Source organism: Cottoperca gobio, chromosome 18, assembly GCF_900634415.1.
Source record: "Cottoperca gobio chromosome 18, fCotGob3.1, whole genome shotgun sequence".
NCBI classification, from domain to species: Eukaryota; Metazoa; Chordata; class Actinopteri; order Perciformes; family Bovichtidae; genus Cottoperca; species Cottoperca gobio.
The window spans coordinates 9486603-9606919 of record NC_041372.1 but is presented as its reverse complement, the minus strand read 5'-3'; the positions used below and the strand labels follow the sequence as shown (position 1 = coordinate 9606919).

At 41.4% G+C, this 120317-nt stretch overlaps 12 protein-coding genes, 1 long non-coding RNA gene and 1 other non-coding gene across 25 annotated transcripts; 7 read left to right on the top strand and 7 right to left on the bottom strand.

Annotated features, from left to right (window-relative positions):
* Nucleotides 1–787: 787 nt before the first annotated feature.
* Nucleotides 788–5567, bottom strand: LOC115023592 (Y-box-binding protein 2-A-like). Of its 2 annotated transcripts, none has more exons than XM_029454684.1 (10): nt 5412–5567; nt 4304–4367; nt 4153–4186; nt 3982–4071; nt 3636–3878; nt 3319–3407; nt 2994–3195; nt 2425–2556; nt 2145–2316; nt 788–1422 (listed from the first exon to the last, which is right to left on the bottom strand). In XM_029454684.1, the coding sequence occupies exons 1-9, from the start codon at nt 5488–5490 to the stop codon at nt 2152–2154; spliced, it is 1098 nt and encodes a 365-aa protein (XP_029310544.1). In that variant the 5' UTR covers nt 5491–5567; the 3' UTR covers nt 788–1422; nt 2145–2151. The 2 variants fall into 2 exon arrangements, with proteins under 2 accessions (XP_029310544.1, XP_029310543.1); XM_029454683.1 differs by having other exon boundaries at nt 2145–2319; nt 5412–5566.
* Nucleotides 5568–6928: 1361 nt separating this feature from the next.
* On the top strand, nt 6929–9819 carry LOC115023700 (eukaryotic translation initiation factor 5A-1). Its single transcript, XM_029454906.1, has 5 exons — nt 6929–7267; nt 7843–8015; nt 8201–8305; nt 8925–9056; nt 9137–9819. The coding sequence occupies exons 2-5, from the start codon at nt 7848–7850 to the stop codon at nt 9197–9199; spliced, it is 468 nt and encodes a 155-aa protein (XP_029310766.1). The 5' UTR covers nt 6929–7267; nt 7843–7847; the 3' UTR covers nt 9200–9819.
* A 979-nt stretch (nt 9820–10798) lies between these two features.
* On the bottom strand, nt 10799–14520 carry gps2 (G protein pathway suppressor 2). Of its 6 annotated transcripts, none has more exons than XM_029455433.1 (11): nt 14414–14520; nt 13819–13936; nt 13540–13649; nt 13284–13399; nt 13083–13162; nt 12906–12985; nt 12528–12699; nt 12271–12354; nt 12042–12118; nt 11730–11837; nt 10799–11614 (listed from the first exon to the last, which is right to left on the bottom strand). In XM_029455433.1, exons 1-11 carry the CDS (start codon nt 14510–14512, stop codon nt 11522–11524), a joined length of 1137 nt encoding a protein of 378 aa, XP_029311293.1. In that variant the 5' UTR covers nt 14513–14520; the 3' UTR covers nt 10799–11521. The 6 variants fall into 6 exon arrangements, with proteins under 6 accessions (XP_029311293.1, XP_029311294.1, XP_029311296.1 ...); XM_029455434.1 differs by having other exon boundaries at nt 13287–13399; XM_029455436.1 differs by having other exon boundaries at nt 11730–11825; nt 13287–13399.
* A 324-nt stretch (nt 14521–14844) lies between these two features.
* Nucleotides 14845–14918, bottom strand: trnan-guu (transfer RNA asparagine (anticodon GUU)). Its single transcript has one exon. It is a non-coding gene; the product is annotated as a tRNA-Asn (tRNA).
* Nucleotides 14919–15732: 814 nt separating this feature from the next.
* gabarapb (GABA(A) receptor-associated protein b) lies at nt 15733–18529 on the bottom strand. Its single transcript, XM_029455149.1, has 4 exons — nt 18283–18529; nt 16991–17069; nt 16775–16893; nt 15733–16686 (listed from the first exon to the last, which is right to left on the bottom strand). Exons 1-4 carry the CDS (start codon nt 18370–18372, stop codon nt 16606–16608), a joined length of 369 nt encoding a protein of 122 aa, XP_029311009.1. The 5' UTR covers nt 18373–18529; the 3' UTR covers nt 15733–16605.
* Nucleotides 18530–20294: 1765 nt separating this feature from the next.
* Nucleotides 20295–29170, bottom strand: LOC115023917 (CTD nuclear envelope phosphatase 1A). The gene is made up of 8 exons (XM_029455279.1): nt 28365–29170; nt 25374–25440; nt 23988–24106; nt 23833–23904; nt 23448–23564; nt 23205–23316; nt 22201–22285; nt 20295–21605 (listed from the first exon to the last, which is right to left on the bottom strand). The coding sequence occupies exons 1-8, from the start codon at nt 28467–28469 to the stop codon at nt 21545–21547; spliced, it is 738 nt and encodes a 245-aa protein (XP_029311139.1). The 5' UTR covers nt 28470–29170; the 3' UTR covers nt 20295–21544.
* A 967-nt stretch (nt 29171–30137) lies between these two features.
* On the bottom strand, nt 30138–32596 carry elp5 (elongator acetyltransferase complex subunit 5). The gene is given in 8 exon segments (XM_029454940.1): nt 30138–30504; nt 30604–30704; nt 30794–30889; nt 30963–31138; nt 31390–31602; nt 31859–31953; nt 32078–32138; nt 32245–32596. Coding segments are annotated over 8 exon segments (906 nt in total). The 5' UTR covers nt 32300–32596; the 3' UTR covers nt 30138–30395.
* A 90-nt stretch (nt 32597–32686) lies between these two features.
* Nucleotides 32687–37444, top strand: phf23b (PHD finger protein 23b). 2 transcript variants are annotated; one of them, XM_029454939.1, is made up of 5 exons: nt 32687–33306; nt 34544–34575; nt 34676–34768; nt 34874–35489; nt 35639–37444. In XM_029454939.1, exons 1-5 carry the CDS (start codon nt 33279–33281, stop codon nt 35830–35832), a joined length of 963 nt encoding a protein of 320 aa, XP_029310799.1. In that variant the 5' UTR covers nt 32687–33278; the 3' UTR covers nt 35833–37444. The 2 variants fall into 2 exon arrangements, with proteins under 2 accessions (XP_029310799.1, XP_029310798.1); XM_029454938.1 differs by lacking the exon at nt 32687–33306 and adding an exon at nt 34214–34450.
* A 6043-nt stretch (nt 37445–43487) lies between these two features.
* Nucleotides 43488–50139, top strand: LOC115023707 (phospholipid scramblase 1-like). Of its 4 annotated transcripts, none has more exons than XM_029454917.1 (8): nt 43488–43645; nt 44219–44309; nt 45991–46283; nt 46599–46641; nt 46843–47063; nt 47943–48104; nt 48370–48531; nt 48645–50139. In XM_029454917.1, exons 2-8 carry the CDS (start codon nt 44294–44296, stop codon nt 48702–48704), a joined length of 957 nt encoding a protein of 318 aa, XP_029310777.1. In that variant the 5' UTR covers nt 43488–43645; nt 44219–44293; the 3' UTR covers nt 48705–50139. The 4 variants fall into 4 exon arrangements, with proteins under 4 accessions (XP_029310777.1, XP_029310778.1, XP_029310780.1 ...); XM_029454918.1 differs by lacking the exon at nt 43488–43645 and adding an exon at nt 44066–44105; XM_029454920.1 differs by lacking the exons at nt 43488–43645; nt 44219–44309 and adding an exon at nt 44354–44725.
* A 474-nt stretch (nt 50140–50613) lies between these two features.
* On the bottom strand, nt 50614–59788 carry tnk1 (tyrosine kinase, non-receptor, 1). Its single transcript, XM_029454916.1, has 14 exons — nt 59430–59788; nt 56971–57149; nt 56709–56785; nt 56431–56607; nt 55808–55960; nt 55443–55720; nt 55222–55348; nt 54894–55040; nt 54653–54747; nt 53415–53648; nt 53117–53181; nt 52180–52616; nt 51999–52094; nt 50614–51092 (listed from the first exon to the last, which is right to left on the bottom strand). The coding sequence occupies exons 2-14, from the start codon at nt 57131–57133 to the stop codon at nt 50922–50924; spliced, it is 2220 nt and encodes a 739-aa protein (XP_029310776.1). The 5' UTR covers nt 57134–57149; nt 59430–59788; the 3' UTR covers nt 50614–50921.
* A 3165-nt stretch (nt 59789–62953) lies between these two features.
* On the top strand, nt 62954–73781 carry trmt44 (tRNA methyltransferase 44 homolog). The gene is given in 12 exon segments (XM_029455373.1): nt 62954–63503; nt 63587–63704; nt 63982–64072; nt 64074–64208; nt 64288–64356; nt 64766–64873; nt 65498–65569; nt 66491–66597; nt 66891–67074; nt 68741–69089; nt 72513–72629; nt 73163–73781. Coding segments are annotated over 12 exon segments (1932 nt in total). The 5' UTR covers nt 62954–63163; the 3' UTR covers nt 73405–73781.
* Nucleotides 73782–89546: 15765 nt separating this feature from the next.
* LOC115023405 (G-protein coupled receptor 26-like) lies at nt 89547–94647 on the top strand. Of its 2 annotated transcripts, XM_029454360.1 has the most exons (4): nt 89547–89740; nt 89843–90848; nt 90945–91058; nt 92375–94647. In XM_029454360.1, the coding sequence occupies exons 2-4, from the start codon at nt 90178–90180 to the stop codon at nt 92610–92612; spliced, it is 1023 nt and encodes a 340-aa protein (XP_029310220.1). In that variant the 5' UTR covers nt 89547–89740; nt 89843–90177; the 3' UTR covers nt 92613–94647. The 2 variants fall into 2 exon arrangements, with proteins under 2 accessions (XP_029310220.1, XP_029310219.1); XM_029454359.1 differs by having other exon boundaries at nt 89547–90848.
* A 1945-nt stretch (nt 94648–96592) lies between these two features.
* On the top strand, nt 96593–102986 carry LOC115023671 (carboxypeptidase Z-like). Its single transcript, XM_029454854.1, is given in 12 exon segments — nt 96593–97034; nt 97490–97519; nt 98065–98439; nt 99737–99964; nt 100043–100275; nt 100390–100452; nt 100454–100552; nt 100670–100828; nt 101016–101151; nt 101409–101548; nt 101826–101925; nt 102257–102986. Coding segments are annotated over 12 exon segments (2004 nt in total). The 5' UTR covers nt 96593–96952; the 3' UTR covers nt 102616–102986.
* A 5503-nt stretch (nt 102987–108489) lies between these two features.
* Nucleotides 108490–116524, top strand: LOC115023724 (uncharacterized). The gene is made up of 3 exons (XR_003834036.1): nt 108490–108611; nt 112790–112951; nt 114501–116524. It is a non-coding gene; the product is annotated as an uncharacterized LOC115023724 (long non-coding RNA).
* Nucleotides 116525–120317: the final 3793 nt, after the last annotated feature.

Here is a 120317-nt window from a genome sequence, read left to right as displayed (position 1 = left end):
TCTTCCTACGTCACATGTAGGCTCATTAGAATATACCACCCCCCCATCTGAGTATCTCCACCAACGCAACAGCCGCTAAAGTGGAGCATTTCAGACAGAGGGTGAATACAGGTATATTCAGAAAGACTGTACGAGGAAAAAATTTGTTTTTGAACATTAAAGCAAGTAAACATGTTCTAGTAGAAACTCAAAACGGGTATGAACCGGTAAATGAGCATATATGTCCTTTAAAGTTACAATCTCAATCTGTTATTGTTCCCTTTGGTGGCACCCATGTCGATAAGAGGTAACTGCAGGCGTGGTTTTGTCCCACTACTTTACCCACTCTTCAATCTTTCAGAGGAGCGCCTGAACGTCACAAGGTATATTTCTGATCTTGAGAAACTCATTGCACAACCTGCAGAAATGCTACTTTAAAGAAACTATCTATGTGTACATATAGTGTGTCATTTGGTTGATGATATTAAGGTTCTAAAGGTTTCAAATTCTTTATGCACTCCAGTAGGTGTTTGGTTTAGTAAACAGAAGCCTGATAAACTAGAGCAACATGTGCAATCAAAAGGGCTGCCTGTAAAGTGTAGATCTTCTTGTAGATGATCATTATTATTTAAAAATTGGTGTGTATCACTACCTTCTGAAGATTTGTATTGAGGTTGTTCAGAGAGGACCTGTAATTTGTATGAATTATGATTGTTGTCTAAAGGATGCAACTACTGTAAATAATGTTACTGAAAACACCTGTGAAGTAATGTTGTGTTTAAGTCATGAAGAAATGCACCGCATCCTGAGATTTGCAAACATGATTTATTAAGAGATTTAACTATCGACATTGCACATAATCCCCTCCAAAGAAAAGCACACATAAATAGTAAAACAAAAAAGTTTATTTTCATCAATCCATCCTCACCTGAGGAGATGACGGGAGTAGTACGTTTTAAGAATCGCTTGAGGTGGTAATCTGAGAAGAGAACTAAACTGCCTCCCATAATGCACCACCAACCTCACACGTGCTTGGTTTTTCCCCTCTTCAACCAAATTTAATAAGAAAAGTTAAATAAAAATCAAGGCTGGTTCCTGTATAAATTACATGACGCGTCCCATCTAGGCAATTAAAGAAAAGTTTTTTTAAAGGGGGGTTGGAATAACTGGGCCACCAAGCAGGTCGTCTATTATTTCCAATTTGTCTTTTAAAGATGTACTTTCAATGTCTAAATATGCACCCACCACCCACTTGTATCCTTTATTTCCCTACCTCATCCCTGTTCAAATGTCAGTGTAGACAGGCCAACACAAGACTACATGAAAGGGGTGGGGGTCTGAGGGATGACAGCGAAACTGAGTGGGTTGGAGGTTAGGGAGAGTGCAGGGAGGGGCGAGCAGCGCATGCGTTCTGAAATAGGTTCAGTCCTCCAACCCTAGGACCTACAGAAACAAAAGACAAAAACAAACGAGAATAAAAACCCAGAGGGACAAAAACATGACTTGTCTAGGACATAAAACACAAAACCTGAACTCCAGAGTTCAAGCTCTCACTAAACTAGAGTCTCAGTCCAAACATAACATAAGCAGCCTATTGAGGGATAGTTTGGATGTTTTGAAATGGGGTTGCATGAGGTGCATTACCTGCAGTAGATGGTGGTTGGCAGCCCCTAGTTTGGAGAAACAGTCAGGTATACTGGCACGTGAGCAAAACAATGTACTGCTGTGTGCGTTTGTTCATAAAAAAAAAACACAACACAAACAAACTAACCGATCAAAGCAGTGGTAGCTCAGCAACTCCTGTGTTCTGCGAGGTAAAATGACCGTTTTTGTCAATGGAGTCTAGTGGCTTTGAAGAGAGTATAGAGAATCGCTTCAGATCCTCGTCTGAAAAGGTAAAGCGCTGAAAATATTCTAAATATAGCATTCACTTACTGATGTTTTGGTGGCTAAAATGTGTTTTGCAGCTGGTCCCTGTCCCCAGCAGTACATTGCTTTACTCCTGTGCCGTTATTCTCGTCCGTTTCTCCAAACTGGGGGCGTACCGATTGCCATCTACTGTAGGTAAAAACACTGACTGTGCATAAGTACCTCGCACCACCTGTAGCACAATAAGTGCAATCCTGCACCCTCATGTCTCCCACCCTGCCTGACCCACCTCTTACCAAGGGGTCATAAGACTGTCCTCTCACTAGCATCATTCTGTTGGTGCCGGGACTGTTGGTGCTGGTGCCGGGACTGTTGGTGCTGGTGCCGGGACTGTTGGTGCTGGTGCCGGGACTGTTGGTGCTGGTGCCGGGACTGTGGTGCTGGTGCCGGGACTGTTGCGGCAGCTGCCTGCTGTGGGGGAAGGAGAAAGTTTAGATATGTGTTGACACAATAAACACTGGTGATCACACAGATAAGGGAATGAGTTCAAATAAAAAGGCAGTTCAAGCACCTTACCTCAGATGATTTTGGCATTTTAGGAGAGGTTTTGGGGGAGGACTTTGATGATTTTGATGTGGCTTTAAGGTCAGCTGGTTTAGAGGTCTGAGGGGGGGTACCTGGCTCTGATGCAGACTTCTCTGTATCATTCTGCAATGTGTGAAAGTAAAAAAAGTGTTAATTAAGCACACACACACACACTGTCAGGAAAATGATGATCTAAAATAGAATTGAACCAGTGACGCTGAAGATCATGGTATGCATCTTAGACCACATGCACACCATCGAAGCTTCACGTATAAAAACAAGTGTATCATTGATTTTCGTGGTGCCCTATGAGCCCAATTTGTAAAACGAGAGTCAGCTACTCTGCTCTTGCAGATGACATCACATCTGGTTTCAGGGCAGCTTTGTTTGACTTGAGTTGGAGAACACACTTTTATGTAATCTCCAAAGAAATATCAAAAGCAAATTGTCATTAGTTCCATATCGAGACGCTGCACGAGGAGTCTTCAGCTGTATTTGTGAAATGGCCCCAGAAGCTCATCTGATGCAGTTTACCGACCATAAACAATTTTGACACTCACTTTTGATGTAGAGGACTCAGAGTTCCTTTGCCTGCGGCGTCTCGTCTGGCGCCGTTGTTTCGGGTCCTCGGCTGCTTCTCCGTTGGTCTGGGGGCCCTCAGAGGCCTCCGTCTGCTTCACTTCTCCTTGCTCCTGGCTCTCTTCTGGAGCAGCCTGCTGGCCGTCTGGAGCCTGATCAGCAGGTGGGCGAGGACGGAACGGTCTGTGAAAGAGCACACAAAATAAATAAAAATCAATCAGCTTTGCAGATCTGGAGTTCAGAAGCGCACACACACACACACACACACACACACACACACACACACACACACACGTGTCAGGTCACCTGCGGTATGGGCGCCAGAATCTGCGCTGTGGTGGTCGCTGTGTTTCGTCTCCCTCTGCCACGCCGTTCTTTTGCTCTCCGGTCTCACCCTGACAGATCAAGAAGCCAAAACATCAGACTAGCCTGACGCAGAAAAGTTCCAAACCAATTTAAACTTCATCCTATTACTTTCAAGAGCGTCTTACATTATTTAAAAAAGCTTTTCCAAGCTTCTAATTCATAAAGGTTCCCCCCCAATATTAAAAATGTCAATTACCATGTCAGAGTTACATTCTTTAATACAAAGGCTGCTTGACCCCCATTTAACTTCTGCTTACATCTTGTGCCTCCTGCCGTGGTCTGCGGGGCCTCCGCCGGCGCTGCTGAGGTCTCCCTCCATCATTCTCTCCTGATCCCTCGCCCTCAACAGCAGAGGATTGGCCATCAACTGGTTTGCTCTCGTCTTCAGGGTTTGGGCTGCGGGGGAAGAACCGTCGACGGAAGCGCCGTTTGTTGGGTGCATAGCGGCTACCTCTGACTGGAAGTCCACCTGGACCGGTTACATTGGCTGCTTCTGAGCCCTGCGGGACACCAAAAACGGGCAGGAATGGGAAATATTAACTCAGCAGACAGTAAAACTATTATGATAATGCCATACTGCCAAATGAATTCCCAGATGATCACCTTAGTGGCTTCAATCACGTCAAACTCTACTATCTCCCCGTCTCCAACACTGCGGAGGAATTTCTTAGGATTGTTCTTCTTGATCGCGGTCTGAGGAGACAAATTTAACATCAAAGTTCCACATCGACCCATAAAATAAACATTAAGTCAAGAAAATGCCCATTTCCTTACCTGATGAACGAACACATCTTCTTTGGTATCATTCCTGAAAAATAGATCCTGATTAGCGAACATGGCTTGAAAGATGCACTAAAATTCCATTTATGCAGGTAATGCATAAATAAAAGTTATGTTGAGAATGTATGTAGAGGAAACACAGTACCTGTTTATGAAGCCATATCCATTACGCACATTGAACCACTTCACTGTGCCTTGGACCAAGGTGGCTATAAAACAAGTTGCACATGTTTAAAAGTGTATTGCATTGACATTTCACATTAAATACATAGTTATACAACCATTCCAAACGCATATTATAGGCCTGCTGTTATCTTGCAGCAATGGCTGCCTTGCTTACAACAAGAAAAAAAGGGAGCTATGAGTGTCAATCATTAACAGTAAGACTTTGAAACCAGGTCTGCACTAGGTCACGCGGTGGCCTGCTAAACAAGGCAACGCGTTTCTCTTCCAAGTCATTAAAGTCTAAGGCAATCAACGTCACCAGAACTGATGGTGAGATGTTCCACTTGAAAAATCACATTAAAAACGCATTTAATTAGGACGTTAGCTTCTTAGCTAAATGATTGCACCTGTGAGCGGGCGCGCGCGCATGTCCGGGTCGTTGCGCGCGACAGCTGATAGAGGAAATTTAGGTCATGTATTCACTGTTAAGTCACTTCAAACACAAATAATACGGCTTCATTTCGTTTTCCTTCCTAGTGCAGAAAACAAAACGGAAGCCGCTTAAATAATAAATGTGCAGAAATGTTCTAGTGACCTATTTTTGGGTTAACTATGAATGAACTTATACAAATAGTCTTCCAGTAAAAGCGCTTGAATTAAACTGAACTTTAGTTCGCAGGTGAGGGCCGATTTCATTGCTATAAATAATTACTTCCCACAAAACATGTATAAAACTCAAGGACACGTGTTGCTCCAAAAAAACGCAACTCAAAATGATTGGCCGTTATTTAACTAATTTAGCTCAAGTCGTACCTTGATATAGTTGCCAGAGAACATTATAAAGAAATGTAAAATAAATTTTAAAAAGTTCACACACGAAAAGGTTTATTTCTAAATTAGTGGGACAACAAAGCAAAATATGCTGCAACAAGAAATCTGTTTATTTCACTCCATATCTATAAAACACACATGACTTCAAACTAAAGTTGGTAGTTTTAAAGATGCCTGAACAACGTAACACACACACACACACACACACACACACACACACAGGAATATAGTCTGCCATAACGATTCACGACACCCACCTATGACTTTCCTCTCAGGCTGTGGCTGCTCTTCCACAGGTGCCGACGTTGGAGCGCTCTGCGGCTCGGTGTCGATCATGCTCGCTGTCGGATTACTTTACTATCACTCCGGAATCCCCTCCCTCCGCCTCTTCCCGAAACTTTTCTTCTTCTTCTTCTTCTTCTTCTTGGAAGTTTCCCGACAGTTGGCATCCCTGACGTTGCATTACTGCCTCCTTCTGGATGTAGTCTTCCTCAAAGTCGTGTAATTATTCCAAATTGCTATTATTATACAGTAGCCTATATGATGGGCTGACCTATTATTAGTGAGAAGAACAAAAACGTACCTGTTAATTACAAAATAATCTGTTTATTGTAACACTACTATGATACATTGCTGAGTAATTAGAGACCTGATTCCCTTGTCGCAGTCCAGTTATGGGTCTCTGCTGTTCTGCACTGAAGGAATAGTTCATCCTAAACATCCATGTTGGATAGGTCTCACCTAAATAACGTTTGAGGGCCGTTCTGGGTGTGGTTCTCCTATATGAACTGTTTAATAATCTTTTGTGTAGTGAAAGGAAAGCCCTATATACATATATATGTCTTGTGCGTGCAGTACACTGCATCTGGATGAGAAATATTTACTTTAATATTCAAGTAAAGGCACTAAAGTCTCAGACATATGGCAACGATAATCAGCTTGTCACTTTTATTTATTTATTTATTTTGGGGGGGGGGGGGGGGGGGGGACTAATATAAAATATGCTCCATGTGAGGGAAATAAGACTAGACTAAAAAGCTACGCATGCAAATGACCGAGGTTTGTATTTTGGGCATTTGGATGAGAGCAGCATCAAGCTAGCCAAGAGAAGACCGGAACATTTTCATCTGCACCTTCAATGTAAGAGTGTGTAATTATGTCACTTTGTTATGGCAATATTTTTCACATTTAGGTTATTGGCATGATTATAAATTAAATAAATAATTTAAAAGATATTTAAAATCCTGATTTTATCCATCAGTTCTCTCACGTTTTCCAATCCACCTCTTCTTTTGAACACAAATGCCAAACCCAAATTAAAATGGCATTAGCTCCTGAACTACTGACTAAATTCACAAACATAATTCTTGCATACATATACATAAACAGCTCTTAATGTTTCTTGTAAAAGGATTAGATGCCTAAAGCAGAAGTGCACAAGCACTGCATGTACTTACTGTAAAGCAGTACATTTAAAGCATTCTCAAGGCAGTTTTCTAGTTCCCTGTTTGAGTTCAACTAAACACATCTATTAGGTTGAAGAACACATTAATATATAGCATGTATACAACACAAACCAAATACAATATAAGCATATCAAAGCGTATGAGAAGTAGGAACAATCAAAGACTTTCTGGCAATAATACAAATTTGGGATTGCTATTATGACTCTACAATAACATTGTGACAACGTATTTCACTAATGAGGGGATTTTATTCTGACAGTTGCAACGGGAAGTCGTGTGTTTGGATTATTTTGATGTTCTGACACAGTGGTGAGCTGCTGGATGAGGGAGCGACAGAGAAGGTGGAGAGCAGTCTCCAGACGGTACAGACATAGCGGGCTCCAGGGCTGCGCGTCTTCTCGACCCGTCGTGTACCTCTTCATGAGGTTCACTGCACGCTGGATTTCAAAGCAGGGAGAGAAGAGATGAGAGAGGGAACGACAGGGATGAAAGAGGAATAAAGTAGGTAGCTAAAGAAAAAGGGAGCGACATCGCAAACGAGCCACCGAGGAGGAGACAGACGAGGAAGCAAAGAGGAGGAGGAGGAGGAATTAAAGGGGAGAAAGGCTGATTAATAACACAAGAGAGGAGAGATATAATCACTACGGGTAAGTTCCACATCAAAACATCCAATAGACTGTGCGTGTTTGCGCCTGAGCAGACGAGATATCCTATTCACATGTCTGTCTGAAGCTGACATATTCCCTTTGAAATATCCACAGTCGTTAATAGGGAGGTCTACAATAATAGCGCGACAGACTGACGTGCCTCAAGTTGTCCTTTTGCGTGGAGAAGTCGCAGGTCTTCATCCGAAGGGCCTCGGCCTGAGTGCAGTCAGTGCGCATTGATGTGGGGACACTCACTGTTACAACGTTACCGACGGCGGGCCGTGGCACGCTCTGTACGCGCGAGGCCACAGTCAGCCTCTTCTTTTCTTTTCAGCACTGCCGACACACACACACACACACACACACACACTGCCCAGATAAGTGACTTACAGCTACATTTCGCTCTAGTTTAAAGCACTTTTTAAAGCAATTGCATCACTGAATTGTCTTCCCTGTCAACATCTCATGTCACAATATGAAATCACTACATCTTCTATATCTAATGGTAAGTTTACCTGCTGTCATCAGTCATGAAGGTATATTAACATCTGCTTCCTGTGTGTTGGCCTCCACAGCAGGCATGGCAGATGCGGAGCTGGACTTCCAGACAGGTGATGCCGGAGCATCCGCCACCTACCCCATGCAGTGCTCTGCCCTGCGTAAAAATGGCTTTGTTGTGCTGAAAGGCCGACCCTGCAAGATCGTCGAGATGTCCACCTCCAAGACGGGCAAGCACGGCCACGCTAAGGTCAGCAGGGCTTTATTGCATGACTCACATAAAATTACTTATTTACCCTTTTATTAAGCACAGGAGGTCACTGAAGAACTCTCTCTACACATACTGATTGATCAAATATAGCTTATGTTTTTCGGGTTACACTTCATTTATAAGCCGATTGTTGATCCTTTCCCGTGTGTTTTGTGCTCGAGCAGGTCCACCTGGTTGGTATCGACATCTTCTCTGGTAAGAAGTATGAAGATATCTGTCCCTCCACCCACAACATGGACGTCCCCAACATCAAGAGAATGGATTACCAGGTGAGACAGCTGGAGGAATGAAGACACAGTCGCTTCTTATCTAGTATATTGTTTAAAAAAAAGTCTGTTGAGTGATTTTTGTAATGTCACGTCTCAGATATCAGAGCAATACTCACAAATATGCTTTGGTATTTAATAAGCAAAAGCTTTTCAGAGATAATTCTGCATGGCTTCTGCAGGACAATTAACAGTAGGAGGATGATTTGGAAAAAAGCCCCATGATTATTAGTCAACTGCGAATGTCTCGCTCGTTGTGACAAACCCACGGAGAACTATCAGCCAACACTTCTCCTCATTACTGTGGAGCTTCTTTGTGTCTTTCAGATCCTTGTGCTGCTACTTTCAGCATAAAAAGCTCTGATAAATGCACTGTGTGCTACCTGCCCAGCACCGAGGCCGACAAGGTCAGGGACTAGTTAGCAGTTGGAACAGTGGAAGCGGTTCTTAATGACACTGATGACCGTTAAACTGATAGTGACACATGCATACTTAGACGCGGGAAAGTTAGTTCAGTGGTTAGTTTAGCAACAGAATGAGGAAAAAGATAACGCCTGCATGTAATCACAACGCTGTGTCCGCTTACTCTTTTCTGTTGTTTCCTACTTGTCCCCTCTCCCAGCTTATTGGGATCCAAGAGGGCTACCTGTCCCTGCTCCAGGACAGCGGGGAGGTGAGAGAGGACCTGAGGATTCCAGAGGGAGACCTGGGCAAAGAGATAGAGAGCAAGCACGAAGCCGGAGAGGAGATCCTGGTCAGTGCTGTCACTTAAAAAACAAACAAAGTGTATATACTCAACAAAATAGACATTCCTAAACTGTGTTGCTCTTTCAGATCACTGTTCTAAATGCAATGAATGAAGAAACTGCAATTGGTATCAAAGCCTTGGGTAAATAAGCTACTGCAGGTAAATACAGAGCTAACAGCTGTATCGACATGCAGCTGCCCTCTCACCCCCTCAACTACCGCCTGACCCAGCCTGCCTGAAGAGGAGTGTGTGTGTGTGTGTGTGTGTGTGTGTGTGGGTGTTACACCACAAGCCACCAGCATGTGCCATGCCGGTGCAAGTGTGTGTGTGTGATGTCATACATGTACAGTTTGTTCTTCATCATCATCATCATCATCATCGGAGGGGAAGGCAACTCCAGTCAACAAGTCTGAGGTTTGAAAGGTAAAAAAGACGTCACTTTAAAATGTTATTTACAATTATGCATATCCACCATACTGGAAATATCCATGTTATTTGTAGAATTACTTTCCCTGTGTATATATTTGTTTAAACCGGACCTATTAGTCGTCAGCTGAAGTGTAAAGATTTATAACTGACGAAAGGTAGCTCATTTGATGATTCAAAATGTGAAGCCTGTGTGAAGTGATGGTTACTGAACAGTGTGCCACCGTGGCCTTGCCTCCCCCTTAATGTATTGTTTGTCTCATGTGAACACCATTACGAGCATGTGTATCATTTCCATCCAATATAAATGAAAGGTGAACGGTGGTTCATATTTAATTTTCGAGCAACGTTGTCTTTCTTTCTGTGGGTTGTACAGCTCGTAGCTTTGTCGTACTTGTTGGGTCGAACTGTTCTTATGCACTTCTCACTTGCAAACTGTGGGCTGTAGAATAAAGTGTCCACAAAACATGTTTAAAACTGTTGGTTGCGCAATGTTTCCTCCGCAGAGGCTCGTTAAAACACTGTGCTTCTTTCTTCTTAAACCCTTTCCTTCTCTGACTTTTCTTTCTTCTCATTCCTCCCCTATTGTAATTCTGCTTCAGGGGCTAACGAGATGCACTGCATTACTAAAAGACTTAAATAACTGGAAATGTCTAACAGTAAATTCTCTATGTACATGACCACACCCGAGTCTGGATTAAAAAGGTCAGAGGTGTAGAGGAAGGTCTCTCGCTCATGATTGAGTAGGTGTATAAATATATATAAATATATATAAATATATATATATATATATATATATATATATATATATATATATATATATATATATATATAGACAAAGGGAAAAGAAAGGTGGTGATGGAGTCACAACTGTTGTTTTTATACGTTTCCGTTTTAAGGGCTTCCACTCTGGGTCTGCATTGTTCTGTTGAGGCTTATTCAGTGTGTGTGTGTGTGTGTGTGTGCCATCTTTTTTGTATGGCACTTTTCTTTTGGAGATCTGAACAAGCCCCTCCTGCTGTTTATTTCATCACTTCAAACTTGTATATTGAACAACACGGCACACCGAGGTTAAGCTTCTTGTCTCAAGGATTTGAAGAGTCAAAAGGAAACAGAACCCGGCATCAAGAACAAATTGTCCTCCGTTAAAAAGGCCCTCCACACCGAGCCATTTGGAGAAATCGACCGCTATAATTTGAATACTGCAGAACCCTGAGCGATGATTCAGAAGGCAATTTAGTATCAAGCATCGAGTATAGAGCAAAGCCAAACTGGGCAGAATGTCTCCATTGCCAAAAAAAAGAAAGACGATGAAACTGTTGGACGTTGCGTTTGCTTATCGTTTTTATTAGGCAACATAAAAGCGTTAAAACAGCAGGAGACTCGGACCTCATATATTCTGTCGAAGAGGACAACGCAGAACACTGGAAAACCTTTGTGGTAACCAACCCCAAGTGGTCTAATGTGATCAACCAGGAGTCAGCAACACAGTGAAACAGTCTGTCAGTTTGGTCGATGTGTTTCAGTCACAGTCGTGCTCATCAGCGTGACTTTAGTGGGAACATGTTGATTTAATCCACATGATCTAAATTACTGAACATTTCCCCTAATCAAAGGCAAAGTCACTGAGTGTTGTAATCATGAACATTAGTATACAAAGAATAAGCTCTGGTTCAGTCTTTTTTTTTTACAAGATATTAACATTTTAATGCGTATAAGCACCTCCAGAATAACTTTACAGTGTCGGTAAAATAATAATCAATTTTACAAATTAATATAATTTGAAGTTATAATTATGCAAGAAATAAAATAAAAATCAATGTTGGATGTTTACAGAAGCACATACGCACGAGGACTGCTGATCACGCGTTCACAAATAAAATAAAAAGACACTGTACAGGAAATAAAAACACAAGTCACATGGCACGATCCAGCCAAATGACTGTCTTTGAGGAAGGCGATCAATTACTCGTCCAAAAGGTTCTCCAGAGTCTCGAGCGAAGCTGTGAAGTCTCAGTGACGATGAAGGTGAAGGTGGCTTTGAGCTACTTCCCATGGTGGTAGAACCTCTGCCCGCTCTGGCTGTGGGGGAGGAAGCCGTGACGAGGAGCACTCTGGGGAGAGGTCTGGAACGTGGCCTGGTAGTTAAAATATGGAACAACATAATAAACCGGTTTGCATTTGACACAGTGACTCATGCAGTAAGAAGTCAACCTAAAAGTGTGTGTGTGTGTGTGTGTTTTAAGGGTTCACCTTTGCAGTGGGAATCTGGACCGCCATCGATGGTGTGGGCAGCAGTCCTGGAGCAGAAGGATGCATGGCTGGTGGATGCATAGGCCTCAAAGCACCCTGTGAGAACATCAACGAGACGGAACAAAAAGAAGAAGTGTGATCAGATGAGGAAGTGACGACATGAAGTACAGAGTAGGTAAATACTGAAGCCTATGCTAGCTGCTTCCACCGGGTTTGGGCCAAAGCTTTTATTATTTTCATCTTATACCCGATACTTACAAATAGACATAATATTATCATATGGATGACTCAATTTGATATGTCATTTCTTACTGCATCAGTAAAGCCGGACTGTTGGTTGGCATGTTCCAGCTGCTTCTGGAGAGGTATTCCTGCACCAGGAATGTATCCTGCATGAGATACAGATTTAGCTATTTATTTTAGATCAAATACAGAGCCCACATTCAGGTTATTTTAAAATACTGTTATTAATGGCCATAAGTAGTCTCTCGCTATGAAACAGCAGCGGGAACACACGGACGAAGGCGACGGAGGAACTGACCAGGCTGGGAGGTGAAGTGGCTGTGGACGGGGTAGCCAGTCTGCTGGTGGGGGAGGTACTGCATGGCTTGAAACGCAGACGCACCTGCGGGAGAACAAAAGCAACTTTGTCTCATAACAATCACTACAGCTCACTGTCCCCACATCAAGCACGAAGGACGATGTAAGCCTGAATAAAAGACTAGACACCTTGGTTTCCCCCCCCAGACTGTATGTACTATACTACAGAAATTAAATCAATGTACACATTTCCTTTACCTCTGATCTGAGAGCTGCTCGCGAAGCTGACAGGTACGGATGGTCCAGGAGCGTAGGTGGAGGGATGCTGGGCCTGAGCCACCCCATAGGTCTCATGGACCCCTTGGCCCCCGCTGAACTGTCCGTGCTCGGCTGAGCCCGAGCTGAATCCAGGCGTCTGATAGTGACGAGCCTAAAAGAGGAGGAAGAGGGGTGTTAAACTGTGTAACTGGTGTTTAAATGTGCATCTCCTTAAATCACACGGAATAAAAAAAGGTGTAAGACTAGAATCGTAAGAGGAAATGCTAAACACAATTACATCCATAATCAAACTTATGCAGAAGTATCTGTGGCGATATATTTTTGGATACAATGAAAAGATGTCAGTTCTTTACTCACTGGAATCACAGCAGCTGGGAAGAGTTGTTTACTACGTTCTCCAAGAAGTGCACCAGGTCGACTGTGGCTGACTGGACTGCCTGAGAGAGGCAAAGAGAAGGACAGTTTTACTTATGTGAAAAAAGACCTTACCTTTCCCAGGTAAGGTCAGGCATGTAAATACTTAAACGGCCTTACCTTGAATGCTGAGAAGGTGCTGCCCTGCGTGCATTGGCAGGCTGGGTTGGTAGCTGGCTGACGTCAATGTTGTGATATCACTAGAAATGACAAAAATGCAAATGAATACCAAACATACTTCAGCAAAATACTTGGTTAAATATCAAAATTCTGTCATACCGTTATGTACTGAAAGTACTGAAAAAGCTGCGTCATCCTTACTACCTCTGCTCCTTTCTGCGCCTCTTTTCCTCTTCATGAAGTACTTTCTTAAGCTGTAAAAAGAGCTGGTGTTTCTCTTCTTGGAGTCCCTGAAGTTTTTCCCCCATCTTCATTACCTGAGGTTTAGTTTGGGGTTGGGTATAAGAAAACAAATTGCCATGTTGAATATTATTGTCCCAACTCGAGGTAAGACGGCAAAGCCATATGGAGTTGGAAGCACAAATTGCAGTTGAAAATGTTTTTTTATTATTCCAACCTGTTCTTTGGTTTCCTCCAAAGACATCCTCTCCTCTATTTCTTTTGTCCTCTTCCTCTCTTCCTCCTCTTTCATCTTCTGCTCCATCATTTTGTCCACCTCTTCCTCCTCTGAAAGATCATACATGTTGTTCAGTGTTCAATAAAACTTATCACACAGTCTAGAACAATCATAGTATTTCATAGTAAAACGCTTGTGCACTTCTATATCTTCAGTTGTGACAGTTCTCGCTCGGCTAGGCTAGTTTTACAACACACACACACACACACACACACATACCTTGTCTCTTGCGCTCCCTCTCCCTCATGATGTGTTTGTGGAGGGCTCTGGCCATTGCGTTGGACAACTTGGGTCTCTCCAGCAGTGCAGGCATAGTGACAGACAGTGGAGGGGCCAGCTAATGTAGATACAATGATCAGTTAAATATAACAAGAAATACCCGGGGTGCATGCAAATGTGTCTACGGGCTGTGCTACATCTCAAGTGAAGTGCAACCAGTAGAAATATCACAGGTTAAAGGCCTAGCTGCTATTCGGCTAACAGCTAAATTAGCAGCGTTAGCTTTGGCTGCTAACCGACAGCATATTTAATTAAAATGCATCCACGGGAGTGGTATAGATTAAGTCGAAGATGTGTGGAGCATCTTCCCCCCCACTAAGCGGCATGTTGTTTTATTTTTCAACATGCCCGAGAGCAAACGTTAACTGAAGTTAGCTAGCTGCAAAGCACTAGTGGCTCAATGGTGGCGGATTGATAAAGTACAAAAACTCTTACTTTTGTTACGTTGAGGGTCGTTTAGTAATAACCAAACCGTCTTGTCGTAAAATGTAGACGAGTTAACTGTGTCTGAAGCAGTTGAACAAGACAAATTTACCAAAATATAAACAGACGGAGAGGTTTTCAGCCTGGGTGATAATGTTGCGCTTCCGGTGCCAAGCACGACCTCCGATTTCTTTAACCCACCGAAATGCATTTTGGGAATAGTAGTTTCCCCAGTATTTCTTCAGAGCGTCAATAAGTCAAGTCAATAAATGGGTGAATTTCATATTCACATATGCACGTGGTCACCTCCATAATGTTTTTTTTCAAAGTCTAAACAATGAATACTTATAATGCATAACTAAATATAACTCAGGACAACAGACACAAAGGCATTATGTTAAATATAATATATATTTCAGTGTTAGATTATGATTTAGATTTTACTTGTGTGACTTTCCTACATTCAACATATTCAACGAGCATTGTTGGAGAGAGTCTTTGATCCAAACAACTGGTTTTCTCAGGTGATCAATAAAGAATGTCCGTCCCTGGGTGGGCTTGAACCACCAACCTTTCGGTTAACAGCCGAACGCGCTAACCAATTGCGCCACAGAGACGATCTGCGAGGTGGAGGGGCGTGGTCTCAATTTAAAAAAACGCTTTAGAAAGTTGTACCTATAAAGCATCTTTTAACGTCTTTATAATTTACCATTGACTTCTGGAAGTCTGGCTGAATAATATGGCAAAAACTTTAATCATTGCATATTATATTAAATGCTCTTATGCAGTGAAAAAGTACTATATACAAAGGTACAGTTTGTTACATAATACAATTATAAAATAAACATTAAGAAAATAACTTTTTGTTCTTTGCTCAAACTGTCACTACATCCTGACAGTAGTTACTTATACTACTGTTACTCTATTTTATTCTATTTAATTATTGTATACTCCCCACCTTAGCTGTTACAACGTAAATTTCCTCGTTGTGGGACTAATAAAGGATTTCTGATAAAACTGATAATCGAAAAGAAATCATATTCCCCAAACAAATAGATTAATCGGGATTTACGAGAAGTAATTGACACGTTAGAATTCATCGTGTCAGATTGGTTGTAACCCTTCTGATGAGCACTGAGGGGAGACATCAGATTATCTGTCTCAAGCTACTAGTCGGGATATAGTTATAGACAAATATAGATGACTGACTGACAATATAACACAGCCATTTTAACAGGATGTTTCGTTAAATTAATTGTAGTGACTTAGGAAACATGTTGTGTTGTTCTTATTACCTTTTTCTGTTTATTGTGCTGTTGTAACTTTAACAGCAAGAAATACTTATGACAATGTGAAACACCTTTGCACCAAAGCTCTCCCATGGGACTTAGATACGTGACAAGTATCTTCAATGAAGACAAAAAACACAGATAGCTTTTAATCACATTTTATCATGTATGGTCATGAGTGGAGAGAAAGAGCCAGTAATGCAGCTGTATACAGAGTTCAAATCTTTTTTTCTTCTTAAAAAAAAAGGAGACAAACTTAAAAAAGAAAATTGCACTCAGCTTTACAATACCTTTTAGAAATCAAGCCATCTAAATTAACAATAATAACAACAATAATCATAGTAGCAGTCAACATAATAGTCTTACCACTGAAAGCAGAGGATGATTGTTTAGTCTGAATTCTATTATGCTCCTTGCTAAGGTCAGAAGCGGGGCAGCCCACTACATTCTCAATCACAGACTCAATCAAAGAACTGCTGCAAAACAGTTATCCTTTACTTTGCCCGAGACAAAATGACCTGCCTTCAACTGGTAGATGCTATTCATTGCCTAACCTCAACTCAAAACACACGTTATACTCCTGCAAGCCAGCAGAGTGGACAAAAAATTATCTATCGCCATTGCCAATAAGAGGTGATTTGAACTCACATACGATGTCTTTCTTCCCTTAACCCTGGGGTAACTATATTTATGGGCTACTTCTAACATTATTTCGTCATTCCTGCTCTCAGCAAAGCATGATCAATTACGACACTGGAAAAACAACTGGCCACGAGACCACTTAACTCAAGTTGCTAGTGAAAAGAAAAGTGGGAGGCAAATACAATTCAGACTGCAGAATAATATAAGACATGAATGGATGGGAGCGGGGTATCGTATGGGTGGCGAAAGTGCATTCGACATATTTACTCTGGGAACACTAAGCTGCGGAGCTGGATTTAATATTTAAATGAATGCATGGTGGAGGTCTCAGAAAGGGGGGGGGGGAGTGGTTGGAGGGGGGGTGGTGGTGGGATCAGATTTCCCTTTGGCTGCTCCCGTACACACTCTCATCACTGTAGGCAATGTAGAGGAAAAAGTCCTCTTCATGATGCTCCTGAGAAAGACAAATAGATGTTAGTATCACATGACAACACATCGATAGAGACATGCGAGCGGGTTAGCGAGGTAGGAATGACTCTTGCCTGGTACAACAGTCCCATGGTAGCTGAGGTGGGTGGAATGACGTTGTTTACAAAGAAGAAGAGCGCATCCTCAGCTCGCAAGTGGATTCTTTTCCGGATGAGGAAGTAAAACTGTCCCACTGTTAAAAGAGCGTAAACAAGATTTGTTTAGATACAACTGTACTGGAGCATTTGAAATGTTTTGTCCAGGTAATTGGCACATAATAAAATATTTACCTGTCAGGTCGGAGGGGACAAGATATTTCTTCTTGTCCAGATCTCCTATTCTGGCTTTGGGGGCTTTCTCCACAATTACCTGAAAACAGAAAAAAAAAACAAGAAGTTATGTACGTGGTTCTGAACAATGACGATGTGTGTAGAGCGAGACGTACTTCCACCTTTCTAAGAAAAAGGATCTGAGAATAAACTAAATCGTCAGTCAAGCGAGGACTGAAATATCTTTAAATTGTGTATTTTGTAATTGGTCAGTTAGCAAGACATCTGTATATTTAAATGTGTGTAACGCAGATCTGGGATTTAATACAGAGGACTGGCAGGAGCAGAACAATGAAACTACTTTTAAGGTTATTCTCTTAAGTCTAAAAATAGGACTTCTACCTGAATACTATCCACCAGGCACGTCATTGTAGAGCTTAAGTGATTATAATCGATGTACAGAACATTTACCAGCATCTTTTTTTGTTTATTTTGTGGTTCCAGTGTCTAAAAATGTTTGTTTGTCTTCTGTGACAGTTAAAATAAATGTAAAAAAATGAAAACAAGACAAAAAAATGTTATTGTGTGTTCTGGGCTGTTTTTAAAAATTCCCTAACATCAAATTAGTGTTCAATTAATTGAAAAGATTATTGTAAAATGACTCTATAATGAGAATAAATAAGTTGCAATACATTAGGTTGCTGTAAAATTAAAAGGCATTGTTCTTGTAAAGAGAAGTAAAGCTCGTCATACATTACTGAAACCCCAGATCACATTACTTTCCTGCCATTCTTGCTAGTTTAAGAGGCTAAATACGAATGGCTGTGGTGGATATACAATGTATATTCACGGTCCAGGGCGGTAAACAAGTGTCCTGTGTGTTGACGCATACTATTTTAAGGTGCACTGATGTTTCACCACCCAGCTCCCCGTTCACACCATAATGGGCCTGTACGCCTTTCTCTGTAAAAACCACCACGATGGTTATAATAAGTATGGCGTTGTATTACCTTATATTATTTATAATTTAGTAATATTATCTTGAAATACATACATACACGGAAGGATTACACGAAGCTATCACTAGCTGGCCTACTAAAGGGCCGAAATGATTTCTGGTTAACCTCTAGCCTCGTTACTAACGTGGCAGTCAACTATGGAGAAAGATAATGATAATTAGGTGTGGCTACAACTGAACCACATGATTATATGTAGGTTATATATGCGTTAACTAAATGTCTTTAAGAATTAGCTTGAATTAGCACTAGCATTGCAACATATAACGCGCTACCAAGCTAACGCTCGCTACTTACAGGTACCCTGTCCGGATACTTCTTCCTTATTTTCTCGCCTTCGGACCGTCTTTTCTCAAAAGGATGCTCTTCTTTGTACTGGAACTTCATCGTTAAAAGAGATGACAGACAACAAGTCGGTCACTCCTAAATGTAATGATAACGGTCTGCTCAAGGAACTGCTCAAATCGCTGACACACACGACAAAAACAAACGTTGCTAACTAGCTTTTAGCTCTTCACAGCTGTTTTCCTAGTGCGATTGCAGCGGAGGGATACAATAACAACATGACGTTGCAGAGGGTCTAGTTTGGGGTAGACTTCAAGCGATCCCAAACCACGTTAACGTTAACATCCGATAATTGGTGTATATTCAAATGAAATGTTTTCCTTAGAAATCAAGATCTTTTTTGAAGCTGTTTAAATGATATCATGCCATTTTCTGTGGAACTATTTAATTTTGATCAACCGCTGCGGGTAAAGACATAGGGCAGGGCAGTGAAGAGGCAGCTGTCCTTGTCATATGACCGAGGCCCAGCAGCGCGAGGACAGAAACTAAATAAACATACAATAATAAACCATCATATTGGCTGTATAGGTTAACGATGCTGTAAGTCTGGGCCAACAGACAATCAGCAGCTTCCCAGGAAAATGAGGAACATTGTAAAATTAATGTGTTTTCACTTATTGTCCGAGCTTAGTGTTAAACACTAAATTGGTTTGAAGTTTCGCAATTTCCGCTGTTGCCACAACATCATACAAATAATAACAAGTGTTCAGTGAGATTTGACCACTTAAAGAACTTGTCTATTCAAATATTAGAGCTGAAAAGCTGAAAATAAAATGAAGAACATTTTATTTGTTTGCCTTATGTCCATGTCCTCAAACACACAATGGAAAAGTTGCTAACCTGAATATAGTGCAAGTGACTGATTTATTCCCTCATGTGTTAGACTTCTTTAAAAAAAAGTTAATAACTGATCATTTTTAGGTGACCACAGTAGCGTTATCTGCTCTAGCACATGATGTAATGTGCTGAGTCACCTGTGGACCGGATATTTTTCCCAGTTGGGTTAAAAAGGCAGATTCAGGTTAACGCAGGCTGTACAGTGAATATCAAGTCTTACTAATCGGCTTGTTATTGTGGGACTTCAGGTATGAAAGATCTACATCATAAAGGTCAGAAGTCAATTCTTAAAATAACAGATTTTTTTTTTCTCAAATGTATATGTCTCCCTCCTCTCCTCCTTAAGCCGCCTGAGTTTAAGCCATGCTTGCTCCCTGCATACACTTGGCCCACCATAGTACCGCTTACCCCTGCACTAGAATGACTAAAATTAAATCTAATATTTAAATGAAGAAAACTAAACTGCTTCTATCATGTGCACTCAGCACTGACTGATCAGTTGATGTGCAATCACCAATATCTAAGTTTAGGAACTTACCTGACAGAGGAATAAAAATCAATCTGTTGTGGTGCGCCTACAAACAAATTCAGTTAAACAGCTGTCAGTATAATGCAATACAACTCCATCATGATGAAGATACAGGCGAATCAACCCCTCTCTCACACTATAAACTGAAACCTGTTGAATTAGACTGCACTCTTTTTTTAGCCAGCTGTATCTAATAACTTGGCAGCCAAGTGTAAATCAACATACCCACGCACATTACAAGCAATTAAGTGCCATATATGACACAACACAGCTCTTAAACAGACGCAAAGGTTGCCAGTTGCCTTTATTTGAAGGCTAAAAGGGCGTCCATGTTGATACCTTCAAGAAAAAGGCAACAAATCTTTCATATCTGACTGATGCCAAAGAGCTTGAATTAGCATGGGGTGGATTACTGTTTCCTGTTACACCACATGATGGCAGCAGATGATCAGCAGAAAATAAACTACATTGTGGATCCATTTGAGCTCTCACCCCAACAAAAAGGTATTCAGTTGACAAGCTGCAAAGTGTTATTCCATAAGTGTGACACACTGCAGGATTAATGGTGTTAAAAGAAAACAAGCTGGATAATAACGGATCGATACTGACAAGTGTTTTATTAGTAACACAGACCTGGAGACAGAGCCAATAAGAAGCCAGTGTGCGCCTTGACAAGACTGACATTGTTCAGAAGGCATTTAAAGACGGAGGGTCAAGTAGTTGAACCCATACAGTAAGCGGAGCGGGTAAAAACTGAAAGAGGAAGGCTGCAAATTTGAATCAAATACAAAACCAACTGCAACAAAAACAGAAAGGAGGAAAAAAAAAATAATGAAGTGCAATTCCTATTAGATGAAATCCGGATGGCATCAGATGGCAAAGGGGGAGAGCAAAATGTCATGGTATGCAGAAGTCATATTATCACATATTATAATAGAGAAACAATCAGTTATGGAAAGGCGGCACGGCAGTCCACGTATCGTGACAAGCCATTCTTTTTTCCTCACAACTTTTCAGTCAAGTCTTTATCACCGAGTCCCGTGAGGAGCTTTGGGGAAAGAGTGATGTTTATGGCTGGGGGGGGGGGGAAAAAGAAAACAAAAAATCTCAGGCTGCTTGGCTATTTGTCCAGAAAAATGCCTGTGGATGGTATGTTGCAAGCAGAAGTCCATCGATTACACCCTTTCAGTTGATCCATTCTTGTTCAGGGAAAATAAACGTACCTCAGGAATCAATGAATTACCGTCGAGAGTATGAGGTTGATCTAAAAAGGGGCGGTTTTCTATTTCCCCCGCTCCGTCGCGCTGAGAGGTTAAGACAGTAGAATGATAAATTGTCTGCTTAAGTGCAATGTCTGAGGATAATGGAGAAGAAGAAATAATAATGTAGAATTGTCTTTGCTGATCCTCCTCCTCCCCCCCCCCCCCCTCCCAATTGTCAATAGAGTTTAAAAAGGACTAACGAACTCGGCACGCATACTCCGACTCACGTACACAAGCTCACCTCCATACGCACACAGTCAGTATCAGGAGCAATAAGGCAGAGAGGCTCCGTTTTGTTTTGAAAAAAAAAAAATACAAATAAAGAATCAAGAATCAAGAAAAAAAAAAAAACAAGCTGGCCCCCCCCCCCACCCTCCTCAGTAGTTTCTGGGCTCTGGTGATCCCGTACTGTTCATCCCGCGTTAGGCGGTCACCCCAACCCTCATCTCCTCAGGACACGTCTGAGAGGCTCAGCGAGGCTCAGAGAGGGCTGGTGGGTCGTCTGTGTGGGAACAGGAGGGCAGGATGGAAGCCGGCAGAGAGGAAGAGGCTGGTCAACAAGCCCCACCCCTCTTGATTCAGCCAATCACCAGAGTCGGTGCTGGTGGAGGTTTCGACTAAGGACGGAGCGGACATCAGCAGTGAACCTAGGAGAAAGAGACCGGCATTTCAAATACTGCTTTCACCATCTTAGCCATGAAGGCGTCCCTCAACATTGAATGCTAATTTGCATAGTCTACACATGAAAAGAATCTAAATCAAAGTAAACTGATTTTCAGGTGGGTTAAACCTATAACTTACAAAACAAACAGTTAACCAACCCGTCCAGCTGCACAGAAGTTGCACCCGTCTCAGACTATAGTGCAGGTTGCCAGATGCCAAATATTTCCCCGAGACAGCCTTTAAAGTACGCTGTTGTTGCAACGTGACAGACAGGTAAGGTTTACGGCTATATGCTGGGGGGGAAACTGACATTGTAGGGTCGTGTAGGTGGAGCATCTTTAGTCATTAATCAGTCTGTGCACCTCAGCATTTAAATGGGAATATGAATGGAATATTATACAAGCATTTGCTTTATTGAAATACTATCTCACTCAGAATAATGTCAACAAGATGTTACCTGCACTCAATGTTACCACATTAGAATGACAGGTTGCAGCCATTACCTTGCACCTCTTGAATGACCACAGACCACTTGAATACAGACAGTATACACAAGAGTTACTTTATTATGCCTTTTACCTTAGTGCATCCAGCATAGGCAGCAAGTTAAGAAGTGCTGTGTCACTAGGGTCGCTGAACCAGGACTTGATGGGTATTGCATTGTCTGGAGGGCAGAAAAGAAAAAGGTCAGTCGCGTCAGTGAAATGGACAAGGGTTGTGATTTTATGCCGCTTTGTTAAAAGAGGCCACGGCGTGTTAGAGCAGCTCCAGATTTAATGTACTGTTACAGTATTTACAATACAAGCCTTGTACCGAGAACAAACTGCTCAGTTGTTTTCCCTCTTCCTGCGTCATCACAAGGTTGATGTGTATAGGATGTTTCCACTTTAACTTTGTATGTTAAAAGAGAAAATCCGTCACCTTTAATGTGGATGTCCAATCGGTGTTGATGGTAATTGTAGTCAATTGAAGCAATACATTCCTCAGTGCGTGTTATATTGACAGAGAAAGCTGAGTTTGCAGCTGCAAACTGTTGTTTTTCCTGCTTCCAGCTCGGTCATTTAAAGTGACAGTAACAAAGTTAGCTGCAAAATAAACTACCACAGGCTATTTCAGCTTGGATTTTTTTAGTCTCCACCTCTAGCGAGCCAGGGGGAGTGGGTGCTCAGGACGCCGCTCAAGAACAAAACATCCTTGTTCTCTTCGCTTGCATTGCAAACTAGCTATGCTTCCAACAGCGAAACTGGCATCCAAAAATATGAGTGCGGAGGAAGTTATGGACGAGGATACATTGTACAGTGTTTTGGCTGCCTCCGACATTCAGCCGCATCTATTCGGCCAACGACGTGCAGCAGAGAGCGGCTGCAGCGGCATTAGCTGTGCAAGAGCCGGCGGAAGCCTGAGCGCCAATGCATAACGGGCCCTGACTCTCCGCGAGCAGGAGAACTCAGCTTTCTGTCCGTACAGAACGCACTGAGGAATTCATTGCTTTAATCAACACTGAGTGGACATCAACATTAAACTGTGGTGAAATGTCCCTTTAAAAAGACTAATGTACACAGAATAGAAACTTTAAGTCTTACCTGGATGGCTACGATAAGCACCAGGCGAGTTGTCCAGGATGACAATACTGGACAGGTCATCGTGTACTACAGACAGGTCTTTAATATAACTACCTAGATCCAATGTACAATGCTGGCAAAACAAACACAAAAACACAAACGTCACAATCAAAAGAAAATATTTCATACCGCTAATGGAACCAAAGATCTTCAGCAGTGTCAGCTTGGATACATGCCGTTTAAATACAGTAGAGAGAGCCGTACCTGTCTGTAGTATCTGCGTTTCAAGATGTTCCTGTTGTTGTCCAGCTTGTCTGCCACTGCTGAGCCATATATCTCCATACTAGCTGTGAAAACCACCAGCTCATACCACTGGCTCACCTGTGTACACACATAGGGCACACAACAGAATAAGTATACAAGTAACAGTGAGTGCTTTATAAATCACGAGGGATCGCCGCACAAAACAAACATCAGGTAGTGCGAGTGCGGTACAATGGAGAGTGATGGCAGAGATGACAGACAGGACAAAAGGTGAGGACATGAGAGAGACCTGGGAAATGATGTTTCAAGTTCACAGTGTGCGTGTACTGTTCCAATGCATGTGAATCTAGAATTCAAGTGACACTGATCACAGAGTGACACTCACCACTTCTAAAAAGAAGTCAACATGTGGCCTTTTATGTACAAAGAATCTGACTGGGTGCTTGTCAATGACGACCTGCATAGAAACAGAAAGATAGACAATGTTTAGGCTCGACTGCAGGTGTTCCAACGTGTACACGTGTGGCTGAATGCTCATACTTTGAGGATGAAGTCTGGCGGCGTGCCAGGTCTAACTGTAGGTCTGAGGACCCCGTCGTGGTGAGAGTGGATCAGCGTCTCGTCCAGGTCCAGAACCAGAATCTTCCTCTTTACAGCATCTGGAGTTCATCACACAATATCGACACTTGAGCCATTTTATCCAACACAGCGTGTTTACCTGCACTGTAATAACTTATATTATATGAATATATTATATTGTAATTCATTCCCATGCATGCTGCTTAGAGTAATCGCAGTGCCAACAGCGCAGAGTCTCTCTCTCCTCTTGCTTTTTCTGCTGACTACATTCTGCTATGAGGTGTGAGAGAGCAATGTGACACACAGATTTGAAGACCACTGTCGATACAGCTACTTTAATTCTGCCCACGCAACTGACAATAGCAGAAGAAATACCAGCGAGGAAAGTAAAACTGAAATGCAACCCTTGCCCCAAGACAAGAGTGTGCGTCACAGTTCACACACACACACACCAGTCCACGACGGTGTAAGTGCTGCCTTTAACGTTTGCATTTCCTCTCCATGGTCACACCACAAACACATCTTGTCACCGTTAACAGTCACACCATGCCATCATGTTGGGCGGATCCGGATATTAAACTGCCAACATAATTTGTGGGTTTTACTTAATTGTTTGTTTTTTTGGGACAATGGTTTGCAGAGCATTTATTACATTTTTCGCATTCTGCTCCAGGTCTTCAAAAACACTCCAGTCCGTCTGCGGCCTCTTCATTAGTAAATGTTTGCTGTGACGTGTAATATATGTCAAACATCATTTAGATTAAGCAGTATTGGTACTACATCTTCGTATTTTACACGAGAGATTCCATATCAAGCATGAATGTTGTTGATGAGCTGTGGTTTTGGAAGTTCCTGCCTTTTCTTTATTTCCAGGTATTATTCTCATCTCACATTGACAGCTGTTCAACGGACTGACATTTCCTTTGAAGTGCTGATGCTGGGAAATTCAGGTATGCCGTCAGCAAAATCACGTGTCATTTTCCCAGCTTGTTTTGAACTGTAATGATGTATAAATGTCAGCTCACTGAACTTCAGGCAAATGAGCCAGTCATGACACACGAATGACAGCAGACGTGCCTCATATTAGAGCAGTCCTGTCAAATGTGTCTGTCCAGAAATACTGATGTTCACTCTGAGGTGTGTTATTATGTTGATAACCTTTTTTAATTGTTGCGCAATAACTAGTTTAACTTGTAAGGATACTTCCACATTGCAAATATGTTGAGAGAGTCCCTCTCCCTCATCTTAAAGCAGTGTTTGCGATACCTTTCCAACTGCGTTTACAAGTCTTGACAGTCTTATACACTAGCCGTGCAGCCATATCATGACATCATATCATGTACTCACTGAGTCTGTTTCTGGAGATAGGTGACAGAGGCAAAGTGTCGTATCGCACCGTCTGATACTGGATTATCTGCAAAGAAACAAGGCAAATGAAACCGTGAACAAGTGAACCTGTGAAAAAACAACCACAACAGAACATATACAACATACTGAGCCATGATGAGTTTAATGCATTATGTATAGATTTCAAATGTGTGTGCGCACTCTCTTTTTATCTTGATTATAGATGAAAAAAGGGGAAATACATGTTTGATACCAAGTACACTGAAGGCTCCAATCTTTTCGTTTCCTACTGTAGTGCTAACGTATCTGTGTACGCAGGAGAGCAGAGGATTAGCTTTGGAAAGACACTATGCCTAAGTCTTGAACAGGCTCAATTTGCTCTGAACTTTGTCTCGACTGCGTTTGGATTAGTCTTGAATTTGACTCGATTTAGTTGGACTTGACTTCAGCCCTGCTGAGAATATTTTTGGGACATAAAATAACAGATTTTACGTCATCTTAATTGCTGCAATCCATAATCCAATGTAAAGAAAGCATCACAATTGAACCTTACGTGAGCTATGAATGAGTTCGACCAGAACTCTTTTAAGTCTTGGAAATACCAAAACTTGTATTTGAGCCCTCAGATAATACATTCTTGGTAAAGCAGCTCTCTTTATTAGCTGTACATCAGAGATTAAGCAAGAGGAAACAGAGGAGAGCGCCATACTGAAATTAACTCAGTTGTGTCCACCCCATGACTCCTCCTCTCTAACTTGACAACAGAGAGGAACCTTTCCAGTGCCGCTCTTGCCCAGGGGCTCTGAACTTTTCGTCACAGGGCTATTTTTATCCCCCCAGCTGTCGGTGGGTGTCAGTGGAGCATGGGGCGCACATAGAAAAGGAGACTTGCAGGGTGACTTTGACTGAGCCTTGGTACCTAAGCCTTGGACAGGGCCTCCCTCTGTGTCCCCTCCCAGTGCTGGCTGGCAGAGTAAGCGCGGGGGAAGCCTATTGGTGCCAGCAGCTGCTGAACACCATGGGGGGACCTCACCCTCGACTCAGCTCTCTGCACCTCCAATAGCGTCCATCTGGACCCCAGGCCTGCAAACTCACACTAAATCCTATGCCTCCACACTAGGACTGCCTACAACTAACATTTCAAACAATCCTGCTCTCTTAACCTGAACAACATCCACTAAACAGACTCAACTCTCACTCAATTGTCACATACGAGATGTAAGGTAGAAAAGCAGCTAGCCCTTGAATTTGTGTGACTGTAACCTACGCAACTATACAGTACATCAGTTAGATCTAATGTTTTCATTATTATATACTTTCTCGATTAAGGATTTGGTTCCAGAGTCCAAGTTGATGAATTCAAACTACTTGTTTTGTCCTAGTATTAAGTTCACCTTAATAGAAGACTCAGTTGAGAAGCTGAAACCAGAAACGTTGGTGCATTTTTGTTTAAACTATAAACATACAGGATTAATTGATATCTGAATTGTTGCAGTTACATTTACTGATCAACTAAATCATTTGAGTTCTACTATAACCTTTTACACAGTTACCGTCTCATGCGGGACATAATAAACAGAACCATTACGCAATCTTAATAAGCAACCATTTCGTCATCTGTTGACACAGAACAAGCAAGGGATTATCACCTGGACCTAATATTCATAATCCAATAGATCTTTTATCTAACCAAATGTTTGAATCAGGTCAATTTATGGATGGTGGTCTCATCAATCCCTTGTTTTCATTGTATTAGGCAAATCTTTTTCATCAAATCACCTACTAACTATACATTGCTTGCTACATTAGCGGATGCTAGATCACGACATTGTTCCAGTGCATCACATATTGTAAACAACAGCGCTAAACTGTGACTGAGAACGAGAGAAACAGAGGGAGGGAGGGAGAACAGTACGCTCTCTGTGCTGACATAATCCCTCTCACTTCATCCATAACATGGACTGGACAACTCACTCTCATGGCCGGTTGACAACCCCGCAAGTGTTACTGCCACACAATAAACTGCAGACAAACCTCGAACCGCAAGATGATTACAACACACAGGGAACTCCTCCACGCTTTGTTGGCTTGATATGGAGCTAAAGTCGAAGTCCGCTCATATTACACCACATATGCATGTCTATTAGCGACTCAACAACACCTGTGTGTGTGTCTAAGTTACAGGCAGGCAGCTTCTGTCACCTTAAATGCCATGTTTATTGTAAAGGCATGTGTGAGCCATTGAAGGTGACCTGCAGGCCACCTGCTCCTCAAATGTATGTTTGGGAGGTTTCCACTTTGTACTGTAGTTGAATGAGCCATTCATTCACAACATCCCATTACACAAGAACAGACACCTAGATCAATTGGTCACCTAACTGATTAATAGACTAACTGTTAGTCATTTATCAAGATTGTATGGTCTTAGTTTCACAAATGGACTTTCTGGTTTTGTGTTAATTGAATATCTTTTTGAATATTTGGTTATGTCCGGTCTGCGACAGCCAATTTGCTGACATGTCCTAAATGGTTAATCAGCTAATTGAAAATAATCTATAGACTTGAAAGGATAGTGAAAGTTCAGGATGGTTGGAGTGCACTTTAATATCATGTGTGGCACTTTATGTACTTCCTTTGTTGCAAATGAAATGTGTTTAGACTATTCAATATCCTCTTTTGAATTAAGTTTTACATAGTCCTAACAATCTTTATGTTGAATGATACAGCAATACGTTTGACACTGGTGTTATTGAGTGGGAGGTTGATCTGACTATATATATTGGGCAAAATCCCGATGGATGCACAAAATTACAGCACAGGTGAGACATACAGGTCGTCTAGCTCTCAGAGAGCCAGCTCAGCATCCCTAAAGGTGGGTGTGATCTTAAAAATATAGTTGAAGCACATGGGAACCATGGCAACGTGGCAAGACTTTGCTCACTTGTCATAGATACACAACAGAATCAACAATATCTTTCAACCCCTTCTCACCGTTCGTAGGTGCTTCCTGAGGATGTACATGATGAAGCCCCATATTCTCGACGTTACGCCGAGAAAAGTGCGGATGCCAAGTAAACACTGCCGGGTCTTCAGCATGTTGACGAGCACGCAAAGACCCCCACAGTAACTTTAATTCTCAGTTGATAGCACGCTGTTGTCCGAAGTTGTCGGGATAATTACTGAGGTAAATTGCTTGCTAGTGATAGTCAAAATCCGTCTTTAGCCACAGCCGCCAAACTAGCCAATTCAAATTAACATGAGGCCAAGCAAACGTGTGAGTACCTCGCTCTGCACACTTGTGGCACAATTAGCATTAATTACAGTGCATTCGCATCGTTACTTTGAAATACAAACGTGGACGTGGTCAATAGAAGAGGTGCTGCACGACGACTGCTGCTGTATGGACCTTAGCACGCAGCTCGTTGGCAAGCTAGCTCCGGAGCTAGCTGTGTACCAACTATGGTTAGCTAGTAGCCACCAAGCTACCGCTAGCTCGACAGGGTGACCACCTTGAACCTTGGACAAAAATACCCCAAAAAAGCTGTGGGGTCGCTCGTTGTCAGGCACCAGGTTCAACGCGACTTCACTCTGTGCGGCGTCCGAAAAGAGACGGCTTTACAAAAGTTCCACAAAGTCAAACCGGTCCGGTTAAAATCGGTTTGTAGTCCAGTGGAAATCCGGAATGAAACTGCGAGCCGCCATCGCCGCCTTGCCGTCACTTCCGCGAGGAATCCTGTGGTTGCGCGCAGCACGTCCACGTGGAAGGAAAATAAACAGACGTGGACGAGCGAGAGTGTGAGCCGGTAAACGTCAGTTTTAGTCTGTTCTGGCATTTGTCAGAAGCTATTTAAGTGATTTTGGTGTAGTTTAACATGAACATGATTTCTGGTAAGACATTTGTGTGTATGCATAAAGTTTTGCTTTTATCTTGACAGTGGCTTGATTGGTTTTAATAAACCTCCCTATGCCACTGTGATTCAAAGTTGTAAAACAATATAACATGAAAATGTTCACCAGGCGTGGGTTAATATTTGTTATAGGCACAGTATGTCATATGTGGCAGGAGCAGCTTTTACAGCTGTCACTAAACACGTGGGCTTGTTAATGCAAAAGGTTCACTTTACACTGTGAATTACTTCAAACTATTAGGAAACTAGTAAACAATCCCTTCGGACACTACCATGCAAATGTTATTTCAAATGGGAAATGGTTTCACGGTAAACTAATTATCAGTTGGTGCAAAGACCAGGAGCAATATATTGAGATTTGTTGAAGTCACCCATTAGGGAATCCACATTTTTCAACAAAATGTACAATAAAATGACAGATTACACTGTAATCATATAAATTGATCTTCTGAATATTACTTCCAGTCATCGTATGGAGCGGTCTAAATTTTATCGCCATGTTTTGGACAGTTGTGAAGCATTTTTCCCTCTCAGATTGTTTCATTGTTAATATGGGATTTAAAGAGGCTCTTGAAAAGAAAAGGAAATCTAGTATTTTACAAGAAAAAAGCAAAACTTAGATAAGAAGAATCCCCCAAATATTTTGTCTAACAGAATGTATGTTTCTCTTTCTTATCTCTTAAATAATCTTCTGACCTTGCTTATATTTATTTTGTCCTGACCCCACAAGTCGGGAACCACTGCAGAGAAATCATTGTGTAAAGAGACACTTGGGATGATGCAATAGCGTTGACATGAGATTGTACATTACATGCACAACCTTCCATTTTATGAAAAAGCAAAGTGTGGTATTGAATATGTGATAAGAGCAGTTTAATTCAACAAGAAAACATATTTTGAAAAAAATCAACGTGATCAATACTATTAGAAAACACTCTTGGATAAAAACCATTTTATAAACATGATACAGATTGCTTACAGAAATATTATACATCATTTTATATCTTTAACTCCATGAGGTGGCGGTAAGTCTTTGAATCTTTACTACTGTAAATGACTCAGTGTCTTGAATAGCAAGGAGGACAAGGAGTGCCTCCAGTGGGTTTTGTGATCCCTACACATCAAGATCATCATCAGGGTCCTCCTGGTCATAGTCATCGTTGGCATCAGGCTCATATAGAATTCGTCCTGAACCTGGGCCTGAGTGGAGCAGAGCTGTTTTCCTATTAGAGCAAAAGGGGGACAATGTTTAAGTTGTTTGTAAATATGAACACAACATATGTAATGTAATCACTGAAATAAAAAGTGGAAAGGTTTCTCACTTTGCTTTGCTAAAGACAAAGGGAAGTGCAAGTTTCTCTTTGGCCTCACGCTCTGCACCAGACAATCGAAGGTTGAAGGTCAAGTTGGCTGTTGGGTCAGTCTATACATAAACAGAAAGGACACTTTTAATTCCTGCTATATTTGAGCCTTATCTTTATTATAAGGGATTAAGCATGTTTTATATTGCACCTCCTGTTCCTCAGAGTCAGCCTGTTTGGCTCCAGGTTGGCTGGACTTGCTCTGTACTACAACTGTAAGATCATCTTTGATGCTGAAAATCTCCTCCTGAGGGCAAAAAAACAATTGTTCAAAAAGTGAAGAAACACAAAATAATAGTTCCAAATGAAACACGGCTTACATCTTGCATAACTTTCCCCGATTTGGAGCGCTTTGTTATCTTTGCTACAGCTTCGTCTCCCTTCATTCCAGGGGCTACAGTGATGACTGAAGTTCCCAAGTGGCAAACACTTCCCACAGTACCCCTCTGATGCATATCTGCATGGAGCAGACAGATAATAGCCCTCACGGTTCCCCCTGATGAAAACACAGAAAAAGACCCTTAGTGGAAAAACTGCTATTCTAATACAAGTCAACCAAGTTTATTTCACAACAGGATGGAGCACTTCCTTTGACACATATGTTATCGCCCTCGCTCTTATAAGATAATTCAAGTTAAAAGCTATGCAATGATTTCAACAGCCTGGATGTCAAACCTTCAGTCATTTAATACTACTTATAAAAACAACTTGTCATCATGCTGACACACACATTAAGATGATTTAGACCTTTTCGAAGTTGCTGAAGAGTCCTGCAGACAGCAGGAGGGCTGACATGTCTCAAGATCCATGAAAGAGAGTCAATTACTAAGGTAGCTGGTTTGGAGTGTGATGTTTGCTTGACCAGACGTGTAAGTTCCCCCAAACAGAATTGGTGAACTGTGAAAGCTGGATGATCAGTCCAGCCCAGGGGGTCTGTATAAGCATTGTGAAAGTAGGAGCCTGAAGTGGGAAAAAGAACCAGATGATTGGTATGGTTATAAGTTAAATAAACGGCCTAATGAAAAAGGCTGCAACAATTATAGAAATCAATTTTCTATTTACAAGATACAACCTGAAGAAATGCAACACATGCTCACACTGGACAAGTTGGAACCAGTGAATCCTGCAATTGATAAATAACTTGCAGGATTAACCAATATCAAAGTAGGTCGCTATTGATTTTCTGTTGACGGACACGGACCAATTATTTTAGCACAAATCTTAAATTACCTCTGAACAGGTGATCCTCTCAATCCATCTTTCAGCTCTTCCTCACTGACTTCAAAACCAAGGACATGGACAGCTTCCTCCCTGAATTCATAACATAGATCAAGGTAGGTATGTGTACATATATTTAGCAAATACATAACCTAGAAACATTAATAAATAATAGTACACACATAACCAAACAGTCACCATGTATATCTTTAAATACCTGTTCAATGCAGCATTGATGAAGCTCTTCAGGAGGTGTCGACCAGAATAACTAGCAGAATCTAATATTGCAAGATTAAATTACATGATTTTACTGTATGCTATTGCTTCGGTTCACATAGTTACGTTATTGTTCGCAATTTATACTTTACAACATTTAAGACATACCTTGAATTATGAGAAACCCTCCAGCATCAATGCCTTGCAATAATTCAGGCAACATTGTACTAGGTTATATAAATTAACTGTAGAAGGTCCAAGTAGCTTCAGCTAGTTAGCATGCCTCTGACACATCATCTATTTAAACATGAATACCATGATAAAAAAATCGGACATCAAAGTGATTTCTCTGCAGAAGAACGACATGTCTCAAAGTTCACAATGGCGACAGCCTAACGTCGCAGAAACTCATATTTCACTAAAAATAAAGCTTTCTCTGTCCAAACCAAGTCCAGCATGTTTCGCCAGCTAGCATGTCAGTGTACAGATTCAAAAACGTCATATCCCATAGTTCCCCTTACTTTAATGTAGATCATATGTGGGAAATGTAGTTCGGCAATATTTACAACCCGTGAATGTGTCGGATTGAATGGCTGCACAATTTACTACGTTACCCAGAATGCCCTTTGGGAAACACTGCGCTGGCAGCCTCAATAGGTTTCTGCCGCGCACGGAGAAGACTGTGCGGAATAAAGTCAAAACTCCAGTCGTGTTGTGTGCCTACAGCGAAGAAACGAAAAAACTTAATCGGAGAAGTTCATGTTACGGACCTACATTAACTAGTAATTGCCTTGATCTAAGGAGTTTTTACAATATTTAAATACCGAGGGTTATACAAATGTAGCGACGAAGAAAAAGGAGCTTTAAGTGCACCACGTAAAGCAACAGAGGAATTAGTATTTTGTCGGGCTAATAACGTTAGTGTAGCGTTCAGTGTAGTTCAGAGGCGGTTTGCTTGTGGACCGTTTGCTGTTGTAACGGATCTTCAGGGGGGGGGGAATATTACAACTTCGACCCACAGTGGAGTGTTTTTGAGGAAGAGTCGGTTCGGTCTTCCGCGCCCTTGGCTTGCTGCTGCTAAAGTTCCCCGGCGGTAAGGTGCAGCCACGCCGGGGGAAGGCACAGCGCGACGGCCGCTACTCTCCGGCTAGCTCGCCCGCTGCTTCTGTTTCTTGGATCGGGGCCTTGTCGGTGAGGCTACAATGCTTGACATAATGTCTGAGCACCAAGGTATGTTTCACCTGTATCAGTGGCGAACCATTAAACAAACCGTTAATGTGTGCTGTTAATCTAGTCACTGTTGAAATCTGTCGTATTTCGCTGACATTAAGATAAGCTAACCTAACGTAAGTTATGTCTCCCGTTAATGTTACGTTTGGTTGCGTATGCTGTATTCATAACACCACTTGTGTTTTGTAGTCGAAATGCATTGAAAGTTGTGTTAAAGTTGACATATGAGGTTACGTTTACTGTAGCTAACCTAACGTTAACGTATGTATTGCACAGTTAAGTTAGCTTGCTAGTTAGTTAACGCGCCGAGCCATCTAGCCTAACGTTAATAGCTGGATAGCTAACGTTATTGAACCACCTCACAGATAACACCCTCTACCATGTCAGTTTCATAGTCAAATACATCCCTTGTCAGCCACGAAAAACATTATTTTTTGCATTAATACTAACCGATTAAACGTTGCACCTTGCTAACACCAAGCTAACTTTGCTAATAAGCCTCCCACTTCCATTTCAAATAAGCCAGCGTGATTAGCTAGCTGACCGAGTGGCTGATTGTTAGCATAAGTTAGCTCTGATCATAATGACCCGTTAGTAATGTTTAGTTTTAAATGTAACTCGTAAAATATATGGAGCATTACGGAACTCGTACTAGTCAAAACCTTGTTGCTGTTATCGCTGCAAACGGCATAACGTGTTGTTACCTCTAAATGTCAGCTAACGCTAGCAGGTATCACCTCGACAACACAAAATAACAAGTTTAAACCTCTTGTTGGCTACCATTTTGCAAAAATGAACCATTTGTTTTAGCGCTGATATTAAATCTATGAACAATTATTCATTGCTGTTTGCTGAAATGTCCAGAGTTTGGATAAAGTTCAGATGGTGATCAAGTGACACCGGTTGCGGTGGTTGGCAGACCCAGTCGACCAGCGTTACCATCCGATCACTGGCTTGCTTATTTTCTGCTTAAATGGTTATCACTAAACTGTCAATTTCACGTAAATAAACAAACGCAGCTCTTTAAATAAGGTCAACATGCTCATCACTAATAACCCTCACCACGTAATTGAGCCGTGTTGGCAAGCTAATGCTAGCGTCAGTCCACATGTGTCCTTAATACCCTTAGGAAATCAAGTGCTTGGTAATTCTGTGTACAAGCTGTTTCTGTAAAAATAATAAGCTAATCAAGACTGGTTCACTTTTGACTTACAGAATTTTCTTTTCTTTCCACTAGATTCACTGTTGTCATGCAAAACGGAACCTTTGGTAAGTTACCCTGAGTAGTTAATTCAGTTTGTGTGTTGGTTGATGAAGCTTTTTCTATATCTGCTTCACTTACTTAAACAAAGGCATGTTCTTTCTGTAGCCCCCAGAGAGGAAAAAGAGGACCGTTGAAGACTTCAACAAGTTCTGCAGCTTTGTCCTGGCGTATGCAGGTTACATCCCCAGTCCAAAAGAGGTAAGCTGCTTTGAATGTCACTGTGCATGTCAGAAATGACTGCTACTGCCTGCCTTGCTCAGGTTGTGAAGAAATACCAAAGTGCTCTTTCTTGTTGTTTTGCAGGAAAGTTCATGGTCTCCAACATCATCCAGCTCTGCACACAGTTCAGGGTTGTCAGCAGACGGAGGTGGTGGAGGAAGCAGCTCCACTGGCAACACTTGGGCAGACGGAAGCTCTGACATCCATACCATCCATACATTTGTTCGTAAAGCTCGAGCAAATAAGGGCAAAAATATTCGCCGTATGCACTCTGATAGCACTCTGCTGGACAAGATGCGCCTTAAAGACTCTTTGTACGAGAGCCAGGCCAGCTCTAAGGCCGAGCGCAAGAAGGACAAAAAACTGAAAAAGCTGTCACTGGGTTCTGCCATGACGGCGGCAGATAGTGGCAGTAGTGAAGGCGAAAAAAGAGCCCGCATCAAACGCAGCAAAAACTCAAAACAGCCAAAGCCTAAGAAGCTTAAAACTTCCGCGGCTCAAAGTGAGACAGACTCTGAGGCACGGCATACGCATACAGAGGTACGACCCGCCAGAGAGGAGCTGACGGAGCACGGGGGCTCCACCGCAAGCATGGAGGGCCTGGGGAAGACGGAGCCAGACGAGTCCCTCAGGGAAGCAGAGATGAGCTCCAGTGAGGGTGAGACCTGGATCGCCGATGAAGACATTATGGTGGAGTCAGGTACGACGTCCTGCTTTTGTCTTTCGAAAGAACACATTGTATTTTAAGATCAACTAATAAGCAAATGTTTAATCGACGTGTTCTTGTCCCCAATTCTTTTGTTTTACCAGCTGCATGATCCTAAAACTCTGTTCTCTTTATCATCACAGGGGACGATTCATGGGACTTGATCACCTGTTACTGTGGGAAGCCATTCGCAGGACGGCCAATGATCGAGTGCAACCAGTGCGGCATTTGGGTGCACTTGTCGTGTGCAAAGATCAAGAAGTCCAACGTTCCAGACATCTTTTACTGCCACAAGTGCAGGGACTTGCGGCGGTCTGGACACAAAAAAGACCCGTAGGCATGACGAGGATGGGAAGGACAAGGAGCGCCGCCCTGTTTTTGCTGTCCTCTTGACAATTGTTTTCTTTGATGCCTACAGCCAAAACAGCCTAAAGTATCACCTGGATGGCAACTGTATTGTCAGTTTGTAGGATTTCTTTTGACAATCACAACCATTCTTATTTATCCCTCACGGTTTCTTTTTCTTTTCTTACTTTTTGTTTGGCGACTGAAGAACTGGACAGAAGGTGACAGTGGAGAATCATTTATTTGTTACTAATTAATTCCTTCATTAATTGGCTTTATTGTTGTATACTGTGCTTGTGACGTGCACATAAACTTTCACACTTACTCTCATATTCACTGAAGGTGTATTTTGACTTGTAAATTATTTCTCGAGGATTTTAGACAAATCAGTGGAAATTTCCTTAAGTGTCTCAAGGAGTACCCTTTTCGGGTTGATGGCCCTCAACTTCGAATCAATGCAAGTTTTACACATTGGCAAAACATTTATAGCGTAAGAGTTGCAAAATGTCAACCCTGTTATTTGTTTAGAACTATGTGATAATGATAGACAGGCAGCTCATTTTTTATTTGTGATCGTATTTTGGCGATTTTATTTTTGAGTTTGCATTTTTGTTTTGGTTTGTCAGTGATGATCACTGAACTTCAACATGTAGAGATGTCACTCCTCTAGAATAAGTGATCTTTAAATTCATAGAATCTGTCTACATTTGCTGTTTTGCATCTGCAATTGGATCTAAATTGCTACATTTCAAATTGCACACAGACAATTCTCTCGGCAGTGCACTTTTTAAATATATATATATACCCAAATATCATTCCACTGCATACATGGGTGGTATTTGGTATATGATGAGCTTCGGCTGATTTAAATCTGTACTTGGCATGTAGCTGTGTACATTCACGACTGAGCGCTTAATGTTTCTCCCTGTCTGGCTTGTTGGTCAATGATAGCCATTTACCATGAACGACATTTCCATTGAAAGCTGTTAAATTTTGATGTCTTTGTTTCATGTGTGGTTTTTAGTTTTTCATGTTTCAAAGCTCACCTGACATGAGGGCGTAATGTCGCCCTAAGACGAATGGTTTGGCAGTCCCTTTACACTATCAAAAAGTGGCTCTGAGGCTCATTTACGAATGGTTGTAAAATATTGTTTTCCTGTTTCATGTAATTGTTTATTTCTTAGCTTTCTGAGAAGCGGGATTAGAGATGCGCCCGCATCAGAGAATGGACATAAGATTGTCTCACATCGAGAACAAAGTTGTAGTGTACAGAAAATAAGTTGACGCCGCGTAGGTTGTGGCGTTTGTTTATGTTGTTTGGTTTTACCATGTGCTTTTTCTTTTGTTGGTGGGAGAGTCTTGGTAAGTCTCCAGTAGCAGTTGCACTCTCTCTACAACTTCAATTCTTGTGTACATATCCTGTTCTTTGACAACTGTACATATGTGAAAGTGAAGAGAGAAAATACCCAAGCAAAATCTATATTTTCTGCAGTCTGATATTGTTTTCTTTAATTGTAGCTTGAAAAATAAAAGTCTTTGGGAACATAATGGGGGTATTTTAAATCATTTGTATTGAAAGTACACATAAAAAAAGACTTTTGAAACTGTTACTTTGTCACATTTATTTAGTTGTTTGCACACAGCAGTGTTTGTCATATCATGTTCTACCACTAGAGGGAGATGGTCGACAGGCAATGTCACTTGTTAGTATGGCAGTGAGTTCAATAATGAGGAATAAATATCATGGAATATATCGTACAAAGTTCACACATGGAGTTGCTCTTTATTTTCTGTGTTCCTCCCAGGAGACGTCGGGTTGATCCTGTAGCACAAACATGAAAATGCTCCGTTTTTCACCTGTCAAAAGCAGTGTCTTAAAGAATGATCCATGCTATAAATCATTGTTATACTCTATACAAAGGCAAGCTCATGTCATGGGAACTCTGGGCATGTTGAACATTGTGTTAACGCAAATGATGGTAAAGAAACACAGAAGGAAATAGACTTTAATTCTGCTATGCAAATTATAACGATTAACCACTGACATGGATAAATAGTGCTCATTAAAACTACCGTTACCTTTATTAAACACTTGTCTATTTCTCTCAGCATAGCCTTTAACGTGATAATATATAAAGAGTTTTCTCTTGTAACTCACCTTTCTGTTTCGGAAGCTGGACATCTGAAAGCTTCCGATGGAGTCCAGAGGAGCAACCTTCCTTCTGTAGACACAACAGACGATGATCAATTTATACTTTCCATTCATGATATACATTCACTCTGTACCACACATTTACAAAAACAACATTAACACTTTTTTCATTAATTAAAAGGGGAAAAAAATCCACAAAAGCAACAATTGTCTTAAAGTTAGATCGTTAGATCTCCTCACCTCTTTTCATTGGCTTTACGCTGGTACTGGCTCTGGCGTTGAAGAGCAAGGTGCTCTGTTGGGGCGAGGAAAGTCTCTGAATGAGGGGGGCGACCATCCCCGTCCCTGTCCATCTCCCCGGCAGCGTCACCCACAGAGAGATCTCCCTGGTCTGAGTGATCGGGCAGGCGGGGGAAGAGCTCTCGGTCCATCCAGTTGACTTCCTGAGGACGACAATCATATTTAAAACAAACAAAAACAATTAGACTACATAGGATTAAACGCTCGAAAGGTATTTGAGTTGTCCAAAAAGTGACGAGGATGTTGGACGTCGAGGCTTATTACCCTTTTGTTTCTGAATCTGTTCGGCAACACAGCGGGAGATGTCTCTGGCAACATGTAAAGAGCCAGGAGAGATATCACACAGCTGGAGTAAAGCATCTGAACAGAGTAAGATAGCCAGAGTCAGTAACAGTAATCACACGATCAAGTGAATGTTAAAAGAAGCAACATGCTCACCTTAAATCTTCTGTGTTCTCCGTGGAGATCTGTCCTCAAAACTGACGATGGTTGCAGCTCTGCGTCCTCTGAGCTGTTGATCAGTGGGGAGGGTATTTGTAGCCATGCATCTAGGGTGGGTTTATATTATGGGACTGGCACCAGTGGCTGTTTAGGCTAAGTGAGTGTGTGTGTGTGTGTGTGTGTGTGTGTGTGTGTGTGCCTATGTGACTTCAGACATACCAATTACATCTGCCGCCTTGTCGCATTGTCATCATTAATGACAAACCTCTAACGCCACTCGTAAGAGATTTTAAGTGCTGACAACATGCCTTGACACAAGTATGCACATGCATACAAGCGCTGTCCCACGCCCTCTTCCATGTTCCTTGCAGCCGTTAGGAGGGAAGATGGGAGCACGATAAGGTCTTTGTTGAGTTACCCTCAGGCTGGTGTCAGCTTGTTCACTCCCATCTGCATTTAAGGTTTAGTTGTTGTTCTTTGATATCCTCTCATATGAGTTATAGAATCAGAATAACAAGCAAAAATGACTTGATGAAATACAGTTCCATTTCAAATCTGTATTAAATTGTAAGAACAACCATAAAAGCCATGAAACTAAGGAAAGCGAGCCATTATTTGGCATTTATGCTTAATAAATAACATAAATGATAAACTTAAACAGTTAATTGACAGTCAAAATTTAAATCAATTAACTAATCAGTTCATCCAATAATCAAATCTGCATGAATCAAATGTTTTTGTGTTTGAAAGAGAAGCACAGAGACAGGGAGATCAGAGATGGTATCAGGACCCCAGTGTGTGTGTGGTCATCTGGAAAACTTGATCACTCTGTTCTGCCTGACTTCACCGGCGGATTTCCACCCAATCCAGACCACACACACACAACACTCCCCCCGCCTGCCTGCTGCCGCTGCCTCTGTCTCCAGAAAACAAAACAGAGAGGAGACAGTGTAGCAGGGATGGATGGAGAGATTGGCAGAGGCTGGGGCGGAGGGGGGGGGGGGTCCGTGAGTGTATGCACAATCAGACACGTTTTCATTTCTCCTCTTTTCCCGCCCTGTCCTAATTATTTCTATTCTGGGACACTGAGGCCCACCAAACATAGAGCTAGTGCTGATAGATCAGGCGTGTATAAATAAACCGAGGCAAGGCTGGCAGCATGTCAGCAGGGGCAGAGGCCAGATAGGCCGGACTAATTACCTCCATTATCAGGGAAAGGCCTCATTAGGAGCCTCTGGCTGGGTGTGTGACTGTGTGTGTGTGTGTGTGTGTGTGTGTGTGTGTGTGTGTGTGTGTGTGTGTGTTGTATTGTTGCAGTACATGACCAAATGTCTGCCCAAAGATGAAGGAAAACTGAAGGAGAAGCCTTCAAAATTGTGTTAAAAGTGGTTAAATCAAATCAAATCAAATCAAATGTATTTATATAGCCCAATATCACAAATTATACATTTGTCTCAGTGTGCTTTACAGACTGTACAGGATTACGACACCCTCTGTCCTTAGACCCTCGCATCGCACAAGGAAAAAAGAAACCCCATAATTAAAGGGGGAAAATGTAAGAAACCTCAGAGAGAGACTGAGGAGGGATCCCTCTCCCAGGACGGACAGACGTGCAATAGATGTTGTGTGTACAGGATAAACAACATAGTACAAATACAACATTTGACAGAAATGATGTTGTGTTGAAAAAGAGAAAGTTTGGATGAATCCAGGAAAATGTCAATAAGGCTTCCCGGTGTCCAGCAGGACCAGGGCAGCAGGCGCAGCCACGATTCATGATCCTGACGTAAACTTTATCAGTGGCAACCTGCCACATGAGAGATACAGACACGCCGGGGATGATGCCCCGGATGATGAGTTAGTAACATACATTTACATAAATGTATACAGATAGAGAGGGAGAAGAAGAGAGGAGGGAGAGAAGAGAGGAGAGGGAAGGAGAGAGCAGGGAGGTGTCCCCTGGCAGTCTAAGCCTATAGCAGCATAACTAGGGGCTGATCCAGGGCAAACCTGATCCAGCCCTAACTATAAGCTTTATCAAAAAGGAAAGTCTTTAGCCTACTCTTAAATGTGGAGAGGGTGTCTGCCTCCCGAACACAAACTGGAAGCTGGTTCCACTGGAGAGGAGCTTGATAGCTGAAGGCTCTGGCTCCCATTGTACTCTTAGAGACTCTAGGAACCACAAGTAACCCTGCAGTCTGGGAGCGCAATGCTCTAGTTGGTTTATAAGGTACTATGAGATCTTTAAGATATGCTGGAGTCTGACCATTAATTGCTTTGTAAGTCTAAATTCTATTCTGTATTTTACCGGGAGCCAGTGCAGAGCAGCTAATACAGGAGTAATATGATCCCGTTTCCTTGTTCTTGTCAATACACGTGCCGCTGCATTTTGGATCAACTGAAGAGTCTTAAGCGACTTTTTGGGACAACCTGATAACAATGAGTTGCAGTAATCCAGCCTTGAAGTAACAAATGCATGGACTAGTTTTTCTGCATCATTTTGAGACAGGACGTGTCTTATGTTTGTAATGTTACGTAGATGAAAGAAGGCAGTCCTTGAGATTTGTTTTATGTGGGAGTTAAAAGACAGATCCTGATCAAAGATGACGCCAAGATCCCTTACGGTGGTGCTGGAGGCCAAGTTAATGCCTAACCAGCTCAACAGTTAAGTGTCTGGTTTGGGTAAGGTAACGGTTAAAGTTAAATTAATTGGAGTATATTGAAATTAATTTCAGATTTGATTGAAGTGGGCTAACCTGTACATAAACTGTGATTTTTCCAACATTGTACTTGAAGTTAATTAAAGATATGATTCTTCCAAAGGTAACAAAATCCACCTGCCAGCACTTCTAAAGATTACTAATTAACACAATATATCTGATTTGTTTAATCCAAATAAATCAAGTATATGTTACATTGTACTCATTTTATATCATTAATACATTGAGTATAATATGTGGTATTAAATATAAATTAATCATGAGTAATTACAAAAGTACAAAAAACGTTTTTATTTAGACAAAGGTTTAACTTTTTCAGATTAGCTAGTTATAGCTATAGCTGCTCGATGATGGTGATGATTGGTTTCCTCAAGAGTATAGTAATATAGAAGTGTGCTTCATCTGTTTGAATGTGTTCTGTGTGTGTGTGTGTGTGTGTGTGTGTGTGTGTGTGTGTGTGTGTGTGTGTGTGTGTGTGTGTGTGTGTGTGTGTGTGTGTGTGTGTGTGTGGTTGAATCTCACTCCCCGCCCAGGTTCAGTGCCCTATAAGTACCAGGCATTGCAGCGGGTGCCAAATATAGACTTGACAAAGACTGCTCCTTCCGTAAATGTAAACCTAGTAATGATTAACATGGAAAAACTTTCCAACTTCAAAAACTTTTACTTTCAAATCATAAATAACAAACAGAAATTCAGATTGAATTGATCCAGAAATTTAATGTCAATTCAGGGATTTGTGTTTTGTGTACAAAAGGGCAGTGTTGATAAATTGGGATATGGCAGACTCACTAATAGCATTAACAATGTGAGCCGGCATGCTCATTACTCTTTACACCTGTGTGTGATACTGGAAATGACTTATATATACTTACAATAGAATAGATTATAATATGTTTACTTTCGATTCTTTAAATAGGCTACTCTACATTATGACACTAATACATCTGTACTTCTTCCTACTTGAAATTATAAATAAAAAAAGACTTTTACTTGTCATGAATTCTTCTCACATACAAGTAATACTAGTTTTAATTAAATACTGTGTGTATTTAACAAGCCAAGTATGTCCTCTGTGATTTTTAGAATTAGATTTATTTATACATAAAAGATTAACTTTTTAATAAATTGATGTTTGGCCACTAGGGGTCAGATTAACTACAGTCAAACAGCAAAGTTGAACACTATTAAAAGCTATATGATAGCAAACTGTTGCCTATTTACACATCCAGGAGACTTAACTAAGTTAATTTTGAACTAAGTTAGCAGGCAGGTTGTAAGTTATACATTCGACTTATTATTGTTGTTTTTTTGGACTGTAAAATATAAAAGATGCTAGAAGATGCTTCTGGTTTATCAGTAGGCCTAATGTATGCAAGGTACTAGCTAACATTACCCCTTCCTTATTTCACATAGGGCCTATTCATTTGACTCAGTGTTAGTCTGTAGATCTTTAATTTAATCCTAAATTGTATGTAGTATTAGTTTAAATCCATGCACTTTAGATCGTTTCAGGTTAGTAATTTGTTTGATTTAGATTATTTAGCTTGGTCAGCTTGGTTTTAATGTATGTTTTTGTGTTGTAGTGTAAAGGTAAGGTTGCATTTAAGTAACTGCAACTAACTATTTATCCTACTACCAACAGTGTTCAGGTTACACAGGGTGTAGTTTGTTACATAGGGTGTAGTTTGTTACATAGGGTGTAGTTTGTAGGCTAACTTTCCATTGTATGCTAATGTTAAAGAGGGAAACAGTATGAGCCTGTCATTACTGAGGTATTGGCGCCCCTTGGTGGTTGATGCATCGTGTTTAACTAACCCACTCCCACTTGTTTCTGCTGCTACCTATAATAACATGTTCCCATCCCATAATGCAAGTCCTTGAGTGTGACAGCCAACCTGATACTAGAGCAAGTAAAAACTAAAATAGATAAAACATAGTCCCAATTACCGCCAAATAATTGATAACGCTTATGTTTAGACTTGGTGTGTGCATGGTCGTATGAAAGGGGAGGAGAATATCACAAATATGCACGCGGAGGAGGAGTGACCGCGCGCGAGCAGGGACGAGGAACAGGTTATTAAGAAGATAGAGAAGCTGCTTGGCACCGTGTATGGGAATTTCTCCCCCACTTCATATTTGTTTTCACTGTCATTTCTGTAATTTGGACTGATAAGAAACCAGCTTCCAGAGAGGTGAGACTTCTGCAACATTTACAGGTTTTGTTTTTGTTAATATGTCAAGAATACCGTGTGTGTGCGCGCGTGTGTGTGTGTGTGTGTGTGTGTGTGCGTGTGGTCTATTAAGCCTGAAAGCAGGGCTATGTGTATAGGTTGTAGAAAGGTTATTGAGTTTCTTTTTAAAAAAAAACAAAGTACTCCTAATGATGGATTTGTGTTTTTTAAGGTTGATTTGTGTCTTAACCGGAAGTTCAACTTTCTCTCGCTATTTCTAATGGGGTATCAAAATAAAAGCACGGATTGGAGGATCCAGTGGAAAAATACATGGTCTGCTTTTGTTCAAACTTGTCACACCCACTTTTTCCATGCAGGTTTTCAAAACATGCTACATCGACAGCAAAAGAGCTAGCTGCCCATTTTTTTTTTTTGTTTCCATAATATCACATGCTTTTTATTGGACGACCTGGACTTCTGAGTATGGGATACTTAGTAAACCATTGTGGTTTGGTAACGAACCATCACTCCCCCCCCCTCCCTTTCAATCACTCCCGACCTAACCCTCCCTGTGTTTTCTCCGGTTTCCCATAGAGACCCAGGGAGTGGACCTGGAAGTACGACATTATTTTACTCCGTGCCCAGAAAAGATCCAACCAGCTCCTCGCCATGTCTGCTCCTCCTGGTAAGCAGTTTAACGCATGGACCAACTAGGAAGTGGGGAAAAAATAACGAGCTTGCTTTCAGATTTCTATCTTTTTGGTTTGACTTTTTAAGACAGAGAATGAGAAGAACTAATAGCTGTGTTGTAGAGTTGCTTTAACACTTCTTCATCTTCCATAATGTCAACTTCTGCTGTCATTGTTGAAGGGATTACGCGCTTTCCTCTTCACTGAGCATAATTGTGAAGAGAATCGACACCCAGGTTCCTTCAGCGTCCTTTCTTAGGAATGTTATCCTCCCCAAATTGGGGAAAATCTGAAAGGAATTCCCAGAATGCTTGCACGAAACACTCCTGATATTGTCCGTTGGTACAGCACACTCCTCCCTCTGGATGGAAAAGAGCAGTTTGGGAGGTGAAAGGTGCCGTTGTGTGGGCAGGTCAGTCTGTGCACAAAATTCGGTTTTGTTTCCTGTAAGTAGAGAAAGGAATGCGGATCGAGGTGGTGCAACAACAAGCCTCAAAGTTCACAGAACAGATGACTTGCATCCTCTTTTTGACTTCAGGTGTTTGATGGAAAACTTTTTTCTTTGACCTCTGAAACAGTTTAGCTGATTGTTGTCTGACCGGTCTGCCATGTCAACACACACACACGTCAACACACACACACAGATCCTGCTTAACACATGGTCAGATGTCACTGTGACTAGGGATGGGACGATGTAGGTGACGGGTGATACGGGTGATACGAGTGATATGAAAAAGGGGTCTTGCTCGCTTTTATGGTAGAGGAGTGAAAAATACATTCTGTAAGAAAGATCATACTCTCACAATGTTGCTATTTTCTTTTTATTTATGCAAAAAAAAAGTTTTAGAACCATTTTAAAGGTTTTAAGCCTATTTGGATAATTATCAGGAAGTCCCATGCCTGACTATGACACGTTTCACTAAAAGTACATTTAATAAGCTTTACTTTTAAGCGACAAACGAGCTGAAACAAACTCGTGTTTAAATGAAGACTATTGAATTACGAGACGATATGAAGCATCCAGGCTGCCGCTAAAAAGTAGTCCCTGCTGTAAACCCTTACTGATTTAGTCTAGTTTGCTGTGGTTAGATGAGCTGTTGCTGCTGTTGAATTCATGCCCAAATAAAGAGTTATCGGGGAATTGTTTAAAAAAACCTCCCTTTTTAAGAGACTTGATGACAATACAAGAGAAGTTACTATTCCTGAAGAGCGAGTCCAAGCGTAGTTATTGTCTGTTTATGTACTTCCTTGTGAGTGTTCCACTCTCTCCTGTGGCTTGGGTAATAAGTAGCTTATTGGCTCTGTGGTCCCAGCGGGGAAAAGCAGGATGATCCACAGTAATCACACTCACACTTACGAGCACAGAGCAGCTGCTATCAGCCAAACACACACACACACACACACACACACACACACACGCACACTTACGAGCACAGAGCAGCTGCTATCAGCCAAACGCACACGGATCATGACTTCCTCCTTCTATACCACTGTGGTGCAACGCTGACCTGAATGTTTGTCTCTGCACTCTACATTCCTCTATTTTAGGTGAGAACTTGAAGCATTCACTCGACTGTGTGTGTGTGTGTGTGTGTGTGTGTGCGGTCTCATTCAAATGAAAGCATCAGCCTGTACGAGATCATGTTTGAACTACTGTCAATGTCTTTCTTCCCCCAGGTTACCCAGGCCCTTACAACAACTCGTCATACCCCATGACTCAGCCCAGCGGCCACTCTGTTGCACCTTATCCAGTTCCACAAGGGGGGTACGGAGACCCTAGTCAAGCCCCTCCACCAGGCTTCAACATGGGCTACAATCAAGGCCAACCTCCTGTCATGTATCAGCCTGGCCCGATCGGCCATGGCCCGGCTCCAGTACCGGAGTACGGAGCCCCTCAGGGAGGGATCTCCCCGGCTATGGCAGCTGCTGCTCCTGTCGGGGTCCCACCGGGACTCGAATACCTCACACAGGTAGGATAGAGACTTTAAGATTTTTTCTGTTTGGGAGCATGCTGATAATGACTCTTTGATGTCATGTTTTTTATAAGAAGCTACACGTAAGAGCACCTGAGGGTGTACTGTGTAGCACCCTACAGTGTACGTTTTATTTGACATAAACGCATGTGTCATAGCCATATAGACAAAGATTCTCTGACTTCTTGACTCCAACCCGTCAGACGTGACGACGCAGCAGACTAGAGCTAGTTTGTTTCCACCTTTCCCCTTGTTTAGAGGAACACTACTGCACTGTTCTCTTTCTGAAAGTTGTTTATCCTGTGGTTTTAGATTGACCAGATCCTGATCCATCAAAAAGTGGAACTCCTAGAAGGTAATGCTTGTTGTTGGTCGTCTAGTCGTATCTACACTTGACACTTTGTACCGTAAGCCGCACATAACCATCAGCAGTTAGTGCACGGGCGAACTTTAAACCTCTCCCAGTATAAATCAGCATAATAAAATGACGCGTGTCCCTGGAATGCTCGACTTATCTACACTTTTCTTCGTCACCGTTTTCCTTTCTCCCGCCCAGCATTCATCGGGTTCGAGACCAACAACCAGTACGAGATAAAGAACAGTCTGGGTCAAAAGATCTACAAGGCCAAAGAGAAGAACGACTGCTGCACCAGGAACTGCTGCGGCTCACTGCGCAGCTTCGACATGAAGATCAAGGACACCACGGACCGGGAGGTCATCCGTCTCATACGGCCTTTCCGCTGCGTCTCCTGCTGGTTTCCCTGCTGCCTGCAAGAGGTCACTTTTTAATAACCCAATATTATATTGATTTACAACAACAAGACCAATATTGTACCCATTCAACAGTTCATTCAGTTCTCACTTAGTGTGCCAAGATAATGTTCCATTGTTAATGTTAATATTTAACCATATTGATCGTCTGAAGAGTTTCCAAAGAGGAAGTTGGTTCATAGTGTAGCTTTACCGGTTAGGGCATCATACCGGCAGGTTTTCACTCCATCCAAGCGTTAAAGCAGCTAATAGCACGAATGAAACTCATTTGGTTCATTAAGCTTCCAGATCTGCAGCCTCACAGCGGTGCCTGCTCTGTGCGGCTCATATTCATAGGCTTTTGTCTTTCCTCCCTTCGCCTTGCGTTACTGTTGAGTTACTGAGTGGCGCTTGGATGTCTTTGTTCACTAGTCTGCTCAGGCAGGGGTTTGTTAAGACTATGAATGGCCCTTTGTCTGTCCAAACTATCTCCTAGACTCCCCGCAATTCTCTGCCATCGCTCCACCTCATCGCTGAGAACGCTCTCTCTCTCTCTCTCTCTGTTTAATCAAATCGTTGGCGATCTGGCTACCGTGTGTTCCCATTGGCCCAAACCCAAGCTGCTACGCTCACATACTGCAGTTCTGTCTACTGGCCAGACAGGAGCCATGTGAGATGTGTTACCTTTTGTTGGACCTTTTTTTTTGTACCACAATGGAGCAGTCAGAGTTCCACTTATCAATCCTGCTGTCCCATGTGACGTGCGTGAGATGCTAACCCCGTGATGTTTTATTTATAGCTGTCGGTGTCGAGAGATGACGACAGATTCTAAGCTCTCTGGGATGGCTTTCTAATTTTGTGGCACGTTAGTATCTGTATTTAATCATGTGTGTGTGTGACCCACAGATGGAGGTCCAGGCACCGCCGGGTACCACCATAGGCTACGTCAAACAGGACTGGCACCCTTGCCTGCCCAGGTTTTCCATCCAGGGAGCTAACAAGGAGACCCTAATGAAACTGGAGGGGCCCTGCTTTGCCTGCAACTGCTGTGGCGATGTCAACTTTGAGGTGAGGTCAGAGGATCTTTGTGTTTAGAGGATACCACGCTCATATCTGTCCTTTTTAGATATGAAGCCACAGCCATACCTTTGAACAGAGCCAGCTGTTTGCCAGTCTTTATGCAAAGCGAAGCTAATCGCCTGCTGGCTGTAGCTTCATATATATCCAACAGACATGAGAATCTTCTCATTCCCAAAACTATTTCTTTTTAAATGAACAGTTGAAGTTTGGCTTCATATACGATCACAGTATACTTGTTCTTAATACTCTACAGCTGAAGAGCAAAGATGGTGACAAGCCCATTGGTCGCATCAGCAAGCAGTGGAGCGGCCTTTTGAAGGAAGTCTTCACAGACACGGACAACTTTGGCATCCAGTTCCCGCTGGACATGGACGTGAAGATGAAAGCTGTTCTCATGGGAGCCTGTTTCCTCATCGTAAGACCATATTCTTAGTTTTTCGGCTATGACTAGCACCAATTGCATTTTTCTGTTCTACTCGCTGCCTCTGTCTAATCGATGTAATGTTCTTCTTTGTTGTCACTTTGCAGGATTTCATGTTCTTCGAGAAGGTCGGGGAGGCCAATCAGCGCAGCAGTGTGTTTTCATAACAGGAAAAAGGAGGGGAAGTGCCAGTTATACACTCACTGTTCGTTTACTTTGTGTTTCCACTTTTTTTCTAAATCCTTCCGTCATCAGATTCCAGCCAAAATGTTGCCAAAGCGAGCATCATTTTATCCACCGAGACCAAAATGAGTTCATGAACTCTTGATTCCAGATGCCTGCCAAGGATTGCTTTTGAAATCTATCCAAACTTAGTGACTTATACCAGCTGCCACGTTGCCAATAATCTTTACCCTCCGTCGTTGTAGTATCTATTTGTGCGTGAACGTATCAAACTGAGATTTCATGTGCTCATATGCTACACTGGCTATTACATTTCATATATGTGCCTTGTGTTTGTTATTATTATTATGATTATTATTATTAGTGCAATACTGTTGTGGCTGTATTCATTGCGTTGTATTTCTAGTCATGCTAGTGCTAATCAGGTTAGCATGCAAACAAGCTAACATGGTAAGCATTATACCTGCTGAACATCTGCAGGTTAGCATTCAGCTCAAAGCACTGCTGTGCCTAAAGTCATATTATAAATGAACAAAAGCTTTGTATGACACCTGAACATCGGCAAACAGGCGGCCATTGTTTAGCATATATAGGGAAATGTTTGACAGTATTCACCAAAGTACTCTTTCTCTACCTCAAATCCCTCTTGGGCAACATAACCATAACAACACTCTCATGGGCTGAAGTGCCGTCATGCTCCCTCTGCGGTTTAGAGGTTGCTGTGGAGACGTGACTCCACTGACAAACCTCGCCCTCCAATGTCTCCAGATGTCACAGCCTTGAACATGTGCCAGTGCACTGATGGAGCAAGACTATAGGTTAGAAACAGGAATAATCTGAAAGAGATTGAGAAAGTGAGGTTAGTAACCGTTAACCTCACAGCGGCTGGAAAACCCTCGTCAGTGGCAGGTTCAAGGAAACACGTTTTCATCCTGTAGTTTTATAGAATGAGAACTGAATGTGAAATTCTAATGTTAAAGTCATGTTGGCTTATTTAATCAGTTTTAAAATGAATTAACTGGCAGGTTAATGTTTGCAAATGTAACCTTTTGCTGTTGAATGCAACACTTTGCTCTGCATTTAATAATCCTTCTCGTGTTCATTGTTCTGAGACAACATGGGTGTGCCTCCACTAGTGCTCTCATATTCAGACCACTGCTCTTACACTGTGTGACCTATATACACGCATGTTACCACCAGCCTCTGCAGTCTGACCTCTTATAGGGAAGGAAAACGTATCCAAAGGATGTATAGCACATGTAGTGTAGTTTGTTCATTGTGTCAGCGTAATTGGTTTTAATCAGTAATTTCTGCAGCAGATAACTTTTGTACCATTTTTCTTGTGAATCAAACTTTTTTTTTTTACGGAACAAAATCCCCTGTACTTCAGAAATAAATTAAAAACCCATTTAATCCATTTCCACAGTGTTTGTGTCTTATGTTCTTCTGCTCCAATGATTGTCCGGGAAGGTTTTTGGGAAGTCCCTCGGAAACTAAAGTCTAAATGTGAAACATCTGGTTTCACTTGAGGGAAAAAACAGATCTACGCTTTGGAAGGAAACCCCGGCTCTCATTCTCTCTAACGTCAGACCTGTCTGCTTTAGTTACTGCGTACCGTTCTAAATACAACATGCACTTTATTGCTTTAAATATCCATCTACCTTACTTCAGATGCACCAAAAGGAGCCTCCCCTGCCTGGTCACTTATTGAATATCATACTGCGCCACCCTTCTGGGAAAACGCGGGAAATACAAGGACAGTATTTATGGGAACATGTCTGCACTTGTCCCTCAATGCCTTCTGGGAAATAACTCAAACTGCAACAGACATGTATCAAACATGGAAATGACCATCAGAATACTGCATATCCAAGGTCATTATCACACAGCAGCTCAGTATTAATACCACATTCATTTTATTCAATAAAACAATTTCTAATACAATATATACAAAGTCATTAAGCTACAAAAACATTTTTTTAAAAGCACAACATGTGCTAGTGGACAGCGTCTCATTTAAATGACAAACAGTGACACACAGTTGCTAAATTCCTCTTTTCAAATATTTAAATCTTCACTTTCCTACGAACTGGAACTCTTCAGCAACACGGTGCTTAATGAACGCCGTGTTGGGCGGCGTCGAGTGCCAGAATTGTTGCTGAAAAAGGTAAACCATTGATGCAATAATAAAATAAATCACTTCAGACACGTCTTTCTGTGGTAACAGGAGGTCGCTCCCTCTCGCCCGGCCTGTCGTCTCGTGACCATCGGATCAGGTAGCGGCTGGCCAGCTGCAGGTTCCACTGGTATCTGGAGAGGACCTTCAGACAGTTCTCTCTGGAGCAGAGGCTCAGCGAGTACAGCTGCTCCAACTATAAAAACACACAAATCACACAAAGAACAAGAACAAGGATCAGATGCGGAAATCAAAAATGCACATTTCTAGATGCAGAAATCCATGAAAACCTTGAGCGTTGACGGAGAACAAGACAAAACCAGCTGCTTGTTTGCTTTCCGAGGGTTAGTGCCTCCGCCTACGCCTCAAAGCTTCCATCAGCATTCAAATGCAAAACACCTGCTCTGAACAATCATTGTTGATCGTCACTTTGTGGATTTTTTGACACTTGATCTCTGCTTGGTTAAGAACTTAGAATATGACCGTCATGCTAAATACTGTGGCTTTAACTTCATGCACAAAAGATTAAAACAAAGCACAGACAGGATTAACCTGTAATTTGCCTTTGGGCAACACCCACCCCTACGTACGACCCCCACCTACCCGTCATGTATAGCCTTCTGTGCTCACTGCTTTAAGTACAGTGAGCACAGCAGGCTCTACAGGGCAGCAGCTGCATCATACGCCCAGCCACCTGCATCATACGCCCAGCCAGCTGCATCATACGCCCAGCCACCTGCGCTGCATCATACGCCCAGCCACCTGCATCATACGCCCAGCCACCTGCATCATACGCCCAGCCACCTGCTTCACATCATCTCTACCTGGCTCCAGGTATTCCGTGCGGTCTTAAAACTAGATGTTAACACAGGCCCCCTCTCTCCTACTCGGCTACTAAAGTACCACATTTGTTGACACTTAAATTTAGTGATAAACTCACAAATAAAATCTGCAAAAATCTAATTACCAAATCCAAGTGACATGCAGTGAAGGTATGATAACCCTAACTTGAATCAGTTGCTTCTAAGTGATCCTTAGCTACAAACTAAATGTATACAGGTAGATAAGGTGTTCACCCCCCCCCATCATTTTATTGTCTAACCTTGAGTTGTTGTTCAGCTCGCTCTGGGTTCCAGTCATTACGTTGAAGTGCATTGCGAACCTCTTCAATGGTCACTCCATGAACTGCCTCCATCACCTGAGAAGACAAAATGCTTTTCATTTAATCCGTTGAACAAGTTATTATACAGAAGAAGCAAAAGCGTAATAAAGCAGTGTCTGACCTGTGTGGTGAGACCGTCTTTTGGATCTCTGACTCGATCTCTCTCTCGGCCGTCTGTGTAATCCTCCAGCTGCGGGGTTGAGCGTGCCATGTGGCTCATTTTAGCCAGGTTGGAGCCTCCGATGCCCTGCTGAGGTGGGTGTTGGGAATTGGGTTGAGGTTGAAGCTGTGTCTGCGATGGAGGGACAAGGCCCACCTGTGGAGGCCATGGGTTGCCCGGGACAGGGTTGACTATAGGCCTCCTCTGTGGTTTCATGTTGAAGCGTTTCAGGTTGGGGGGCGGAGGCCTCGGAGGCGGGGCCATACTGGCCTCGCTGAACCGCCGTGGGTCCTGCTGCACAGGGGGCATGAGTCTGCCATGCTGATCCACTCTGATTGCCCCAACAGTGTTAGCGCGGGGCCGTCCACCCACAACTGACTCCAGGCTCTGAGACATACCTGAAGACACGGGAAGAGGCCTTTTTAATGCACAATACAATATTCATTATAAAGAGGTAACAAGTCTTCCTAGTTCAGAGTGTACATGGGCTCTGCTAGGAGCTGAATAAAGCCACTAGAGGGCAGACTGGATTTGGTAGAGAGTTGTTGATTTGTACTAATATTTTTGAATAGGATTCATGATTCATGATTCATTTGGAGTAAAAAGAGTGGCACTATTTTTTTGACTTTGGATGCTTTAATACAATCCAAAATACAATATGCATGATGCATTACATGACTTATGAGAAAGACAAAGTCAACAGTGGACTTTAGGAAGACTGGCTTTGTGGAAGCTAATAAGTATGTAAATAAACATTTAGTGGTGAGGGTTTAAAGATATGCATAGTTCAATGTTATCATATTCAAAATCCCACATAGTATCTAGTTATATCAAGATTTTAACATTATCCTGATATAAAGCACGTCTCGCAGCTTTACTCTTTATTTTTATTTCCTACCTGCCAAGCTCTGCAAATTTGACGCCTCCTTTTCTCTGGCAGGGCCAGTCCTCCAGCTGCCAGTGCTGCACAGGTCAGAACAGTACACACATTAGTCAGCAGGTGAAAGTTCAGCGCTGCATTGTTATTAGCATTCTGCAATGAAACACTCCGACTCAGTTTTGTTTTGTTGTCCTTCAGATTTAGCATTTTGCGCCAACATTGAAACAATCATAGCAGCAGGCGTTGTTATAGAAGAAGAACATGTACCACACAGCCCGAGTACAATCGAGAGGAATGAATAACTGGTGCAACTGACTTGTCCAGGTTATCAGGTGTCCCCCTGCAGAGCGTAGGTTTGATGTCTCCGTGCGCCACGTGTTGCAGGCTGCCTCTCAGCGGGTTTGAGATGTAGGCGGTGGAAGAAGCAGGGTTGGGCCCGGAGTTGCAGACAGGGGCAGCGGTAGGGAGTGGCGGCACAATGAGGCTCGCAGGAAACCAGCCGACTCTCAGCGTCCTGTGGTTCTGGCCCTTCCACTCACACAGCTCCAGACTGCACAGAGAAAATCGATTGATTAGAAACCAGAAAGATACCGTTCATAACCATAACCATGACCAAGTGACGCTGTAGCAGCAAAACCCATCAATGTATTCAATCGGTTTGATGAACTAAACTTTTCACTTGTAAAAGAGGACACGTGTTATTTCTTCTTTTGAAAGTAACAGTCTCGCTTCGACTTACAGAAACACTTTGGTTACTGACAGGCTGCAGGTAAGTAGTTAGTAATGTTACCTTTATTTCTGTCTGTAAAGAGCAGATAAAAAGGTAAACAAGTTAAAGTCTAAATAACTCCTGAATCAGCTACATTCTGCTGAAGAAGACGGTTAGCTCTGAAAAGCTAGTAAGTGGACCTTTAAGCTTAAATTACGTCAACTTCATACTGAAGAATGAACTTCTTGCTGAAAAAAACTGCAATATATTGTGTTGTTTTATAAAATGCTAAATATAAATGGTTGGGATTGAAATCACGGGATGAGTCTGTACCGCACCGCGTGTGTATTTGACTTTTTGACGAGCATTTACAACAGCAGAACTGGTATATGACGTATTCTTAAACTGGTTTATTTTGTACATTTTACTGCCACTTTAAGACTCTAATTTCATTAAGGGGTTTCAATGCATGACGTTTTAATAGCCTGTAGAGGCTAAATCACACTGAAGAATCTGCTTTCTGTTGATTTAGGAGTATTCTTTGTTGCTCGAGGTTTTCCGTAAATGCGTCTCGATGAACATAAACTAACTCACACAGGGACACAACAAATATCCTCTTAACCAGTGGATCTATTTTGTAAAGAACACACTAAAGACACTTTAATAGCTGCTAGACTTGTTCAAACAAACAAAGCAGAGTGCGGTCGAGGACTCAATGAGATACGGCTGGAATGTACTTTTGAGAGGCTGATGTAAACCCCTGTTTTATCTTAACAAAGGCCCTTTGTGTTGGTCAAAGTTATTCCCTTTACTCTTTTAGTCCCACCCTCCTTCCTCTCACCCACCCATGGTCTATGACGGTCACAAGGTCGTTGGCCACAAGTGCAAGTTTTCTGGGTTCAGCAAAGTCTCTTGTTGCTTGCACCTCCATTGGTTTAGCCTGCAGAAAGGCAGACAGAAGAAGTGAGGAAAACAATACGAAGATTTACTGCAACAATTTCAGTTTCTTCTGATAACGTTTGATCAATAGTCCCTCCTCTGATTACATCACCAAGGACATTAAAAGCTTCACATTAAGTCGCTGACCTCTGCCACCATTGCGGTGAGCTTTGCGAAGTTAGGTCTGTCTGCGGGATTGCAGGCCCAGCATTTCCTCATGACGACGTACAGTTCTTGCGGGCAATCCGGCGGTTTCTCCAGGCGCTCGCCCTCCTGCTCCACACGCCACAAAATCTAGATCGAAGAGAGTGAACGTCAGAGACACTTGACTCTCTGAGTCACGGAGCATATCACAAAAGCAAACGGCATCAGGGCGGGGACACACATTCCACATGAGGACAAATACACTGACTGGCATGGAGACAAACACTTAAGGCATAGCATGAACGTTCACGTGTTGCCGACAAGCGTGTACCTGTCTGCCTGTCAGACCGAACCAGGGCTCCTCGCAGAAGGTGAACATCTCCCACAGGGTGACGCCAAACATCCACACGTCTGAGGAATGGGAGAAGGAGCCAACACGAAGACTCTCTGGAGCACACCTGGAGGAAAGACAGGTAGATGGACCACAAGGGAAGATTTAATTAGTAAAAACAATGATATCCTCCTCCACCCCATTTTCCCAAAAGTTCTTACCATGCAAATGGTATCCTTCTGTGTGCTTTCATCACATAGTGGTCCGTCTCTTGGCTCAGGCCTCTCATCAAGCCAAAGTCCCCGATCTTCACAATCTCCCTGGATGCCAGCAGTACGTTTCTCGCAGCCAAGTCCCTGTGGATGAATCTCCTGGTCTCGAGGTAGTCCATACCCGTCGCAATCTGAGTTGCAAAGAGCCAGAGGCGGACCAGAGGGTACTCAAACTGACGTGAGCGCAGGGTGTCGTATAGTGAGCCCAAGGGAGCCAGCTCTGTTACCTAGAAGAAGGAAAAAAAGGTCATTGTGTATTCCAGTCCCTGAAAAACATCAGACCAATATATTATATCCATGTTAAAACATCTTACCATCTTAAGGGGCTGTGTGAGCACCACACCATAAAGACGGATGATGTTGGGGTGGTCCAGTGATTGCATGGTGGTCACCTCCTGGAGGAAGTCTGTCAGTGTGTCCGTCTGCCTGGACATGCTGTTCCTTAGTGACTTTACTGCTACAGGCAACTGAGAGGAGTGAAAAGAGAGCAACACAGTCTCAATGCCAATCCTGACTCTCAATCCCCAGCTACTGGTTGTTCGCAAAAACGTCTTACAGCAAGTGCCGACAGGTCATTCTTCACTATCCCTTCCCTGAAGTACGAGTGCAGTGCCCAGGAGGTGAACCGACACTCTCCAGGTACCAGTCCAAACTACGTTTTAATCTTTGGGCTTAGGGAAAGGTTAACAAGTAGGCTCCTATCCAACTTTCTCATCCAATTTGTGAAGAGTCTGACTTGAGTTTAAGGACATTTGACTCGATTCCACACCATTCACTCTCCTTTTAGCTCCGTTTTGGTCTAAAAACAATAGACTGTACCATCTCTTTTATAGTACGTGCCGATTGTTTTGGGGGAATTCACACGGTTTAACTATCTGTACAGGATATTACAGCATCGATCAGGAAAACTGGCCAAAAAAGAAAGTCTGTTTCTTACCACTCTCCCATTAGGCGCGTGCCACTCTCCCCTCTTCACCACCCCAAAAGACCCGGAGCCCAGCTTCTCTCCCAGAATCAGCTCGCTGTCCTGGATCAGACTAGGAAGAGCCCGGCTAACCTCCTGAGCCGGGCCACTCCATTGCTCCCCTCCATCCGGACCTCGACCGCTGACCACCTATATGCATCAATACATGAGAAGGAAAAACATATTACAGACTCCATGTCTGGTCGTTTTTACACAATAGATGTGAACTCTACCGCAAAGTTGTGTCAGACCTTGGGCATCCCTGGCCGTGCTCGTGCTCGTGCATTTGTCTTGTAGCGTTTCAGAGCTTCCCATAATCTTCTTTGGGCTGGTAGAAAAAGACAAAACACTCTATGGTAAACAGAAAACAATGCTCTTGCACCAGAAGACATTTAAACCCTTTTTTGTCTTGTGATGAACCAAACTGAGCCAAAGGGGACATCCTCCCTGTCTGAGAAGATTGAGATGATTTGTACCTGGTGTAGATAATCAAAAGGAGACAATCTGGCTCACCAGGTTTGCTGACTCCTATCTGCTCCAGGTCGGACTCCTTCACGTAGTTGAAGTGCTCGATGCGGGTGATATTGAGGCCATCTCTGACGCGCAGGTAGAACTTCTCCAACTGGACCTCGGCCAGGAGATGGTACAGCCACTGAGTGTCCTGGTCCATCAGCATCACCCGGCCGACCAGCCTTTTACGGTCAAAGGTTATACAAGAGTTAGAAGACCTGCTTTGTTTTACTAGTACATCTAAATTCCTTACATTAAATCTCCTCAAATCTTTCGTTTGTAACAGAAATTAAGCACTCAAATCAGATTTTACAATCTGGGGCCCGAAGACACAATAAACCAGTGCTGTATCTGAGTCTTCCTCATCTCATTGTAGAGCCTGTTTAAAAAGGTAAACCCACTCAAACCTAACAAAACCTAACAAAAAAAAGCCCTCGTGTGGCATGGTGGAGAAAGATTGTGTAGCTTTCAGCTGTGTGACAACTTTTTAACAAGTTTGTTGGTGTCCTATGAGAGGGAATCTCATACTGGCGACCAATTTACTCTCTACGACATCTTTCTAGAATCAAGAGATCATGAAAGTCGTGTCATTTGCATAGGTTTGCACTTTCAAACAGGCAGTTCACTACCCAAATAAGAGTCTAATCAGATAAAAGGAAATGGTCAAAGAAGAAGCATAGAAGTGAAGGAACAGAAATAGGAACAGGTGGATCAGGAGAAACAACAATAGACATAAAAGATTGTCTATTCCTCCGAAGCATGAACAAGTAGGTGCAGTATCACTGGGTCGTGACTCATTTTGAACCACAGAGGCAGCGACACTGCAGGGAACAGAGAGATGGAAACATTCGCATGTCTGTCGTTTGGGGGCACTCATTGGACAGGATCCTGTACACACACAGCATTTATGTACCTGCTGAAGTTGTGCTGTGTGTTGACAGCAGCGTGGCAGCTCCTGTAAGGCTGATTGGAGCGTCATTTTCACTTTAAACTCTATTCTAATTTGCATTTCTTTAATATCTTTAATTTTGAGGATTAAGCAATTCCAGTGTTGAGTCACAGGTTCAATAACAAGGATGCATTTGCAAAACTTCCTTATTGCTAAAGTTAAAATACAGTGTTGGTTCTTGTGTTGTCTATTGCTCTTGATGTTACTAGAGGGTTGTAGAACCATAAATCCTGTGCTTATCAGCCCAGCAGGAATGAGTCAGGGAAGGCCTTCAACATTCCCCTGTCAGCCACCCTGGGAAAAAACATATACGCTAAACAACTAGCAGAGCCGCATTGTTACCAATCAGTCGGTGCATTCTCACAGCCAACTGATGCTTCAAAAAAATCAGGCATGTGCAGGAGGGTACTAGTCCAGGCTTGCATTTATTTCTAGGGACAACTCCCAATTAATTTGCACCCAACTTGAGTGAGCATGAGGCATTTGGTCACATTCTAACTCAGAAGGAAAAGATGCACGCAGGTAAACACGGAGACCTCTGTGATCATTCTCTCTATGTACAGAGTGATCAATCTTTAACCTGCATGGCAGCTACTGAAAAAGCCTCTCAGCCTAAATGTGTGACCAAGTGTCAAGCTATTTAGTTATAGCTTCATGTGGCTGAACAGTCAGTGGGTGAACTTGCCTGACTTTTTAATCTTACACAACATTATCTACAACTTCAAATGGCCAACAGTATTGTTTATCCAGTAGGACTGCACTTCTGTTGCAGAGCATTTGTTTGCACTGGCGATGGCTGCTTCCTTTCAAGAACATATAGAAATCAACCCACAGTGACACACTTGACCCCCACAGTCATCCATCAAGGAGGAAGGTCACAGCTCTAATATTACACTAATATTCTGATGAACCAAAATAGCCATACTATAATGTAAAATACTGCTTTCAAACTCGTACTTAAGTTAAAAATACCTACATACTTAACTATTATCAGCTAAATTAAGTACTCTTTATTTAGCAGAATAGTCCCTCTCAGTGTTATTATTGGATTATTATATCAGTGATGGATTGCTGTTTTCATGTTGTAGCTGCTGGAGGTGATTTATGATGGTAGTTTCATCCATAATGCACCATATTTTATTAACTGATCACATGTTTTGCCGCCTTTTTAAAATCTGGAAGTTAATTATCACTGCAGCTGTCAAATGCATTTAGGGAGTACAATATTCGTACCTTAAGTACCTTAAAGTTGTAACTAAGTACAATAGCCTACTTGAATACACTTTGGATACCTGTCATTAATGTTCATTCTGAATTATTCTGTTATTCTTAAGACAAACACACTTTAGGACCGTTTTAAATCAAGGTTTTTAAGTAGACATTTGTGCATTTCTCTACTAAGAACGTTTTGAAACCTGATACGTTCATGAACATCTTCCAACATTAAAGCTTTTCCCCAGACTGCAGCGTCCCGATACATCCTGTCACAGACATCATCACTTCTGATACTTACAGTTAATCAAAATCCCTCAGTTCTCCGGTAACTATTTCTTAATCACACACGCCACGAGACAACTGATCCATGTCGACATCGAAACCTCCAGCGACGTCGACGGAGGGCTTTTCCACAAATCACAACTCTTCTCTGAATCCTGAAACCCTCTCCAAATAATTAATCATCTGATAGTTTCGGACAGATTATCTCAAAAGATGTAGCCTATATTTCTTTATCTAACACGTTTCTGTGAGTCTATGCAAGGGGTTTTCTGATCTACCTGTGTGTTTTCAGCTCTTTTCCCCGCCTCTGTTTCTTTACTGACCACACCTCTTCCTGACTTTTCTCACCTGAGCTTTCAACAACTCAGCACAATCCTCCAGACAATATGAAATTACGTGCACAGGTAATCACGTTAATATATGACAGTAAAGCACGTCACCAATTAGCCAAACCATGTGGCAATGCAGTTTAACCTGACAGTGAAAAATACAAACACATTGTAGGCCTATGCATATTTTCTCATTTTAAACATAGTCATAGAATCAAGTGGATTATAGTTAATAAACACAGTTTAATATAAACTAGTATAATAAACTAGTTTATCTAGACCAAATGTAACTCATTGCTAGTTTATTGTCTACACCAAATGTACCTAGCTAAAACTAAATGCTAATTTATTGGGTAGGCTACACTAAATATAACTAGTTGCTAGTTTATTGGGTGGTAGCCTACAGCAAGTATACCTAGCTAAAGCTAAATGCTAGTTTATTGGGTAGTAGCCTACAGCAAGTATACCTAGCTAAAGCTAAATGCTAGTTTATTGGGTAGTAGCCTACAGCAAGTATGCCTAGCTAAAAGTAAATGCTAGTTTATTGGGTAGTAGTCTACAGCAAGTATACCTAGCTAAAGCTAAATGCTAGTTTATTGGGTAGTAGCCTACAGCAAGTATACCTAGCTAAAGCTAAATGCTAGTTTATTGGGTAGTAGCCTACAGCAAGTATGCCTAGCTAAAAGTAAATGCTAGTTTATTGGGTAGTAGTCTACAGCAAGTATACCTAGCTAAAACTAAATGCTAATTTATTGGGTAGGCTATGCCAAATGTAACTTATTGCTAGTTTACTGGGTAGGCTACACCAAATAGAATTGGATAGAATGCATTTATTGTCATTGCACACATTACGAAATGTAGCTAAACATCTAGCTAAAAGTATTTTAGTGTAGACTACCTAATAATGGGTCAGCTCTAGTTTTAATGTTACTGAATACAACAACCTTGCAATAAACACTCCCTCCATAAAGTGTATAATGTCTTTGTTTAGAACTAGTGTTATTTCAAACATTATGATCATTGTGGAGGCTTTATTGTGTTGTTAAATTAAAATGTGTTTGACCCTATTCAAATAAATGAGAGTAGACTAAAAGCTCCTCAGCAAAATTAAATGAAATTCAACATTACCACAAACGTCAGCCTGTAAAATGACCATAAAGTTGAATCAACTGTAAACAAACAAAAACTGAACATTAGACCTATAACCTCCATAACAGTAGGATTTATTGTAGTGTTGCTGTATTAGGTTGCATTAGTTGCAAGCCAGGAGTATAATGAAATAGGAATTTGAAAGTTAAAAAGGTTAATTATCCTCTGACTACAGACTCATTTGTTATGATGTGTGGTGTTGTTTGCCCTAAGGGATCTTGGCTGAGGTTCAAATGATTTATATAGCCTAAATAACATGATTAATTATGCATTTGCCATGTTTAATACTTATGTTTGGAGTCAACAGAAACTTGCCATGAGCTATGAGTCAAATAAAGAAACTCAAATGTTTTTTTATCCCTCTCTTTTTTTCTACTCCATACCTGCTGTTGCCAAGCACGTTTGACAAGATTTTTTTTTAGCTTCCCACGTGTCTGTTGCTTTGAATGCAAACCAGGCAGCACTGTGGAGGACCTGCCTGTACTTTGTGCTTCCTGGTACAGTATCTCCCCTAGTCACTGCCTTCCTGAATTACTCAATGCCACAAACACAATAGATTTCAGTGGTGCCATTCAAAAGACCTCACAAGTAGGAGCTTTACACTTTTTGTTATATCTAAATTAGATTAAGACACAGATGCCAGTTTGCTGTTGATGATTGAGAGTGACATATTGAAGGAATAAATATAATCTGTAGTTTATTTTTAATTGACCTAATTCTATAACCAAGAGTTTAACAAACAATACAAATAATGACTAACACAAATGATGACTAAGTTAGTCATTTAAAGCATCACAATAATTACCAATTTAAGTAAGCCATCCATAACTAAGCAGACAGGTATTAGACAACAACCTGTCATTTCCAGGATTTGAAGCACAGTTGAGTCTTCCGGCCTAACAAGGAGTGTGTGGGACAGATGTTTACACTCCTTCTGCTGTCTTAAATCTCTGAGGCTGAATTTCCTTAGTGTCAGTTTTCAGCGTGGGAAGCTCTCAATGTCTTGTGTACTGTGTCTAACAGGCTGGAGGTGAGGGGCCCATGAAAAACTGCTGGGATTATGCAGCATTAGTTGTTTGAATTGAGCAGAGAGAAATATGATAGTGCTAACAGTTTTCTTTCTCATATATTAATGAGAGAGATTCAGTATGAACCAACGTTGTCAAAAAGAATGGATAGTTACTCTGTGAATATCTAGGCTACAGTCTGACAATCAGTCTGTAAACCTAACCGTGTACACTGTGAAATGAATGAATAAGAAATTAGATACATGAGCCTATGACAGAGGAATAAAAAAGGGAGCGATTATTATGCAATTTGATTCTTCTGTTTTATATTTGCCAAAAAAGGTCAAGAGTCAGTTATCACAGAATTTATTTGTAGCCAAAGATTGTTCATCCATAAAACTTTATTTTAAATTCTAGAGGAGATTACAAAGTTTCAAAAGACACCAAATATGGTGGACATCTGTATGATATAGTGCAAAGACACCTAGAATATGTGCATTTAAGGGAATTGAGTAGAGGTAAGTAGAAACAGGATACAGATAAGTAGGAAAAAAATCTAATAACAAATAAAGCTAAGTTATAAAGCTATACACACCACATTGCCTATAGAGAAATGTGATAAATGTAATGTATCTGCAAAACCAATTGTGCAGTTTCCTAATACATGTGTTTATACATTTGTATGATACTATTTATGCATTAGCGATATTAATCATGCAGGATGTTAAAATAGTGTGAAATAAAGTGAATAATGTAAAGGCAGTGTTCTTCAACCTAAGTTTACTTACTTACTTATGTCAATAATGTTTTTTAAGAGTAACCGCCACCACACCAGTGATGGTGATCACAACAGTAGTACTGTTGTTGGGAATTGCTTATTTATTTATTGAATAAAATAAAAACAACAGTGAAGTATAGAAATCTGTCCTTTTCTCATAAAAGATGAATATTATCAAATATTGGCTGTTGATTAAATGGAGACAAAGAGCAACAGCGCCCTCTCCTGTATAATTGTACTAACATACATGTGTTGTCTTTGGAAACGTCATCATATAGCGACAACATTTTCTATTTCACAGGCTAACGTTGATAATAAAGCTCAACATTTGTTTCTCTTATGACAGGATGAAATCCAGCAAATTATCCGAACTAATTTCACAAGCAACTTAATCTAAGTTTTCTTTATCTACAAAATAAAAGACCCCGGAAGTCCACCACTCTCCGTTTGTAAACACATGGCTTGAAGTCGTGTCTGATGCTTAATTATGCCAAAACTCTTCGATATAAAGTTTGCAGGAGAATGTAAGACTCTCCCTGAAGGCTTCTGGTCAGCTGTAGACGTGTGGATAAAGAAACCTCACGTTGTTAACAAGCGTCTTTGCGGCGCTAAGGACACGGAGAGTAAAGATGTGGACAGAGAGGCTGTGCTGCTCCTGCTGAAGGATCCTGAACTCGCTCATGATGTGTTGTCCTTCATGACCAACAGCAGACATGCACTGGCACAGACGCACGAGAAGGAAAACCCATGGGCTTCTAGCACCAGGACATTTATTCCTAAAGTAAACAATTATGGGACAAACCTGCATAAAGAGTTCATACTGAAAGGTAAGAGTGGACTTGAATGAAAGGCTCTGTTAAAGCCTGTGCTCTTTTACTAACTTTTTTTTAAATGTCCTTGTCCATTTAAGACTTCGGCAGACAACACGTGACCTTTCTTCCATTTGAAGAAGATTCAGAAGGACAGGTGTCTCTCAAGAGGGGCAACATTTATCAGTTCCAGCTCCTCCATCAAGACTGTGAGGACTGGTGAGTGGCTGAATGAGCACAATTGACACACAAAAAGACAAAATATTAAATTCCTTGAGGTACGAAGGCCTCAGAAAGACGATATGTTTTTTTTCTTCTTCACAGGATCAATATTTTTTATTTATTTTTCACATACAGAACACAACAAACCAGGCAAAGAGAATTAATTCATGTGAAAATAAGATAACATGACAGACAATACCTTTTCTTAGTGATCTTAAAATGTGATCTATGAACTTAAAATGGTAGTTCATGATCTAGATGCCTTTATCTGCAGGGCCTTGGAGCTGCATGTTTTGGCTTTAGACGCGTGGTACTCCGATGGCGTGGCGTACCCAAAGCTGCCCTGGCTGTCCACTGACCTGCTGCCCTAAACTGGTGCGCTGGGCCACCGAGTGCAAGAGCCGCGAGTTCAAGAGCACCTTGTCTCTGCTGCCAGTGGAGAAGTACAGCGTCAAGTATCAGCAGCTGAAGGAAAAGTACAAGGCCTATGGTCAAGGTAAAGTCTGCTCAGTGTAAGGCTGTTAACATTTATTACTGATAACTTGTATAAATAATATTCTTTTTCCTCAACGCTTTTTAGGTGTGGCCTGAGGTTACGGATCCTGAGAAATTTGTCTATGAGGATGTTGCCATTGCTACATATCTCCTTGTGAGTTTCAACCCCATCGTCGATGTTGTTTTCATATCTAAAGCAATGATTGATTAATCAGTGATACTTGAATTGAAGAATCGTTCTTTTGCGACCCTCATGCCTCGTATGTCTTTTTGTACTTCCTTTTTAAATGTGTATGACCACTGCCAAGTATACACACATGCCCATACTGTTAATGTATGTGCAGGTGAAACTCATTTTTGTCTGTCACATGTTGTCGGCTCATGCAACCGAGACCGGGTCAATTTGAGTGTGAAAAATGGCTTTGACCCAGTAAATTGATTCCAATGTCATGCCAGAGGCAGGTGACAGGGTGTCCGCAGCAGCTGCAGGTGAAGGTGATTGAAAGCTCTCATAAGTCAACATAAGTCATAAGTGGTGTTGAGTCTCTGTCATTGTACTGCAGGTGCTGTGGGATGAAGAGCGAGCAGAGAAAAGTCTGACCGCCAGACAGTCCTTTGTGGACCTGGGCTGTGGGAACGGCCTCCTGGTTCACATACTGGCCAATGAAGGGGTGAGTCACATGCTATACAGTATGTTACTTCCTGGTTAAAAGCTAACTGAAAGCCCATAAAAGCCACAGTAAACAACCATGATATGATAACTTTAATTTAGATCTGTAGTTTCTGAACCTTATAAACAGTGGTTATATGGGCCTAGTTTGCAACAGACTGAATTTACTTAGAATCTAAAACTGAACTGAGCACCATCAGAAGTTGTGCCTTAATGACACATAGTTTTTAACTAGAAGGATCTCAGATCTCATTTTTATTAATCAAATTAATTGAATGACTAATTATTGCCTGACACTTCCATCCCAGATCCATGCTACTACCTAAAAAAAATGTCACTTTTTTAAATAGGAAAGAAAAGCCGATTCAAACCGCTATAAAATCCAGATAAACTGCCACTTGTTAAAACACAGAAGATCTTTATCAGCTGCTTAATCAAAGACATGGGGCTGGCGAGGCAAGGTGAGGGGATTCATCTCTCTGAATATATAGAATCTAATGTACCGTGTCGCTGTAACGGCTAATCACAAAGTAGGACAGGTGTAATTGAAATTCCACACAGCGGCCGGTCGTCCCGAGTGTGGAGAGATCGATTAGCTGACCGTCATGCCGTCTTTGTGTCGCAGCATCCTGGAAAAGGCATCGATGTTCGCAAGAGGAAGATCTGGGACATGTACGGCCCCCAGACTCTGTTGGAGGTGAGCGAGCTGAGCATGAAGAAGGCGGACTCATTGTAACCATAATCAGGTTTTTTAATTAGTGTTATTATCTTTTCACATGATACCGGGAATCCATATCGCACGCTGTAGGTGTCCGCTCGGCTGGCATCGCCCCCTCACTGCTGCTTTGTGCTTTGTGCTTTAACTTCTGATTCTTCTGTTAGTATGATGCACATTAATGGACCCAGTCTTTTTTAACAGTAATAAACGGTGATGTTTTCACACTAACATTACATGGAACGGACAGTGTTCCACTAGACTACAAAAAGAAAACACCACTGCAACACAGGGGACTAACAACTGAATCAAGACACATCCATGAAGAACATACCCACATTTGCAGAGACACCTGCCCCAAAACACTCCACTCTCCTGTCTGCCTCCTCGACTCATTTATTTGACATCAAGCTGCTGACTGCTTCCATTTTCGCTCATCTATTATTGACTGTTTTTTTTTTTTTTGGAAGCTGATGTGGCAGACCAATCTTCTGGGCCCCCAGGGGTGCTGTACTCAGTCCAGACCTTCATTTTGAGGTTCTATCTGAACCTCCCAGGCCTCCGTGCTCTTAACCTACATCATTTGTGATGTCGGCGAAGGACCGACTGTTGAAAGGAGCCGAATATAAAATACTTTTTATATAAATTCTTAGCGGGATTTGCTAGAATTGTGTTATTTTGAGCCATCTGAAAGTTTAATCCAATCAACCAACTAACCAGCTCAAAGATTAAATCAGCTTTATACATTTCACACTGACGGGTTTAAAAGTTATAATATAAAAAGTTTTCCTTATTTTCTTTTGATCGTTTCCATAAAGTGGTCCAAGAATCAAATCACACCTGCTTGCATCTTCCCCGCTCTAAAGAGCTCTTGTGTTTTTTTTTGGGTCTTTGCTATTTTAGGAAAAGGCAATTACGCCCAGCGAGCGCTTCTTATTCCCGGGTACGGACTGGCTGATTGGGAACCACTCTGACGAACTCACACCCTGGATCCCCGTTATAGCTGCCAGGCGAGTCATCAGCAGACACAATCTCACTCAGCAGCTCAAGTGCCAGCTGATCTCTCGCGTGTGTGTTTGTGTGTGTGTGTGTGTGTGTTTTTGTGTGTGTGTGTGTGTGCCACCGGATGGCGATGTTGAGCCTCAATCTGAGAAATCTACGACGGATGATAATCTGTAGTAATGGATTGTTGTTTCCTGTCTGTTAAACACATCTGTACACATCTGTACATTAACCACTGAAGATTTATAATCATTATTTTCTATGGCACTGGGTGAGAATTTTTCTTTTGCTCTCACTGCAGGTCGTCTTACTCCTGCCGGTACTTTGTCCTCCCCTGCTGTTTCTTCGACTTCTGTGCAAAATACCAGAGACGCCAGTGCAAGAAGTCTCAGTATAAGGAATACATCGACTTCATCACGGAGGTCAGCCAAGTCAGTGGCTTCAACACTGAAGAGGACTGCCTGAGAATACCTTCCACTAAACGGGTAGATGACTATACTTCAAAGATTATGTTGTTGACTTCCTATATTTTACACAAGACTTGTCGTATTCCTAACATTTGTCATATTGTGTCATCTATTCAAATCTTTTTACATTTTTAGCGATACAGAAAGCAAGTTACTAAAAATGATTTAACTTAAAGAGAGAATGGTCAAAATTGAAACGGCAGAGTCCAATTTATCCTGACCTTTAGTCTGTAGTATGAGTCACGCAGCCAGAACTCTAGATCCTACACTTCCCATAATGCAATTTGATAGTGTCTTTAGACCCTTCTATCTTTCAAACGCCACACCCCGAGTTTATAACGCAGACTTTGGTAAGCTTCCTCCAGCGCCACATACTGAATCAGTAGAAACTTAAGGCTGGTTTTTTGATTAGCTAATGCACATGTACCTCAAATGAAGTCATAGGTTAGACTCATCTCTTTTTCGTCTCTGAATGTGATTCTCTGATTCCCATCTTTCTTCACTGTGACTTTCCAATAAAGCAAGAGAACATTAACATATTTCTTGTTAATAAAAGAGGTTATTAGAATTCTCTTTAAAATCATCATAAAAGGTATTACTTTTCTTCAAATAGGCACAGCTGTGCGTCCCTGCCTTTTCTCCACCTGAGCCTCAATTAGTATAAACGGACAGAAATAAATCAAGTCTTTATCCTCCCCTAAGGGACGCTTCTTTCACAGCTGGCCATTAAAGGTTTAATGTGTAAGATATGCCAGAATTTAAACTTAAAACAATTAACCACATTATCAACAGAATGTGAAGAGATGACGTTATGTCAAAGACGTCTATGTGTTGTGTTGCAGAGATATCTCCTGAAATTAGCATGCTAACTGACTAGCTCCGCTCCGTCCAGTATGTAATACCACTTGTTCCTCTGGAGGCGATAGTGAGACACTGCCATCACAGAGTACAGAGAGAGAAGAAGCTGCCTGACCATGGATGTATCGTGTCTGACTCGCTTGTAAATATTACAGCCATGATCCGTTTCTGTTTTATAGTTTGTATAGCAGAAACTGAGAAAACCTCCCGCACCACCTCGCCTCGTCCTCACAGCTGCCAGGAGGCTGTTTCTCTGAGCGTGTAGCCGTCGGCAGGCCTGGGAAACAGCGTAGCTTCAGTTAACTCGAGTTCAGCCACAGCACCGGGGAACTTCAGACTCCCCGTTGCTGCTGTTACACAGGTCCAGCAGCCCGCTGTGACGGCCGGCGCTGAGGCTTGTTCTGGCTGAGCTCAAGTCTCTTTCGGCCGCTGGCTATGGTGGCTCGGGCGACCTCTCTCCTCCCCCGGCGGGCTGCTCTCCTAGTGGCGGCACTTTGGAAATAGTCCAATAAACAAACTAACGTAACGTTACACATACTACTATTATTCTTGCCCACTGACACCTGACACCTTTTTAATGGCGTCAATACACATTCACATAATAAGAACAAGCAACTATTTACTTTTAATGTACAGTCATAGTCTGTTGTTAAGGGCAAACGCTTCCGAAACATCAGTTCATATATCCAAAATGAATCCTGTCTGTTTTCTCCATAGTAATACACGTATTGACCAATTGTATTTCTACTTTTGAGTTTCTGTTTTGCACTTCGGAGCCTCAGCACCCATGGGAGTCGTCCTGACATTTAGCTGCTGTTTCCTGCAGGTGTGTCTGGTGGGAAAGTCAAGAAGCTACCAGCTATCTGATGAGGCCGGGGCCGAGCAGCGAAGAGCTCATTACATCCAGAGCCGCCAGAAGGCCTCTGGGGCCACAGTTCAAAGGTCAGACATCAGAAATGATGGGCAGTCTTGCCGTGGAAATGAAGACACTGACGGCACCCCCAACAGCAGCTGGGGAGCGGGGTTCCAGCCCAGAGACAGGGTGGAAACGGTTCGAAACTGTGCTACTCTCCCGCGGGACTTTGTCGACGGTTTTGTCCTACAGGTTGCTAATGTTCTTCTTGGAATGACTGAAGGTGACAGCGGAGGCTCCTCCAGTGACTGGCATCGAGGAGGTAAACCGCAACACCCACAAAACACCTGAGATAAAAATCTGTCTCCCTGGAGCTGCTAGCGAAGTGATGAACAGGTTCAGATACAATCCAGAGTAGGACACATTATCTGTGAAGCTCACTGATGCAGTCGTGTTATTGTGCACTTTGGGAGTTTCTGAATTCATTACTTCGTAATATCTGTTGCCGGGCAATATATATATATATATATATTCGCACGGAGCTCTCACAGCAAATATTGATATATGCGATGAATTAATCACAAAGCTTGTAATTATTTAGATTCATTTTTTTAATCCACTGATATCTGCTAAAATAGTAACATTAGCTCTAGCAGGAGTTTAGCTAGGTTTTTCCCCCTTTGGCATTGGATTTAGCTGCTATCTCATTTAGTTATATATAATTACTGTTAGTACACTATTACCAAGCGGTCAGTATATCAAAATGGTTACGTTTTATAAACGGGTAGGTCAAAATCAATTCCTAACATTAGTTTTAGCTTTGGCTAAGGCTAGCCGTGGCTATCTCAACATTAGCTCAGTTTTGTAGTCACTGCAAATTGAAAAAGATGTGTATTTTTATATTCTTTTGTGGTATAATATTGTTTTTATATGGCAGCACTGATATCTGAGATTCGGTCTTAAATGTGTAATTTAAAATATTTGTGAAATAGGCCTATTTGCTTACTGGCGGAGAAGCTCGACACCACTCCATCTGTCTGGTTAGCTTAGCTTAGCTTAGCACAAGGATTAGAAACAGGGAAACGGCAAAAGCTAAATAAGTGTGTTCCTCAACATGTCAAACTAATTCTTTATTTATACTATTTCCATTTCGACTGAATCTGTAGTTACTGTGTTTGCCTTCGTAGGGCAGCTATAGATGTAACCTAAACACAGACGACTCATTCTTGGCATCTCGTTATCACCCTGTCGCCCCTCTCGGCATCCGTTGGCAGTGCTTTCGTGACACACAGCGAAGCCACTTTGAACTCCGTAGCTCACTCTCTGCCAGCCGCCACTTCCTGCACCGCTTGGTACAGAGAGTGCCACATACGCACGCCGCATCACACACACATAGACACACTGCCCACGCATCACCCTTCGTCAACGCCTCTGCACCACGGCTGCCACTCAGACACACACACCAAGTGAATAAGATAAGGAGATAAGGACTACTATGATTAAAACTGAAAATTCTCTGTCATGATGTCAGTGCTGAAATTGGAGGTAGAAAATATGAGGGACGGTGAATAAAGGGAGTCTGTAACCTTGTATGGAGATGACTGGATGAATAATGCACCGCCATCTATGATTTATGCATGAGAATGCATTTGTATTGAGGTATTCCTAGTTATCTGCTGTGTAAGAACAAAGGGTAAATCCATGGTAAGCCAGCCTTTTATTGAAAAGATCCATAAGGGCCTCAGTCATCCAAAGGGCTTTGAGATTCGTTTCCTCTCCATTTTTAATTTATCTTCAAAAAGTGTTATTGATGTTTTAATCTAAGCCTCTTTTTTCTCATTACAATTGTAAACAATCTCATCAAATGCACACCTTTCCATCATAATCTAATAGGTATAAAAAAAAGAAATTGTCTTCCATATGAGCCTGCAGATTGTTTTTGCCCAAACAAATATTTGATGTTGGATGTGTACATGAACCTGCCTGTGGTAGTGACAAATCGAAGCTTTAACGCAACACAAGCAGTCATGGAAACTACTATTATTGAGGGGAACAAAGCTGGACTTTTTAAAATAACCACTCTACAATATGTTTTTAATGAGGCAAAGTTCATTATTTGAAGCCAATATTGACAAATGTAGAAGCCTTACTGCTATTATATAGCATGCATTTGTGATAAATACTTTATCTCACTGGCGTTTGAAATAGTTAACGTATAAAAGTGTGCACCTGCCAACTGTAGCTTTTGAGTCGAGTTACTAATTCATGCATGCTTTACTGCTGACTGGGCTCAGGTAGTTATGTAAGTAATTATGCTGAGAACGAAAGTCAGTGTGTAGCTGTACATCTAACATGCATTATAACTTGCATTTTTTATGTACAGTAAGTCAAATGCTCACTTAGTATCTTATGATAAAGTTCTTTTGTATTGGTTCTTTGTGCATCCATTATGTATGTACTGAACCGGCGCTGCACGTCCCGCTCCGGGCACCTGTACTGTAACAGTACGCATAAACAAATCACGTGTGAACCTGGCTTTATTCACCACTCAGCAATCTTGGAGCTAATTTTTTCCACTCAGCCTGATTCTGAATTGGCTTAAGCAGCAAAAACAATCCTCCACAACAAGCAATCAATCACTGGCCATCTTAGCGTTTTGCACAGGGGACGTTCGGCCATTAATAATCGTCTCTGTTGGTCTTGGTCCAAGCAGAGTCTGCTCTGTCAATACTGCCCTCCTCCCATTAATCCCCATTAACATTGTAGGTAGTAAAGGGCAGCTCTAAACGCTGTATTGATATTATATTAAGACCTGGAGCTCCCTGGCGTCTGGGCTATACGACGGCAGTCTGCCCAGTTTCACACTCTGCCTTTGCCTGTTGCGAGCGTCTGTGAATGTGGGAGTGAGTTGCATGTTTTAGGACAATATGTTTTAGATGACTGAAAACCATCATAGCTCTCAATTCAGTTGTAGAGTTAGTAAATAAATAAAACTATCTATATAGTACATTTATTTATTTGCCCATCTGAACTTGGAGCAGAGGCCATTTTCAATAATCTCTAAGCCAACAGGGTTTACCTGAAGTGCCACCAAAGATCTCGTGTGATGACGATCGCAATATGACCTCTGCAGATTTAGGTCAAATATTGTTATGAAACAGCAAAAGGAGCATTTTAATCCCGCAATGTGTCCCTCTCCAATATGTCAGAGAATAGAGGAGGCAGACTTTCAATTGTACAAACCAAAGGTCAACCCTGATTGAATTATCTTCTGGGGGGTAAAAGGTCAATGCCAGATATACAGAGAATCTCATGAAATGAAGCCCAAAGGCAGCTGTTCTGTGCACGCCATTTATCTGCTCACTACCACTAAACTCGCAGCGTAGGACTTTTCTACATTTCAATTTGAACTTTTCTACTTTTTTGCTCTTTGCTATCTAAAATAATGTCCCAGTGGGGGAGTGACGACAGTGAGTAACGCACTCAAACAGACGGTGGGGAATGCGGCGGTGAAATGCATGCTGGGTGCTCTGACAGCTCGCTGGAGCAGATGTAATTGAGCACATTTCACAGCCCTGTCTTGCACTGACAGTGACTGAGGTGTTCGATGACGATGTCTCGAAACAGCTGGTGAACTCAAGCCAATCATCTGCATCGGATGCTTGTTTTTCTTTACTTATTTTACTAACATTGTAACACCTTCTCCCGCTCTTGTCTCTCTGCTCTTACCTCTCTCCCCCCTCAGGCAGCCTCTCCGTGAGCGAGGTCGCTGGGCTGTTGAAGCAGGAAACCCTGCAGCTCCTCAAGAAGGAGTGTGGAGGTCTTCAGACTCTGCTTAAGAACAACCACCAAGTCTTTAGAGGTAGTTAGACGACACACGTCATCTACATTTTCATAGGAAAACTAGTTTTTCACTAGTTCACTTACTGGCTTTTGCCCACTTTCAGCCACATCTCACGGTCTTCATCAGTTCGTACAGATGTCGTGGAGATGACTGCAGTTACAAGTGCAGCAATTAACTTGCACACTCATTAGAAAAACGAGTTTATTCATTGTAAACTGGCATTATCACATATTGATTTCCTCTTGTGTTGTTAAATCAGTGCCAATGAGAGTGGCCTAGACACGAGAGTAAATGAGAAACAAAGACGTAAAGGACTACAAAGGTTGGACATAAAGAAACGTGGGCATGAATATCATCAAGAAGATAATCTTAATGATTAGTAAGATGTGTTCTAACACAGTTGCTCAGATTCTGTACCGGTGATTCAACCTGTTATTGTCTAAAATAACCTGATTGTTTACTTTCTGGAATACACACATTCATTACTCCTGTAGGAAAAGATTTAACTTTCATTCTGCAGAGGCCCTTATGTCTTGTCAATCTTTTTTCAGTGGAAGGAGGGAGGGTGCACATAAGAGACTGGCGGGACAGGAAGTCCTCCAGGGTATCCACCAAGAGGAAGCCCATTGCCTCTGGTGCCCTGAAAACTCGCCCCTGCTGGTTCTACGACCACCACCCTCAGCGCTGCCCCTTGGAGGCTGAACACTGTGCCTTCGCCCACGGACCCGATGAGCTCCAACCTTCGACCAGACCTCTGAAGAAGATGAAAAATGACGCCTTTTTGTCCCACTGATCACCTTCTTTAAACTCATTTATTTAGTTGATTTGTAAATGGAGTAACTTCTTTTCTAATGAACAGTATTCACGCTGCCCATTGAACCTCCTGGAAAAGTCCCCACATCCAGCGCTGCAGCTGCACGGAGGAAGAAGTTCAGGTCCAAGCAGTGTGAGTTTTATTGATGCACCATTACATCATTTCTGGGAAATGAGGTCCTGCAAGTTCCCAGTGTCCTCTTTCTTCTGATCCTGGTGCAGCTTAAGCCCTCACTGTTGTAGCTCGCGGACACTTCTGGGATTTGTTGTCTGCGGATTCTTTTGTCTTTAAATGTTTTATTTTATTTAAGAAGTTTAATTATACACTTACTGCATATTAAAGTGTATTTCAAGCTACGTCGTTGTATTTATTTAAAGATTATCACAAAAAACTTAATTCACTTCAAGCTGGTACTTTAAGGTTTACAGGCAGGGTCGTGGATAGACACCAGACGGCGTTTGAACAAAGTAAATGTTAGCGGTATGAATTATTTGTTGGCAGGAGTTGAGGGGTGAGCTGCATGTCGTCCCCTCTGGATGGGTGCTCGCTGCTGTGTCTCTTTAGCACAGTTTGGCATCACCCTGTGGCTCAAATGTCAAAAACAGTGAGGCCCACCCAGGGACTGCAGCAGGGTGATGGGAAGCATAGCCATGGGGTTTGTTTGTCTATGCGAGTGACAACAATCACACCATTGATGCAATGAAACAGACTATTTAAATCAATCACATGCAGATGAGAAATGCAAAGTGACATTTATATCTCGTCCCCGAGAGCTGTGTGCATGTTTCTGACATTAAATGATAGGATATCTTGGTTATCTCATTTAGCATTTGGAATCCACTAATGTGCAAATTGCCCACTAAGGCTTAAAGGGTCAGTTCACCAAATTATGAAAAGATCTTTTCTGAATCCTTGTGGCTTCTTATGTCAGACAATTTCTGCCAGGAAATGAAAAACCTGGAGGAAATGTTAGCAACAACAAAAATAACAATATTCTACAAATTCTTTGACATTTTCTCATAAGTTTGACATAATTTTGAATAATAAAGTTGTCATTTTGACAATAAAGTTATATTTTTGACTCAGTATTGCATAATATTTACTACTTTAGTTGTAACTAACAAAGACAAGTATCTCATAATTGTATTTCAAGTCTATATTTTGGTCTTATCTAATAATTATGACTTAAAGGGGACATATGCTAATTTCCAGGTTCATACTTGTCTGTTGGGTTTATACTGGAACATGTTTACACGCTCTAATATTCCAAAAACAAATGATTTGAATATACCTGTATTCACCTTCAGTCTGAAACGCTCCGTTTTAGCGCCTGTCTCTTTAAGCCGTCTCCCGAAAAAAGCCCAGTCTGCTCTGATTGGCTGCAGATGGCTGTGCCATTGAATATTGATGAAGATGTACATGTCTGACCACAGGTTCAGCGCATGAAGAGAAAGTCGTAATCGTTTCCTGGACAATATGCCGTTGATGAAAGGCCATTAAAACGTAAATTATGCTTCAGCCGTGATATAGTATGGTTGTGTTGTGACAGGCAGCACTCAGTCATAATGTGCACATGTGTGGGTTTTAATGACCTGCTCAAATCATTCTCCCTCCCGTGTCATTATGCTTCGAGGTAGAAATCAATTCATGAAAATACTCCAGCAGCTCGGGGTCTGCGAAGACCGTCGATGCAATCGACCTACTGCCCTACATTTAACTACAGAGGAGTGTGAAGTGGCCGGGGAGCGGAGGCATTCACCTCTTCCCCTGCTCACCACACATTTGAAGCCACTCTTGCCATGACCTTTTGACACATGCCACTTTTGACAACTCTGTTTATGTCCGCCAGAGGAATCTGCCCTCACATAAACACCGCATGGAGGTCTGCTGCTCACCCAACCACAGAATCACTTGTGCCAAAAACAACAACTGATACGAACAGGGAAAAACAGGTTTCTCTTTGCACAACACATGAATATAGCTGCTGGTAAGGGAAGCAGTAAGTCTAGGTCTGGTGATTTACTGATCTAAAGATGTCTAGACGTCTCAATTAAAACTGGGTTTCATTTGGTTGGAATGTTAAAGTTTGTTGGATGTCATGGTATACTGCCATTGACAAAACATTCTAGCTTCTTTTGGGGGCTTTCAACCACTTTACACAGGTCTTCATCATACAGATATAAATGATGATTATGAGGTTAAAGAAGCACTAGGGGTAGGACAGTGTCACAAGGGGACTAAGAAAATAGGAAAACATAAGAAGAATGTATTCTGTAATACCAATGCTTATTTGTTCCTGACTTTTGCTCGTCAGAGAAGGGAAAGTCTTTAGGACAGTTGATATAGGAGCGGCACATCCCAACATGAATTCCTGTGTGCGGTTGATTTGGTTTCCAGATATCCAGTGGAAAACTACAAAAGTGGATCTGTCTTACACGACGTCTGATACCACGCAGGAGTTTCGGTTAATTTTGCAAATGGTACTTCACAATGATTTCTTCAAATGCTGTTTTCTTTGTTTCTTTACCAACGTACTGGTCTGTTGCCACACAGTGTTTGGACGATGCCCATCAGCTTTGAAAAGGAATGAATTAGAGATGGTGAAAGCAGAGGAAAGGACAGAGGGGAACAAATAGCAGACAGACAAAATGACTCCCCATGCTTGAAATCTAGGTCAGAGAGAAGTGGATGCATCTCTTTGCTTAAACCAACATCTCTTCCTGTGTTTCCCTCATGCTTTATTCATTGTGGCACTATAGGCACTACAGAAGTCTCTCTCAACAAAGCGAGCGGTGTAGGACTGCAACGCTGACAGCTGTCACGGCAATGTATTGTTTTTTTGTTTGACTGTTGCTTCCTTACAAAATCCTCTTTTCCTTCTCGGTTTTATTTTGTTTGCGAGTATTCTTAAAAAGGGGTCGCTTCGGGACATTATTTTGTGTATGTATGTATTTACATATAAATCTATGGAACCGCCAAATTTGTTAACAATCCTTGATTTCAGACATTGATCGATGATCGAACTTTAACTTTGTTAAAGCAATGATGACTACATTAAAATATGTTATATCTATGAATTCCTCTTTATTTTTTACTTTTATTCTCATAATCTGGTGGAGCACCTTTCCCTTACTCAATAATAATCTGTAATTATGCAACAAACTTTGGCTTGATGATGTCGGAAGTACTACTAAAAAGTGTATTAAATACTCGCATGAACTTTTTCTAACTTTGGTCTTTAACTTACTTGAAAAGAAGGAGGTCCTAGCAGGATTGTCCTAACACAGAGAAGTCTGCAACACTACCCTGGGTTGGAGTGGAGTTGGCAGTGGAGAGCCGCCGAGCGTGGATGGTGCTTCTTCTCTACCCAGAGCTGGAAATACACAATACACACATGCCATGGCATCTACCCAATTCACTCAGATGTACACGGAGTTATAATTAGAAATGATAAAGCCGTCTGATCCATTATTCCGCGTATTCATATACATTTATTAAACCCGAACTGCGAGATATATCTTGCGGCAGAATCCCGATGAACACAAAACCGTAACTTTTACTCCCAGATTGATCCACAGCATCAAAAAACTTTTTGCTTGTTGAAATTGCCATTTGGGAGCTAATTCCACTCAATTAATATTTGATGAGATGCTAATTTAATACTGTGTTCTGCACAAAATGCTAAGCCTCACAGAGTGTGAATCCCCACTCTCCCTGTCCTCTTTTCCTTTATCAGAGGAAATATAGATTTTCTTTTTTTATGCACTATTCAAATTACAGTGTTTCATCTGTTAAAACTTCACAAACAGAAGGAATTTTCCCCCCTTTTAGGTGTTTACATGACATATTTCTTATTCAGATTGAGCTTTTATTCAGATGTTTTAGAGTAAAATGCTACATGTGAAACTACAAGTTCTCTTTTTGTCTTCACAGATGATTATTTCAAAACAAATTAACAAAACCCTCAGAAAACAGGTAAGACGACAATAATAACAATAACAATAACAATTTTAGAGCAAATATTTAAAACTAATCCTAGAATTCAAGAAGACAGAGAGACCAGGACCAGGATTGAACCGTATTGTATCATTCTTGTGGGACACGACCGTATTAAATTCTGCTTCATGATGCAATATTACATAATCTGTCTTTGCTTTTAGTGTGACATCACACCTTTGGCTGCTCATCATGTGAGCATCCAGCTCCCCTGAGTTCAACGACTCGCCTTCACTTCACTTTCAACTTGTGAAAGAAGTGAACAAAGAAAAAGCATCTTACTAACATACAGTAAGAGCAGCTCAGCAGCTCTGATGTGAAAATGGGGGTTATCACAGAGGCAGAAACTGGGAGGGGGTGTTGTTACCATGGGCGACGGGCCGAGGTGACCCAGATGGCACAGAAGCAGCTGAGCCTATTGGACCACTGGGCTTTGACAGCTACACTTAGCAGTAAAATCCATTTACACTGCATTACCCAGAAGTCTCTTGTCAAATCATGGTCACACCCCTGATTGATCACATACTGTATTGTTGCATGTTGGATGGACATAATCCTGCATTTAAGCTGTGCACGAAAAATAAAAAAGCTTCTGCGTGTACCTTTCATCAAGCACAGCCTCTCCAAATACAGTGTTGTATTAACTGTGTGTGTGTGTGTGTGTGTGTGTGTGTGTGTGTGTGTGTGTGTGTGTGTGTGTGTGTGTGTGTGTGTGTGTGTGTGTGTGTGTGTGTGTGTGTGTGTGTGTGTGTGTGTGTGTGTGTGTGTGTGTGTTTGAGCCAATTTGTAAAAGTTTAACAGTTCAGTTTTGCCACACATTTTATATATATTTGATTCCCTAAAAAGGTCCTGTTAGTGCTGGAACAGAGTAAGTAGAGCCAGGTGGCGTTCAGCTTTGTTTAGCATAGCATAAAGACTAGAAGCAGATGGAAAAGGCTAGTTTGGCTCCGTTCCAATGCGAAAAAACATAAGCCTAGTAGCAAAGCTCGATAATTTAATCTAGGGGTGTCAAACAGAAGAAGAAGAAAAGGGACACAGAGTGTAAGGTTGTCAGCTTTTACAAGAAAAATGAACCTATACCTATTTCTTCACAGAAGTAAATGTGAAGCCAGTGTGTTTGGTGTGTTCAAGGACAACTGACAACAGAGAAGATAAATGAATTGTTGGCAGGTTTGAGGAAACAGCAGTCTGTTTATAGTTGTAGCTAAGAGATAATCAAGAGCATCTGTTTCGTAGATGAATGATTGTTCATTAATCGTGTACGTTTTCAGAATGTACTTGTACTTCTTTACACTAAAAGAAAAGGGAAAGAATGGGAGGTGTCGTTATTTATATAGTTGTTATGCAACGGTTTTACTTGTCAAGCCCACTTGAGGTCAAATTAGGCTATAGGCCTAAATGGCCCATGAATTTAAAAATGAGTTTGACACGTCTGCTTTAATTTGTACACAAACAGGAAATGTAAAAACGTGTGGTTTTAGAGGGAGTTACACAACAGTTCAGCCAAGTGAAATAGTTACACCACAAACTGTCATATTTTACTTTTCTGTTTGAGTGTGGATTGAACAATGGAGATAAACTTGTTTCAGATGTGTTGGAAGGCGTATTTGTAGATGGAGCAAGGCTAGCTGTTTCCCCCTGCTTCCAGCCTTATGCTGAGCGCTAACGGTAATGCTAACGGTAATGCTAACGGTAATGCTAACAGTTTCCTGGCTCACTCTTACTCTTGACAAGTAAGTGAATAAGCGTTTCACAAAATCAGTCAAACTATTCTTTTATTTTTCAGTCTATGATGATTATAGCCTCATAAGTTTCATATAACTGATGCAAAGTAGTGCAGATTGTTGTCATAGGATTTTGTTCTTGCTACTGTACATTTAAATCAGACAGACTCATGTTGAAGTTTGTGAGCTGTACTTTACCTTTGTGCTATGCGAGGCACTTTCACTGTAGTGAAAGATATGGGCCTAAAATATTTAGTACTGCGGTATTTGAGAGGATTTGATGTGTCATAATCATGTCACTGTGAGAAACACTGCTATGCAATGATATCAAACATGGGTGCACAATGTAATCTTGGCGGCATACTCCACCAAAAACACACGATTACCGGATGTGAGGGACTTCCTAGGATTCTCTAAATGTTTTATACGGCGCAAAACATCAAAAGCCACATATAGAAGACACTTTTATTATTTAAACTAGCCTGCATGTCTACAATAAAAAAAAGGGCATCCACTTTAAAATGGCTTTCCTCAATCTAATCTGTGCTTCGACAGAAAAGTTTGATAGCCTCGTCTTTGCTCTTAAAGTCTCCCTCTGCCTCCCCAGAGAGGGTAAGAGTGGGCGACGGTGGCTGAAAATAGCACTCGTCGAGAAAGGAGGAATCAACGCTGCACCTTATGCTTAATTAAAGATTAAGCAGAAATTGCTCGCCGGCGTGGAGGTTTCTCAACGCCTCATTTTACTTCTCTGATCAGGGTTATGTAACACTTGTTAATACTGCATGGACTACCCTAAAAAAGTAATGACATCTACCAGTGTGGCAGAATCAATCCTGCCATGACAGGCCACAAAAAGTTGAAGCTGGTGTGTTGCCGTTGCATTAATTAATTGGCTGCTCACAGCTGCTGCAGTGTAGAATGTATCTGAATTAATGATGAACCCGCCATGAAAAGGTCCAAGCGATGGAGTGTACCTCAATTTCTCTGTTTGAAGCACTGACAGATGGTTTTTGTGACTGATATAGATTGCTAATGAAATGCTGCACTGAATGGCCCCAGGAGATGTTGAATACATTTCTTTTCAAAATATCTTATTGTATGTAATTTCACGTTTCTATATTTCCAGAAAAGCAACAGAGACAAAAACTACATTCAAGTATTACATGCTAATGATATCCATTTTTACCAATACATTTCTATGAAGTTTGATAACAGCTTGATTTGATTATATCTTGCTGTTAGTGCAAATTAGTGCGAGTAAGTTTAAATGAGTAAGTTAGTGCAAGACTTGAATCAGTATTCTGTAAAGGTGTACAGGTGTAGAATCCGAAACCAGGCAAATATTACAAATGGCACAAGTTTTATCAGAACAGTGCGAACTGAGGCAAAGACGTGCCCACACAAGTTGAAAATGTGTGTTCCCAAAGTTGTGGAACTCCAATTCTTGAACATACAGAGGATAATAATAAAAAAAGAAATACAGCTCAAGATATAATAGATCAGTTAGAGTCTGTGTTGTCACATAAACCCAACCTCAGACACGCTGCCCCCACACCAGGAGATGCGTAGCCTACTGTTGCTAGCAAGCTACAGCTAGCGCCTGTAAAGTTGGTACATGAGATGATTCGGGTGAATAAACACAATATATCTGTCAAGATCCTGGCTTTTAGTTTGTCTGTTTCCTTTTGTAAAGAACACTCACCTTGTGTCATGTCTCAGTTTTACTTTGTGTCTTTGTGTGTTTTCCCGCCTTTTGTGATTTGTTTGCCCTGCCCTGATTTGATCCTCCTGTGTTTAATTACCCTGCTGCCCTTGTGTCTTGGCCTGCCTACTTCAACCGTGTCCTGTTCCTGTGATTAGTTGTCTGTGTGTATATATATATATATATATATATATATATATATAGCGTACCTGTGTGTCCCATTGTTCCTTGTTGGTTCGTCGTCTAAGTTTCCTGGTGTGATCATTCCTTCTGTTTTTATCCCTGCGTTGATCCTGGTGTCCTGTTTCTTATTACCTCAGCTTGCTCCCTCAGTTTTGTTTCACATCTGTGTTTTGTATTGATCCTTGTTCATTAAAGCTCGCCTTTTGTTATTACTACCTGCCTGTCGTGTGCGCTGCGTTTTGGGTCCTCTTTAACTGCACCGTAACGATATCTGCTTTGTATTCCGTCTGAACACGACTAAACTTTACTCCGTCTGTTCTGTCCTATTCCTTGCACATAAATGTTCCATATACGAGAAAATCCAAAAACAAACAATTTATATCATTCATTCAGCAAGATTCATGTTTTTTTTTTGACATAGTGTTCAATAAGGCAATGATGGCCTTATCGCAAACCACGTAGGATTAAACTACCCACACACACACACACACACACACACACACACACTTGGGAACTGCCTGGTACAAATACAGTCTTGTACTTCTGACAACTGAGCCGTGAAGCCCTCTCACCGGTGCCTTAAGCTTCATTTTTGGAAGGGGAGCGCACTTCCTTTGTGCAATTTAAGCCAGCGACTTCTGCAGTCTTCATGTTACCACTGTCCAATCCTGTTGTACACCTCACATACCGAACCAAACTGCCACTATGCGGCCTTTAAATCCTTATAAATATCCAATGACTGTGTGGCTCTGCTGAGTCACTATACACTGCAGGTCCACACCTTTAGGCCATTCGAGCCTAGAAAATGTCCTGAAGATGTTTTTGGATACAACCTGTTCTGGGGGAGTCTTGTCCTTTAAGGCAGATAGGTTGCAGTAAAGGTTAGACGAGGATAAATAAGAGTTGAGGTACTGTGAGATGCACTGGCGGGCCAAACTGCTACCACTGGGGGATTCAGCTTTGGATCTGTATCTGTGTGTGTGGAGTAAGAGGAAAGAAAATAGGCAAAGCTATAAAGGAGACAGTATGTTTATCAAGGCTATTAAAGGACTGGAGCAAAGCGAGACAGCTGGTGAAATTATTTATTTCACAATATATTCATTGGCGGTAGAGAAAGTGTAAAAAACGCAGCCGTCACAGTTCATTTCCACAAACTGTAAAATCCACAAAGAGAAAGCTCACTCTTGGATCATTTGCATGAATACTCTTATGCTTTATTTGAGAGTTATGGCGGTCTCGCGCTAGTTGTTTTGGGTCACCTAAATCCTAACACATTACCTTAGAATGCGTCAAACTAACAAAATGAACAATTCCATAGAAATACCTGAAACTCTCTTATTGATGTGAACTCGTAACATGCTCATAACGTGCTTTCTGTACCATTTCTAAAGGACTGGGCATTTCATTACACCTGCCCTGTAAAAGGCTTGTCATAATGTCGTCTTCATCTGTGTGTCTGCACGTTTTTTTTTACGAGACTTTTCATTGTTTGCTGCAGAAGCTATAATGCTTCATCGTGTGCTTTGCTGGCCTGCTCCGTCTGCCCACTGGAGCCCCGGCTGGCTTCAAAACGCTCCTGTTGCCTAATGATAATGAATGCAGTGTGTTTGCTCAATGTGCTTAGTGGCTCACTGTCAATCTGTTCCACTCACACTCAGGTTACAGTCTGCTGTTGCACTGCTCTCTCCCCACGAGAAGCTGTTGCCAAGAATGACAGTTTTCCTGCTTCCTTTTGCCCGCTGGATGCTCTCAGTGTGTGGTCATGAACCCTCTGCAATAACAATGCGTTTGTGACCCTGCGGTCCGATTAAAGGAATGCTCTTTAAATCCAATGCGAATACTGTAGTCAGCAGTTTGATCTTGCACTATTCTTCTACATATCTTTTGCAGAAGCATCCAGGAAGCATGTGTAATATATTTCAAAGCTGCATGAAGAAAGTCTTTGACTGTATAAAAGGACTGATGAAGAAATCAATAAATAGGCAGAACATAGCCTACTGGGTCATTAATAAAACACTAAAGGAGTCCTTTCAAATGTGGCTTTATGTGCTCTGTCCTCATTGGGTCAAAGCAATCTATTTATGCTTCTCCCTCACCCCTGCTAGCTCCCCCTTCACTCCCTCAGGTCTACAGATAAAAGAGGGCTCATTGTGAACAAAGCAAAGGGTTTGACAGAGCTTTGGACACCTGCAGCGGATCAAACCATTCTGTTTGCTCAGGTTCAATAACGCGGGCTATCTGGGGTCGGGAGAGACCATTTGGTTATGGGAGACAGGACTAAGTCCCACGAGAAAGTCGCGATGATGCACACATGTCACGAGCAGCATTTAGGCATTTGAATGTTATCGAGATACTCCTCCGGTTCCACAGATACCATAATAAGAATGTGATTTCTCGAGCTGATGTGTCATTTTTAAAAAGCAGCAGGCGTAACAATCTCTTTGGATGGACGTAACAACCCCTATGCAAATTATATATACACATCCATATGGAGAGCATGTGCTGCCAGAGATGATGCGATAACTTGGGTGTTGCTATGGGAACATGACTCATCACAAGCCCTTCCTGCTTTACCTGTAGCAGCTGCACAGTACTCAGTACTCAAAAGCTATTTCATGCTCCTTTTGTTTGCCAACTAGCAGCAACCTCAATTTTCAATAACATATCATATGAGATGTCTGGGAAAACACAGTGACACAGAGGTGCTAAAAAAAGGTTTTGCAGCCAGTCGTATCTTTTTAAATTCACAAGAGGTACTGTATATTTATGAACACTTTTTTATGAAGTTTGGGCTTTGACCGAGTCAAGCTGTGATTGCATCGAAATCTTTCCGTCACATTGGGACTCCCTACAAACTTGGTATTTCACCTGGATTGGCCTGTGCTTGTACTTTATATGAGAACCCGTGTGCACCTTTGTTAGAATGTAGAACAAAAGAGTTACTTTGGTTTGATGAACATGAGAAGTTGGACTGAAGTTGAGTAACTATGGGCGCGTTTTTCTTCTTCTAATAATAATATATGCATAAAAACTTTCATTTATTTGGTGCATATCAAGTAGGCCTATGAAGGTATACAGAGTATACTTATCATGTTTTCATACAATTGTGTGTATTTGGTCTCAATTGATCGTCTGCCTTGTAAACCCGTTTGTGACGCTGATATCAGAATACAGAATTCAGACCTGTGTTGGACATCATTTAGTCCATCTAAATGTCAACATATTTTAGCACTGTTTAGTTGTACATATTTTCCAGTTTAACTTAATGGTCAATTTGAGAATTAGAGTTAAAGCAGGTAACAGTCATTATAAAATCTGGAAAGGCTGATGGCAGTTGCAGCTGAACCAGTAGTACAAGGAGCAAAAACTCTAAGGGTATCTTCGTACAGCTGTTAGATGTGTAATAGAGAGCATTTTGAAGAATCAACGGAGTATAACATTTATCAATAACAAGTCACCGTCTACATATAAATTACACAAGATTTCCCATATGATGTTTTGGTGTCAATAAAACTAATCAAATATGCAATATGCAAATGTATCCAAATCATAGTAATAATAATAAAAAGAAGAAGATGAGTCATCCAAGACAATGTGAGATGAGATCAAGAGTTTTTAATATATTTATCATGATATTTCCAATTGTGCAACACACACACACACACACACACACACACACACACACACACACACACACTGTAAGACATTTGAGTGCAGTTTTGTGTCTGTGTGGTGCTTCAGGTATGTTGTCATACACTGAGAAGTGCGGAGGAGGCCCCATCTGTCACACCTCTACTAACCCTGTAAACAGAATCCTGAGCTGTCATTCACAACAGGCCCACGTCTTTTTATCCTCACTGGTTACTTCTCTGCAGGCGAGGAAAATAGATGTGCAATAAAAAGCAAAGCAAAACGCAGCTCAGGCAGTAAGCAGGAAATGTCTGTTTTGGGAATGCGTCCTTCATAATGATGTGTAAATTGGGAGCTGTGGAATGGTACTTCAGGTGGGCTTGTTTGTAAGATGGATTGGTTACTGCTGGAGACTGTTAGTTATACTTTTCAAAGTACACATGACGGATTGGAGTACGAGTACGAGCATGGCACGTTTTAAAGGTGAAGGACTTTGAACGGAGTCTCAAACAATTGGGTCCACAAAAGTAGATATCAGATCATAATCAGTCATATCAGTGTCTATTTTACACTTAACTTTTGTGCTATAACTATATTCACTGTGAATATCAATAAAGGTTACACGTGTTTGCAAACCTGCAGACTGACCTGCAGGCTATTAGTTGTTGAGGAGAGGGGGGAGGGAGGGAGGGGGGGGGAGGGGGGGGCGGGGAGGGGAGGGGAGGGGGGGAGGGAGGGGGGAGGGAGGGAGGGAGGGGGGGAGGGGAGGGGCGGGAGGGAGGGAGGGAGGGAGGGAGGGAGGGAGGGGGGGGGAGGGGAGGGCGGGGGGAGGGGAGGGAGGGGAGGGGAGGGAGGGGGGGGGGAGAGGGGAAGGGAGGGGAGGGGGAGGGAGGGGAGGGGAGGGGAGGGGAGGGGCGGGGAGTGGGGGGGAGGGGAGGGAGGGGGGGAGGGAGGGGAGGGAGGGCGGGGAGGGGAGGGAGGGGGGAGGGTGGGGAGGGAGGGAGGGGAGGGAGTGGAGGGGAGGGGAGGGCGGGGGCGGGAGGGAGGGGGTGGGGGGGCGTCGGGTAGTTAGGGAGGTTCTGGGTAGTGATGGGGTGGCGTGTGGTCGGGTAGGTGTCTGTAGTTGATGTTCGTTCTTCTGTGTTTCTATTTCTTGCTTTTCTTTTATTCTTTATCTTTATTTCTTTTTCTTTTTTCTTTTCTTTTCTCTTTATTTTCTTTTCTTTTCTTTTCTTTTTCTTTTCTTTTCTTTTCTTTTCTTTCTTTTCTTTTCTTTCTTTCTTTCTTTCTTTCTTTTCTTTCTTTTCTTTTCTTTTCTTTTCTTTTCTTTTTCTTTTCTTTTTCTTCTTTTCTTTCTTTTCTCTTTCTTTTCTTTCTTTCTTTCTTTCTTTCTTTCTTTTCTTTTCTTTTCTTTCTTTTCTCTTAATTTAATTTCTTTTAAATTTCTTTTTTCTTTATTATTTATTTATTACTATTTATATGCACACTTGATGGCAACTGAGCCGGGACAAGCTGATGAAGTGTGTGCTGAATTAGGACAATACTGGTGGTTATATATTGTATTTTATATTGACATTCTACCTTCTAGGCAGCTAGCGGTTAATTCCTTTCAACATGATACGAAAATCAACATAAACACAAAATAATCACTTTTAGCTACCTTTATTATTGTAGTAAAGCTATATTATTAAAAACGTTGTAATGTAGGCTAGATTCAAGCAGAAACTCAGAAACTGGAATATCACTTGTCAGTGGTTCGTCAGTGGGAAACTGCAACAACAAAGACTTAAAGTGTGAAGCTGGTGTTATTTCATTTATTTCTTATCGCTCACAAAACCCATAAAAAAACCAAAACTAATACGTTAGTACTTTTGTCAATACTTCACGACTTTTGTGGCGTCCAGCACCAAACCCATTTGTTCAATAATTCTTAAAAAACATATCACAAATACAGTTGAACTTTTCTCCACATTTACTGCCACATCTTAGTTTTATTATCACCCAATACTACCATAACTTATAAATACAGAAAGAAGTCAAAACTAGAGAGTGACTAAAGGCTCACTTTGATGGATATCAATCTAAAATACATTGGACACACAATTAGTAGTAAATGAGCTAAAATATGCAAAACAACTAGTGTAATTTATGAACATTTAGTGGGTGAATAAGACACGATAAAGAGTAGTAAGATCTGTGCGCTGCTCGAGTGTCTTTATTACATAAAGCTGTCCAAAGGCATCATGTTACCCACTACTGTATCTTGTGCTGTGAGTCTGAGACAAGACAAGTACAAGCTCCAAGTGACATTCCAGGTACCTGGGTGGCCGTAGGGGATTTCATTACTGTGCTGAGATCACACTTTTTTTCTGAACATCTAAAGCACTTGTCTTGCTGCCTGAAGGTGATCGGGATGTTGGGTTGCATGAAGGTCAGACTGATTTCGTAAGATCCTTGGTTAGAATGGAAAAATTGAAAGCTTTCAGAGCAATCTTTGTTATAAGACTGAGGCTGTGAGGCGGCCTCACAGATCCATTTTGCTCTTAGTGTGCTCTGTTCCAGTCTTGCTCTCCCTACAAAAGATTCATTTTGTTGCTCTCTTTGTGCACCGTACTCGCCTCGTGATTCAATTTAATCCAACAATCTGAGCCAGGACTACAACTAGTACTGTAACAAAAAATGTCCTTCATATGTTCAACAAGAGACCATCTTGCAATGGGATCACATCAGCCACAACGCCAAATTGGGCCAGGGTCGTAAAATATGTGGACACAAAATCCTTGTGTTGTGGACTGTTGGGCTGACTTTTTAATATGACTTTTGGCTCTGGGAAATTATGATGGGCTATCTCCCAGTAGTTTCTGACATGAACTAAACAATTAACAGACAAATGAATCGTTAGTTGCAGCCCTAATGTGAATTGGTAGGCCATCTTACGATAACATGTAGGGCATTTATTCCTTATTGCAACTATACCGCGCATGTCCAGTTCATCTTACCTCTAAAAGGAACTTCTTCCTTACTTTCCCTCTGTGCTTGAGACTGACTCTGACTCATAATCGATTGCAATTTGGCGCATTTCTCCCAAACGTAGAGCTGAAGATCAGAGTCTTTCACACTTTTTTGTTACTCTATAAACTAGCTTTTGTGTATTGCTTGATGTAGAGACTTGTCTGACTCTGTGAGCAGCAGCGGATATCTCATTGTTTTTGTTTTCTTATTCATTTGCAACTGCTACAGGTCCTTGAGGCGTTTGAGAGGAAACCTAAAACTGCAGAGGCTGATTACTCAACACACATAAAAAGCATCCTCTAAAAGCATTCTCATTTGCGGTTCTGTAGCTGCGTTGAGTGCTTCACTCTGATACCTCGGTTAGGTAATACACCGGGGCTGAGAGTTATATTGGAGGTGACACCCCATCAGGCCTATAAATAGCTTTGCACTTTCCCCCCAGGAACCCAGCTGTAGCTTTCTCCCGGGCATTTGATCACTCGTTTGTACGGGGCTGACACCACCCTCTGCTGCTTACTGACTCCAAAACACACTAACACACACGGGTACATGCACGCCCCAAGTAGCTTCGCAAACATAAGAAAGACTTTCATCGGCTGCTGTGATTACGATGATTTTAAGAGGCAATCACTTCACAGGTTTCCCCTAAACTACATCTTTTCTGTCACTCAACTAATCACTTTAAATACTTATTTAACTATCATTGCCACAAGCAAGGCATGCCCTGAGTAAAGTTACTTCTTTGAAATCGTACCACTCTTACATAAATAAAACAGTGCACTTAATTGGAGGGGATGGTGATTCAGGCACAAGCCCATAAGCCTCATAACAAGTGGGAGTATGAAGCGAATGAAAACGAGAAAAGATATACAAAACCCCTGCAGGCTGTGTCTGACCTCAGTGAGTCACTGTCTACAGTCTTCTCCAGAATTGGGCATGACTCAGTAACGAGCACAAACATTTCTAAAGTGCACTTCTGTTGCCGGATACAGCATGTTACTCCAATTTGGAATTGAACGCTCAGTTTTTTATGCCGTGAAGTAAAACAAACGGTTGTGCTTTTGCAATTCCTAGAGATGATTTTCTTTATAGTGCATTGCTTTTTTGTTTTAGACTTTTTTCTATACCTCAAGGAGGTATATGAACATAGTTGCACATAAAAAATAAAAGAAAAAGAAGGTCAATACGGTTACTTTGTAAGGAGAAAAAGTCAATTAGAATATCTGTGTGGTTCCACTGATAAAGAAGTCATCTTTCAAATTATGTTCTACTCTTTTGAACACTCATAAATTAGGACTGGTTTGTCTAATGTAGGGAAATTACATAAATGTCTATTATTCAATATCTCCACAAAATGTGACGCTAAAACACAGAGCTGACTGCATGTCAGAAAGCATCAGCTGCAAGGTTAAATGCAGCGACTTCTATCACTCTGGCTCATGGGAAGGTGGAAGAGTGGATGTGGATTTACTCACATTTTCCATTTTCTTCTGTGCTATGCAGAGGTAGAGGTGTTGTAATGTGACTTTTTAGTTTTGTTAATTGATGACTTGATGAATTCCCAGTGCAGAAATTGATGAAGAAATTAAACATATTTCTGCTGGGTGTAATTCACCTACATTTCAGGCTTAATAACCACAAAATCAAATTGGCCAAAGATAAAAACAAAAACAAAAGAAACTGTGATTATAGGTCATGTTGTATATTTTTGCATACCAGACACAATTATGATGGCGCACAGTGAATCTACAGTAGCCACGGGGCTATAAATAATTCATAGCAGGAAAAGGATCTATTTGCGCCCGCATCTCTCCAGCGCGCGTGTGCACCTGCTGTCTTTTGGTCACGGCAGAAGCGTCTCCAATTATCCAGGAGGAGCACATCTGGATTTCTCTGCGCCCTTTGCCTCCAAGCAACACATCGATTTTGCGCGTGATCAATGCGGACGACTCAAGAAACTCTCAAGTGAATAATTTATGTGGGATGATTGATTTGTATTTGCGCAAAGAAATCCAAAATGGAGTAAACATCTCAACATAGAACTTCTCCAATATGTAGAAATGAAAGTGTGAGTTTTTTTTTGTTGCTTTAGGACAAGTTGTTCCCGTGTCTCTGTGTGTGATTACCGTTTCTTCACGTGATATGTAAAAGAGATTATTCATTTCAATAGGCATGCTGGTCCTCCTCAGTCTTGTACCAGGTATGTCTGACGAGTGGCGCCTTCATGCCACACACGCCCTGCTTCACTTCGAGCTACACCTGCACCTGTCGGATGTTACTTGGAAATAATCGAAGTTTGAGGAAAGAGATGGTGGCGGGGTCTCGGTTCAGCACGTTGGACAGCGCTCGTGGAAGTTGGAGAGGACGGTGGCGCGCGGACACACTAGGATTTTAATTGAAAATAATTTTGGGGGAGCCGCTGCAGGGACCATGGTTGACTTTAAGTGCTTATTATTAACACCAACAGGCGCAGGTAAACCGGGAGCGGACTTTCCGGAGTGAGACATGGACTTTGCTGAAATTATTTTCGCTTTGTACATCGTCGTGGTCGCGGTCGTCTCGTTGTTGTCAAACTTGTTGGTGCTGCTATGTTTCGTCCACAGCAGCGAGATACGCCGACAGGTGCCCGGCGTCTTCACCATGAACCTGTCCTTCTGCAACATCCTCATCACAGTTCTGAACATGCCGGCCACTTTGGTGGGGATTATCAGGGACCAGCAGCCTTTTGGGGATTGCATTTGCCACGCGGTGAGCTTTCTGGAGACCTTTCTGACCGCGAACACCATGTTGAGCATGGCAGCTCTCAGCATAGACCGGTGGATAGCGGTGGTGTTCCCGCTCAGCTACTCCACTAAAATGCGCTACAAGGACGCGCTGATCATGGTGTGCTACTCCTGGCTCCACTCCTTCACCTTCTCCCTCACCGCGCTGCTCTTCTCCTGGGTCGACTACAACGCAGTGTACGCGTCCTGCACCTTGCAGCCGAGCGAGGAACGCGGCGACAGGATTAAGTTTACAATCTTCACTGTCGTTTTCCACGCCACCAGCTTCATGCTCTCCCTGTTCATATTGTGTTTCACCTACTTGAAGGTGTTGAAAGTCGCCAGGTTTCATTGCAAAAGGATTGACATTATCACCATGCAGACTCTTTTCCTACTGGTCGACATTCACCCAAGGTAGTTCACCAAATACATTCCTCATTTATTTATACATAAGCATGTTTCTTTTTCGATTTATAATTCATAGACTTAAAAGTGTTTTGCTGTTTTCAGCGTCAAACAAAGATGTTTAGCGGAGCAAAAGAGGAGAAAGCAGAGAGCCACGAAGAAGATCAGCATCTTCATCGGCTCATTCATCATCTGCTTTGCTCCCTATGTAATTACAAGGTAAGTTTAATTGTAAGTATACATCATATAATTCACTGCAGTACAACAACTATTCAAAGATAAATGACCCCAGTTATAACAACACATATATAAACCTCATGTCTTGTTTTCTGTCACACTATAAAATCAGATTAGACACAATTCAACACTTGTGCACAGTCACAATATAGTTTTTATGAACCATAACACAGCTCATTAGTCACCTGCATCACCCTAAACAGGTGGCTTGCCATGATGCTTCCACTGAAACACACACACGATACAATATAGGAGAATAAATACAGTACAGACAACACATGAGTTGCTCCCAGAGAAGATGGGAAATGCTTCAGGGGCTGAGTGACAGCCAGATGTTGTGCCGATGACCCATCAGTTTGACATTTGTGACGCATGCACATATGCGTGGGAAGAGGACACATTGGCAAGTCTGAGACATTGGAGTAACCCCGTGACCCTACCCACTGGAAGTAGCCTGCTGTTGAAACCAAAACATGTCATTATGATTCATTCCTACTCATGTGTCTGTGCTGCTTAGAACTTATACATGTTTACTTCAAAGGCAGAAAGGGCTTTCTGTTACTTTTTTAGTTTCTTAACATTATCTTAATTAGCGCAACATAAGGTCGCGTATGTAAATTATTGGAGCGTGAACCTTATAATTAAATTCTATATAATACCGTACTATAATACTGTGGATGATTTAAAATGCCTACATAAAATGAATCAAACAAAAAAGTACAATGCACATTGTTATATGTGTATTGCACCTCCTCATGAAAACTAATGATAGTGCTTTGCATTGAATATGTGCAGGGTTGCGCTGCTGGACACAGAAATGCAGTACACCTCTTCACTTTTTCTGTTTTATGATTAGATTTCAAAGACCAAAGCTAAATAATTGTCCTTTTATGTTTTTCATTCAATTACAACATACTAAATGTAAACATGAAAAGGAAATATCTATTACAATAGGCGTCGTGTACTTTATTTCTTTGTTTTTCCGTAGGCCTTTTGTATCCTTCCATACAAATAGTTTAATGATACAAACTTAAGGTGCATTAGGAATTTAAAATAGTTTAATACCATTACATTTCATTACCTTCTCCTGCACAAAACTTTCAGACTACCCTCTCGTCATAAAACATAACCCCTTCCCCCTTGTTGACCTCCCCTTATAACTTTCAAACAGTCCCTAATGTGTTAAGGCTCTATAGGTTCGTTCCTAATCGCCTGTGAACATTTGAAAAAGTAAAGAAAAACAGAGCTCTGACTAAAATGTACTTCGTTGAGTTATGCATTTGCTGCCTCCCCTTCAGGTTGGCCGAGCTTCTACCTTTCGTGGACATCAACCGCCACTGGGGAATCATCAGTAAGTGCCTGACATACAGCAAGGCTGCGTCAGACCCCTTTGCCTACTCCCTCCTACGTCAGCAGTACAAGAAAGTCCTGGTTACTGTCGTCAACAGGCTGCTCCGCCGTGACCTGTACCCTTCCTCTGGCCACAACAGCTCTTTAGACACAGAGAACGACTACTGTCTCCAGAGGATCAGCTAATGGCACACGCGCGGACATGGCAGACACACACTACAGGACAAAAAAATAAAGGTTGCCTCTTGGAAGAAGGTGGGCGGAGGGAAAGACAGGATATTGTTAGGAAAGGAAAAGAGAGCAGATAGAGGGGACATGTTGTGGGTGGGGGGGGGGGGCAAAGAGAGAAGATAAGTATGGAAGATAGTGGGTGGAGCGGAATGAGAAGACAACTAATGAGGGGGAGGATGAAGAGGCGAAGGAGAAGACAGGTAGGGAGCAACGGGGACGATGTGGAAACGTCGGACTCAGACAATATCGGTAAACAAGAGATCTGTGATTCATCGGCGAAACACACAAAAGCACACAGATGCACACACAGATCAGACAAATCAATTTCAGCGAGGAGTCGTGGGTTCAGATTAATCTCAAACCGAAGGCTCACACAGCTGGACACCGGCCCCCCCTTTTCTTCTCTTTGTGCGACATGTATAAAGTGGCCTTTTGTACTGAACCAACCACTTTATAATGATTTTAGCAAATCCACATGCAGTGACCTTTTCTTCCGCCCAGAGAGGTACAGAGGGACACAGCTCGAAGCCGATAGTCGATAGGTGCCGGAGGGAAGATGCGAAAAGAAGTAAAGACTACGTCGGTCCTGCTTCTGGATAATGTACTCTTAGGTGTGGATGATCAACTGCTGCACATCATTGCCATGTTCTGTATTGACCATGTTAGACTACTCTGCAGTGTCATGTCATTTACTGAATATTGATGCACTTTGTCTAATTCTTCTCAGAGCTACTACAGTTACAGGAGCCAAAGGCCAATTACATGTACAACATTTTTAATGGTATGGCTGGTGATGTTGTGCATTTCTCTTATTGTTAACAAGTGCCACGAGAAGACCAAAATCAACAATGTCTCAATCCAGCTCTCAATATTTTCAGATCCTTTTTCGTTTGAAGATTTATTTTGTTGTTGCATTTCTGCCTTCAGACAGAATCTAGCTGTCAATCAAACATTGCGCTTGTACACTATAGTATAGTATAGGACCTCAAAGATGTGTCATGGATATAAACGTTCATTTTTAAACAGGTTTCATACTTTCTTAAAACAGCTGGGCTCTGTAGTTATTAAGCAAACATTACTCAAACAGAAGAAGACTTTTTTGGGACTATTTTCAGACGTGGATTGATACACATCTGGTGCACTGGTGAGTGTTTTACGGGAGCAGTATGGGCATGTTTGTTTGAGAGAAAGCAAACTGCAGTGCCCTGGTTCATGGTAATGAAGAAACATGTCACCCAGTAAGTTTTTTAATAGTATTCAGACAATTGTAAAAACAAGGAACACCCCATTTGTGATACTTTAATGGCCATCTTACCATACTCCAAGTTCCTACGCCACTTAGTCTGCGAAGCATCTTAGTTTTGACATGTTTCACTTCATTAAATCCAACTCTCTTGTGAATTGAACCATCTTACTCACACGTCCAGGAGGCAGGGGTTGAGAGTATTTGAAGATTGCTACACACTGGTTAGCAGGATCAATTCATTATTGCTTTTGGTCTCTTCGTGAGATTTGTTGACGATAAGAAAAACGTAGAATATCCCCCGACTTATCCTGCGTCTCCTTTTTGAGTTTGAAACTGAATGTACTAGAGATAGCCCACTTTTTTTGACTGAAATGCATTTGTACAACTGTGCTTTGTTTTGCAAGTTGAATGGAGAAAATGTTTCTATGGATATTTACATGATGTTATTATATATTTTGCACTGTACAGGAACAACATTTTGTCGAGATAAAAGGGTGACGTAGCATAGGCGATGCTAGAAGTGCTTTAAACACACCGTTTCGTGTATGTGCCAGATTTGAACATGTGACTTTTCCAGCGGTTCTATACTAACCAGAATAGCTGCTTTATTATTAAAAAAATCTATTTCTTTGGATGTACTTTATGCACATGTATTGTTCCTCCTGTAAGCCACTTGCTGTTCTTTGGCAGTGTAATTAGATATTAGTGGAATATGTGCAATAAAAGCTGTCAATTATAAAGCTATTAGAAATATGAATGTTTTCACAGTAATGTCATTGAATCTAGATAATGCCCTTTGATTTCATTTGTACGTTTCTAAATTTAATTCAAGCAGCACAGTCAAAAGTCTTGGACACTAAATGACAAATAGCTTGGAGTTTTATTGAAACGATTGATCGAGATTATGGAAACAATATTGGAAATTGATGGATACAGGTATACTAGGAAACATCGTTTGTTATTCTCTAATAAATAACTCTTTGGGTTCCTTGTTCACCAGCTAATCACCTGTTTCTGCATCACATTGTTTGGCTTCCATAGATGAGATACGGTGTAAATGTCTCTGTTGCAGCAGCGTTATTACCAAATATAATTAAAGAGATTGGTCATAGATAATTTTTGCCAATTAGTGATTCTAATTTATTCTGACTCAGACCTCATTTGATGCATTGAAACAGACCAACGGTAATTACTTGTAACATGAAGTGAAGGAATCATCACTATTTCGTGGCTAATTTAATCACCAGCAGCTGAATTCAAACAGCTCAAGGTCGTAATGAAGTCTGGGTTTGGAGAAACTGGTTATTAAAACTGTTCACATGAAGGTTATTTTCTACATGACTCTTCTGACACTCACGTGTAGTTTCATCATAAATGTTTGACCGAGGATAATTTAAAGATGACTTCAGAGGAACAGTCTGCAGGTGCTGCATCAATGGTAAACACCTCTACCCGTTGGACACTTTGAGAATTGCGATGAAACACTGACAACTTATCTGACTGATTATATTTGTTGTGGAGGAATTGAATGTTTTCAAAAAGAAGTGCTTCATTTCACTGGGCCGCGCAATAATCTGCATAATAAATGGACCACGTTAAAGATCTAATTCATATTCCTGATTTAGGATACAGTAGTGTTTCTATTTTACTAACCAGGCTTGAACTCTGTGGTCCTGCACCCACGATGAATAATCATGCTTCCTATTATGCTAATTCAGATCGGCACAGCTTGAAGGAGAGAAGACCCTATAATTAGTTCGAATTAGTAAAACCAGCTCCATGTAATGAAGACAAATGCATGTGTGTGATAGTCTCCTGGCACATCAATTTAGGACGTAGAGCTGCTCACTTGAACAATGAAGGATGGAAATCAGGTCAGGTGGCAATCACCCTCGGCTGAGTCTTGAAGCAAATGAAGCATTCTTTAGAGACAATCAAAGCTTTTGCTCTGTCTCATGACTATCTTGGTAGTCATTTTGAGAATCGTTTCCATTATGAAGAATTATAAGGCCTAAATAACTTGTTTGCTCGATTGTCAGGTAGCCTTCCACGGCTTGTGGGGATGCATGCAGCTAAAATGTTGATAAATGTGCTTAAATGTTAATTTTCTTACTCTAAGATGGAGTAAAGCTTGACCCAAAAGAATCCAAGCTTATGATGTGACAACTGTGGTCTAAGTCAAGCCACAATGTGCAGAATATAAAGAAAAAAGGATGTTGGATTGCCTACATTTGGAGCAGTTTAAGGTCAAACCTAAATGAATGTATTAGCTTCAAAAACAGTAACATTTCACTTACGTATGTCTGGTTTAACAACCTGCTAGCATAGGTCCTACTTTGACTCTATGATAGGCCTACATTTAACATTTAGAAGTAAGTTAACAGTATATATGTCACACAAGACAGCCAATTTGTAAAAGACAGTTGAAAACTAGCTTAGCTGCTAGCTTAATGATTCCCTTTAAATTAGGATCAGATTTAATTTGAACAATAATATACAGTACATATATAACTTTTTTTTAATTAAGAAAATACACTTCAAATGGACGAAACAAAACTGCTAATATTAATTGAATAATTGTATGTTTATGGCATCTTTAATGAAAAGTCTTGTTCTATCGCCAATTAAGGACCAGGTGTGTATTATTGGCCCAGAAAAGGTCATGTGACTGAAGATAGACACTCCAGGTGAGAATATTAAATGAATATATAGTAGGATATGCACTTTCATTAATTTTAAACAAAAAAACAACAACTAAACACAAACATTGGGAAAAAAGAAATACGTTTACGTGCTTGCCTTTTTAATTCACCTTATATCTCCGTAAATGTGCGCCAAAATCTACATTCTCATTTTCATGCGCATGTCCCTGCTTCACCTCCAGAGCCACTTCCTCTGTAACTTGATAGTTGACTGTAATACGTGTAATAGCCAACAGTGAGGGAAATTCAGGGGGAAATTTCTGCAGACTTTTGGATATTGACGCACAGACACTCTGGCTGCGTGTGTGAGGTGCCACATCGAAAAGGAAAATAAACCGCGGAAAAAAATGAGCATCATGCTGCTGATCCTGCTGCAGTTGTCGGTCCTTGTGTCGTGTGCACCTCGACAGTGTGACCCAGGATTTCGAGGTAACGTTTTTGAGCTTTATGCGATGGCATACTTTATTATCACACATCTGGAACGTGCTGCATGAATTATACACGTTTCCATTTGAACAGAGATCTCTAGAATCAGAAGCTGACTTTCGTGCAGTTAAACTTATGACAGATGTTTGTAGGTTACTTTTAAAGTCACTAAAATGATAGTGAATATGATTTAGATGTTGGCCTATCTTCTCAAATGGTATCGATATTCCATGCTTTTCAGCCTTAATGATTTAAGATTTATAATCCTGTAAAAAAATGTGGAATTTCTAATGACTTTGTAGACAGACAGGCATTTTAGAAAGCTGCTGAAACATAACCAGAGGTAGATCAAGCAGAGTGTTGTGTGTAGGCCACATTTAAGCTTTTGCAGAGACCGCTCTGCCATCTAGTGTCTGCCACAGTGTCAGCTAATGACATGCTGATGATGTGTCTTGCAGGACTGTGCAAGCCAACAGTGGAAGAAAAACGTAAGTACCCTACGTGATGTCCTCCATGAACTGTTTGTCATCCAGCTTGCCTCATGTTGGAGCAGCTTGACTGTTTAACGCCATAAATGTGACCTAAAACAACCTACTTTCCACACCAGAGAACTATCAGGCTCTAACTCTCCCGGACATGTCAGGAGTTTGTACAATTCCATCCCTTGTGAGTCAGTCTTTTTTAAAAACAAAAAGGATGAGATCATAAATCACACTGGGTGTAGTCTTAATGGAATCTGGCCCGAAAGCCATAAGACCATCATGTGTATTTTTAGATGATCAATGGCAGTATGAAATATTCAAATTCTAATTTCCAGAGATAATAGAAATATTTGGAGCTAGATGAGGATAAAGACAGCGCAGTGAGGCTCATAATTAAGTGTGTGACAGATGGAAATACATGTCCTGAGCCCTCGAAATAAGATTGTTAAAGTTAGATTAGCTGTTAGTGTGGATAACTCTTCCCTCATATAGTTTCTAAGTAATCATTCACTTTTAAAATGTCTCTAACCTATTTCAATTTCTGTTCTAAGCCAAATGCACGGATGTGTTACTGTCCTACTGCGACGACATGTCCTACACTCAGACCATGTTCCCAAACATCCTCGGCCACAAGAGTCGCGAAGACGCCGAGGCCGGCGCCGAGTACCTCCTCATGAGCGTGGTCGAATCTCTGCTCGGGGGAGAGTGCAACCCTGAAATCCGCATGCTGGGCTGCTCTGTGTTGGCCCCGCGCTGTGAGAAGGAGAAGGTACTGAAGCCCTGTCGCACCACCTGCGATACGGTGCGTAAAAGATGCAGCCACGCTTTCGAGGGGATAGAGATGGCCTGGCCCTACTTTCTGGACTGCGATCGCTTCTTTGTCAGCGACCAAGAGGGATGTTACGACCCGCTGGAGGGCCTCACAGGTGAGAACTAAGTATAATATCATTGGTATGGTGCAGAAGTGTGAACTTGAGTCACAAATGGCATTACATTTGATGACTCAAAGACAGTGTCCTGACCTTAGTTTTGACTCTGCCCGTTAATATTCTGATTTTTAACCCTTTTGTTTCAAAGTGCAAGAGTTTCAATAGAGCAGACATCTGGTTCGCAAACATGCTCATGTGGCTCACCTCAAAAATAAAGTCCAACTGGAACGCCTTATTTCCCCACATAAACCCTCACTTACACTGAGTCCTGTGGCTGTTGTCATGTGTTTTTATTAGCAGCCAATACATAAATACGGTGCCTTAATGCCCCACAGAAAAGCAAACATTGTCTGACAGTATTTTCTAAAAGCTGTTCTAAATTCTCGAAGGTTTGTAAAGATAAAAAAGAAAGACACTCTGCTGCCTCTCACTGCAGAAATCATGTGCGAGCCATATGAGAGTATGAACTTCCACAGGACAGAAGGAACTGATTTGAGCATTTAGTCCTTTATGCACATTAAAGTTAGTGGTTATAAGAGTCTTTAAAGTCAAACAGTGAAATTAACTACACTGTTTTTAACCTGTACTACTATTTGAAAGTGTCTCTACTTTTTATCGTCGCGCAAAAATACATTTCAGCCATGAATTTATTTCAGATGTCTGGCAGCAGGTTGGATCCTGAGTAATTATTCCCATATTCACATTCATTTCATACTGATGTTCCTGTTTTAATATCATGTGACCTCAAACTCCTTACACAGCAATCCTGCACTGTACGCACATCACTTGGGGTACTACACAATACACGTGTATGAAAAGGCATGTTGGGTGAAAAGTGGGTGTGTAGAAGACGTTAGGTTAACGTAGAAGAAGATGTAAATGATATACCTATAATAACTAATGACTGTCCAAATCGTGCATCTTAACCAGGAGTGACAGTTTGAACAGAAAGTCTTCTGGGTCATTTGAATCTGGCATCTGGTTTAATGTGTTTCATGTGGTTTTGTAACTGTTACTGGTTTCTGCTGGCGTCAAAACAAGTGTGAGTCTAAAAATAAGGGCAGACATCAGCCCGCTTTGCCAGTTTAATGTGTCACTTGAAATCGGCACATTCGGCCCGTCAGGTGTTATATATCGACTTTCCACGCTCTCTTTTTCGTTTCTACTGTACATACCAGACACTCTATTAATAGCCTGGCAGCCTCACAGGAATGTAAACTGCATTTTTCTTTGATAGATCTAAAAGATGGCCAGCTGTAGCCCACCACTTACTATGTTGTGTTTGTCTTTACAGCAGAGCAGGATGTCGAGGATGTCGACGGCATGGCGATTCTTCCTCCTGAGGCGCCGGCCACCACCATGCAGTTCATCTATCACACCAACGCTCAGATGATCAGTATCTTGAAGAAGACCGAGGAACAATGCTCAGATATAGCGAGAACCTACAGCATCGGCCGCAGCATGGAGGGCAGGGAGCTGCTCGTGATCGAGTTCTCAAACAACCCCGGTGAACATGAGCTGCGTGAGTAAAGGTTGTCGAAGAAAAGTATAATGTTTCATTTATTATCAGGCCAGTTACTGTAGATGTGACCCTCTGTAGTCGAGCCGGAGATAAAGTACATCGGCAACATGCACGGAAATGAGGTCCTGGGCCGCCAGCTGCTGATCTACTTGGCTCAGTACATGTGCTCAGAGTATTTGCTGGGGAACGAGCGCATCCAGAGCCTCATCAACACCACCCGCATCCACATCCTGCCCTCCATGAACCCTGACGGATACGAGCTGGCTGTCTCTGGACTCCAGGACAATAACTACGGGGATGATGAGGAGGAGGTCAGTTCTCCACAGATGCATACATTTCATACAAAAATCCAGATGTTCGCTTAGATCGTTAATACTTAAATGAATAATATTTATTGTTGCAACACAAATTTGTCAATCCCACAGGCTCCCAGATACGATTCTTTGAACGTCGGCCGGAACAATGCTCAGAACGTCGACCTGAACAGGAAACTTCCCAGATTTGACATCCGTTGTTTACGGCCGACGCAGACAGAAGCGCTACCGCACCGACCACATCCCAATCCCAGACTATTACTGGTTTGGTAAGGTACTGTATGAATCCTTATCCATATATGTCGTGTCAGTAAATGATACTTTATAGTCTAATGGGTGATATTGCCGTTTCATTTCTTGGTCCCGAATAAGTCTTAATGCTGCGATCCAGGTTGCACCAGAGACTTACGCTGTCATGAAATGGATCCGCTCCATCCCGTTTGTGCTGTCTGCTAACTTCCATGGTGGGGACCTGCTGGTGTCCTACCCCTACGATCTGTCCAAACACCCGCTGGAACGCAACATGCTCTCCCCAACACCCGACGCCAAGGTGAACTGGTTACTTTGAACACACCACCAGTCAAAAGTGCATTGAATCCACAAAATAAAAGAAGGAAAACATGATAATAAATCAGCTGCTAACACTACACAAACATCATTACATTACAGTACCGTGTCATCATCTGTAAATGGACTTAAAGAGTAGAACAATAACCTCTCAGGTTCTTATTCTGTAGGTGTTCAAGCTTCTTGCGAGAACATATGCAAACGCCCATGAGACGATGTCCAATGAAAATGCCCAGTGTGGATCGTCTCGTGGTATCAGTCAAAAAGGAACCATCAATGGAGCGCAGTGGTCCAGCTTTGCAGGTGGTACGTTGAAAAAGTGACACGTTATTCCTCAGGTACAGTGACACTGTTCATTTCTGACTCTGAAAAATAAAAATGAAATGTTAAATGGAGCCACTAGAGGTCGCTGTCAGACCAGTTATGATAAATAAATCAAATCAGGGAAGCAGTGAGGAGGAAGCTTCTGAGAGGTGTAGGGGAAAGGTCAGCACGGCTTTCTCGTGGATTTCTGGGTAAAGCAGTTTTGTCTTTGTCTCTTTGTCTCTTTGTCTCTTTGTCAGGCATGCAAGACTTCAACTACCTTCACACCAACTGCTTTGAGGTGACCGTGGAGCTGGGCTGTGATCAATTCCCGGCTGAAGAGGATTTGTATATCAGCTGGCACGAAAACCACGAGGCTTTAATCACATTTTTGGAAACAGTAAGGACGTGATTACGTTTTTTCCGTTTTCTTATTTCGGTTGGTATCGTGGCGTTTGGTTTAGGGATGCACCGATCCAATACAAGGTCCTTTTGTGTAAGCACCATCGTTATAAACGCTCATTTGTCCCTCTGGGAACATGCAAAGTGAGACATGATCGGTTGTGTTTAATTTATTTACTAAAGTGTCTTAAGTTCTTCAGGATGTATGGCTTGAATTTCTCTAGCTCTTAGCATGGCGTGTGAAATGTGATGAATTGTCTTGTGTCGTTCCTCAGGCCCATCGAGGTATCAAAGGCGTCGTCAAAGACGAGGAGGGAAATGCAGTCAAAGGTGCTCGAATATCAGTCATAGGAATACGCCACGACGTTACCACAGGTAATAAATCTCAGCTCTAGTATCATAATTCCATAAAGTAAGGGGCACAACAATGGAGTTCAATAGAAAGCATTGAATTGAGAAAGCTAAATGTTTCAAATCGAAGCAGCAAAGGCTGAAATATATGGGTTGTAATGACCACTTTCTGACTGGTAAATAGCATTCATGTCAACATCAAAATCATTATCACGACTACAAGTGTTTCGATATATGTTTCTGGAAGCTCCTGAAATCCAAACCAAGATGGATGTCGAACTTATGGCATATATATAGTCAATAAACAGTATGCAACTTATGAGTCCAAACACTCTGCCTGCTTCTCCCTGCCCAGCTGAAAACGGAGACTACTGGCGCCTCCTCACCCCTGGCGTCCACATCGTGATCGCCTCGGCCCCGGGCTTCTCCAGAGCCACGAAGAAAGTCCACCTGCCTCTTCACATGCACACGGCAGGCCGGGTGGACTTTCTGTTGCAGAAAGCTGCACTAGAGCTTGACACGCAAGAGCAGGACGAAGCCCTTCTGTCTATGGGCACCTATGACCAATTTGACCCTTATAATCAGTACAAGCGCTACACCCTGATGCCTGACGTGAGCAGCAACCGCGAGGAGAGAGCAGAGAAGCCCTGGTGGTGGAGCTACTTTTCCTTATCAGGAGGCCCCGCACCAACCTGGCTGCTCAAACACAATTAGAGCTTTTAATGGGAGAAGGGGAAGAATAGCATCTCTTTCTACAGTATACACGCACAATCTAGCTATCGTGTAACAATGGATGTGCTGCTTTTTGTTGATGCTGCACTGCAGAATAGTGTACAAGCACTTCTACCTACATGTGCTCTGTTTGGTCCCAAGTCAATAAGATAACTTCAGTTATTGACCATGATGAAATGAAAGTTTTTTTTAAAGACTTTTATAACAATTTATAACTTTTATAAGAACTTTAGTTTCATTAAAGTTATTGTATACAGTCACAATGCGAGTCCTTACATCTATTGGGAAGGAAAGGTTATTTGTACAGCTCCACACAAGAACAACATTATTAAAAAGGAAATTAATATGTTGAAGAGGAATACTTGGATATTGTTTTTTCAAAATGACCCACTTCCAATCTTGGTTCAAGTATTAGATTTTTAGTAGGTAGTGAAACCAGCTGACCACTAGAGGGATTGCTGAGTCAACTTCTGGCCTAAATTGCTGCAAACCTTTGGGTCTAGTTGTTCATTCACACATTGTAAAATTAGTAAAATGAGCAGAAATAGTTCTGTGCTGTATCTCGAACATATCGCTGAGTCAGCGTTTTGTATGAAAAAGGCTTTCCTGATTTCTTTTGCGTTTCTTTCTGTTCAGATGTTGCCGTGCGGCTATATTTAATACAGATAAACAACAAAGTGATTTACTAGGTGTACTTGGAGTCCTTACTGCATGCGACATGCCAATAAGCTGTGAGTAGTTCCACCAACGAGTGATTATCTCTGAATGTTTTTATTGTTATAGATTTGAAGAGCATGCAATTCCACAAAAGTCAAGCAAAGAAAGAAAAAAATATAATTATTGTGTAACGCAAGTCTTTCCTGATCTACACACTTATAAAAACTCTTTAACGGAGGTATAACCTGCGCTGAGCATGAATAAAACTTCTGTCGCTATATAATTGCATATCCACCTCCCACACACCCGAGCAGAAAGGATGTTTTGTAAACGTAAAACTAATTTCTGTTTTTGTATACTTCCAACTGCCAGCTTTACGGGGCTGCTAATCTACGCCTAAAACCCTTCCTGCTGTAGAAAAGCTCATCTAGCACGTTTTGACTTGTTCTATAGAACCAGTGAAATCTATAAACGATGCAACTAAATAAACACTGGGATATAATTTATGATTGCCAAGTACAAAGGGTCTAAGTTGTGTATTAAAAAAGGGAGGTGGCAAGCTAAGTACCAAGTGAAAGGCATGAGCATGAAAAAAAGAGGAACATCAACGGAGAACCGAGAGTGTGTGTGAGTGTATTGTGCTGCAACCAAACTGGAAGGTCTGCTTGATAGAACCGAGAATATAAAGAAAGAACAAAGAAAAGGGTAAAGAGCTAAGCCAAATGTGTCACATACAGCCACCACCACAACAACAACAACAACACAAGTTCACCTTAATAAAGCCAAGTGGACACAAGATCGCCACAATGAAAAGTAGTACACGATGAAATAAAGCGTACAAGAGCATAGCCAGCCCCAGGGTCCGGCGAAGTCCCAAATCTCGTAAACAAAAGAACTTTTTTTTTTCTTGTAAGGTCACGAAAGAAGCATGGGAAAAGCAAATTACCCTCCGCAATAAAGGTCGAGGAATACTATGACAGAATGGTAGAGAATAGTCTGCTCGGTGAACTAGTTGACCCGTGACAAGTAAGTGAAGAAAATACCAGGCTTCTCAGGGGATTAACAAAATACAAACACATGATTTGGCATCAAACCCGCTCAGCCAAACAGCAGAGGAGAGCGTGCTCAATTTACAGTAGAGCTGGAAAATACTGTACATTGTCCCAGTAACACAGCTTCTGTGGAGAGACCGTCAGATGGCACCAACTATGTCTTTTTTTCATGACATATACTACAAGTCAGTATTGCCATGGCTGGGAGGACGCTCTCCCTAATAGTATTCATTGTATAGTAATGGAGGTAATATTATAACAAAAGGTACAACACAGTCCTTTCAGGAGTTTCTCAGTGGTCAGTTTGTTATCATGTGACCAAAGCGTTTCATTTATGTGATAACAGTTGGTTGTAAACAGGCGGAGAATAACATCTGCAGGTCCATTCGCAGAAGAAGGACACAAGATGTGACTGAAAGCTCCGGAAACAGCAAAGCGGGCCTTGTGGTGAGAGTTTCTTTTGTGTTTTTTATTCTTCCAACTGTTGTTTCGAAGCTCAATAATGATCTTTCATCTTTACATCCTGGTGTATCAGCAGGGATAGGATAGATGTTGTTCTTTCTGTGGATGGTTACAGGTTACATGTTGAGATTCTCCTTGGTTTGATGTCTTGATTGGTTCTATTTCATCCTTACTGACCGCCAGAGGCAGTGCTTAACACTGAACTCATCCAGGATTCATAGAACCGTAGTTACATACGTAACTTTCGTTTTATTTGCACATAATAATGTTATAGATTCGCCATACATTCACTTTGGAGGTCACTTTACAATGTTCCTTTTTGTCATTGGACACCAATCAAATGTTTTTTTTTTGCTGCAGTATGTGCAAATTACACTTAATTACATTTACACGAGAGGAGCAACATGGGTTTACTCGCAATTTATTTAAAAGCTATTTCCATTTTCCCAGTGTGAAAAAATGCACTTAGGAATCAAATAAATATATGATGAGCTGCGTAATGCTGCGAGCCATCCATAAGATCTTCAAGCTGTACATGAAGTGCATGTCTAAAGATATCTGACATTTAATGTATGCTCTGTGAGGATCTCTCATTCTCAGATCGTATGAGAAACCTTACTAATATTTCAGGAGCAGGTAGCCAGGTACAGTAAGCGTATCCGTCAGTCAGCTTAGAAAGAATTGCTCCACAAATTAGCCTCTTTGAGGAATGTTGAAAGTTGACGTTAATGCCGCCACAATCCCTCCCACAGAACGCACAGAATGATGGGACTGAAGTCTAAACCAAAGCAAACACTGTGTCAAACAGGCCTGTGCGTCTCTCTCCATGAATGACTGGTTTTACTTGTCACATGCTTTTTAGTGAACATACGACAATCCCATGCAGGATTGACCCTGTTTGTGTTTTCTGGGACCGTTTCCTCAAGCCGCCCATGTCAGGTGGGGTGCTGGGTCACCAATTACTTGGTGAGGCTGAGAAAGTAGCATAGAGCCGCCCCGAGCTGCCATGTTGTATTAGCATCATGCTGCTGGCAAGTAGGTAAGTAACACCTCACTTCTGTTCAGTGAAGCTGTTCTCGAAGGAGCTTTAATATTATGTACCTACTCAAGATCAGTTTGTAACTATGACTATTTATGAACGCTCAGTCCACCATGTGAATATAGTGCTACCAGGTGCTAGTATCACAGCAGGGGGTTACTTTAATTTCATTCATTGTTTCAAACTCTCATTAGCTGATTTTTAGAAAGTGTCACGTTTCAGGTTCTTTACTATTTTTTAAATTATTAAATGTATCTAAACGAAATAATTAAACAGATGGGTATGTCCTTTTGGCACATGCCATTAACCAGCAGTGTCTCGTCATGTCTTGCCCGTAAAGTATGTCACTAAGGACTCTTTCCTACCAGCACTGTGAGATAGTTTCAAAAATTGATATTAGAAGCATTTTTATGTCCTGACAAAGAGTCGCAAGACAAACTAACTTGAGGGACATGGAGATAAAGTGTATATTCATATAAATACTCCGTTCAAACAGTAAAGTACAAAAGTATTCTGTCTCATCCCAACAAAAGCACTTTAAACAAAGTGGTACAGTAATTTAAACACCTTTTGTCTGGGGAGTTAGAGTTTATATCACTATTCAGCATTCAGTCGCTCTGGTTGAGTTCGTTCGTACAAATGCGAGCAGTAGAAAATGAATTAGCAGAAGAAGTATTCCTTGTTAACAGCTACAAGCTTTCTACCTGTATAAAATATAGATTGCAGTCTTCTTTCAGCTCATTCTGAAATCACTTTCCATGTTGTGAAGTGCAAACTGGATCACTGCAGAAAACGTCATTTATATTTAATAGGTGTTTTGTCTTACCTGCTAACAAAGTGAGCATGCAAAGGTTTTGATAGTTGCTTATTTATTTGCTTGTTTGAGGACTTAACACTTGGTTGCTCAGTCGACATCTCCATGTACAACTAATTCTGATATGTTTGGCCGGAAGGTCAAGGTCGCTCGCACCTTCTTGTTTGTTTCTTTACGACAGACATGGGAACCGATTCCCTGCAACATGTGCATACTTAAAAAAAACTATACTTTTATAAGTGAAAACTCTTGACGTATACTTAAACATCACGCGGTACTTCTGAATCTTTTATGGATGTAACTGATTTCTCTTCATACGATCCTTACAAGGGAGAACTCACTGGGCCCAGCCAAACTCCCATAATTGCAAAAACAGCATTTAATTTCCTAATAATGGCTCAATGTCAAGTCCAATTCAGTCTGCTTGTTAAGCGGCAGCAATTACCGAATCGTACATGTGCAGACAACTCCTCTGGTGGGTGATAATAAGCCACTTTCTTTGTTACAGACCCTGAACAAACTCGGGGGGGAACACGTGAAGCAAAGATAATGCGACCGGTCGAGCGTGGCTGTATACAAAACTCCACCGATCGTTCTTGTAGAAAAACCCCTCAGCTATGACAAAAGCTGGTCCAACTGGGTTAAGGTGATTCCACTTTAATAGTGTTGGGATCCCCAACCACAACAGAATATAACAATAGAGAATACATCTGCTCGTTTGTGAAAGTCACTTCCTCTTGAAAATAAGAGGCTGCGTCCGGGTTGATTGACTACTCGTGTTTATGAACTTGGGAGGTACGTGTGAGGATTGGAGAGTTCCTTTGTTGCATTGTTCTGTTGGTATATTTGGGGTTTCTCCTTCAGCGTGACGGTCAGAGGTCACCGTACAACAAGGCCACACAGGCTTTAATTTAACCTGCAAGCTCGGATGAAGAATCATGTTTGTTGACATGTTCCTCCTGAGTTTGATTATGTTCATTTGTTTTGATTTATTTCCCGCAACGCTCGGATACTCTCTTATACTGAGGGATCAAAGGGGAGATCTGTATGGAGATGGCATCTACTTGTTCAGTGCTTGTCGAGTCATAGGCCTTTGCCTCGCAGTACAGACCTTATACCTAACCTTAACCCTTATTAGTTGCGATCAAATAAGAGCCCATTGAATGATTTATTGCAAGTTCTGAATCTTGTCTCATCTAATTCTTCTAGAGGAAATAGAAACAGACCAAGTCCACACAATAGAGATGCACTAAGACAGCCACTGAAACATTAGACTGCTTTAATGAATACAAATACACATTTGAATACAAATGCCACAGAAATACCATCACTTTGGATAATGGCAAACAAAAAGTTAACTGTACAAATCATTTGTATTCACACTACAACAAATGACTTATTAGATGCGATTTAATGTGAGCCCATTGAATGATTTATTGCAAGTTCTGAATTCAACATCTTGTCTCATTTAATACTTCTAGAGGAAATTGAAACAGACCAAAATCCACACAATACATATTCACAATGACAGCCACTAAAACATTAGACTGCTTTACTGAATAAAAATCCAAATATGAATTAAAATGCCACCGGAATCACTTTGCATAATACCAAACAAAATGTTCTTGTTTGTTTGTGTGTCATTTTATTTTCTGGGGTATAATTCTCAAAAGAAGATTTGTCACAGTTTGTCTCAGAAGCCATTTTTACTTAATGTAATGTACTGTATCTTCAAATAATAGGATTTAAGTCAGGACATGACATCAAACTGTAAGGTTGGATCGGTGTAATGGCTTGATTGGCTTGAGTTCCTGTTCACGCCCACTTTGGCATGACACTGTCCAGGAAGTAAACCTTTCCAGGAAGTTAATCTCTTGGGGTCTTCAAACTTCTTTCTAACAGAAGAAAGTTGGTCTAACTTGGGATGGCCTGCACATGTCTCCTAACATCACAGGTTTGTGTTGAATTAATGTTCTAACTTGAACAGCTTTGTCATTATCATGCTCTGTTTAGGTTGGATGTTTAGCCTGCTAGGAAGCACATGGGTCTGTGTGGATGGCAGAGTGGATCAATTGTTTGTTGAGGTGGTTGGTAAAAATAACTCAAATCTGGTTTAACGGAGTGATGTAGTAAACATCAAACAATGTGTTGCTCTGATGAGATTTGAAATTACATGCGGAGAAGATTCCCACGCTGTGGGATTGATTAAGTTTGAGGGTGTGTGTTTAGGTAATGACAGTGCCTGGAGCTTTTCCATGAATGTATGAATATTAACAAATGGACTTTCCTTCATGGAGTTAAATTCATTGTGTCAGAGAGTAGGAATATTTTTGGCACATTATCAGGTGTTGTATAACAACACTTTCATATTCTGTGCCTCTTCTGGGCTTTGGGCCTCGAACTCAGCAGTTAAAAAGACTTTGGAATGATCTTGTGTGTTTCTTATTATTGCATTGTCATTTTGAGAATATTTGCGGGTTAGGTTATTTATTTTCTGGATCTGTTATTTATTGCTCTAACTTTTATTATGGATACAATTAAATTCAGAGTCAAGGAAGAACTTTTTACATTTTAATTGATCATCTATATTCAGTCACATTTGAGAGTCTGATATGAATTACGTTTTTTCCCTGAAACATTAAGTCTCATAAAAAAATGTCCAGTGTTCAATAGACACCACAAGCACAGTCTGGGTTACTCAACAATGAATTCACAGTCAGAATATCAATAAATATTGATGTATGCCTTTTTTCATTAGTATTAGCACGGTGCACACGTGTGCAGACACATACGCTGTCAAAAGTCTCCCAGGGACATGCGGTCAGGGGAGGCATCATGAAAAGTAAAAAAACAAATAACAATAAAATAAACATTAATGTGTCCACTGGTTTGAGCTATTAATGTATTTTCTGTATGATTCCAATAATTTAGATACTTTTTTTTTCTGAGAAAACCCATTTCGGCCGCTTGTACCCGCGATCTTGTTCCTTCGGTCATGACCCAGCCTTCATGACCATAGGTGAGGGTAGGAACGAAGATCGACCGGTAGATCAAGAGCTTTGCCTTCTGGCTCAGCTCTCTTTTCGTGCGGTAAAGCGAATGCAATACTGCCCCCGCTGCTCCGATTCTCTCACTCCATCGTCCCCTCACTCGCGAACAAGACCCTGAGGTACTTGAACTCCTTCACTTGGGATAAGGGCTCATTCCCTACCCGGATTAGGCAATCCACCGGTTTCCTGCTGAGAGCCATGGCATTTACCTTTTTATTAAAGGTAAACCGTGCAACTATGTTATTCAGGAAGTTTGTATCAAACAAGTAGCCCTTCGTATTATCCAGTACCCTTGAAGTAGTTCTCGGCATCAAAAAGGTTGGTGACCCCTGGTCCATAGTCTTTCCCCACCCCTTGATCCAACTCACCACCAGATGGTGATCAGTCGACAGCTCCGCCCCTCTCTTCAGGCGCCAACAAGCTAGCTAAAAATCAGAGTCAAGTGCACTGTAGCAGTCAGTTTAGTTTAGTTTTTTTATCTGACTGACGATCAAAAATGGAAGATTATACAGTATATATCTAAATTTAAACAATTCTCAAAACTGGACTTTCAATCAAAGCAGGAGGTGATAAATAATGGAAGACCAACGCTGGAGCTAAAAGGTTTTCTTCAAACTTCGGGACAGAAGATGACTCGCTCTTTTCAAATGGAGTGGTACACCCAAAAAGACTGGCTGTGAGGCTGTCCTATGAAAAACCGCCATTACTGCTTTTCCTACCTTTTGTGCTCAACCTGTGACAATGTCTTAACTAATACGGGATTTTGTAACTTGACAAATTTACCAAGAAGCCTCAGCAAACATGAAAGATGTGGAATTGCGACGGCAAATTTAAAACGTGTGTGTGTGTGTGTGTGTGTGTGTGTGTGTGAGAAACGTGGATGCAATTTAATGAGACTTAGGATGTTACACCAGGAGCTCCAAATGTTGTATGAGGAGTGAGACCACATTTCTTGTCTTCAATCAAAAATTGTTTTAAAGTAAAACTTTGGTATTTTATTTTCTTCCAAATCAAATGAAAAGACTAAAATAATTGATAGATCCTACTAACAAGTATTGCTTAAAGCCAAACCTGGATACAGCTTATTCATCTGGGCCACAGAGCTCTATTGTTCTCAAACTATAGAAAATGCATCACTGGGTGACATGTTCCTTTAATTACAATAAACATGAGCACCATAGTTTATTTTGCGTAGATTCCACATGTGTCATCCTGCTGCTGTAAATACGCAATGGAGCACCAAATGCACTATTCAATTCAGTTTGAGTAACCAACTCATTTTAGGAAAAAGATTTAGGGTAGATTTTAAGGTTTGGGGAAGTGTTGACAGACATTGTTGGTTTTTAGTGTTTTCCAGGTAAAAGAATATAGAATAACATCAACCGTATAATTTAAACCACAGCCACATGCGATATTGCCGTTTTGATAACATTTTCAGTTTTTATCCAGAAGAGACCTTCCTGTGTTGTATATTCATGCTATTAATAGAAGGAAACATTTGGCTTTGGTTGTGCGTTAACTAACTCCGATTTTAAAAGAAGAAAAAAATAAAATAAGCAAATTCCTTCTTCGCAAAACAAAATAATAGTGAAGGCTAATGTTAGCATACTTAAAGTCATGGGATCCTCCCATGTTGGCTATTCCCAGCAAGGCACAGTCTAGACACTGCTGAATTTAAGGCCGGAATAAAACATAAAGCACAATTGAAATAAGTGTTCTTGATCTTAATGCACATTATCACTGTGTCCCAGGGATAAAACACTTAAAAGTCAGTCATGAAGAAGAGAAAGCTTGAGGGCTCTTTAGGCTGGGTACATGTCCGTGATGCACCCAGCTACTTTAGCTGTCATGCAGCAATATCTTAGAGCCTTCGCCGGGTGCACTGATGCTTGGCTTAAGCCATTTAGCAGCGCCCTGGTTAACTGAAACCGACAAAACTTCTGATTCCAGCCTGATCTTAGAATAACACCCCTGGCAAACTGTGAAGCTGTCTTTGCCCATTTCATCCAGCAGGGTCCCACAACTGCATTTGTAGCTGACAGAGATGCAGAAGAAGATGCCTTATGATGTTACAACTGCTACTCTGAGAATTAAATGAAATCTAAAACAATACGATAAAAAAAAAAAGACAAATTAGATCTGGCTGATGGTTGTAGAGAGGAAGAGGGGTGAGATTTGCACTATCGCTCCGTTTGTGCCAGAGTAGAGGGTGCAGAAGTGCCGTAACATGAATAAAATAAGATGGCATTTGGCCACTTAAAAGCCAATGGGTGCTCCAAAGGGTAAAGTGTTGGATGATTTCAAGTCGAATAAGGGTTGCTCTTTGCATAGAGCAGTTGCCCAGAATCATGCAGAGCAACAACACTGGGTGATGAGACGTTTACAGCTGAGTAGAAATGTGAACACTGGGCCTGTGAGGAGTCAAATTTGCTCATGACACTGGACAACATTTCACTGAACATTACAAACTCAATGTGAAAAAGAATGTAGGGCTTAAAGATGGCTGCTTGTGCAACACATAATCTTGAGCTGATGATTTTTGTTTTCTGTAACATGGCTCTAGAGCAGGGGTGTCAAACTCATTTTAGTTCAGGGGCCACATGCAGCACAATTTGATCTTAAGTGGGCCAGACCAGTAAAATCACAGCTTAATAACCTGTAAATAACAACAACTCCAAATTTTTCCTTTCGTTTTAGTGCAAGAAAGTACTTTCTGAAAATATTCAAACTTAAACAACCTGAAATTTCTTAAGAAAAAAAGGTGCAATTTCAGCAGCAGTATTAGTTTATCATTTACACATGTGCGCTACAACTTACAGATCAGTGTGTCTACAAAGGCTTTTACTTTATGATCAAAACAACTCATTTTTACACTTTGCAAAGTCATCCCGTGGGCCGGATTGGACCCTCTGGCGGGCCGGTTTTGGCCCGCGGGACGCATGTTTAGCACCCCTGCTCTAGATGGATATGTTTCTTGTAAGCCACTTGGTTTAACAAACAAACATGCTGCCTTTTTTACAGCTTAACATCTTCATCTTGAGCTTTTTCAGATCTTATAACCGCATCTCATGGTCTTTTTCAGCAGGCGGAGTTTGCTCAGTTGTCATCACGTGACCAAAGACCTAAAACTTGTCACAGCATGGCCAGAGTCCAATGGACGGCCGGACGAAGACCAAAGGTGCCACCCACACCTGCTAACGCTGAGGAAGACCATGAGATGCCGTTGTAATTGCCAAAGAAACGTGTAAGTGGACCTCGAGTTGAGTTTATTTTTTACTACTATTACAATTAATTAGCTTTATTCGTACAATTCTGTTTTAAAAGAAAATGTAATGTATTAATCATCACAAAGACATTTTTTTATTTAGTATCCCGAGAGCTTCCCACTATCATTTGCATTTACGTTAAATGTTTTGAATTGACTAGCATATCAACGACTCCGTCTCTTAGAAATTACATTTATATACAACTGACTGGCAAAATACGTTTTGAAGTAATCCGGTCTGTATTAAGTTTCCTATTAACATAATGATATGTTTGTTCATTAACATATCTGGCACGTCACACAATGTTCTTACTGAACGTGTTAGTAAAATGAGTTTTCCACCAAAATATCCAATCTAGCAATACAGTATTCACTCTAAAGGACGGCAATATTAAACGTGTTTATGGTGATCTAAGGTCATTTCTATTTCTCTACTGATATCAGTGTTGTCTGTAGCATCCCGCAGATTCTCACCATCACAGTACAGCACATGCAGACAATTTGTAAAACAAATGCAATTTATAAAGGCCAGTGTTTCATCACAGCATGCTCATACTAACAAGTTAATTAAGCATAGTCCTCTGCACATGAACTTTAAGCTTGTATTAGCAGTCAAAAGAGATCTGCCGTTAGGTGCACCGAGCTAATTATGTGATGATAAATCTTCTATGGCATGAGGTAATTTCTCAGTGCTCTTTAAAGATAGTAGGGAATATGGCGGATAACTGCTTGAAGCCTTTGCGAGTCAGCAGCGGCTAAGCTAAATGTGGCAGCAAGTGTCAGGCCAAATCAATACACGCTTCCCAGGATTCCTTTGGTGCCATAATCCAGGTTGTGGTGGGCACTGACCCCGGGGAGGCTTGGCCTCTTGTTATCTTGCCCCGTTTTTTCAAAAGCAGCTGCACTTACGGATATGACAGCGTTGAGTACAAGCTAATTACCTTTAAAAAAAGAAAGAACATTGTGCTATAAACCGCTTAGCTAATATCTGAGACGCGTTAAATCCTCTCCTCCCAACATTGCGAAGAGCTGGCTAGCCCTTGGGAAGTGGGATGTGCAGAATTTACATGAAGGTGTTTCTAATAAATTGTACATGACATCGAGTTTACCTAGCATATCTAATTTTCCCTAGCTGTGAACTCTTAATGTGGATCATTTATGTGTCATATATTCACTTTGGATATCGAGTTTTGGGCAACTATTTCACCTCGCCAATTCATAGTTTAACCAGAATAAACTGCATTTTGCAAATCTGTCTTTGACAGAGCCCCCCCCTCCCCGGCGTCTTCCAGCTGATTTCACATATCCCATTAAATCCTAATCTTGTATTATCTGCCCTAAAATAACGAGAGATAATCCCGACATCAGGCTAATCAGCCATGAAATTGAGGAATCTCCATGTATGGATTCCACCGCAGAAAGTTTAACACAGGATGTGCTGTGTGTGCAACAATGGCACAATTGGTATAGTTTGCACTGAAATAAAAGTAAAATTTTCTAAAGGTCACTTTTCTTTTTTCTTACACAGTTGGAGGTGTGTGGAGGATTTCCAGAACATCAAATCTTCCTTTTTTTTTTTGTTGTAAGCGGCACTCACTTACTTAAGCCATCAGCCGGTCATTAAAAATGTAAAATTAACATCTTTTAAAAGTGGAACCTGATTCGCTTCTGTGCTCGGGAGGCAGTGAGGCGCGACGCTCGCATATGAAATGCTTTCGGTCATCCCCCTGGCAACAAGGGGAAGGGAGAAAAAGGTGCATTGAGTGAAACGAGAGCAGATTGCGTTTTATACTTTATTTAGAGAGTTATTCTAGACACTGAGTCACAGACGCCCTGCCATCACAGAAATCCTTCCTGCTCAATTGAGGCTGTTGAAGGGAAATGTTGAAGGCTCGGGTCCCCGTCGGGAAGTATTTTTTTTATACGGCAAATAACATAAATAGATGCGCTATGAGTGTCAACTTCTTCCTTTTTTCTTGATGTAACAAGGAAAGGGGAGAGCGCAGAGCTACTAGAAGTGCGTGTTAAGTTTAATGCATCTGTTAACAGCCAGGATCCTTTATGAAATGTGCTCTCGTTTCACACTAATGTTAGGCCATGGGGCTCGGCCATAAACCTTTTACTTGTATTAATGCGTTTCAGATGTGCGTGGGGTGTAATCTGCTCCATATTGTCAATTGTCCTGCACAAACACTGTATCCAGTTCCTTCATGTAGCTTAAACTCCGTGTTGTATGTACAAGAGCACCGACCCACAATTAGCTTCGTATCGCTGGCTAATATTGGCCAATCGCAGATCACACAGCGTATCATGGATCTATACCTGCATATAATTAACAAACTGATAATATCGCAACAACTGTTGTACTGGTTACCATGAAACGTTGCTTATGTTAGCGATGTTATGACTTTTCCACGTCGTGCCATGAAGAAGTTGATGTTTTTTGGTTTTCAGTAAAATGTGGAATACTTGGGTTTATGACCAAATACCTGCAACATTAACGGAATCAGCCTCAAACGCACTTTGCAATTTGGGCTAATAAGCTAATAGCGTGTTAGCATGCCGATGTTAGCATTTAGCTTAAAGCCACATGGCTCTTAGTCTTGCTCAGTATGTGAATCTTGGTCACAATTCTTCAAATTTGAAAAATGACTTCTTAGCACAAGGTTTGAAAAGCTGTCATTTATTCTTGTGCTGTGAAAGTTTTCTCAAACTGCCACTTTCAAGGTCGATAGTGAACCTTCCCAGCTCATCTTTTAAGAAATTATTTGAAAGGATCCTATCAAAAGTGTCAGAATGTTTTTAGTAATAAAAATGCTTTGTAAAACGCACAGTGCAAACCAGTAGGTTACCCTACACTGTGACCTTAATGATAGGAAAATGCATTCTTCTAATCTCATAGTTTTAACCACTCATTAGCCGAATCTTCACATTTCATCACAGCTTCCGAAATCTCCTTTTTAACTTAAGGGGCAACTTTCTCGCTGAGAATTTAAAGGCACAAATCATTTCCCCTTTTTTTCATCATCAATCATAATTACGCCACCATTTCTTCACCTTGGATCAATTTGTGCCATTGAGATCAAACAGCAGTGTTAATAGGTGCCCTGATTTCTCTAAAGGTAATCTATATCATGTGGTGCGAGCAGTGGCCTTTCAAGCCTCACGTTAGCTCATGCTGCATATTGTTTGTCACTGAAACCCTGCAGCTAAAATGTAAATGTATTCTTTGTTCCCATTTGTGTGGTTGATCCCACGCTCGGTCAGTCATTTAGAGAATTATGGCTGAAATGTGCAAAAAAAACCCTAAAATGATTTATTTTTATGAGTTATACTCAACACTGTATATAAGTATTTTTTTAAAGCTTATATTCAACAGGGCATACTAAGTTTTGCGTGATGGAAAGATCCTATTTGTGTTCGACAAGGGAACATGCTCTAATCATCATTGTTTCAGTCGCAAAGCAAACTTGGTCTTCAAAGGTTTCACCCGTGGTGCAATTACACCAAATTACTCTCACCATTTGGAGTCGGTCAGGGGCTCTGTTTCAACCCATGCTGCCTGTAAACAGGATGTTTCCAAAATGTTATGAATGGATTTAATTTGAAACTTTGGGGAAACGGTGGTTATGAATAAATAAGATGCCAGTCATTCCAGTTGGACTAAAGGGGGTGTAGCAGTGGGATAGAGGACATATTCATACAAACAGCTGATAGAAGGCAGCCTCAAAACCATGTTTGACCATGACAACTAAAACTGATTTAAAAAAAAGAAATAAACGTCTGTAAACATTATTCTTTCATTTCCTTCGTTACCAAGCGTAAAACAGCAGACATGCTGTCCGCCAACTTTGACGTGGGATTGTTTTCACCGTAAAACAGGAAAGCTAGTGAAACCAAATGAAAGTAGTAAAATAAAGAATTCACTTTTATTAAAAACCATGTATAAATAAGTGTAGCTTCGAAAACGTGACACTTTGAAAGCCCTGATTAACACTCGATGAATACCGTTGTGAACAAAATGCTTAAAAGCGACTTTTAGTTTAAGCAAATATAAAAAAAAAATCCAAACAATTTTGAAATATTACATATGAGCTGGCATATCCTGCACATCACTGGCAGATTGATGTGCGTGATCTAGTCCTTTCTGCATGTTTTCAGGCTTTTTATAAATACTTTTGAAAGACTTTCGAAATAAAACTGGCGGCTGCTTTTCGTGACATTTGAATGGATGATGATGGAAACCAGCAGAATGCATAGACAACATAAAACAAACAGTCCGGTTGAAGTAAACACCGGCGGTTTACTTCTCTCCAATTTGCCCGAGTTGGACAAAACACTTGGACAATGAGTTAAAGATCAACTGTTGGACTCCACTGCGATCAGCATCCCAAATTGCATAAAACCACATCATAAACTCACAATGCTAAAACAAAAAAAGAGCATTAGCATCTCCATACCCAGGAGATGTAACACTATAGTGTTGGGAAATACTGTAAGAAACAGACTGTGAAGATGAAAGGGCATGAGCCCATCACTGTTCCTTACATAATGTGTTTGTAGTTAGCATGAGGCGGTTGTTTCTCACCCCGATGTACTGTAGTTTAAGCACCCTGTCACTTCAAACTAGCGTGATCTGAAATCTTTTTTGGGCGACTGCTGAGAATGCTAATGCCTTGGAAGTTGTATCCTGTGGCTCTTTTGGCTCAAATCAAACCCAGAGAGGCAAAAGGAAGAGCCACAGCAGCGCTTGAGAGAGGCCGGTAATATAATCCTACAACAAGCTCGTCTGGGATCACAGAGTCCCGACACTCCAAACACTATTCGTTTTTCATCGCTCGTCATAAATGAGTAAGAATCAAAACGATACAGATTGTTGAAGTTCGGGACTAAGAGACCGCAGAGTCTTTAGTGGTCGATCCGTACTTGTTTACATGTTGCTGGAGTAGGGTTTTGAAGCTGAAAGTTATTCCATTGTTTTCTTCAATTACTTGAAATATTGAAATGCTTAAAAGGATTATGAATAATGATTTGTGACTGACTGACGGGACCAAGTCGGACTTGGTCTGTTCCAGTCTGGGTCAGTTGGGGTTGACAGTTGGCAGGTAGAATCTATACGGTGCGTGATACGGAAAGATTCTCATTTTAAGGGTTAGGGTTAGGGTTAGATCCAGTCGCTGCCAGTCGTTCAAATGGCGATTGTGACTTGGAACGCGTGTTGATATTTGCGACTGAAAGGGGCAACAGATGGCGTCACTTGTGTCTCGCCCTCAAGGGGGATATACCGGTAATTAAACCCTTTTCCCTAAAGTTGGCTTGATTTTATAAAGCTCACTCACCTTCAATTCTCTCTGTAGGCTATGCAGTCTAAGTTGCCGACGCCTATCTACCCACCATATCTCACCAGAATGTTTACAACATATACAACGGTGCAAACAATCTTTACATGTGCTTTGTTTGGTCTTTGTAGTTCTTAGATAGTCTTCACGGTTCTCTCGGGCTTTAGCCGCCTGCTGACTGTATGATGATGGTCAGGGGTGTGAAACTTTCGGTATCTCACGATTAAATGTCTATTCTCGGGGTCACGATTCGATTAAAAATTGATTCTCTATTGAAAAACAATTCCTGATTTGAAATTATAGCATTAAAGAGTAAGGTGTGTCTAAGATTATGGAGTTTTTATGTTTGAGAAAGTTATTTAAACTGATTACAATAATGTAAATATGTTTATGCATGCTAAACTTGCATGAATAAGCATTTTTTACTATGTTTTTTTAGTTTTTCTCAGTGACTTCAAGAATACGAACTTTAAGTTATACAAAAAATAAAAATACTTCCTATTACATAAATAATATCCGTTGGCTTAGGCTAGCTGCCTTTTTTATTTCTCAGAAACATGCCAATTTAAAAAAATGCTGATGAATAACCACATATATTTGAACTTTATCACCAGAACTTTAAAACAATGCTGCTATAAGCAAAATAATATGGCATGGCACTGTTCTTTCAGTAAGTTTAATATTTGACATGCTTAATTTTCTCTTGAATTTCACAAATTTATTGCAAGATAAAGATTTCAGCCTCAAGCAGCAGACGGCGAGGACATTTTCCACATAACCACATAGTTGACAATGAGGATTCTTTTTTAATTATTAATTTAACATCTGGTAAAACATTCATGAGCAGCCAAGCAAAGTTTGGTCCACATATTCAGAAAACCACTTGAAAATATGAACAACATTAACATGACAGCATGCTCTTTTTTTTTACTATTTTGTTTTTATCGCACATTCACATATACAGCAGAAAACATTATTGTTCTGTTTGCATCGGCTCCTGGCATAAAAGATATCTGTCAGAACAGCTTTAGTGTTTTACAGCTCAGAGGAAATACAATGAATTGTATGCACTTGATTGTCACTGTTTATCAGTATCAGAATCATTTCCACTTTTACTCCAAAAACTATGACACATGCAAGCAATGCTTGTGAAGTTCGCACCAGGGTGCAATAAAAAAAAAAAAAGGAAACCTATAGGGCGTGTTATGTGTATTTTTGCATCTGGTAGTACTTTTAAAAGCACAACACAACCAACATTTACTTAATTTGCCCATTTACTGTTGATTTATGAACATTTTCTAGCAAAGGTTCAACCGTTATCGCTCAGCATTTTAATCAAGCAGTCTCCTTGTAGCTTGTTAATAACCTGTTATAAACCAGTTACGTTTGATATCCTTATTCCCCTCACAACTCATGAATAACTGGTTTCTAATTTCCAAATGTGTGGGCATTTAATGAGGCCTGAGATATTTTATTCTCCTGCTATAACGCTGTCTACAAAATTGTGCGCCGCTGAGTGTAATCATGCAACGCTATCTGGCACAGACACTCTCTGGCAGCAGCGAGGCAAAACCTGCAGCCCAGAACTGCTCCACTTAAGGGAGGCTGATGTGAGAGGAGCAGACAGGCGAGAGTGGAAGGCCCTCCAGTCATGCAAAATGCAAAAGAAATATGACTTTATTACAGCTCCCTAATGGTGACATAACAATCTGTTCAGCCACTTTCCTCTAAATCTCAAAGCATTTTTGGAGAGTGCTTCGGTCTACAGGAGAGGATGGGATTGAAAATCTCTGGGTATGAATGAGTTTGAACACAATCGAGTTGACAAGCTCCCATCTCCAGCAGCTTTTATTTAATTTATTAATTGTTCCTCATGTCAGAGGGGTAAATAAAGAGAAGGAAAACAATAGACAACAAGATATGTTGTGAAACGGTTCCTATATGAGATGAGATTATTACAAGTCAGAGTTTAGTAGTAGGATAAATAATGGGGGCACCCTCGTAAA

Excerpts from the sequence above, each read along its gene's own strand:
- gabarapb (XM_029455149.1), bottom strand. The coding sequence starts at position 18,372 with ATGAAGTTCCAGTACAAAGAAGAGCATCCTTTTGAGAAAAGACGGTCC. Across the intron at positions 17,070-18,282 it reads AGTATCCGGACAGGGTACCT|GTAATTGTGGAGAAAGCCCC; the intron begins GTAAGTAGCGAG and ends TTCTGTTTTCAG. Across the intron at positions 16,687-16,774 it reads CCATGGGACTGTTGTACCAG|GAGCATCATGAAGAGGACTT; the intron begins GCAAGAGTCATT and ends TGTCTTTCTCAG.
- LOC115023405 (XM_029454360.1), top strand. The coding sequence starts at position 90,178 with ATGGACTTTGCTGAAATTATTTTCGCTTTGTACATCGTCGTGGTCGCG. Across the intron at positions 90,849-90,944 it reads CTGGTCGACATTCACCCAAG|CGTCAAACAAAGATGTTTAG; the intron begins GTAGTTCACCAA and ends TGCTGTTTTCAG. Across the intron at positions 91,059-92,374 it reads GCTCCCTATGTAATTACAAG|GTTGGCCGAGCTTCTACCTT; the intron begins GTAAGTTTAATT and ends CCTCCCCTTCAG.
- tnk1 (XM_029454916.1), bottom strand. The coding sequence starts at position 57,133 with ATGCTGATGGACCAGGACACTCAGTGGCTGTACCATCTCCTGGCCGAG. Across the intron at positions 56,608-56,708 it reads CACGGCCAGGGATGCCCAAG|GTGGTCAGCGGTCGAGGTCC; the intron begins GTCTGACACAAC and ends TGATGCATATAG. Across the intron at positions 53,182-53,414 it reads ACACCTGATAACCTGGACAA|CACTGGCAGCTGGAGGACTG; the intron begins GTCAGTTGCACC and ends TGACCTGTGCAG.
- LOC115023700 (XM_029454906.1), top strand. The coding sequence starts at position 7,848 with ATGGCAGATGCGGAGCTGGACTTCCAGACAGGTGATGCCGGAGCATCC. Across the intron at positions 8,016-8,200 it reads GCAAGCACGGCCACGCTAAG|GTCCACCTGGTTGGTATCGA; the intron begins GTCAGCAGGGCT and ends GTGCTCGAGCAG. Across the intron at positions 9,057-9,136 it reads AAGCCGGAGAGGAGATCCTG|ATCACTGTTCTAAATGCAAT; the intron begins GTCAGTGCTGTC and ends TTGCTCTTTCAG.
- LOC115023917 (XM_029455279.1), bottom strand. The coding sequence starts at position 28,469 with ATGCTGAAGACCCGGCAGTGTTTACTTGGCATCCGCACTTTTCTCGGC. Across the intron at positions 25,441-28,364 it reads TCAGGAAGCACCTACGAACG|ATAATCCAGTATCAGACGGT; the intron begins GTGAGAAGGGGT and ends GTTTCTTTGCAG. Across the intron at positions 22,286-23,204 it reads TGCTTATCGTAGCCATCCAG|ACAATGCAATACCCATCAAG; the intron begins GTAAGACTTAAA and ends TCTGCCCTCCAG.
- LOC115023592 (XM_029454683.1), bottom strand. The coding sequence starts at position 5,490 with ATGATCGACACCGAGCCGCAGAGCGCTCCAACGTCGGCACCTGTGGAA. Across the intron at positions 4,187-4,303 it reads GGATATGGCTTCATAAACAG|GAATGATACCAAAGAAGATG; the intron begins GTACTGTGTTTC and ends TCTATTTTTCAG. Across the intron at positions 2,557-2,993 it reads CTGAGTCCTCTACATCAAAA|AATGATACAGAGAAGTCTGC; the intron begins GTGAGTGTCAAA and ends CACACATTGCAG.
- LOC115023707 (XM_029454917.1), top strand. Across the intron at positions 46,642-46,842 it reads AAAAGTGGAACTCCTAGAAG|CATTCATCGGGTTCGAGACC; the intron begins GTAATGCTTGTT and ends TCTCCCGCCCAG. Across the intron at positions 48,105-48,369 it reads GTGGCGATGTCAACTTTGAG|CTGAAGAGCAAAGATGGTGA; the intron begins GTGAGGTCAGAG and ends AATACTCTACAG.
- gps2 (XM_029455433.1), bottom strand. The coding sequence starts at position 14,512 with ATGCATTTCGGTGGGTTAAAGAAATCGGAGGTCGTGCTTGGCACCGGA. Across the intron at positions 13,163-13,283 it reads CGCAGAAAGGAGCAGAGGTA|TGATATCACAACATTGACGT; the intron begins GTAAGGATGACG and ends TGTCATTTCTAG. Across the intron at positions 12,119-12,270 it reads CCACTTCACCTCCCAGCCTG|GATACATTCCTGGTGCAGGA; the intron begins GTCAGTTCCTCC and ends TATCTCATGCAG.
- phf23b (XM_029454938.1), top strand. The coding sequence starts at position 34,345 with ATGCTCATCACTAATAACCCTCACCACGTAATTGAGCCGTGTTGGCAA. Across the intron at positions 34,451-34,543 it reads CTTAGGAAATCAAGTGCTTG|ATTCACTGTTGTCATGCAAA; the intron begins GTAATTCTGTGT and ends TCTTTCCACTAG. Across the intron at positions 35,490-35,638 it reads AGACATTATGGTGGAGTCAG|GGGACGATTCATGGGACTTG; the intron begins GTACGACGTCCT and ends TTATCATCACAG.